The 143093-nt window shown below is 46.7% G+C and overlaps 1 protein-coding gene, 1 non-coding gene and 1 pseudogene across 11 annotated transcripts; 2 read left to right on the top strand and 1 right to left on the bottom strand.

Moving 5' to 3' along the window:
- The first annotated feature begins 23560 nt into the window (after positions 1-23560).
- Positions 23561-137755, top strand: ATP2B4 (ATPase plasma membrane Ca2+ transporting 4). 9 transcript variants are annotated; one of them, XM_009189375.4, is made up of 22 exons: positions 23561-24174; positions 80631-81291; positions 96382-96579; positions 97692-97949; positions 98437-98562; positions 99034-99159; positions 100258-100293; positions 101848-102009; positions 105203-105417; positions 106050-106292; positions 107532-107773; positions 109110-109341; positions 110172-110351; positions 111355-111442; positions 112360-112466; positions 115261-115452; positions 115913-116126; positions 117210-117421; positions 118617-118724; positions 121806-121982; positions 127321-127428; positions 133299-137755. In XM_009189375.4, exons 2-22 carry the CDS (start codon positions 81099-81101, stop codon positions 133605-133607), a joined length of 3726 nt encoding a protein of 1241 aa, XP_009187639.1. In that variant the 5' UTR covers positions 23561-24174; positions 80631-81098; the 3' UTR covers positions 133608-137755. The 9 variants fall into 9 exon arrangements, with proteins under 9 accessions (XP_009187639.1, XP_003893312.1, XP_021784052.1 ...); XM_003893263.5 differs by having other exon boundaries at positions 23562-24174; positions 127321-127498; XM_021928360.2 differs by lacking the exon at positions 100258-100293 and having other exon boundaries at positions 23562-24174; positions 127321-127498.
- Positions 54316-55184, bottom strand: LOC103878608 (annotated as a pseudogene). Its single transcript, XR_004179107.1, has one exon. The product of XR_004179107.1 is annotated as a ribosome biogenesis protein NSA2 homolog pseudogene (transcript).
- On the top strand, positions 124024-124148 carry LOC116272402. The gene has a single exon (XR_004181095.1). It is a non-coding gene; the product is annotated as a small nucleolar RNA SNORA77 (small nucleolar RNA).
- Positions 137756-143093: the final 5338 nt, after the last annotated feature.

Raw genomic sequence — 143093 nt, 5'->3', positions numbered from 1 at the left:
TGAATGCAGGTCTTGCACCTCCGACTGTTGTATTTCCTTTTTTTTTTTTTTTTTTGAGACGGAGTCTCGCTTTGTCGCCCAGGCTGGAGTGCAGTGGCGCGATCTTGGCTCACTGCAAGCTCCGCCTCCCGGGTTCAGCCACATTCTCCTGCCTCAGCTCCCAAGTAGCTGGGACTACAGGCTCCCTTCACCACGCCAGCTAATTTTGTATTTTAGTAGAGGCGGGGTTTCACCCGTGTTAGCCAGGATGGTCTCCGGTCCTGCAGGCGCCATTGATCCGCCCGTCTCGGCCTCCCAAGTGCTGAGATTACAGGCCTGAGCCACGGCTCCGGCCACATTGCTATACTCTTCACCACACTGAATGAAACTGCCCGCCCTGGGTAAACCAAGAGTTCACAGCTACAAGGCCAGGAGACTCAGCAGCAGGATCAGAGACCTGGCTGGAATCTTGGCTCTACTGCTTAAGTGTTGTGTCACCTTGGGCAGGTCACTTCACTACTGTGAGTCCCTCAGAGGACCATTATGAGGACATAATGACCTAAATGTTCGACACATAGGTGTTAAAAAAGGGTAAATAGTATCACTTTCATGTTAACAGAGCAGGATCCCTGAAGGTGGGGGATGTGGGACAACCAAGTTCCATGGGACAGGATAGCAGGGATGTGGAGAGGTGTGGGCTGTGGCATGCGTGAGATGAGCAGCAGACCTGGCTAGCATGTGCAGGGCCTTGGGGCAGCAGTGGGGGAGGTGGCTCAAATGCCAACCACCATGTAGTCCCTGGAGTGGGTCCAGAACTTCATAGTACATAAACACCATTCACATCTATCTGTTCATTTCCTCGCAAGAGCTCAGGATGGCTGTGAGTGGGAGACAGGGCCGGCATTATTATCCCCATTTTACAGATGTGGAGACCAAGGTCCAGAAGAGGAAAGTAATCTGCCCAAGGTCACAGTTAATTATTTCATTCATTTGTTCACTCGCTCACTGAAGAGATATATATATATATATAGTCTCTCTATATATTATCTATATACATAGTCAATATATCTCATTGAAGATATATAGTCTACATATAATCTGTGTTATATATACTCTCTCAAAAAATATATGTTTTATATATATATATATATATATTTTTTTTTTTTTTTTTTGAGACAGAGTCTCACTCTGTTGCCAGGCTGGAGTACAGTGGTGCAATCTTGGCTTACTGCAACCTCTGCCTCCCAGGTTCAAGCGATTCTCCTGCCTCAGTCTCCCAAGTAGCTGGGATTACAGGTGCCCACCACCATGCCTGGCTAATTTTTGTATTTTTAGTAGAGATGGGGTTTCACCATGTTGGCCAGGCTGGTCTCGAACTCCTGACCTCAGGTGATCTGCCCGCCTAAGCCTCCCAAAGTGCTGGGATTACAGGCATGAGCCAGTCACTGTGCCTGGCCTTCTCATTGGATATATAGTGAGCATCTACTACATGCAGATGCTGTGTTATACACTGGACATACTCAGTGACAGAGCTAGAACCAGAACCCAGGACTGGGACACCCTGTCCCATGAATTCTCCAGTATAAGACTGCCATGCAGCCTAGGGCCAGAGTTACTGGTTCTACTGGTAACAAGTAGGGATTGACCATAAGTAGGGGACAAATGTGCACCCTGTATGGATCATCTCTAACCCTTTGGCCTTATCTAACCCCCACCCCATACTAGCTTGGGAAAACCACATTGCAATGTTTCCCTGACAAGTGGGCAAAGAACTTGCAGAGTAAGGAGACCTCGGGCCAGCATAGTTCTTGATCCCTTGGGTCCTTCTTAGTCTTTCTAGAGCCCAACCACAAATGCCATATCTACCACCACATGACAAGATGGCTGTTCCCCTCCAGGAGGAGCAGCTGGAGGGTCCCCAGGCTTCAGAAATCCTGACTAATAGGTTAGAGCAGGGCTTCAGAAACTTCAAGTGAACTGGAGGACAGAGATACTCCATCCCATTCACCTTCCTGGGACAAAGGAAGTTACTTCCTGGCTTCTCTCTGAATGCTACACTAATTCTTCCTCCTGGGATGAGAACATCATTTATAACATCAGATAATGTGGATTAAAGGGTGGGAGAAACAGAGGTAGAGTAACTTCAGGAGTTGTAAACAGGACCATGAGGTTGCCCAAGGAGATGTGCAATTTCCCTAAATCTCTCCCATCCATCCATGGCCCATCCACACACTCACTTGAATATCTACCCATCCATCCATCCATCCATCCATCCATCCATCCATCCATCCATCCACCCACCCACCCAGCCATCCATTCATCCATCCATCCAGCCATCCATTCATCCATCCAATCAATACAGTTTATTGGGCATCTATAAGGCAAATGCTAACATTAGTGTTTTCCTCTCTGTCCTGCTTCATTTACTTCACAAGATCCAAGGTAAGAAGGAAGGAAATATCCAAGGGTAAGAAGGCAGGAAATATTTTTTCTAGAGATTATCTCTTCAACCAATCAGCCTCTACCAAAAACCAAGCTAATTCCCCAAACAGATAAACCAGCTTCCCCCAGCTGACAGTACCTGTGATGAACAATCTTTCCCGCCCAGAAGCTTTTATTGTGTTTAACTTGAAGCCCTCCAGCACCATCTATGCTGCATTCACTGATCTCCCCTGAAAATTTCTTCTCCCCTTTGCTGTTCTATTTTTCATTTGCTCCCTTATTCTCATGGCCTCCTGGAAAGAGCTTAGATCTGGAGTCAGAAAACTTCATTTTGAATTCTAGGTCTCTCACTCACAGTTGAATGACCATAGCCAGTTTCTTCATCTGCAAAATTAGTATAATAATACCTAGTTGTTTGAGGATCAAATGAGATAATGGATGGGAAGCAGTTTTGTAAACTGTAAATGGCCTTACTCATGTGAAGGTTTATCATTAATTCCCCCTGTTTCTCTGACACCAAAGAGAGACAAGCTGGGGAAGGCAGCAGGACTCGAGGTCAGAGCTGGGAATGATGCATTGGAACCCTAACTCTGCCCTCTGGCTCTCCAGGAGACCGTGGGAAAGCCATGAAACCTCTGAGCCTCGGTTTCCTCACCAGGAAAGGAGTCATTAGATCCATGTGCTTCCACCAGCTGGGGAGACGAGTTGCTTGTAAACAGTGATGGCTCACTCTCTATTTTAGAGATGCTTCTGAGCTCACCACCACCAATTACCATTTATTGAACACACAAGATGCCATATCCTGGGCTGGGTAACCCAGGCCTTGCCCAGGGACGGCAGACTACCTACCCTAGCCCTCCCTGTCGAGGAGCCGAGCAAGGCACCCTCTCACCACATGTGTTCCCTGCCTTCTCTGCTCCTGCATAACTCAAGTAGAAGTGACAGTTAGGCCTCATCCCCTGTACAGGCCACCAACATATGGCAGGACCCTAAATAATCAGAAAAAGGAGGGTTTCCTTGTCATGTCTGGGACTACTCAGCTGCCAAGGGCTGCTAATCTCTGCTTCTCATTGTCTCTCACAGCTGCCCCTCCTTTCCTTTCTGATTCTGCTGTCCTCCCGGAGGAGTCTCAAGCTGATGTTGCATAACCAACCTACTAGTGGGTCCCCACAGCTTCAGCCTTGCTTCTCTCCCATTCCTTCCACCCACTGCTGTCGTATTAATCTTCCCAAAATGCTGCTTTGGCCTCTGTTTCCTGTTGAACGCCTTCAATGATGCTTTGTTGTCTAGAAGACAAAACAACATTTTGAAATCAAGCTGACCTGGTACCAATCTTGGCCCTGCCCTTGATGGACAGGTTACTTCAATCTCTCTGAGCATCCATTTTCTCAACTGCACAATGAGGCCAATAGTACTGCTATCATGTTACTGTGATTAAACCTTAAGATACAGTTGTGTGCCACATAATGACGTTTTGGTCACCAACACACTGCATATACAATGGTGGTCCCATAAAACTATAATACCAGTCAGGAGCTAGAGACCAGCCTGGCCAACATGGCAAAACCCCGTCTCTACTCAAAATACAAAAATTAGCTGGGCGTGGTGGCAGGCACCTGTAATCCCAGCTACTCAGGAGGCTGAGGCAGGAGAATTGCTTGAACCTAGAAGATGAAGGTTGCAGTGAGCCTAGATCACACCACTGCACTCCAGCTGGGTGACAACAGTGAGACTTTGTCTCAAAAAATAAGTAAATAAAAAATAAATTATGATACCATATTTTCATGGTACTTTGTCTATGTTTAGACACCAGTGTGTTGTAATTGCCTATAGTACAATAACATGCTGTACAGGTTTATAACCTAGGAGCAATAGGCTATACCATCCAGCTTAGGTGTGTAATAGGCTACACCATCTAGGTTTGTATGGGTATACCTATGATGTTTGCAAAACAATGAAATTACCTAACAACGCACTTCTCAGACTATAGCTCTGTTTGTTAAGTGACTCAGGACTGTTTATGTAAGGCACTGTGCCTAGCTTGTAGAAATTACTCAGTATACGTTAGCTCTTTCCTTTTCCTCTCCTCTTTTCCTTGGTATTACTTCCCTCCATGGTCTCCACCAGCAAGGGGCAGGGTGTGAGCCTAACTGGACATCCACCCTGGGAATTCTGGGATCCTGATGCTGACAATCGATACATCACATTTACAAGGGCCAGGAGGGCACTGAGAAAAAGGTAAAGGCCTTTGGGATTGAGCATCAGGCTGCTGAAATATCAGGCTTGAGGCTTCAAGCAAAAAGGGAAGATGAAGGCTGCGCCCTGTACTGTGAGTGTGGTGAGGCCTGGGAAAGCAGAAAACACACCCGGAGATAAGAACACTGGTTCTTGATCTATAAGAAAGACATTGTGGGCCAGGCACGGTGGCTCATGTCTGTAATCCCAGCACTTTGGAAGGCTGAGGTGGGCGGATCAGAAGGTCAGGAGATCAAGACCAGCCTGACCAACATGGAGAAACCCCGTCTCTACTAAAAATACAAAAATTAGCCTGATGTGGTGGCATGTGCCTGTAATTCCAGCTACTCGGGAAGCTGAAGCAGGAGAATCGCTTGAACCGGGGAGTTGGAGGTTGCAGTGAGCTGAGATCGCGCCACTTCACTCCAGCCTGGCGACAGAGTGAGACTCCATCTCAAAGAAAAAGAAACACATTGTTAGATAACTTAGCTGGGCATGGTGCCAGGCACCTGTAATCCCAGCTACTTGGGAGGCTGAGGCAGGAGAATCGCTTGAACCTGGGAGGCGAAGGTTGCAGTGAGCTGAGATCGCGCCATTGCACTCCAGCCTGGGCAACAAGAGTGAAACTCCTTCTCAAAAAAAAAAAAAAAAAACAAGAAAGACGTTGTTAGATAGCATTGAGCATATCACTTAAATAGCCTTGGCTCACTCCCTGGAGAAATCATGTTCTTTCAAAGACACTATAAAACAAACAAACAAAAAAAAGCAACAGTAGCTAAAGAGTTCCTGCTCCAGCAACCAGGAGCCTTGAGGCAGCACAAGGACACCGGGGCGGGATTGTGGCCCAAGGAGCAGAGACAGCAACAACAACAGGATGACTTCATTTACTGAGTTATCAAAAACCACAATGTCTGAAAACCACAATGTCTGCCAAGAAAGAGGATGAGTCACCAGGACCCACAGGAAAGAGGGGCCGGGTGGGTTGGGGTGGGAAGCATGGCATGATGAGAAAAGCAAGTATTTTGACAGCACGCAGATTCAAATTCTGACACATCTCAGAGGTCTTCAGCTCTCTGGGTCTCAGCTTCCTTATCTTTATTTTTTATTTATTTTTATTTCAAAAGAAATGAGATGGAGTCTTCTCTGTTGCCCAGGCTGAGGGCAATGGTGCAATCTTAGCTCACTGCAACCTCTGTCTCCTGGGTTCAATTGATTCTCCTGCCTCAGCCTCCCAATTAGCTGAGATTACAGGCACATGCCACCACACCGGCTAATTTTTGTATTTTCAGTAGAGATGGGATTTTACCATGTTGGCCAGGCTGGTCTCGAACTCCTGATCTCAAGTGATCCATCCACCTGGGCCTCCCAAAGTGCTGAGATGACAGGTGTGAGCCACCATGCCCGGCCCTCAGCTTCCTTATCTTTAAAAATGGGGAAGAGCCAGGCACAGTGGCTCACGTCTATAATCCCAGCACTTTAGGAGGCCAAGGCAGGTGGATTACATGAGGTCAGGAGTTTGAGACCAGCCTGCATGGCAAAACCCCATCTCAACTAAAACTACAAAAATTAGATGGGCATGGTGGCATGTGCCTGTAGTCCCAGCTATTCAAGCAGCTGAAGCAGGAGAATCACTTGAACTCGGGAGGCGGAGGTTGCAGTGAGTCAAGATCGCCCCACTGCACTCCAGCCTGGGCGACAGAGCGAGACTCTGTCTCAAAAAAAAACAAAAAAAGCGGGGGTGGGGAAGTAGTAATAATAGTGCTTATTTCATGGGGTTGTTTTAAGGATTTAGTGAGTCCTTTATCTGTATAAAGCACTTCAGCAACAAATGGTATTCACTATTTTGATGGCCAAGTTCTTCATTTTCCCCAAAGTTGTTAAAAGAAGAGTCACCCTCTCATCTTCCGCTGACCTCCGACAGACACCCTTGGCTTCAGTTTTGATATTCTTTGAGGGATGATTCCTCTGAAGCTCAGGCCTCCCTGCCTTGGTTCCAGTCATTCCCTGGGAGGCCAGGCCTGCCCAGTCTAGATCCTGAAACCTTCAAGATCCACATCAACTCCTGATGGACTTTCTCTGACAATCCCAGTGTCCGCTCATCTCATCACTCTGAACACACAGCATTTCTCTTCTGATCCACTCAACAACACATCACAGACCATTCTGGGACATTCATGTCATTCATGCCTTGCTTTATTTTATTTTATTATTATTATTATTATTTTTTGAGATGGAGTTTCCCTCTTGTTGCCCAGGCCAGAGTGCAACGGTGTGATCTCAGTTCACTGCAACCTCCACCTCCCGGGTCCAAGCGATTCTCCTACCTCAGCCTCTCGAGTAGCTGGTATTACAGGCACCCACCACCACACCCAGCTAATTTTGTATTTTTAGCAGAAACGGGGTTTCCCCATGTTGGTCAGGCTGGTCTTGAACTCCTGACCTCAGTTGATCCGCCCACCTCAGCCTCCCAAAGTGCTGGGATTACAGGCCTGAGCCACCGCGCCCGGCCCATGCCTTGCTTTATTATGTCACTGGTTCATTCTTCATGGGTGTAAGTGTTTACATGCAACTATACCACAGCCTTTTCGTAACTCTTCCTGCAGCTGGTACAAAGCCAGTCACACACTTGATAGTAAAGCTATTTGTGTTCCGAATAAATGAATGGACTTAGCTTAGTTAGCGCATTAGCCTAATGGGATTGGGGCTTAGGGTCCAGGATATAGACGGCTCTGAGTCCAAGCCACCCATACTGTTCTGTGCCACTGCCCAACCAGGCATGAGATGAGCAAGCATGAGGGAGCCTCCTACCACCACAGCCAGAATTAAGGCACAAGTCCTGCAGAGGGCCCAGAGGGCTTTTCTTCCGTTACCTTTCTGCTTTCCATGATACTGATTTAGTTCAAGGTGGCTGGGGCCTTTAGGAAGGAAAGTAACCACGCAGACCCAGACTGAGACATCAATGCAGACATAGCTACAGAGGCTGGGGCTGGGGCAAACCTCAGGCAAGCTAGGAACAGTGTCCAAGGGAACACAACTGTCTCCGTGCTAATATGAAATTAGGTGGTGCTGGGTATCTCATCAGCCTAGTAGGGCATAGTGCGGGCAGCCCATGGGGCAGCCAATTGTCTGGGTTCCACAAGAGGGTGGTGGTCACTGAAGGAACAATTTGAATCCAGAAGGGCCCCAGCCAAGGTGGCATCCAGCCTTGGGGAGGCATCTGTGGATGCCTCCCCAGATGCACACAGCCAAGTTAAGAACTGAAAGGCACTGGTCCCCTGTCTGATTGGTAAGGAGGCTCTCAGGAGACAAAGGAGCCTGTCAGGCAGGGCTGCTGCACTCTTCCTGGACTGGGATATGCTTTCCATCTTTCAGGTGTTTGCTAGTTAGGATGCCCTTCTTATCAAGGTTCAGAATCTCCAGATGAAGAAAAGGAGGCCAGAGGAAAGAATGCCATGGAGATAATTCATACGAGTACTGCTTCTCTCAATGGTAATTCAAAAACAACCTGGCCAGGAGCCAAAATAGATGCAGGAACTAGGAAGACAGAGGAAAGGAACAAGCAGAAGGAGTGGCTGACAGATCTGTCTGCAGTGCACCATAAGAAGACAGCTCTGCCAGTCTAATGCATTCGAGCAATATCTAGTTGGTAGAGAAATACCCTAATGATGTGACCTATCTCAAGTGTGACATTTAGCTGGGCGTGATCGCCTGTAATCCCAGTGGTTTGGGCTTTGGGAGGCCAAGGCCAGAAGACCACTTGAGGTGAGGAATTGAAGACCAGCCTGGGCAACATAGCAGGACCCCATCTCTGTAATAAAAAATAAATAAATAAAAAGTGTCTAGGCATAGCAGTGCTCACCTGTAGTTCTAGCTACTAGAGAGGCTGAGGTGAGAGGATTGCTTGAGCCCAGGAGCTCAAGGCTGCAGTGAGCTATGATCATGCCACTGCACTCCAGCCCTGGTGACGGAGTGAAACCTTGTAAAAATAAATTAATTACATTTAATTGAATTTAAAAGTGTGATCTTTATCTTATTTATTTATTTATTTTGAGACAGAGTCTGGCTTTGTCACCCTGGCTGGAGTGCAGTGGTGCAGTCATGGCTCACTGCAGCCTCAATCTCTGATCCTCCTGCTTCAGCCTCCTAAGTAGGTGGGACTGCAGGCATGGGCCATCATGCCCGGCTAATTTTTATTTTTTGTAGAGATAGGGTCTCGCTATGTTGCCCAGGCTGGTCTTAAACTCCTGGCCTCAAGCAGTCCTCCCACCTTGGCCTCCCAAAGTCCTGGACCTACAGGCATGAGCCACCACACCCGGCTAAATGTTATCTTTAGATTTAATATCAATACCGACTGAATTCCAGATCCCTTTGCTTTTGTGGGTAAAATCACCCCCAGCTGCTTCTCTTAATGGTGGGGGTCCTTGGAGAGAAAAAGATAGGAGTAAGGCCCCCAGGTATCTCAGAGTTTGGGGACAAAAAGGATACTTACTTCAGGCTCAAGAATCAGAAAGTGCAGAGTTGGACAAAGTATTAGTCAGGGTTCTCTAGAGGGACGGAACTAATAGGATAGATATATATAAAGGGGAGTTTATTAAGTATTAACTCACATGATCACAAGCCCCCCCAACAGGCTGTCTGCAAGCTGAGGAGCAAGGAGAGCCAGTCTGAGTCCCAAAACTGAAGAACTTGGAGTCTGATGTTCAAGGGCAGGAAGCATCCAGCACAGGAGAAAGATGTAGGCTGGGAGGCTAGGCCAGTCTCTTTTTCACATTTTTCTGCCTGCTTTTTATATTCTAGCCATGCTGGCAGCTGATCAGACCCACCTAGATTAAGGGTGGGTCTGCCTCTCCCAGTCCCCTGACCCAAATGTTAATCTCCTTTGGCAATACCTTCACAGATGCACCCAGGATCAATACTTTGTATCCTTCAATCCAATCAAGTTGACACTCAGTATTAACCATCACAGACGACTTCTCAGAAGGATATATAACAGACTGGATGCGGTGGCTCATGCCTGTAATCCCAGCACTTTGGGAGGCTGAGGCGGGCAGATCACTTGAGGCCAGGAGTTTGAGACCAACCTGACCAACATGGTGAAACCCTGTCTCTACTAAAAATACAAAAATTAGCCGAGCATGGTGGCGCACACCTGTAATTCCAGCTACTTGGGAGGCTGAGGCAGGAGAATCACTTGAACCTGGGAGGCAGAGGTTGCACTGAGCCGAGATCACACCATTGTACTCCAACTTGGGTGACAAGAGTGAAATGCTGTCTCAGAAAAAAAGATGTATAATTGTCCTTGAGACCAAGCCATTGACCAACGGCTACTCCCTTACCCAATCTTAGTAACCCGACACCCTTAGGGCTGTTCCTGGGATGAACTGCAGGCTAGACCACCTCAAACTGAGGGGTCCTAAGGCTCCTTGCTTCTGGAGCCCTCCATGGCCTCAGCCGCCCTGCACTACCAGGACAGCAATGTCTGGAGGCCTGCCTTTCCACCACCATCTGCACACTCTAGCATGCGTATCCTGATGAAATCAGGATATACCATACCCCAGCAACAGCCTTGAAGAGGAAAGGAAGTACAAAAAGAGGCCAATATATAACAGGAGATATGCAAAGAAAGAGAAATTCACTCCTGTTCCCTAGGGTTAGTGGGAAGAGGCAACTTTTTTTTTCTTTTTAATTAATATGGGCCCTGAATTTCATATTAGTGAGGATTTTTTCCATTGCAATGAAAAGAAATCCAGTTGTGATTGACTTGCGCAAAATTTGTGTATATATCAGGCCCAGCTGCACACAGAGCTCACAGGATGTGGTCAGGACTAATTTCGCTCTAACTCATAGCTGAGCTTTCCTCTACATTGGCCCCATTCTCAGACAGGCATTGGCAAGATGGCTCCCAGAAACACCAGGTGTGTACCAAAATATATTCTTTTTTTTTTTTTTTTTTTTTCCTGAGACAGAGTCTTGCTCTGTCACCCAGGCTGGAGTGCAGTGGTGCAATCTCAGCTCAATGCAACCTCCGCCTCCCAGGTTCAAGTGATTCTCCTGCCTCAGCCTCCCAAGTAGCTGGAATTACAGGTACGCACCACCACACCCAGCTAATTTTTGTATTTTTTTAGTAGAGATGGAGTTTTACTATGTTGGCCAGGCTGTCTCGAACTCCTGACCTCAAGTAGTCTGCCCGCCTCAGCCTTCCAAAGTGCTAGGATTACAGGCGTGAGCCACCGTTCCTGGCCTACCCAACTATTTTCAATTCTACTGGTAATAATTTCAACCAAAGTCTCAGAACTGAGTCTCATTGATTCTGGTTACATGCCCATTCCTGGAGCTAGGAGTGAAGTGCTCCCAAACTGTAAGTTCTTGAAAGTGCAATGACTTTTCCGAAAAATCAGAGTACAGCCAAGACTACGCATGACCACTAAGGATCCCATCTTGAATCAGTGGCATCCAGGCAACCACTAAAGTATGTGTCAGGAGTCAGCAAAGTATTTAAATCGATGGGTAATATGAGGAACTTCTGACAAACCCTTGGGGCTTCGTCGTATCCACCTTTGTCTCAGTCTTAAAACAGAGCCTGGCATAAATTCTGTGCATTTGATTTAACTACCCATAAGGTAGTCAGGAAAACTGTAAAAAATAAAATAAAGAAAAATAAAGAATGTTTAGCCAAAAAAAAAAAAAAAAAAAATCTGTCCCAGGTGTCTCAAAGAGGTAGAAACTACTTGGGAGATTCTAGTTTTATAATTCAGGAGATCTGATGACCTGGAATTGAGCTTGTTGTGATGACAGCTGAGATAACTGGTGCTGGACAGAGAAGGTTTTGCTTCTGGTGTGACAGTAGAAAGTGAGAGAAATGTCCCTGGCCATGGAGTGAGATGGAAGGAATGGAAACTCGGGAGAGGGAACGAGAAATGTGGCTCTAGAAGCTGGTGCACCAGGGAGCCTGTGCTGACAGGACCAGATGTCAGAGTCTGTACACCTCTCAGCTCACTGGGGTTGAGCTTATCCACCAAGAGGCCAGACTCCATAATAAACTACCCTGTGAACTTGAAACAGCTGACTAAATGTTAAAGACAAGAAAGGACAAGTGGGCTGAGTGCTATGGCTCACACCTGTAATCCCAGCATTGTGGGAGGCCAAGGCGGGTGGATCACCTGAGGACAGGAGTTCGAGACCAGCCTGGCCAACATGATGAAACCCCGTCTCTACTAAAAATGCAAAAATTATATGGGTGTGGTGGCACATGCCTGTAATCCCAGGTACTCGGGAAGTTGAGGTAGGAGAATTGCTTGAACCCGGGAGGCAGAGGTTGCAGTGAGCCAAGATTGCTCTGCTGCACTCCAGCCTGGGCAACAGAGTGAAACTCCATCTCAAAAAAAATAAAAAATAATAAACAAACAAACAAACAAACAGAAACGACAAATGGGAGCAATGGGTAAGGATGGAGGAAAGTCAGAGGTCCCAGAGCCATGGACCCCAGGAGCAGAGTCTTTGGAAGAGAACATACAGGCTTCAGAGTGAAGAACAAGGTCTGAAACCGAGCAGTGCTACAGAAGCCCTGAAGGACACCTAAGCTGGGTGTGGGAGAGGAGATCCGGGAGACTTCTCAGAGGAGGTGGCATAGAGCTGAGTCTTAAGAAACTGCTGAGCAGATGGATCTGAGCCACAGTTATTTTGTGACTGCTGTTCCTCAACCTTTATTATGCAAGAAGCATAATAGGTTGGTTATTGTCGGGCTGATTATCACAGGGAGATGATAGCACATTGACTGCACTGGGGTAACTACCAAGCAGAAATTATAGCTCCATACTTGTGATTACAGCTTGGGCACTATGACCTCTTGTGGTGAGTGGTCCCAAAACAGGTGGTCCCATCAGGATGGACCATCAGGGTGCTGCAACTTCCATGGTCAACAGGAAGTGCAGCAATGGAGGCCGGTAGCTGACTTGGAAAAAGTGTGTTCACATAAGGCTAGGCTATGAGACTATCTTCTCCAGAAATCTCTCTCGATTCAGAATCAGCTACTGTTTGGGTAGTGGCAAGGGCATGCCTGCCTAGAATGTGGAGGGGAAGAACCAGATGACCTCTGAAGATGCCATTTGTCATTGGAGCCCACAGTTCCAGAATCTGCCTCTGTGTTTCTAACTTATCCCAAGGATCTTGGTTCAAGGTGCTGCCTGGGCCTTTCCCTGAAATTAATTAGCGACGTTTCAGGTTTCATCCTACATAGGAAAGACAGCCCATTGTGTCCCCTACCTGTACACCAGTGCCACAGATGTGGGAAACCCACAGGGGCCTAGAGAGGTTGAACACTTTGCAAGGGCCACTCAGCAAACCATAAATAAGGCCGGGCCCAGTGGCTCATGAAAGGTGGGCAGATCACTTGAGCCCAGGGTTTCACGACCAGCCTGGGCAACATGGTGTGAATCTTTGTCTCTACAAAAAAATAAAAATAAATAAAAATAAATTAGCTTGGCATGGTGGCATGCACCTGTAGTCCCAGCTACCTGGGAGGCTGAGGTGGGAGAATTGCTTGAGCTCAGGAGGTTGAGGCTGCAGAGAGCCAATACTGAACAACTGTACTCCGGCCTGGGTGACAGGGTGAGATCTTGTCTCTAACTTAATTAATTAATTAATTTTAAAAATAAAAACAAAAATAAAATGCTGTCTGTGGCCCCTAACAGATAACCCATACTCCTCCATGTTATATAACAGGATTAGCTTTTCCTGCCTACAAACTTTCTCCCTATCCCTGACGCCAAGTCCCAGAAGAAGCTAAGAAGGCAGATGAAGCCAGACTGGAGCAATGCCTCCCCCACTCCTCCTTGCCTCTGGCGAGCACCTCTCTATGTCATCCTCACTTTCAGTTCCGGTAGATGAAAGGGCCTTTAAGGTAGAACTCCAAGTCAGTTGGGAGGGGGATGCTGGGGAAGACTCAGCAAAAGTCTTAAAATGCCTCATATCTCAGTTGCTGCTCCCTTTTTGTTTCTGGTGGGTGCCCTATGAGAGTGTGCACTAAGGACTAAGAACAGACTTCCTGAAGAACTTGCTTGCATCTAGTAGCTAAAAGTAGGGCTGTGTAACCCGGAGAGGCTGCAAAGTCTCCTTCTCTGAGCATTCACTATCTTTTGAGCCACCTGCAGTTCAGCTGGGAGGCAGGGGTATGGGTGGAGAGATTTCCCAAAAGTCCAGGGTATCTTCTTCTCCAGAGGTCTGGGAAGACCCAAAGGAGTTGGGAACAGAGTGAGGCAGACAGCTGTTGGGTAGTGAGCAGTTTCTTTAAAAACATTTACCCAGTTGGCTGTGCCTGGGGCCTCATGCCTGTAATCCCAGCACTTTGGAAGGCCAAGGCGGATGGATCGCCTGAGATCAGGGGTATGAGACCATCCTGGCCAACATGGTGAAACCCCATCTCTACTAAAAATACAAAAATTAGCTGGGCATGGTAGCACACACGCCTGTAAGAATTGCTTAAACATGGGAGGCAGAGGTTGCAGTGAGCCAAGATCGTGCGCCATTGTACTCCAGCCTGGCCGAAAAGAGCAAAACGCCATCTCAAAACAAAACAAAAATTCACCCAGTCCAGCTTTCTGCTCCCAGTAGCCCGGTCTCCACCTCTACTCTGCACACTTCCCAGGTTAAATATAGAGAGTAGTTTTCCTTTTCCCACCTTCCTCCCCCATGGACCAAGAGCCTCTGCAGTGAGCACAAGACATTTGTGCCATTCTCAGCTCTTGCCTTCTGGAGGCTGCTACAGTGAGATGGACACACAGCCTGGACAGACATTTAAAACTTCTCTCTTCTCTGTTGCCCTGGACATTCAGGGATGGGCCTGGATGCTGCTTTCTCTCTCTCTCGCTCTCTTTTTTTTTTTTTTTTTTTGAGATGGAGTCTCACTCTGTTGCCCAGGCTGGAGTGTAATGGCATCATCTCAGCTCACTACAACCTCCACCTCCTGGGTTCAAGTGATTCTCCTGCTTCAGCTTCCCAAGTAGCTGGGATTACAGGTATCTGCCACCACACCTGCGAATTTTTGTACTTTTATTTGAGACAAGAGTTTCATCATGTTGGCCAGGCTGGTCTGGAACTCCTTACCTTAGGTGATCCACCTGCCTCAGCCTCCCAAAGTGCTGGGATTACAGGTGTGAGCCACTGCGCCCGGACAACACCTACTTCTTAGGATTCCAAAAGTAAAAGGCAATAATGCAGGTAAAGTGGCTTGCTTCTTTGTTTAGCACATAGTAGGCTCACAAAGTGTTGGATGAATGACTGAAAGGTAAGCGCACAACCTGAGCATTTGCCAGGGCCAGGCTGGGAAGCCGTGGCTTCACTAGCTGTATGCCTGGAAGGGGTCAGGAAGATGGGGGTCAGGAGCTGCTTAAGTCAAGGAGAGACTGAAAAGAGAGCTGAGCATCTCCCACAAAGTAAATTGTACACTAGGTTTCTAGGAAGGCCTGCCTCCTGTGGTCTCCCCAAGATGAGAAGGTGAGTTTCAGAAATCCAGGCTCCAGTGTCATCTTGAGAAGCAGAAGAGCTGGGATTCAGTTCCTGGCATGGAGATAGGTTCCACTGCCACCCCTCCTTTCCCAGCATCCCCTCCAGGCCAGGGCTTCTCTCCCCAGTTCTCCCCAAATCTGTGGATCCTGAAGCCTGCAGAATTGGCCTGGAATGTAGAGGGTAAGAAAGCCTTTCACACCAAGGCAAGGGAAAGAGCCTTGGACCAGCAGTTAAAGGATTTCTGTTATATTTCTACCATGAACTGTGTGATACCAAACAATATAGTCAGCCTTTCTGAACCTCGGTTTCCCCAACTGTAAGATGGGAATAATAACTCATGCCCAATTCTTCCTACCATATAGGACTCTTGCAAGGATCAAATTAAATATTTGATGTAGTCCCTCAGCTGGAGCTCAGTGGGTTTGTAAACTGCAATGTACTGAGCAAACACAGAACTGTTAAAGGCTCTGGAACAGGGGGTCTGGGGTGGGACAGGTTGTAAACTCTATCTAGCATGAGGTCAGCAAGGATCCTTCCAGTTGGACTTCCTTTGATCTTCATTGGAAACTTAACGAGTACTTAGGGCATTGCTGATTCTCTAATTAGGATTCAAAATTCAATTTAAAAATCATCGCTTGTTCCCTTCACTCCACACTCACTTCCTCAGCTCTATTGAACCCAACCATTAACCAAAAACTATTTTTAAATGGCACTAATTTGTTATACCCTGAAATAAATGAGAGACAAATATTTGATTAGAAAAACAAATCATGAACCAAACTTGCATTAAAAAAAATAATAACAGCTTAGTTAATGAGTTCAAAGTGAAATTAAAATCAAACAACTGCAGCTTCCAAAGCAATTGAACCAGAATGAAATTAGAAGAGCAAAATATGCACCCAAGTAAATCAAACAAATTCTGCATATCATCGAAAGTCCTGGATCAGAAAGATGCTTCTGGCCCTCACCTTCTGTTTCGGGTTTTCTCATGTCAAATTCTACACTTCTTCATTTAACAGTATGCACAGATGCCTTTGATGTTCTTATCACCGGGGATGCAAAGATGGAGAAGAGACAATCCCCTCCCTCCAGGAGCACACAGCCCAACACACGGGCTTTTCCCATGAACACAGGCTGTCTCTGCCCAGTTTAACCCACCTCTAACACAGCGGCCGCCTGAGATCGCAGAGTAACATGGAACGCTTGGCATCCCTAGTAAACCTCATAGAATCAGAGCATGAAACCAGCAATACACAAAGAACAAAAACCCAACAAACAAAAGTTGAGCCACAAAGATCTCTGTGGTAATAGTAACTAGGTGGTCCTCTGAGACCAGCTCCTCAAGCCCTCAGAGAAAGTGTCCTTTGATTTAATTCTGCATCCCACCCTTGCAGATTCAGACACCCTTTCTAATGATCTCTGTAAAAGCTGTTCCATCCAGTCCTCTCACAGGAATCCCAGGAAGTGGGAAAAACGAAATCGTTGCTTGTCAAGTGTAGAAGACCACCCACACTCAGCAAGGGGGTGAGCTGGAAGCCAGCCCTCCCATGGAGGACTCATCAAGGTTCTTGCAGTGGAGAAATAGCCCAGCCTGCTGCTGCCGTTGCTGCTGCTATTGCTGCTGAAACAGCTGCTGCTATTTGCTTATCTCTCATATAAATACAGCAAAAAATATCCATGTTTATCTTTCTTGGACCCTCTCAGCTGAAGTCACTATTATCTTCCCTGAGCAGACCCTCCCTGATTACTGAAGCAATGCTCAATCTGAACTTGAGAATTAGTTGTTGTTTTTTGTTTTTGGTCTTGTTTTTGAGATTGAGTTTCGGTCTGTCACACATGCTGGAGTGTGCAGTGGCGCGATCTCCGCTCACTGCAACCTCCGCCTCCTGGGTTCAAGCGATTCCCGCTTTAACAGGAGGCTTGATCTCAGCCTCCTGAGTAGCTGGAATTACAGGCGTATGCAACCATGTCCAGCTAATTTTTTTTTTTTTTTTTTTTTTTTTTTTTTGTATTTTTAGTAGAGACGGGGTTTTGCTATGTTGGCCAGGCTGGTCTCGAACTTCTGATCTCAAGTGATCTGCCCGCTTTCATCTTCTAAAGTGTTGGGATTACAGGCATGAGCCACCACGCCCGGCCAGAGAATTAGTTGTTTTCGTTGTACATGAGAATGCCTTGGAGGGTAAACCCTGGCTATCTCTGTCTCCATCTAGCAGCCTTCTCTGATCTCCTGCCATCTTGACCTAAGCCAAGTCCATGGACTTCTGCCTTGGTATCTCTGCCTAGAATTCACACCCCCAGTCCCTCAGCTGGAGCTCAGTGGGTCTTCCTGGATCCAGTTTCTTCCCCATTAGAACCCTTGCCCTGGGTTTTGTATAATAAGGATAGACACAGGACATGGGGACAGAAGTTACTCTGATGAATGCATCTGTCTACCCTGCAGCCATTATCAGGCCTGTTCTGCAAGGAGGTAGAAAGAAAAACATTAGAAATAATCAAAAAGTCCAACTGGAGTCTCACCAACTCTAAGAAGCCTTCTGCAAAGCTTCCAGCCCATCTTCAGCTTTCCTTTGCTAAACTTTCACTGGATTTTCCATCTGGAACAAAGTTTTAGACTTCAGCATATACTTTATGCCGTTGTTATTCACTTTATATCTCTCCACAACCAGGTTAGATGCTTCTGGAAGGCAGGGACTATGTTACATATCACTATGTTCCATAACATTGCCTAGTAATGCATTGTGCCTGGATTATCCCTCCCATCATCTCTAGGCTTGCAGTCTACCCTACACGCTACTGCCACAGCCAGCTTGCTAAACATAGACCCAGTGAGGCCACTCAGGGCCCTCCATTGACTAAACTAAACCACCTCCCCCGTCTTTCTTCTCTATTCTTTTGTTCTTTCTTTTTTTTTTTTTTTTTTGAGACAGAGTCTTGCTCTGTCACCCAGACAGGAGTGCAGTGACGCGATCTTGGCTCATCGCAACCTCTGCCTCCTGGATTCAAACTATTCTCATGCCTCAGCCTCCCAAGTAGCTGGGATTACAGGTATGTGCCACCACACCCAGCTAAATTTTTGTATTTTTACTAGCGATGGGGTTTTGCCATGTTGCCCAGGCCAGGCTCAAACTCCTGGCCTCAGGAAATCCACCCACCTCGTTCTGTATTCTTTCTACCTCGAGACCTTTGCTCATGTCCCACCCTAACCCCACCCCCATCCAAAACAGTTCAAAGCTTGCTTTCCAAGATTTTTCAGGTACTTGCAAATATTATCTCCTTCCTAGAGCTTTCTAATATTCCCATCTGAGGCAATCACCCTAGCGTTTCCTAGCATTTTATATTTCATCTTTTAATATGTACTACCTAGCACATAGTAAGCATTCAGTAAATATATTTGAAAGATTATAGCATCTTTGATTGTAGCTACTTATGCTGTGAAAATATCTTTTCCTTCTACTAAACTATAAGCTTATTACCTCTGTATACCTCATCTGGGCCCAGTAGATGTTGAAACAGTAGACATTCAATAAATGTATGCTAAATTGAACAGTAGGTATTCAGAGATACTTACTGAATGAATAAAATGCACAGAAATGACTGAATCTAAATGGTAGGTACTAGCTCAAAGACTTTGTATATTACTTTCTACACTACATTTCTACATTACTTAGTACAAGTGACCAAAAAACCTAGTTTCATCTAGCGTAGGCATGCACAATGAGTCATGTAACTCATTTGCAGGAAAGGCAGGGGTACAGTGGGATATGAGGTACAACGAACTCCAGTGCTGCTGGCACTCACTCCTTAGCTTTCTCCTCTGCCTGTCTTGCATGCGTGCGAGCTGTATTCTCATTTATTGCAGGCTTCTTCCAGGGGGCAGGGAACTTGACCCCTGATACTTCCAGAGTCTCTCTCTTCACAGTATTCGCAGCAGGAACCAAGCCTTGTTTTCTATTTGATCGTAAGTGCAAAACTCTCAGGAAAGGATGTAATTGGCTCAGCTTGGGTCAGGTGGCGTTAGGACCACTAATAAAATGTCAGTTTCAATCATTGTTTTTTGTTTTGTTTTGTTTTTTGAGATTTTGTTTTGTTTTGTTTTGTTTTCTGTCACCCAGGCTGGAGTATAGTGGCACAATCTCAGCTTACTGCAACTTTAGCCTCTGGGGTTCAAGTGATTCTCAGGCTTCAGTCGCCTGTGTACCTGGGATTACAGGCATGCCCAGTGACATTTTTTATTTTTTTTTTGTATTTTTATTTATTTATTTATTTATTGAGACAGAGTCTCACTCTATCACCCAGCCTGGAGTACAGTGGCTCAATCTCAGCTCACTGTAACCTTCATCACCTGGTTTCAAGCGATTCTCCTGCCTCAGCCTCCCGAGTAGCTGGGACTACAGGCGCACACCACCGTGCTGGCTAAGTTTTGTATTTTTAGTAGAGACAGGGTTTTACCATGTTGCCCAGGCTGGTCTTGAACTCCTGACCTCAAGTGATCCGACGGCCTCGGCCTCCCAAAGTGCTGGGATTACAGGCATGAGCCACCAGGCCTGGCCCAGCTTCCATCTTAACAGTGAGAAAAAAGGACATCCCAAAGAACTGGGTTCGGGCATGGGGAAAATGGCTGCTGTTCTAGCCAAGGCAAAACGGTAGATATTCACAACAGGGAGTCATGAAGTCTGCATTTGGGGGAGGTGCAGGAAATGGTGAGGAAGATTTGGAAAACTCAAGGTGGAGTCATCGAGAGGCAGAGGAACACATTCTGTTAAACAGCTAAGCGAGAGACAGTGCTGACTGCATTTTCCTCAAGTGAGAGATGGGGTCGGGACAGCGTCCACAGTGATGTAAGCACTGTAGAGACTGACCTGCTATGGGGAGGACAGGAGGCTGAGGAGAGCCAGGCTAGACCTAAAGAACAGGAACCTGTAAAGTCAAGAGTACGGCTGCGAGAAGAGGGAAACAGGACTGCTCAGAGCTGAGCAGAACATGCAGACTATGAACTTCTGATGCCAGAGGCAGTGTCCTCCTTCTTGCCCCAGCGGGGCCAACTCCATTTTCCCACATCTAGTGGTTATTTTTATGGATAGATTTATTTTTACCCGTTCTAGACCTCAAACCTGCCACTGCAAGAAGTGAAGCACCGAGGCTTCTAACTTTCCAGAAAACACAGGCCTTAGTGGTCAGCTCAGTGACAGAGACCAGGCTACGGTCCACTCGGCTCCTCTGGGGTCACATTGTCCTCTGGGGACAACATACCTCCCTCGTGTCTGCAGCAGAGCTGGGGTGGGAATGGAGTGGGAAGGGGATTCCTTTTTTCTCATCCCACAACCCCACAGTCGGTCAAGGGGAGGACCTGCAGCCACCCTGAAAGTCATCATCCTGGCCTGCCCTGAATCCTCGCCAGCCAGAGGTGGGATAGCCATCAGCGCCTCTTTTGACAGCACCTCCCAGGCAGAGCCTGTCTCGCTGGAATCCAGGGAGCTTGAGGGGAAGATCTTACCTTTCCAATAATAACCAGCTATGAAAGGGCATCATTTCCCAGTCCCCACAAAACAGGCAGCCAAAGCAGACTTCTTCTTTAATGGGACCATACATCTGGCCTAAATTGTTATTCCCCCAAGACAAGTTTCCTGAACAGTTAGGCAATGCCTCCACACACAGCCACTGCAGACGAGCTTAAAATATACTTTAATACGTTTAAAGAGTCATTTCAGAGACTGGCTTACTTATGATAAAGATGCAACTGACACTCATTGGTGCTAAAATGTCATGTTGGTGCCATCCAGCAGGGAGCCTGACAAGCCGTTAAATCTGCAGCTCTTTTCGGCTGATTCATTTCTTTTCCTTTCTTTCTCATGTCTTCCCCAACAACTGATTTGGGCTCCTGAAGCTGACATTTTGCTAGGGTCTACCCAAATCTAACAAAGGTGCTGTGCATTGGGGGGTGTGTCCGTAGTCCCAGTTTCCAGGAAGGCTGAGGTGAGAGGATCACTTGAGGTCATGAGTTTAAGACCAACTTGGGCAACACAGGGAGACCTATAATGAAAAAAAGAAAGAGAGGAAGGAAGGAAGGAAGGAAGGAAGGAAGGAAGGGGGCAAGAAAGGAAGAGAGGAAGGAAGGAAGGAGGGAGGGAGGGAGGGAAGGAAGGAGGGAAGGGGGTAGAAAGGAAGAGAGGAAGGAAGGAAAAAAGAGAGAGAGAAAAGAAAAAGAGACAGAGAGAGGGAGGGAGGGACAGAAAGAAAGGAAGGGAAGGGAAGGAGAGAAGGGAGATGGAAGGAAGGAAGGAAGGAAGGAGAAAGAAACGGTGAAAGGAAGGGAAGGGGAGGGGAGGGGAGGGAAAGGAAGAGGGAGGGAAGAGGGAGGGAGGAAGGAAGGAATCTAACAAGGTACCAACTCTGTTCTTGAAATGCCCTGGGAAGGTGAGAGTGACCAGTGGAGTTGCAAGAGGCTGAAATGAGAACAAAGGTCACCTTTGGAGTCCTGTAAGTGCCTTGAGGGTGGGAGGGTCAATCACTAGGCAAAAAGGACTAAACAACCCACAGTTTCCATGGAGGGTGGCCCTAAAATCTCCCCTTACTCCTGCAACTTTCTTCAGCTGCTGGCAGGGAGAGGCACAAGCACAGGCAGGGGCTTATTTTTTTTCTCTTACTTTTTTTGTAGAGATGGGGTGGGTCTTGCTATGTTGCCCAGGCTAGTCTTGAAATCTGGCCTCAAGTGATCCTCCCGCCTCAGCCTCCCAAAGTACTGGAATTACACGGATGAGCCACTGACCCTAGCCAGGGTTATTTTGGATTGTGTTTTCAGATGATAGCAGGCAATCTCCAGCCTCACATTGAGGAACTCTGAGTTCTGAGCCCAGCCCAACCAGTCTAAAAACATTACTGGCTGGGTGCAGTGGCTCACGCCTGTAATCCCAGCACTTTGGGAGGCCGAGGCGGGCGGATCACGAGGTCAGGAGATCGAGACCATCCTGGCTAACACGGTGAAACCCCATCTCTACTAAAATTACAAAAACAAAATTAGCCAGGCGTGGAGGCAGGCGCCTGTAGTCCCAGCTACTCGGGAGGCTGAGGCAGGAGAATGGCGTGAACCCGGGAGGCGGAGGTTGCAGTGAGCCGAGATCACGCCACTGCACTCCAGCCTGGGCCACAGAGCAAGACTCCATCTCAAAAAAAAAAGAAAAAAGAAATAGCAGGGTAAGAAAATGAAAAGGAAAAAGAGGACCCAAATGAAAGAACATTGGGAAGGGTGCTAATTGGACACAGGGGAAACTGAACCCCTGGGTCTAATTCACAACTCTGTTTCTCCATGTGCGTGTGGCTCTGCTTCTTGGGGGCAGGGATGACAGCAAAGAAGGACAGGGGTGGTGTGAGGTGTTGGGTTAGAATGATAGGATCAAAGAGGCCTTTTCCCAACCCTCTGTTTAAAAGATTGGGAAGTAGTGGCCAGTCACCTTCTTCACAGCATAGCTCATAGCTATAACCTGTGAGATATATGTCAACGCGCCTTCCACAAGCATATAAACATGAGTGTGTTTGCTGAGGTAGGTGTGGGAATCTGTCAGTCAATGAAGATATGTTGTTGTGTGAACCAGCTGATGGTGCATGTTTGTGCTTGAAAGCCATAAAGTTCTATGCAAAATCTATGGGTGGCACTGTTGCACAATGCTAGTGGGTGTGTGGGTATGGGGCTGTGATGAACAGTTTACAGGCTGTGTATAAGTGTGCAGGGATGTCTGAGTGTGTCCAAATTAAAACAGAAATGTGTGCCGGAGTATGATACAAGTACAGGAAAGTACTTGGGCTTTGGAGTCCATCTGACTTGGCCTTGAATTGTTGGCTCTGTCATGAACCAGACACTCAATCTTCAGCCAGACACTCAATCTTCAATTTCCTCAGCTAGGAAATGAGGCTAATAACAAGTACCTTTCAAAATTGCCATGAAGACTAGAAATGATATCGTATAGACAAAGCTTTTGGTATCATAGCCTACGCATAGCAGGACTCAAAAGTAGGCAGCTATTTTCATGCACTGTCAGTATACCTCTGGTGGGTACAGGGGCAAGAGGGAACAAAATGTGACCTGTATATAAGGTGTCGGGGAGGAGGTGTGTGTGTGTGTGTGTTTACAAAACAATTTATTCTCCTTCTCCAAGGAACCCCCTATTCAGACGAGCAGGAAGGTGGGAGGGGACATACAAGTGTCCACAGACACCTTGGGTTTCTGGGTCCTGGATCTAAGTGAGTAAGGGGTTGAGAGGCCCATAGGAGCTGCAGGAAGCCAACCGCCTGCCGAAGCTTCCTTTTTTTTCCCCTCCGCCCAGCAACCGTTGAATACCGCCACCCACATCCACTCCCCACCTCCACCCTCACCCCTCCTCCACCCCACTCAGCTTTCTATTCAACAAGTGAGAGCAAGGGTGGGGAAGAAAGCCGACAGAGGAGAGGATTCCTTCCCTTTCTTTCCCCATTCCCCCTTAAGACGAACCAGGAAGCAACCGCAGGAATCGGGCCACCTTAACAGTAGAGTAATGGTTTGGCCTCATGCCAAGTCCCACCTCTGTTCCAGCTCCTGCTCCTCCCCTCTCTCTTCCCGCACTGCTTGGGGAGAGCTGGTGAGCAGGAGTCTGGCCCGAGTTAGCTAGAGCTGTTGCCATGACAAGCATTTTCTTAAGAAAGCTCTGCTGTTGAGATTGTCCAACGCTGGGGGCTGGGAGGGGGGCACGAACTTCCTGGGGAACCATCCCTCTGAAGAGAGCAAGATCAGAGACACCCGTCCAGCTCTCCTGCACCCTTTTTCTTTCAGGAACCTGAGAGGTCCTTCCCATTGGAAGGGCAGGGGGAGGAGACCCAGCCCACTCCCCGGCCTTAGCCGGAAAGGCAAGAGAGCAAAGCCAGCGTCTCCAGCTTGGTTGCCACACTGGGGAGACTGGTGGGTGGTCACCCCACCCTACCCCCATCCATGGAAACCCGGAGGGAGAGTCCCACTTGGAGAAACCTGGATCTTTGCTAGAAAGAGAGGTAGGCTTGCAGAGAATGAATTGACTTGTGATTTGCAAACTTTGTTTCTTTCTTTTCTCTCAGTGGCTTCTAAAACTCCCCGATTTTCCTCTTTCTAGCATATTTCATGCGACTGGGTTTGGAGGATTTTTAAAAATATGTGTGTGTGCACAGATTTGTCAAATACTGTTTTCTGAGAAACTGTATAGTCAAATAAGTGATTTATCTCTCTTTTCCTAGTTCTTGTCATTCCTGTGCTATGGGGTAGGGGAATGGAGGGACTCTCTTTTTGACACCAAAATTGAACTCTTGGAAAAAACATTTATCTCCACTCCCTCAACCCATTCCATTCCTGCCCTCCCCTTCCCCCTTGGCTTGGGAATGAGACGCAGGATGGAAAACTGTTGCAAAAATATTTTCCGTGTCTGTTCCCTTTCTCAAAAGCCCAAAAGAGAGATGGAAAAAAAAAAAAAAAGGAACTAAAGAAATCTTCGGCAGGAAAGGGGGGCTGCAGCGGGAACTAGGAGAGGGGCACTTTGGGGCCATGGGGTAGAGGTGGGCTGGGAGAAGTTGGGAGGAGTAGGGGAAGGAGAGTGCACAAATTAAATTTCTTTAGCTTTGCAGAGAAACCTAAGCAGTTTCTCTGTGTTGCTTGCAAAACATCCTCAGACTTTCACATCTATAATTAGCTGTGGAAAAAGCTGGGAGTTCCCTCGTACCGCTGTTGTTTGAGAGTGTGTGAGCGTCCAGAACCAACTGTATGAGTGTCTCCGAGGGCACCGCCCCACACATCTCTGGTCCCAAAGGGGAGGAAGGAGAAGGGTGAATTGAAAAGTTTCCGATTTCAAGGCTGGAGACTGTGGGGCTGGTGAGTGTTTGGCAGACGGGGTGGGCCACAGGCATCTGTGGAAGGGTCCCTGAGCATCTTGGGTCACTTCCTTGGTTTGCTGAAGAGCTAGGAATTAAGAATGGGATTGTCCTTCCTGCTCTCCCTTCTCTCTTTCTCTTACATACTTGGTTCGCTCTTGGTAGAGGGGGCTGCTGGCATCCTTCCCCGAGTCAAGTCTGGCCTCATACACTCCTCCACCTCCCTGAGGGTACCCGCCGCTCTTCTCCAACTGGGTGTGGAGGGTGCAGGAGTGCCCAGCCACATCTTGGGAGGGAAGTGGGCACTCTGCTGGCCAGAGGCACCTCCCTCCTGGGCATTCCTGCCGGACTTACAATAACTTGCAGACAAGATGCCGGCGCCTGCTGGCCGGGCAGGGGGAATGTCAGATGAAGCAATAGGCCAGCATTCAACTGAGGCCCCTGTGGGGAGGTGAAAGGAGTTGGGGAGGGAAGGGAAACAAAATCCCATTCTGTAGTGCTCCCTCCTCTGGGTGAGGAGTCTGGCAGGGAGTCTAGAGACCCTCGCCCTGCTCCTTAAGCCCCTCCCCAAGCTGCCCTTTCTCCAGGGCTTCTCATTGGAGGCCCTCCTGTGCCCCCTTCACTCTGGGCCCTCTACCTGGAGGAAGGAGACCAAGCTTATTCCAGGCTGGGCCAGGCCCAGGAAAGGAGCCTGGGGGTGAGGAGGGGCTGGGCCAGGAGCGTTTAGGAAGAAGGGGACGGAAAGAGGCCTCCTAGCCCATGAGCTGAGTTACCCTCCTTGGCTGAGGGTGGTGGCTTGGGGAGCAGACTCTGGGAGGGGCAGGAAGGATGGTGGCAGCTTGGTAAGCCGTGTTCTGGAAGGTGGGCCCTAAACCCTGAAGCAGACAGGTCTGTGGGAATCAGGCTGGGGGAGAGGAAACACCTGCCTTCAGCCCCAGGGCTTGGAGGAGTGGTAAAGGCTACAGCTGAGAAACTGGGGGAGAAGGAAGCAAAACACTTAGAGGAGAGCTCATCTCGGGGCTGAGGAAGCAACAGGAACCGATTTTCATTTTGAGGTGTTAATTGATCTGACTGCACCCCATTGGCTGGACTCTTCCCTACCTGTATTCTGGTCGATAAGGGAATGAGGCCTTCCCCAGTGGGCAGGGGCCCCAAGACAGAATCAATGCCCGTGTTCTGGAGGGAGGGGATCCATTTCTTTCCTCCTCCTCGGGAGTCCCATCCTCCCTGCCACCATCTTGCTGAGGTGCAACCCCGAAAATCACGCCGCTTCCGCCGCGGCCTCCCATCGTGGGGGCCCAGAGTGTCACTATTCCTGCAGCCGGCCTTCCTATTTTCAGTAATCTGATTAGGGGTCGATGTTGACGGGCTCAGGGACTGCTTCTCCGTGAGGTCGTTATTTAGCGCGCACCGGGTTGCCTGCTCCCGCGGCTTTGAGCCTGGGGTCGCTGCCAAAGCGGGGAATCGGCTCCCGCAGTCTCAGCCCTTCCCCCGGGGCTCGGGGCGGGATCGACTGCGCAACCCCGCGGCCCCTCCGCTTTCCGCGGCCTCTGCGACCCCGCCCCGCCAGCCTCTCCGCTGCTGGGCTCCACCCTCCCGGGCTCTGCCGTAGTCTGAGAACTCCGTGGAGAATGCGAACTGAGCTGCCAACGGAGGCTTCCTGCCTTCCAGGTCGTGCCGAGCCTCAGACCCTTCTCCCTTCCATTTACCACCAAGTCTCCGGATTGAAGGTCAAGTCAAAGGAGCACAGCCTGTCTTACCCCTGGGACTCCCAGCGCCCAGCACAGAGCCTGGGACGTTAGAGCGCTGGGTCAACGCGCATTGAGAGAAGTACGGGCAGTTTAGGGGGCCTTGGAATCAGCCTGATGCCAGCGAGTTCCTAACCCGCCGTCTGGCCTCCAGTTTCCCTTCTGCACAATGAAAAGCCTGCTCTCCACGGTAGAGGTGACAGGGCGTGGCTAGGCAGATTTGTCACATTGCTGTGGTCTTCGTCAGAAGAAAATCAAAATGAGAGGACCCAGTTAGGGGCAGAAGGAGAGCGGTTAGAATTTGCCGAAGGTGTGGGTGCTGGAAGAGGTAAGGTGGTGTGTAGGGGCTGGACGTCCTGGGCCAGGATATCGGGAGGCTTTACTCTTCCCCACTCCCACTGACCCGAGGTCCTGAGAGGAACAGGGGCTGGGCTGCTCCCTGCCACCTGTCAGCAGGTCAAGCCTTCCACTGCAAACTGCCTCTTATTCAAGAATTTAGCTTCTCTCCAAAACTCCGAAACCCCGATGGGCACTTTTCTCTCTCTCTCTCTTTTTTTTTTTTTTTTTTTCAATGCTCCTGGCCTTGGACCCAGCACCCAAAGACATGGATCAGCCCTGCCCACTAGGACAGAGCATTGCAGACCCACTAAACCTTGGAGAGAGGAAAGAATCTTGTTCATTCTTAGTCCCCAGAATGACCAAGACAAACCCCGTTAGCCAAACCCCTAAAAAACTGTTGGATTTAGGTTAGATTAGCTCCAAACTCCAAGGTTAGATTAGCAATCTGACCTTGAAGGGGAACACCCCACTCAGAGTCTTAACTATCCTTCTCTGGAAGGATTCTTCAGGCAATCTGAATTCTTCCCCCAAAGGGTGCCTCTCAAACAAGGCTCCCTATGCAGTCCAGCTCCCTGTTTCTTAGATAAGCATTGATTCCTATCATCCCAGTCGGTATTTGGTGGGTAGGGCTGAGAAGGAAAGAGCGATGAGAAAAGCAAGGCCTCTGCCTTGTCAGACTGGGATGACAACCTTTCTCCACTCATTTCCCCTTTTCTACAGGTCATAGGATTAGAGCAGGCCCTGAGGCTGGAGTCCAAAATGCTTGTGTGGAATGTTTTGCCCTTGGCTTCCTCTGCCAGTATCTCTCTTTGTGTCCTCTTTCCTCTTTCCCTTGTGTGAGCCATTCTTGTTCCACTGACTTATTTCCTCCGCACATGTTAAAACAGAAATGACAGAGACTTTCTATTTCTGCCTCTACCTTAAGCCAGTCCTCTGTGTTCAGCCTACACCAACTTGGGTTGAGGAGGGAAACCAGGCAGGATCTAGTGAGAACCAGAGCCAAGGGCCCCAGGTCAGAGAAGAGGCTGTTGAGAGGCAGTCTATGTGTGAAGGGATAGTAGAGAGGCCGAAGGAAAGAAAAGGATTGAGAACATAGGTGCCAAGGGGCAGAGCCCCCATTTCTACCTTTCCTCACCCCAGTTCCTGTCTGCCTGAGATCCTCAGCCTCATCACTCACCTCTGCTCTAGTTTCCCAAGTTTCATGCACAAACCCCTGGGACAACTCAGGGAAGATGAACTGGGATGGGATTAATAAGACCCCCTTCCTCTTGCCTTTCTGCCACTTCACTTGGGGTGTGGCAGAGGGAGTTTGGAGCAGTGTGTTTATTGGTAGGAAGGTCAAGGACTCTCAGCTAGGTTCAAGGAAAGTCTTAGCTTAGAACACCTCATAGCAAGGTCTACCTAGGTTGCATAATCAATGCCAGGAGTACAAACCAGTAGTACACCCTCAATGGAGAGGAAGTTAGCAGCATCTAACAAAGCTACATACACATTTACCCAGCAACCCTACTTCTAGGAATTTATCCAGAAGATGCTCATTCACAAATATGGAAAGATACGTACAAGGTGATTTTTTTTTTTTTTTTTTTTTGAGACAGAGTCTCCCTCTGTCGCCCGGGCTAGAGTGCAGTGGCGCGATCTTGGCTCACTTCAAGCTCCACCTTCCCGGTTCAAGCAATTCTGTCTCAGCCTTGTGAGTAGTTGGGATTACAAGTGCACGCCACCACGCCAGCCAATTTTTTGTATTTTAGTAGAGATGGGATTTCACCGTGTTGCCCAGGCTGGTCTCAAACTCCTGAGCTCAGGTAGTCCACCTACCTCAGCTTCCCAAAGTGCTGAGATTATAGGCGTGAGCCACCAAGACCAGCCACAAGGTGTTTTTTTTTTGTTTTTGTTTTTGTTTTTTTTTTGAGGCGGAGTCTCGCTCTGTCGCCCAGGCTGGAGTGCAGTGGCGCGATCTCGGCTCACTGCAAGCTCCGCCTCCGGGGTTTACGCCATTCTCCTGCCTCAGCCTCCCGAGTAGCTGGGACTACAGGCGCCGCCACTACGCCCGGCTAATTTTTTGTATTTTTAGTAGAGACGGGGTTTCACTGTGTTAGCCAGGATGGTCTCGATCTACTGACCTCGTGATCCGCCCGTCTCGGCCTCCCAAAGTGCTGGGATTACAGGCTTGAGCCACCGCGCCCGGCCCACAAGGTGTTTTTTAAAGGCATATTTACAATAGGAAATCATTGGAAGCTATCCAAATGCCCATTCTTAAGAAAATGGTTGAACAAACAATGGTACATCCATACAATAGAATACTAGGCAGCCAAAAAGAAAAAAAAAGAATGACTGGGAGCCCTGTGAACTTACATGATATGATTGTTAGGATATATTATTAAGTGAAAAAACCAAGACGTAGTACAGTATATAGTATGCCACCTTTGGGATAAGAAAGCAGGAGAAGTAAGAATTTTGTTTTTTTTTTTTTTCTTTTTTTTGAGATGGAGCCTGTCGCCCAGGCTGGAGTGGGGTGGCGGGATCTCGGCTCATTGCAAGCTCCGCCTGCCAGATTCACGTCATTCTCCTGCCTCAGCTTCCCAAGTAGCTGGGACTACAGGCACCCGCCACCACGCCTGGCTAATTTTTTGTATTTTTAGTAAAGACAGGGTTTCACTGTGTTAGCCAGGATGGTCTCGATCTCCTGACCTCATGATCCACCCGCCTTGGCCTCCCGACGTGCTGGGATTACAGGCTTGAGCCACCACGCCTGGCCTAATTCAAGTACTTTTTAAGCTTAAAACCCTGATTCTATATTCTTTGTGGAATTCATATTTTAAGTAAGAAAAAAAAAAAAACTACAAAGAAATATTGACCTTTACTTTGTAGACATGTTATTGGTTGCAGTATTTGTGTCATAAATTGGAAACTATGTTTTGTTTACTGTATGATAGATGAAATGAGTAACTATGGTGATATTTCTGGAAATCAGGGTCTCACTATGGAAAAAGAGAGATACAAGTATGGAACCAGGGAAGGGGAAATAGAATCTTGTGGGGTTTTTTGTATATCTTGTGGGTCTGTCCACTGAAAGGACTGTGGACAGGAACACACCTAGTACCTGGATTTTTATTTCTAAGTACAACTTCCCACGGGGGAGGTTGTAAGGAACAGGGCTCCCTGAAGAAATGACTAATTCCAAGTCTGAGACCAGGAAAGTATAAGTGAACTATGTTGTGCCGGAAACTAGAGCGTGCTCATGTCATGACATGTTGGCACAGGAGCTGGCTTAAAGGGTCTCCCGCCAGCCAGGTGTGAAACGCATTGAGCATTCAAAAGGATAATGGTAATAGATTGTAACACATTGAAGATTAAAAGTTCCTTGAGTTTATTTTGACAGTTGACCTGGAAAGGGAGGAGCAGGGAGGGAAAACTCTTAACAGAAATGCCAACGAGGCTAGACACAAGGCCTCACTCTGTAATCCTACCACATTCGGAGGCCAAGGTGGGAGGATCGCTGGAGCCCAGGAGTTTGAGGCTCCCATAAGCTCTGATCATGACACTGCACTCCAGAATGCATGATAAAGCAAGACTCGGTCTCAAAAAATTAAAAAGTAAATGCCAGTTGGGCATGGTGGTGCCAGCTGGGCATGCCTGTAATCCCAACACTTTGGGAGGCCCAGGCAGGTGGATTACTTGAGGTCAGGAGTTTGAGACCAACCTGGCTAACGTGGTGAAACCCTGTCTCTACTAAAAATATAAAAATTAGCCAGAAATTAATTGAACTCAGGAGGCGGAGTTTGCAATGAGCCAAGATCACGCCACTGCACTTCCAGCCTGGGAGACAGAGCAAGACTCTGTATCAAATAAATAAATAAATAAGTAAATTCCAACTAATAAAATCTAGTAGTAATGACAACATTTTTCTTTAAATTTAATTTAATTTTATGGGAGGCTGAGGTGGGTAGATCATCTGAGGTTGGGAGTTTTAGACTAGCCTGACCAACATGGAGAAACCCTGTCTCTACTAAAAATAGAAAATTAGCCGGGCATGGTGGTGTATACCTGTAATCCCAGCTACTTGGGAGGCTGAAGCAGGATAATCGCTTGAACCCAGGAGGCGAAGGTTGTAGTGAGCCAAGATCACGCTATTGCAGTCCAGCCTAGGCAAGAAGAGTGAAACTCCATCTTAAAAAAAAAACATTTTTTAAATTTAATTTTTAATAGACAAATACTAGTTTCATATATGTATGGGATGCAATGTGGTGTTTTGATGTATGTATACATTATGGAATGATTCAGTCAAACTATCAACATATCCATCACCTCACGCATTTATCATTGTTTTTGTAGTGTAAACATTTAAAATCTTAGCAATTCTGAAACATGCGTTACATTAACTGTAGTCACCATGTTGTGCAGTAAATCTCAGAAACATTCCTTCTGTCTAATTGAAACTTTGCATCTTTTAGCCAACATTATCTTTATTTATTTACCTATTTTTAGAGATAGGGTCTCACTCTGTCAGCCATGTTGGAGTGCAGTGGCCCATAGCTTGAACTCCTAGGCTCAGGTGATGCTCTTGCCTCAGCCTCCCAAAGCACCAGAATAATGAGTGAGCCACTGTGCTAGGTTGGAACTTTAAATTGACCAGTTTGCAGCCTCTACTCTAATAGCTGATTTAGTCTAGCGTTTAATGGATACTAAATCTTTCACCCAATGGGGTGAAAGATTGGTCTTAGCATAGCTTAGTTTGGGCTGCTGAAACAACATCATAGACTGGGTGGCTTAATAAGCAACAGAAATGTATCTCTTCGTTTGTTTGTTTGTTTTTGAGACCGGGTCTTGCTTTGTCATCCAGCTGGAGTGCAGGGACACTATTACAATTGACAGCAGCCTTGATCTCCTGGGCTCGAGCTATCCTCCCACCTCAGCCTCCCAAGTGGCTAGGACTACAGGCGCATGCCATCATGCCTTGCTAATTTTCATATTTTTTGTAGAGACGGGGTTTCACCATGTTGTCCAGATTGGTCTCGAACTCCTGGGCTCAAGCAATCCACCTGCTTCAGCTTCCCAAAGTGTGGGGATTACAGGAATGAGCCACTGCACCCGGCCTCATTTATTTATTTAATTTTATTATTATTATTATTATTATTTTGAGATGGAGTTTTGCTCTTGTTGCCCAGGCTGGAGTGCAATGGCACAATCTCAGCTTACCGCAACCTCCACCTCCTGGGTTCAAACGATTCTGCTGCCTCAGCCTCCTGAGTAGCTGGAATTACAGGCATGCACCACTACACCCAGCTAATTTTGTATTTTTAGTGGAGATGGGGTTTCTCCATGTTGGTCAGGCTGGTCTGAAACTCCTGACCTCAGGTGATCCACCTTCCTCAGCCTCCCAAAGTGCTGGGATTACAGGTATGAGCTACCACGCTCAGCCCCCATTTATTTTTGAAACAGGGCCTTGTTCTGTCACCCAGGCTGAAGTGCAGTGGTGCAGTCATAGCTCACTGCAGCCTAAAACTCCTAGGTTCAAGCAATCCTCCCACCTCAGCCTCCCAAGTAGCTGGAGCAGGTGCATGACACCATGGCTGGCTGATTTTGTTATTGTTGTTGTTGTTTTGTAGAGACGAATGACATAGCAAGACTCCACCTCTACAAAATAAAAAATTAGCTGGGCATAGTGGCTGTGCACCTGTCTGTAGTCCTACCTACTCAGCAGGCTGAGGCGGGAGGATAACTTGAACCCAACAGGTCGAGATTGCAGTGAGCTGTGATCATGACACTGTACTCCAGCCTGGTTGACAGAGTGAGACCCTGTCTCAAAAAAAAAAAAAAAAAAGATGAAACTAAGTAAAGGGTCTGCAGTTGTTTGTTGTGCTATCTTTTTCAACCTTTCAGGTTTGAAATTTTTCCAAACACTTAGCCAGAGAGAGAAGTCCATGCCAGAGGCACTCCTAGATTCCTGGTTTCTTCTCACCTTATCTGCAAAACTCCTGACCAATAGGAGTGTCTTTTCTAAGCTCTTGAGTGCTGAGAGTCCCCATGGAACACACAGAGGGATCTTCTGAGAAAGTAAGGTCCCTTAGGAAGCCTTCCTTCCCACCCTCACTGCTCCCCACCCACAGCCTCTTCTGTCCAGACAGGAGCAGCTGTGCCCTGATGGGTGGGCCACAAAGGGAGGCAGGATGACAGACATCCTCCCACCATGCCATGCGGCCAGCTGAGGGAACCTGGGGACTGAGGGCTTCCAGAGTCACCCGCCTAACTTTTGAGGAGGGCGGTCCCAGGCTGTAAGAGAAGAAATTGACCAAACAGCCCAGAGATTGTTGCTGACCAACCTTTAGCATCCCTTAGAATTCTCTAATTAGGTGATTCTGGAAGAAACCAGCAAGCAGTGCCTGCCCAGAGCCTTCACGCCTGAGTTAAGCAAGGCCTTCTAGGCAATCCCTTGGCAAGGACAGCACACCTGACTCTCCTGTCATTGACCCAAATCATTGTGCTACCCACCCCCACCTCCCCATCCTGGTCCTCGCTCTGGAGAGAGATTGAGTTTCCAGGATGGCTTCTCTCTCTTTTTCTCTCCCTCTCTTCTCCTGGAAACCCTGGGGCTAGGCCCTACATGACTCAGGGCTCTTTTTACGTAGGCTCATGTAGGCGAGGGCTATTAATCCTTTAGTCAATTCCCCTTCTGTGTTGGTGAGGGAGCCTGAAAGAGCGGGAGCCAGGAAGTTGGAAGGGGGCAGACAGGGAGGAGTTTGTTCTAGTGGGCTGCCAGGCTTGCCAGAAGAGCACGGGACTGGGAGTCAGAAAAGTGGTCATCTGGACTCTTGTCTGCTGTGCAACCTTGATTGAAGCAGGGGATATCTCTGAGCCTTCATCAACTGCACTGTTACATGAAACCAAGTTTGGACATACAGATATTCCTGATTCAAGACCCTCCTCTTCTATAGAAGACAAAGGAGTAAAACTCTCAATGCCCAAACCAAACTCTTTTATCACAGATAGAATCTAGCACAATGTAACAACTTGCAAATCCCACCCTTCTGCCCAGGATAAGCAGGGGAAAAGAGGCCAAAAAGCATATGTCTTTGGACTGCCACCATTGAGGTTTGGGAGTAGAACAGGTTCTAAGATTTCCCACCTCCACCTGCCCGGAACTTCGATTAGGAAGTACCTTCCAAGGCCGTAATTCTGCTATGTCCTAGGCCAGAAACTAAGGCATATTAGCTAGAGGTAGAGAAATTCAAATTTTCACAAAGTTTCCTAGGGCACATAATCCCTCAAAAGTTATTAGATTGAACCATATGAAAATGCCAATATACAACCGCTTTTGACCTACAAAGGCAATTCGTTTAGCTCACCTACAATATTATTCGACATTGGAGTAATGTCAGTGGGATTGTAGTCAGTGTTGTGAGCTGGAGAGATTAGGTTTTCATGTGAGCTGTGGGTTGGATTAGAAATTCGGGCAAAGTCGCCAGCTGCTAGGCCAGCTTACCCTCCTTGCCAATCCAGACTTTCGGCCCTAGAGGTAGACATGTTGGCAGAGCCCTTGTTTGGACTCTGGCTGAGATTCTAGCATTAGCCTTCCTGGCAACTGGCCAGGGAAACTGCCCAAGGTAGAGAGGAATGTATCATCCATCTATAGTCCGCTATTCTTGTGTCCCGAATGCCCTGCTTCCTATCTTGGGAGCTGAAGATGGAGGAAAATTTAAGAAAGGAGGAGATAGGAAATACCGGCCCTATTCGTCCTCTGTCTAGGGGGATACAAGACCGGGAACACACACTTGAAATCTCATTTGGCACAGGGACACATGACCTAGTGATGGCTGGTAGCTACTAATAGGATGGCTGGGGGCTGAAGGGGCGTTAGTAGGAATGGGGAGACTAGAATTTGGCAGGGCTCAACTGGAAATTATTCATGGAGGAGGTGACTGCCAAACAGGATTTTAAAGAGAAAGAATAGATTTGATGGAGGAGGGGAGGGGAGATGGAGAGGAAGGGGCATGCTGCTGCATCCCGACTGAGGACACTCGGAGCATCCTGGAGAATCGGTCTGGCAGGTAAGGGAGGCTGTCTGATCCCACTCGCTGGAAGGCCTCCAGCCTTTGTCTGAGCCAGCGCCGGTACCGTGGGCAGGATGGCATCTGGCAGCAGCGGCCTGCCGCCTGTCGCTCTCCTGGCACTCATGGACCATTAGGATGATTTTTTGATGTTTCCTCCCTGCCGTCCATGTTACAACCTTCTTTGTGGGGAGCACTCATATGACATCTGTTAGGATGCAAGGATAGGCACAGTAAGCATCCATTTCAGGGGCTTTCTGACCTTGTACAGGGGAGGGCGGTCACCAGGCTTTGGGCTGGTCACCAGTCTCATTTTATTGAGACAGAGCATTTGAGATGGACGGAGAACTGGAACCTCGAGACTTGCCCAAAGACGCTGGGTTAGTTTGAGGCAGAACTGGGGGTACAGCCCAGTTCTCCCCACTCCAAGACTGGACCCTCGACCCCATCACTGCAACACTGTGTGACCAGATCAACACCAAACTTCCCTGGTACCCAACGTCTCTACCCACATGGCAGGGAGAACTATCCCTGTCCCTCCAAGGATGGTATGAGGTCATGTGCTAGGAGCAATTTGGAAGACAGATTCTAGAAACCATAAAGGTGCTGGTGGCATGATTGTTATTGTTGCTGTTATTATTAACAATTAAGGTCGTTAGCACTACAGAAAATGCAAAGAAGAATTTGGCACTGCCCACATCACCGTGCAGCTCACATCACCATGCAGCTCTTAACGGTCCCCTCCACAGCTCCTCCTTGCACACTGGGCCTTGAGCTGAGAGAGGCAGGGTAATTGAGAGGGGAGGCAGAAGTCCTGGAAAGAGGTGGGTAGAGACCTCCTCCTGCCAGGGTATTCTTGGCCCTACCCTTTCCTCAGGGTGTGGCTCCTCCAAAAGGTCAGAGGAAGTGCAGAGGGGAAGCAGTATTAACTCCATCCTTCCTTAGCAGCTGTTTAAGTCAGGTTGGCCGCTGATCTCTGATTTGGGGTCTAAGAGTCAAGAGGGCGGGGTCACCATAATGTGACAGCCCAGGCTGATTTGATTGCCAGAGCCAGTCTGTCATTCATTTGCTTTTTCACGTACCCATTTATTTATCCAACAAACATGAAGTGAGCATAGACCATATGCCAAGCACTATGTTAAGGGTTTGGGAAGAAGTGGTATCCAGGAGGCGAAGGAAGGGCTAAGCAGCACTGACCTTAAGCTCAGGGATGATTGTCCCGAGCCTGGGAACTCACAGCAAGCCCTGCTTGTTGGTAGTGCTCCAGAGAATTAGCATTTGTTTCCCTGGAGAGCACATTTAACCCTTGACTTCAGGGAGGTAAGATCTAGACCTGACACTCAACTGAGCTGGGAGGGGCTTTAGATATAATTGCAGGGCAGCCCCTGGTGTTAGCAGTGAGACCATGGCCTGAATGGTAAAGGGCTTGCGCTTGTCCTTTGCTAAAGAAAGCCTTCTCCTGGACCGGGGCACGGTGATGAAGCTGGGTGTGGGTCCAGCCTGGTTTATTCAGCCGCTTCATTGGCCTCCTGGTGTTCCCTGACTTTACCATCTCCTGCTTATATCTGGAGCCTCTGCCTCTGATGGGGTGGAGATATTCTGTTGCTGGGATGCCCAGAGGAATCCAAATGGTACTGAGAAATAAAACAATACCTCTCTAGAAAAGCCCTCCAGTTTCTTCTCCAGTCTTTACCTCTCATTTCAGCCTCTTAATCCCTATTTTCAGAGGCAATGTGGTATAAAGGATAAAGGGGTGGATTTAGCTTCAGTTGGTACATGCTGTACACATCTGCACCTAGCCTGAGTTTTGCCCTCTTTAAAGTTTGTATAATAACACCTTTCGTTGTGTACCCCATAGAGTGTTATGACAGACAAATAAGGTATTGTAGGTAAAAGCATCCCATAAACATTGAAGTGCTAGATATACATAAAGCTTATCATTCCAGTGACCCCCCTCTTCCTATTCCCCTTCTCCATCTCAGTTCCTTCTCTGGATTGCCCAACCTCTTGACCCCACTCCCCAGAACATCCTCCTGTTCTCTGTGTGCTCCCACTTCTGCTCTCACTGCATACTCCCTCCTTGCCTAGATTAAGACCTAAAACAACACTTGTTGCATATTTTTTTGAGACAGGGTCTCACTCGCGTCGCCCAGGCTGGAGTACAGTGGTGCAGTCATGGCTCACTGCAACCTCGACTTCCTGGGGTCAGGTGATTCTCCCACTTCAGCCTCCCTTGTAACTGGGACTACAGGTGCGTGCCACCATGCCCAGCTAATATATATATATATATATAGTATTTTTAGTGGAGATGGGGTTTCACTATGTTGCCCAGGCTGGTCTCAAACTCCTGGTCTCAAGCAATCTGCCCACCTTGGCCTCCCAGAGTGCTGGGATTAGACGTGTGAGCCACTGCGCCCAGCTCTTGTCACATCTTAAATAATTATGACAATGGTAGGAGTAATAATCTGAGCTAACATTTATTATTTATGTGATAGGTATTAAACTTGAATCATCTCATTTAATATTCTCAGCGAACGGTGAGGTCGATACTAGCATTGTCTTCATTTTCCACATTGATAAAGATGTTCATAAACCATAAGGCTAAGATGCACCCTTAGTTTAGCCCGTTTATAGATTTCCTCTTTCCATGGCTGAGTGACTGACTGGTTGTCAAGAACATGGGGAGTTTCAACAGCATTTATTGAATGTCGACTAAATGCCAGATGCTTCCAAATTATGTCACAACAACCACCTTCTGAGACAGGTACAGGCTTTGTCTTGGAGATCATCTGGTTGTGAGAACAGAAGCCTACTCAAAGAAGCAAAAGTAAAAGGGAGCTTTATTAGAACATTACAGGGAAATAGCACAGAACTTAGGTGTGGGAAGTGTAGCCCTTCTGTGGGCCACACCTACATCCTGGAGCTGTAGCACTCTCTTCTTCACAGATGGGCTCCTGCTGTTTCCCCACAAGCACAGGACCCGTTGCGGGTGAACCAGGCAGTAGGTTCTATCTCTCAGCCCATGTGGCCTTCCTGCTTAGCTCTCCAAAGTAAATTAACTCTGTCTCTCAGTCCAAACTCCAACAGATGCTGATTCCAGCTTAGATCTGATGTCCACTGCACTCCAGTGATCTGTGGCTTGCGGCAGGGGAGGGAGACTAATCAGGTCTATCTTTTCCATTAGGTCTAGGGGTGGGAGCAGACATTTCTAGAGGGAAAATTCACTGACCTTAGGTTGATTCAAACCCAACTACGTTGTTCAGCACACCAGACTCTCTCTAGGGTATCTTAAAGATAATGCTCTGGTTGAAGCCCTTAAATAACAGAGCATGTGAGTTGTCCCAGAATCTGTGGATTCAGCTGGGACTGGAAAAATAGTATTAACCATTTTTGAACCCTGCTCTGTGCCAGGCAATTAACATGCATTATCTGTAATCCTTACAACAGTCCTACAACATGCTATGGTTCCCATTTTACAGATAAGAAAGCTAACACTCAGTGAGTTAAATAGCTTGCCCAGAGATCATCTGGCTCATTAGGGTTGGGGCTGATATCTGACCCAGGCCTGACACCAAAGCTCATGGCCTTTCTAATACACAAAAAAGGGTTATTTACTCTCCTGGAAGATAAGCTCCATGAGAGCAAGGATATTCGTCTTGCTCGTTGATATATCCCAAGTGCCTAGAACAGTATTTGGCACATAGTAAGTACTCAATAAAAAAAAAATCATCAAGTGGATTTTGCTTTGGTAACTTTTGTACTCCTAGGCTTCCCAGTGTCAGAGGGAAAAAGGACTCAGACAGTGGGCCACTGAGACCAGCGGGGTAACCCTCTGGGTATGCTTCTGGTCCCTAACCCCCACAGCCTACTATGTTTTGTTTGTTTTCATTTTTGTTTTTGTTTTTGTTTTTAGAGACAGGATTTCACTTTGTCGCCCAGGCTGGAGTGTAGTGGTGTCATCATGGCTCACCGTAGCCTCCAACTCCTGGGCTCAAGGGATCCTCCCAACTCAGCCTCCTGAGTAGCTGGGACTACAGGTGTGCATCACCACACCCAGCTAATTTAAAAAAATTTTTTTTTTAGAAATGGGTCTTGCTATGTTGCTCAAGCTGGTCTCAAATTTCTGGGCTCAAGCAATCCACCTGCCTCTGCCCCCCAAAGTGCTGGGATTGCAGGCATGAATCACTGCACCTGGCCTCACAGTCTAATCTGATAGGGGACATTAGGAGCAATATAAAAAGTCTGAAAGAAAGTATGACCCTGGATTTATCTGTTTTCTGTTTGTATATCTGACCTAAGCCATTTAGCCCTGTAAGAGGAGCAGTTGAAAAGAGATTTCCTTAACACTGGAAAATCCATTTACTGGGACTAGGAAACAGGATGCTGAGGTCCTATATTGATAGAGAAAAGAATGCAAATTTCCACTGGGTTTTCCGCCCTAGGGGTCAGAGCTTACCAAATCCTGAATCCATTCCTGTTCCTTTCTGTATAACAATGCTCTGTGTCCTAACTCACCCAATTGGCCTTCCAATCCCAGCAGGTGGTGTTATATAAAAGTGCAGATTTGAGGGAGTGTGATGGAACTGGGTTCAAGTCTGGCTGGCCAGCTATGTGACCATGGACAAATTATTTAGGCTCTCACACTCAATTTCCTCTGGAAAATGTGAACATACACAAATGCAGAGTGATACATGTTCTGAGTGCCTGGCTCACTACTATGAGCCAGAGTAGTCATTGAATTTTAATTTTTCCTCTTTTGTCCCTCTATTTCTCCCTTTCTTTTCCATGGAGCCTGGCACCAGCCTGCCCACCTGCTCCCTGCTAACCTCTGGACTCAGTATATTTATAAAAGGGTCATAGCCTATTGTCTCCCAGTAACAAAAGGCCCAGAGGCCCCAGCCTCCTGCACCTCTCCATCAAGGGGCTGACCAGGGGCCCCATCATTTCCATGAGACAGGTTACCCTCTTGGTGCCAGCTCTACGGCTTTGCTTGATATTTGAGCAAGAAGAGTCCTGGTGAAATAAGGCAGAGTGGAGGAGACAGCTGCAACCACCTCACCTTGTTTACTCTTGCCCTGCATTCCTCCCCTAGGAGTAGATGCTGTAGAAGTCAATGCTGGGAAATCTCTTGTTGATGGAGGGAGTCAGACTGGGTGACAACACTACTTGTTTTTGTAGAAGCTGTAGCCCAAGGGTGCTATCACTATTTGGTCACCCAGATCAACTGTCAGCTGCACTGGAATTGAGCTGCCCCTGGATAAACAGGCAAGAGAGTCTCAGACTGGAATCTCCCTGCTTTTCCCAGCACACACCCACACAGAGACTTTAGCTGGCAAGAAGTGGCAGCTTGGCCGAGATAATGCGTGAACCAGAACTTGCCTTTCCTGGCTGGAAGGTGCTTGGCATTAAGTGCAGTTCTTGCTCCTGCTTCCTATAGATCACTTAAGTGCTCCAGGCTCTCTTGGAACAGGGAGAATTCTCTGGTCCCCTCCCAGTTTCTCAGGGATAGCATCCAATGATGGGAGATGGTTTCAGAGGCAGTGACTTACAGACAAGGGTGTGAATATTAGCTGAGAGTTCATGTGAACAGGCTTATGGCAGCGTGGTTTCTGAGATGCAGCGACTTGTTGGTTTTGGCTGCAGCGTTTTCACTGAGCCCACTCACCAGCCTGCAAGCTACTTAAAAGGAGAGTGATGCTTTAGTCATTCCTATATACTCAGTGTTTAGCACAGTCCTTGGCTCATAGAATGAGGATCAGTAAAGAATGGATGGATGGGCCAGGCATGGTGGCTCACGCCTATAATCTCAGCACTTTGGGAGGCCGAGGAGGGTGGATCACTAACGTCAGGGGTTCGAGACCAGCTTGGCCAACATGATGAAAACCCATCTCTACTAAAAGTACAAAAATCAGCCAGATGTTGTGGCATGTGCCTATAGTCTCAGCTACTCAGGAGCCTGAGGCAAGAGAATTGCTTGAACCCTGGAGGCAGAGGTTGCAGTAAGCCAAGATCGTGCCATGGCATTCCAGCCTGGGCAGCAGAGCAAGACTCCATCTTAAAAAGGAAAAAAAAAAAAAAAAAAAGAAGAATGGTTGGATGGATGGATGGATGGATGGGCATAAAGAAATAGAAAATTGTCTCTAAACAAATAGACGACGGTGAACTTTACCTTCTTCCTTCCCAGGGCCACCTTCCCTGCTCAAAACCTCATCATCTCATGCCTGAATAATTGCAAAGGTTTCTTAATGACAGGCAGGGTGGTCTAGAGAAGTGAGTTTCAGACTGGAAATTGGGAGACCTGGAATTTGAGCCACTTAAGTTGTTCTATCACTTTTGAAATATCACTGAACCTTTCTGGGCTTCAATTTGTTGAGAAGTAAAATGAATAGTTTGGGCTAAATGTACTTCTAGGATGTTTCAACTCTAACATTCTCTGCTTCCTCCTACCCAAACAATGCTACAGATTAATTATAGTTGGGTACCAACATTTAAAAGTAAGATCTCACTGCTGTCTTGCTCAGCTAGGCTTAGGTAACAGAGACTGGGGACATCTTCCTAGGAAGTTGGTGACTAGAATGTGAAAAGAAACAATGGCCAGTTCCCCAGGAGACTTGGCTTAGGAACTGGTCTCCTAGAATTATTGAGCCCTTGTCTAAGGAAGTTCCACCTTTCGCTCTCCCTCTTCAAACTCAAGCTGGGAGCTTGTGAGGCTCCCTGTAGCCCCACTCTGTATGACTCTATGTGGCCACTATGCCAAGGTGGAGAGGAGGTCTGGACACCATTTGGCATCCTAGTAATGGTGGTGATTCTCTTTTTACTTCTTTCTGGTGTCCAACGTCCTCTAGTGTCACTGGCACAAAACAGATCAGGCTATTGGAAGGCCACACTGCTTAAGAACAATGTCAGAAGATCCAGGCTCCCAGTTATATTCAGATTAGTGAAGTGCACCTTCTCCTAACTTACTCAGCTTGTCTCCTGCACCTAGTGCTATAAACGGTTGTGTTTCAGAGCTCCCCAGGCTGGCCGAATCCATAGTTCCAATCCCCAAAGTCCCTTGTCTAAATGCGATCTAACTTCTGCCCCAGTTTAACCCAGGGCTGTTTCTGACTCAGCCCCTGTCATCCTGCCTGGGCCCTAGGCAACACTGCCTCTCTAACGCCCTAGCTAGACAGAGCATTCCTGCTTACCCAACCCACAGACTCTCCCTACTTTCTGGGTTACATGCTTTTCTTCTGCTTGTTGCTTTATAGCTCAGTCCATTATTCTGTGATCTAATCTAGCTAGTTTTGTGAGTTTTTGTTTGTTTGTTTTTTCATTTAAAAAGCATCTATATTTTCTTTCATCAACTTTGCATTCATCACAGTCATCACTCCTCATTCAACACCTTCCCATCTTATATTCCCCTTTCTTTCTTTCTTTTTTTTTTTTTCTTTCTCCTGGAGATGGAGTCTCACTCTGTCACCCAGGCTGGAGTGCAGTGGTGCGATCTCGGCTCACTGCAACTCCGCCTCCTGAGTTCAAGCGATTCTTCTGCCTCAGCCTCCCAAATAGCTGGAATTACAAGCACCTGCCACTGTGCCTGGCTAATTTTTGTATTTTTAGTAGCAACAGGGTTTCACCATCTTAGTCAGGATGGTCTTGAACTCCTGACCTTGTGATCCATCTGCCTCAGCCTCCCAAATTGCTGGGATTACAGGCGTGAGCCACTGCACCCAGCCGTATATTCCCTTTTCATAGGAACGTTGACATAGTTAAACCCTACCTTATTCTATGATCATTCTTGTTTCAGTCACTTTTAGAGACACTACATCTCCAGAAGGGCTTTTGTTGTTTTCTCGGTGTACTTTAATCCAAATGGCAATTTTTTAGCCAAGTGGTTATTTTTTAAGAACATTTACTTTTTTTCCTGAGTATAAAAGTAATATGTAAAAAGGATCTCACACATACTGAGCACTTACTGTATTTCAGGCACCAAAACACATGCTAAAACTGCATGACCTCATTCCCTCCTCATGACAATCCTAATAAGGAAGGAGTCATTCTTATCTTCCCTTTCAAATAAAGAAACTAAGGCTCAGAGAGATAAAATACTTTTATCCAAGTTCCCACAACTACCAAGTGGTGGATGTGGAATTCAGATCATGGCTCCCAAACTTCAGAGTCCAAGGGTGTGGTGGCACGTGCCTGTAGTCCAGCACTTTGGGAGGCTGAGGCAGAAGAATTGCTTGAGTCCAGGAGTTTGAATCCAACTTGGGTGATATAACAAGACCCCATCTCTAAAAAATTTTAAAAAATAAAAGTAAAAAAAGACTCAAACAGGTGCGGTGGCTCCCGCCTGTAATCCCAGCACCTTAGGAGGCCAAGGCAGGTGGATCACCTGAGGTCAGGTGTTCAAGACCAGCCTGGTTAACGTGATGAAACTCCATCTCTACTAAAAGTACAAAAATTAGCTGGGCGTGGTGGCAGGTGCCTGTAATCCCAGCTACTCAGGAGGCTGAGGCAGGAGAATCACTTGAACCTGGGAGGGGGAGGTTGCAGTGAGCCAAGATTGTGCCACTGCACTTCAGCCTGGCAAGAGAGCGAGACTCCATCTCAAAAAAAATAAATAAAAATAAAAAAAGATTCTGAGCTATGCACTGCCTCTACACAGAATCATCCTAGAAAGTGTGGAATATTCAGAAAAGCATGAAGAGAAAACTAAAACTTTCACAAGTCCAGACATAACTGCTAACATTTTGGTGTAGTCTCTTTTAGTCTTTTATATACGCGGGTGAATACATACATTTTTTAAACGAAATTGGGAACACGTTGCATAATAAGATTTTGATTTAATTTTTTTTCCTACCCGGTACTAGATCATGAGCATTTTCCCACATCATAAAGAACTGGTCACAAGTCAGCCCCAAACATAGTCCAGTGGAATCCAATGACAGCAGGCAACCAGAGGCAAAGTGTCTGTGGTTTTAGAAGGGAAATAAAGAAGCTGAAGGGCCGGGCACAGTGGCTCATGCCTGTAATCCCAGCACTTTGGGAGGCTGAGGCTTGAGGCCAGGGTTTTAAGACCAGCCTGGGCAACTTAGTGAGACTCCATCACTTAAAAAAATAACAAATAAAAAAATTAAGTAGGTGTGGTGACGCACACCTGTAGTCCCAGCTACTCAGGAGACTGAGGCAGGAGGATCCCTTGAGTCCAGGGCTTTGAGGCTGCAGCGAGCTCTGATTGCACCACTGCACTCCAGCCTGGGCGACAGAGCAAGAGCTTCTCTCTAAAAAAACAGAAAACAAACAAACAAAAAAAAACAAATGGCTGGACACAGTGGCTCATGTCTATAATCCCAACACTTTGGGAGGCAAAGCAGGAGAATTGATCCCAAGAGTTCGAGACCAGCCTGGGCAACCTAGTCAGACCCCATCTCTACAAAACGTATGAAAATTAGCTGAGCGTAGTAGTGCGTGTCTGTGGTCTCAGCTACTCGGGAGGCTGAGGTGGGAGGCTTGCTTGAGTCCAGGAGGTTGAGGCTGCAGAGAGCCAAGATCGTGCCTCTGCACTCCAGCCTAGGCAACAGAGGAAGACTCTGTCCCAAAAAATTTAAAATATGAATAAATGATTAGGGGGAAAAAAAGTGCCGATGGCCATAGCCTTTGCTTTGGAAGATGATCACCTGGAGCCAGCCTGGGTGGTGCACAGGGTCTGATCCTGGGATGAGAAATCAGAGAGGGGAGAAGGCTTGGAACTCTTGGGTCGCCTTTGGGAAGTACCTTCCTTTATGTGTCTGGATCGCACATGAAGGTGTGAGAAGATGGGCAGGCCAACTTGTGTTTGAAGTGGGAGTCAAAATGTAAAGTGGCTTTTACGCAGGCTCAGCTAAAGGCCAGGCTTCTGGAATAAGATGTGGAACACCCTAAATAAAGCCCCCTATAAACGTGTGAGTGGGATTACTCATTCATGGCGGAGAGGCTGGCTCCTCCTGGTGGTTTGGGTTCTCATGCTGGCCTGTGATTGGAGAGAACCATAAAGATTTCCTGCCTTCATTCTCTTAAATGTATATGTGTGAAAGAGAAGCTAAGTATATTTTATCTGCAGCTATATTTTTAAAGAAAAGAAGCGTTTAAAAAAAAAAATCCAAGAATAGAGCAAGAAGGGGCAGAGAGAAAGGAAGATCTGGAGGCTGTCACCAGCCAAAAGATAATTAGCAACTGTGGGGCTGGGGACAAAGACAATGTCTAGTGTCTGTGATGGGACACTAGATGGGAAAGTCTCTGTGCTTATGGTGGGCCACTCGACACCCCTTGGCAGTTAGGCAGCTTTGGAGTGACAGCCTGAGGTGCCAGCCTCTTGGAGGTTGTACAACTGACTGCTACAAATTCAAGAGTGATAAAGAGTCCTGGTGGCCTCCATGACAGATACAGGCTGGTCCAAGGCACCTGTTCGGTGCAGGATCCAGGGCCAGGACATGGAGTCTTGGGTTCACCCATGAGCTGGTAGCACCTTTTGCCATATGACTCTGGGGAAGCCTTGGGCTACTCTGTGCTCACAGTTTGTCCCCTGACCCATACCAAGGTTTCACCCCTCCACCTTCCTCCTACCTGGGCATCTTAAGGACAGAGATGAGAAAAATGGAGGGAGATGCTTTGGGTTTCCATTATGAATATAAAGAGTTTTTCATCATTACATTGGTTATCTCAGAACCTCAGGGGAACCAATGTAATGCAACACATGGGAAGGAAACGGGGTATTATTGTTGAACATGCCACTTAACTGCTGCAGCCTTTTCACTCTCCTTAAAATATCAGATAATATCCTCTTGAATACCTTACAGGGTAAGGTAAGTGACAAGAATCACTTGAGATAATGGATGTGAAAGTACTTTGTGTACCATGGAGTACCTACAAATATACAGATTCGTAGTTTTGGAGATTGTTGCATGGGAAAGGCCTTCCTTACTCCCCTGAGGTTGGGGAGACCATTCATTTCTCCAGCTCCTATAAAATTTGAGTCCTCTTTCTTGAGTAGGGTGGCTTCTCTCCATGCTGTAGAGTGGGAGAGTTCCAGCAAATGTGAATGATGTGTTCAAAGTGGGCGAAAAATCTTGGAATCTTGGGGCATTAAAAAGAATTCCTTAATTTATTTCCACTCTTGACCAAGCCAGTAGCTAACAGTGTGACCTTAACCTCTTAACTCTGAGCAAGTCACTTAACCTCTGAGCCTCACTTGTCTCGTTCATCATTTGTTTGTATCCACAAACGATAGTTATGATAATCTAAGGAGAGAGGATGGAATCTAAATGGAAGTGCTTTGAAAAGTTCAAAGTGCTGCACTTTAGGGTGGGCATGGTGGTTCACACCTATAATCCCAGTTCTTTGGGAGACTGAGGAGAGCTTGAGCCCAGGAGTAACATGGGGAAACCCCATCTCTACCAAAACCAAACCAAAACAAAACAAAACAAAATTAGCCAGGCATGGCTGTGCATACCTGTAGTCCCAGCTACTCAGGAGGCTGAGGTGGGAGGATTACTGAGCCCAGGAAGATTGAGGCTGCAGTGAGCCTTGATCATGCCACTGCACTCCAGCCTGGGAAACAGAGACCCTGACTAAAGAACAAACACAAAACAAAAAAACAAGTGCTGTACTTTACAGCCCAGAAAAATTGAGGTCACGGAAACTCCACAGTCCCCACTCATACCCAGCCAGGCAAGTCACACTCTCCACTCTGGGGCCCAGGGTCCCCATATGCTAAGTGGGGTGTGCTCCAAGTTACCTCCCCTTCTTCCAGAGCTGCTGCGCACTAATGAGAACACTCACTTGTAGACGCTGGACTAGCCTGCGTTGAAGCATCTCAGATTTACCCCAGCCTTCCCTTCCACGGTGATGTAAACAGAGTGGCTTTCACGCACACATCCCAGAACCAGCCCAGTTTTTGCCCTTGTCCTCTGACATAATGCATGCATTGATCAATAGACATTTATCAAGCATGCCTGCCCTGTAAAGCTTGGAGCGAGTCCCTGTTCCCCTGGGTTTTGGCAGCTCAAGGACGGGAGCTCCCGGGGAAGCTGTGCTGAGAAGTCGGCTGAGCCACTGAAGCCACAGGGTTTGGTTTCAGGGACGCCAGGTGAGGGGCGGAGTAAGAACTGGGAGGGTTCCCCAGGTGTGTTCCCCAGGGTGTGGTGTGGTGTGGTGGGGGACAGGACGAGGGTCCCCGGGGAGGGAGAGAGGTGCTTGGCTGGCTGGGTCGAGTGAGTCATCGGCCCCCTCTGAGCAATCGCTGCTGCCCGGGTGGAGTCGGCCCGCCTTATTTGGCGCTTCTGTGCTGAGCCAGGCCTCCAGGGCTAAGGCGTTTGTTTCCCCAGCTGCTCCCCGGGCCGCGCTGGGAGCCAGCTGAGCCTGGCGCCTGCGGCTGAGTAGCACCGCGCAGAGGGCGGGGGAGCTGCAGGTCCGAACTCGGCCGGCCCGGGGCGAGGGCGGGCGGGGAGCGGGGCTGGCTGGAGCGAGCGACGGCGGCAAGGCTACCGCACCCCCGGGACTCGCTGGTGCGAGGCTCCGCGTGCGGGCCACGGAGGTCCTGCACGGGGCAGCTCCCAGGCCTCTTGTCCCTAGAGCAGTAAATGCAGATGAGCACCTCTGCCCTTCACTGTACTCCCACTCTCATCCCCCTCCTCCCTCTACCACCACCAAAAAGCCAGAATGTTTAAGTTGATTGATATTTTTTTTATTAGGCTAATAACATCAGATGCAGTATATTGACTATGGGTTTTTTTTTGTTTTGTTTTGTGTTGTGTTTTTGTAGAGATGTGGTCTCACTGTGTTACCCAGGTTACTCTCTTAATTCCTGGGCTCCAGTGATCCTCCTGCCTTAGCCTCCCAAAGTGCTGGCATTACAGGCATGAGCCACTGTGCCTGGCCTTGACTGTGTTGTTAAATGGCTATTTTAGACCATGAAATTGTCAACAAAAGTTCTTATTTAAAAGAGTCTTGATACCTTTAGGTGGTTCCATGGCTATCTTTGATCATACAAGTTAAAAAAGGTTGCTGGTAAAAATAGGAAGCTTTTTTTTTTCTTCTCTCTGTCTCTGCCTTTCATTTCTGGTTCTATCTCTTGTTTATTTCTCAGGTGCACAAAATTGGATGAAAAATCTACAGTTCATGACACTTTCTTGACTGGTTTATGCATGCCTCTCTTTTTCTACTTATTTATATATGCTATTAATGATTTTTCTTAACGTAATGAACACACTTGAACCCACCACCCAAAAATGAGATCACTACCATTTATTTGCATCCACCTATGAGCCCTTCCTATTCTATCCCCCCACCTTATCACCTATCCCAACCACTGCCTTGTGCTGTAATGTTGTATTCACCATTCTCTTGATAAACATATGTATGCCTAAAGAAACATATTATTTGTACTTGCTTTATATGCTTTATCTAAAAAATATACTAGCTGGGCACAGCAGCACACGCCTGCAGTCACAGCTACTTAGGAGGCTGAGGCAAGAAAATCACTTGAGTCCAGGAGTTCGAGGCTGCAGTGAGCTTCGATTAAACCACTGCACTCCAGCCTGGGTGACAGAGTGAGCCTGTATCTAAATATATGAACACACGGCTAGGCACGGTGGCTCATGCCTGTAATCCCAGCACTTTGAAATGCCGAGGCAGGGGGATCACCTGAGGTCAGGAGTTCGAGACCAGCTTGGCCAACATGGTGAAACCCCGTCTCTACTAAAAATAAAAAAAATTAGCCGAACATGGTGACAGGACGCCTGTAGTTCCAGCTACTCAGGAGGCTGAGGCAGGAGAATCACTTGAACCTGGGAGGCGGAGGTTGCAGTGAGCCGAGATCATGCCACTGCACTCCAGCCTGAGTGATGGAGCGAGACTCTGTCTCAAAACAAAAAAGTGGGCAAAACAAAACCCTTTACAGACAAATAACAACAGAGGTTTCTACCAACAGACTCCTTCACTAAAGCAACTTCTTTTTTTTTTTTTGGACACAGAGTCTTGCTCTGTCCCCCAAGCTGGAGTACAGTGGCACAATCTCAGCTCACTGCAGCCTCCGTTTCCCAGGTTCAAGCGATTCTCCTGCCTCAGCCTCCCAAGTAGTTGAAATTACAGGCATGCGCCTTCACACCCAGCTAATTTTTTTTGTATGTTTAGTAGAGACGGGGTTTCACCATGCTACCCAGGCTAGTCTTGAACTCCTGACCTCAAGTGATCCTCCCACCTCGGCCTCCCAAAGTGCTGGGATTACAGGCATGAGCCACTGTGCCAGGCGTACTAAAGCAACTTCTAAAAGAAGTAATTCAAAAGAAGAAAAATTATAGGCATACCTTATTTTATTGCACTTCAGACACTGCCTTTTTTTTTAAATTATTAAACAAATTGAAGGTTTGTGGCAACCATTTGTTGAGCAAGTCTATTAACACCATTTTTCCATCAGCATGTGCTCATTTCATGTCTCTGTGTCACATCTTGGTAATTCTCATGATGTTTCAAAGTTTTTCATTATTATTATATGTGTTGTGATGGTTTGTGATCAGTGATTTTTTTGGTGTTACTAATATAATTGTTTTGGGGTGCTACAAATGGTGCCCATATAAGGCAGCAAACTTAATCAACAAATGTGTATGTTCTGACTGCCTCACTGACCAGCTGTTCTTCACCTCTCTTTCTCCTGCAGACTCCCTATTCCCTAAGACACAACAATATTGAAAGTAGGCCAGTTAATAACCCTACAATGGCCTCTAAGTGTTCATGTGAAAGAAAGAGTCACAGGTCTCTCACTATAAATCAAAAGCTAGAAATGATTAGGCCTACGGAGGAAGTCATGTTGAAAGCTGAGATAGGCCCAAAGCTAGGCCTCTTGTGCCAGTTAGCCAAGTTGTAAATAAAGGAAAATGTTCTTGAAGGAAATTAAAAGTACTACTCCAGTTAACACGCAAGTAATAAGAAAGCAAAACAGCTTTATTTGCTGACAGGAAGAAAGTTCAAGTGGTCTGCTTAGAAGATCAAACCAGCCACAACATTCTCTTAAGTTGAAGCCTAATCCAAGGCAAGATCCTAAATCTCGTCAATGCTGTGAAGGTTGACAGAGGGGAGGAAGCTGCAGAAGAAAAGTTAGAAGCTAGCAGAGCTTGGTTCTTCAGGTTTAACGAGAGAAGCTGTCTCCACAACATAAAGGTGAAGCAGCAAGTGCTGAAATAGAAACCACAGCAAGTTAGTCGGAAGATCCGGCTAAGATAATTGGTGACAGTGGCTATGCTAAACAACAGATTTTAATGTAGATAAAACAGCCTTCTCTTGGAAAAAGATCTAGGACTTTCATAGCTAGAGAGGAGAAGTCAATGCCTGGCTTTAAAGTTTCAAAGAACAAGCTGACTTTCTCATTAGGGGCCAGTGCAGCTGGTGACTTCAAGTTAAAGTCAATGTTTACCATTCTGAAAATCCTAGGGTCTTTATTTGTTTAATGTTTACCATTCTGAAAATCCTAGGGTCTTTATTTATTTTCCACCCCTCCAGGTTCAAATGATTCTTCTGCCTTAGGCTCCTGAGTAGCTGGGATTACAGTCACCCGCCACCACGCCCTGCTAACTTTTATATTTTTAGTAGAGATGGGTTTTACCATATTGGCCAGGCTGGTTTCAAACTCCTGACCTCAAGTGATCCGCCCTCCTCGGCCTCACAAAGTGTTGGGATTACAGATGTGAGCCACTGCACCAGGCCTTTAGGGCCTTTAATAATTATGCTAAATCTATTCTGCCTGTGGTCTATCAGAGAAACAACAAAGCTTGGATGACAGCTCATCTATTTACAGCATGGTTTACTGTATACATATATATATATTTTTTTCTTTTTGAGATGGAGTTTCGATCTTGTTGCCCAGGCTGGAGTGCAATTGTGCGGTCTCACTGCTCACTGCTACCTCTGCCTCCCAGGTTCAAGCAATTCTCCTGTCTCAGCCTCCCAAGTAGCTGAGATTACAGGCGCCCACCACCATCCTGGCTAATTTTTGTGTTTTTAATAAAGACAGGGTTACATCATATTGGTCAGGCTGGTCTCAAACTCCTGATCTCATGTGATCCACCCGCCTCAGCCTTCCAAAGTGTTGGGATTACAGGCGTGAGCCACCGTGCCTGGCCAGTTTACCGAATATTTTAAGCCCACTGTTGAAACCTACTACTAGTATTTCAAAATACTGCTGCTCATTGACAATGCACCTGGTCACCCAAGAGCTCTGATGGAGACATACAAGGAGATGAATGTTGTTTTCATGCTTGCTAACACAAAATCTGTTCTGCAGCTCATGGAACAAGGAACACATTTGACTTTCAAGTCTTATCATTTAAGAAATATATTTTGTAAAGCTATAGCTGCCATAGACAATGATTCCTCCGATGGATCTGGGCAAAATGAATTGAAAACCTCTGGAAAGAATCCACCATTCTAGATGCCATTAAGAACATTCAAGGGCTGGGAATGGTGGCTCATGCCTGTAATCGTAGCATTTTGGGAGGCTGAGGCAGGAGGATCACTTGAGCCTAGGAGTTTGAGACCAGCCTGGCAACACAGGGAGACCCTGTCTCTACAAAAAGTGAAAAAATTAGTCAGGCATGGTGGTGCTCTCTTGTGCTCTCAGTTACTCAGGAGGCTGAAGTGAGAGGATTGTTAGGGCCTGAGAGGTCGAGGCTGCAGTGAGCCATGATTGTGCCACTGCACTCCAGCCTGGGTGACAGAGTGAGACCTTGTCTGGAAAAAAAAAAGGAAAGAAACAGAATATTCATGATTCATGGAGGAAGTCAAAATATCAACATTAACAGGAGTTTGGAAGACATTGATTCCAACTCTCATGGCTGACTTGGAGGGGTTCAGGATTTCAGTGGAGGAAGTAACTGCAGATATGGTGGAAATAGCAAGAGAACTAGAATTAGAAGTAGAACCTGAGGATATGACTGAATTGCTGCCATCTCATGTTAAAACTTGAACAGATGGGCCGGGCGCGGTGGCTCACGCCTGTAATCCCAGCACTTTGGGAGGCCGAGGCGGGCGGATCACAAGGTCAGGAGTTCGAGACCACGGTGAAACCCCGTCTCTACTAAAAATACAAAAAAAATTAGCCGGGCGCAGTGGCGGGCACCTGTAGTCCCAGCTACTTGGGAGGCTGAGGCAGGAGAATGGCAGGAACCCGGGAGGCGGAGCTTGCAGTGAGCCGAGATCGCGCCACTGCACTCCAGCCAGGGGAACAGAGCGAGACTCCGTCTCAAAAAAAAAAAAAAAAAAAAAAAAAAACTTGAACAGATGAGGAGTTGCTTTTTAGGAATGCGCAAAGAAAGTGGTTTCTTGAGATGAAATCTACTCCTGGTGAAGATGCTGTAAATACTGTTGAAGTGACAACAAAGGATTTAGAATATTACATAAACATAGTTGATAAAGCAGCTGCAGGGTTTGAGAGGATTGACTCCAATTTTGAAAGAAGTTCTACTGTGGGTAAAATGCTATCAAATATCAGTCCTTCATGAGGATGTAAAAAAAGAGGCTGGGCACAGTGGCTCACACCTGTAATCCCAGCACTTTGGGAGGCCCAGGCAGGTGGATCACCTGAGGTCAAGAGTTCGAGACCAGCCTGGCCAACATGGAGAAACCCTGTCTCTACTAAAAATACAAAAATTAACCAGGTGTGGTGGTGCATTCCTGTAATCCCAACTACTTGGAAGGCTGAGGCAGGAGAATTGCTTGAACCTGGGAGGTGGAGGTTGCAGTGAGCTCAGATCGTGTCACTTTACTCCAACCTGGGCAACATAGTAAGACTCCATCTCAAATAATATAATAATAATAAAATAAGAAAAGAAAGAAAAGGAAAAAATGCTGTCAAATAGCATCACATGCTGTAGAGAAGTCTCACTAAAGAGTCAGTCAATGCAGCAAACTTTGTTATTGTCTTATTTAAAGAAATTGTCACAGCTACCCTACCCATCAGTAAGCAGCCATCCACATTAGAACAAGACTCTCCACCAGCAAAAAGATTATCACTTCCTGAAGGCTCAGATGTTCATTAGCATTGGTTTTTTGTTTTTGTTTTTCGAGACGGAGTCTCACTCTGTTGCTCAGGCTGGAGTGCAGTGGTGCGATCTCGGCTTACTGCAACCTTCGCCTCCTGGGTTCAAGCGACTCTCTCACCTCAGCCTCCCGAGTGGCTGGGATTACATGTGCCACCACGCCCAGCTTTTTTTTTTTTTTTTTTTTTTTTTTTGGTGATTAATAGATTAATGTAATGTACAGCCATCCTTAAAGCCACAACATATCACAGATCACAAAAGTGCTTTCACCAGTTTAAAAAAACTTACTTTTTTACATCATCTAAGTAACTACAAATAAATTTCTCCTCAGAGAATCAGTGCAGTCTTCTTTTTTCCTTTTAAAACTTAGCTGGAGTTGCTTAAACTAATTCTTAATACCATTCTGAAAGTAGAAATATGCTGTTTAGAATACAGAAAATGCTAACAAAGTACAAAGACTTTAGTATTTTTTTTCATTTTCATGATTCGAGTAGAAAATAGTGCCAAGTAGGTGTTATTATACGTGGTAAATGAGACGAAAAAAATGTTTAGAATGTGAATTCACTGGACCTTTGCTGTATTCAGAAGTTAAGGATTTCACAGGTGAGAAGATTTCTCTAAGAGTTCTGAACTTTGTGTCTCCTCACATACTTTTAATATAAACATTGTAAACGTAACATCTGTATTAATGTTACCTTTTTTAGGATTAATGATGAATGAGGTAGAACATACTTCAGTTAAATTCTCAGGCACATAATTAAGTGTGTATTAACCTTTTTGAAAAGCATTTTCAACGGACACTGGTGGTTTTTCAGGAAATTGCTGAATACCCACTCATAAATGCAGATATTGATGAAGTAGGATATTTGTATATTTGCTTTTTTTTCAATTGAATTTTATGAACATTCAGTTCAGTCATTCAATTTTATGAACATGGGGTCTAAGCAGATTTCAAAATAAAGACCATTTATAAAACTGGACCGTTTGAATGTTTACAATGTAGTAAATCTCTTGATTGCAGACATGTATGACTGTTTGGTAGAAACATTACAGTAATGGCAGTTTTTTCAGTTGGTGTGTAGTCCTCAATAATTATATATGAAATTGCTGTCAAACCAGTAAGACTGTATTTATGCATCCATCATTTTTAGGATTGTTGTTAACCTGAGCATATTTTCCCCAAATAACTTTGCCTCCTTGTGTCACAAGGTCCAATTCGCACACATTTACCTCAATGACAGTACCTTTGGTAATAACACCCAAAGCTGTGTCCAGTGGGGATGAGGGATTCTTTTTTACACCAAGTGGCTTTCAGTTCAGGATGTGTTACATGGGCTTTCTTGAAACGCAGATTGGCCTGGTGAATCTTTCATATTTAGGTGGTTTTCTTGTAAAGCCATCTCCAACAAAGCAGACTTTAGTAACCATCCTCTTCCATGCCTTCTTCTTTCTCTTTCCTGTTCGAATAACTTTTAATACTGCTGTTTCTCCCTGGGCACGTACTTTAGGCAGAGGGACTTCTCATTTTCTCACCTTCTCTTTTCGTTTCTGTTTAATCATATTGGAAAGTACTTCGGCTCGAGATTGTCCCTCTCTGTCCAGCAGACAGGCAGGTCCTGCTCCCTGTGGAGTCTTTTCATCCTTCTTTTGTTTGGTGTTTCTCTTTTCATGCATCTTGATAGTCTTTTTCATTTGTATTTTCTCAGCATGATGCTGTTTATGGTAAAGCTTAGCCTTCAGACCAATCATTTTCTTTGCCTTCTTTGAACATTCATGAGCCTCTCGACTTTCCTTCTTTCTCTTTTTCTCATGGTATTCCAAATGGTATCCATAGTGTTTACGGTGTAATTCAATATATTTGTTCTGTGGCATGGTGACGGCCACAGAGCTGCCAGGAGCAGCTCCTGGAGTGCAAAAACGCTCTCAATTTTAAGGTCTCAGAGACCCATGAACCCATACCGTGCAGGCCGGGACAAGAAAGGGTCACCCTTTTTTAAATATATATATATATAATTTTTTTTTTTTTTTTTTTTTTTTTTAAATTTGAGACAGAGTCTCGCTCTGTCGCCCAGCCTGGAGTGCAGTGGCGCGATCTCAGCTCACTACCAGCTCCGCCTCCCGGGTTCACGCCATCCTCCTGCCTCAGCCTCCTGAGTGGCTGGGACTACAGGTGCCCACCACCACGCCCGGTTAATTTTTTTTTTTTGTATTTTTTTAGTAGAGACGGGGTTTCACTGTGTTAGCCAGGATGGTCTCATTCTCCTGACCTCGTGATCTGCCTGCGCTGGCCTCCCTAAGTGCTGAGATTACAAGCGTGAGCCACTGCACCCGGCCTTAAAAAATATTCTTAGTAGAGACAGGGTTTCACCATGTTGGTCAGGCTGGCCTTGAACTCCTGACCTCAAGTGATCTGCCCCGCTCAACCTCCCAAAGTGCTAGGATTACAGGCGTGAGCCATGGCCGATCATTAGCATTTTTAACACAAAATATATTTTAATTAAGGTAGTCACATTGTGTTTTTTAACCATAAAAACACTTAATAGACTATAGTATTGTGTAGACATAACTTTTATATGCATTGACAAACCAAAAAAGTAATAAATAACCAGGAACTTGCCTTATTGCAGTGGTCTGGAACCTGCAATGTCTCTGAAGTATGCCTGTACTAAAAGGAAAGTCTAAGATTCAAGAAGGGATGATGGACTGGGCACTGTGGCTCATGCCTTATAGTCCTAGCATTCTGGGAAACCAAGATGAAAGGATCTTTTGGGCTCAGGAGTTCAAGAACAGCCTGGGCAAAATAGACCTCATCTCTAATAAAAATTTAAAAATAAATAGATAAATAAAAGCCTGGCATGATGATGCAGGCCTGTAGTCCCAGCTACTTGGGAGACTGAAGTGGGAGGATCACTTGAGCCCAGGAGATTCAGTCTGCAGTGAGCTATGATGGCACCACTGCCCTCCACCCTGGTCAACAGAGGAAGACCCTGTCTCAAAAAATTTAAAAAAATAAATAAATAAATAAATAAAACAAAGAAGGGATGATGAGCAAATAAAATGGTAAACATGGAGTGAAATCTAAATATTGATGTCAAAGACAAGAAATACAAAAATGTCTAATAGATATGAATAAAATGAAGGTATAATTAAAATCCTCAGTAACCATAGCATATAAATTGGAAGGAGAGGCCAGGCGCGGTACCTCACACCTGTAGTCCCAGCACTTTGGGAGGCCAAGGTGGGCGGATCACAAGGTCAGGAGATTGAGACCATTCTGGCTAACATGGTGAAACCCCGTCTCTACTAAAAATATAAAAGTTAGCTGGGCATGGTGGCACATGCCTGTAATCCCAGCTACTCAGGAGGCTGAGGCAGGAGAATCGCTTGAACCCAGGAGGCGGAGGTTGCAGTGAGCCTAGATCGTGCCACTGCACCACTCCAGCCTGGGTGACAGAGCGATCCTGCATCTGAAAAAAAAAAAAAATTGGAAGGTGAATATAGTAATTGGAGTTTAAGTGTTCTAAGATCCTTATATTTTCTACAGAAAAAATTAAAGATATTGATTATTAGAAGTCTTTATGTTAACATTTCTAGGCTAATACATGTTAAGATTTCTAGGCTAATACTCAAAAACTTGGTATAATGTAACTTCCAAACTAGCAGAGGGGAAGAAAAATGAAAAGGAAATACAAATGAAAATGACAGGAAATATGTCCGTTAAAAAAAAAATGTTGTGATATAGAAGAAAATAATATTACCATTTCTTGAATAGCTCTTATATTAATCACTTTGAATCATTAATCTTTATAATTTCATGTAATATATGTCAGAATGACAAGCCCAAAGCAGGCATTTAAAATTATAGTTTCTGGACAGGTGCAGTGGCTCACACCCATAATCCCAGCACTTTGGGAGGCAGAGGTGAGAGGATCACTTGAGCCTAGGAGTTTGAGATCAGCCTGGACCACATAGCAAAACCTTGTCTCTACAAAAACATTAAAAAATTAGCCAGGCATTGTGGCACACCCCTGTAGTGTGGAGGCTGAGGTAGGAGGATCATTTGAGCCCAGGAGTTTGAGACAAGCCTGGACCACATAGCAAAACCTTGTCTCTACAAAAACATTTAAAAATTAAGCCAGGCATGGTGGCACACCCCTGTAGTCTACAAAGGAGGCTGAGATGTGAGGATCACTTGAGCCCAGAGGCCGAGGCTTCAGTGAGTTCTGATCATGCCACTGCATTCCAGCCTGAGTAACAGAGCAAGACCCTGGCTCAAAAAATAAAAATAAAAATTAGCTAGGCATGGTAGTGCATGCCTGTAGTTCTAGCTACTGGGGAGGCTGAAGCGGGAAGATTGCTCCATCCAGCCTGGGTGGCAGGGTGAGACCCTATAGCTAAAAAACATATATAAATAGCAGGGCGTGGTGGCTCATGCCTGTAATCCCAGCACTTTGGGAGGCCAAGGCGGGTGGATCACGAGGTCAGGAGTTCAAGACCAGCCTGGCCAAAATGGTGAAACCTTGTTTCTACTAAAAATACAAAAAATTAGCCGGGCGTAGTGGTGGGTGCCTGTAATCTCAGCTACTCAGGAGGCTGAGGCAGGAGAATTGCTTGAACCTGGGAGGCGGAGGGTAGAGTGAGCCAAGATCATGCCACTGCACTCCAGCTTGGGCGGCAGAGCAAGACGCCATCTCAAAAAAAAAAAAAAAAAAAAAAAAAACAGAAACTTGTCCGAGGTCACAGAGCTTGGATTCCAATCCAAGTATTTGAAATTCAACCCAAGCTACTTTCCCCTTTACCATGTGGTAGATTTTTTGTCTCTGATGCCAAAACGTCATGTAACAGCCAAGAACATGGGTTTTTTGGACCTGGGTTTATGGTCCAGTTACGCCACAAGTTAACTGTAGGGCTTTAGGTCTCAGTTCCTTCAATTCTTGAAAGGGGATAAAAATAGCTATCACAAAAGGCAGTAGGTTGGAAACTTGTGAGAATGCATGCCATTGGGGTGAGAATGCATCACTTGGGGTGGTGGAGATAAAAAATGAGGTCCCAGTTCAGTGTAACAGCAGATGAATAGGCTCCTAGAGAGCAGTAAGAAGAGAACGGAGGTGGGGGGTGGGGGGAGGCCTGGGCGTGGTGGCTCACACCTGTAATCCCAGCACTTTGTGAGACCAAGGTGGGCAGAGCATGAGGTCAAGAGATCGAGACCAGCCTGGCCAACATGGTGAAACCCCGTCTCTACTGAAAATACAAAAATTAGCTGGGCATGGTAGTGAGCGCCTATAGTCCCAGCTACTTGGGAGGCTGAGGCAGCAGAATCGCTTGAACTGGGAGACGGAGGTTGCAGTGAGCCAAGATTGCACCACTGTACTCCAGCCTAGCAAGAGTGAGACTCTGTCTCAAAAAAAAAAATAAAGAAGAAGAAGAGCATGGGGACTGGGCGCGGTGCCTCATGCCTGTAATCCCAGCACTTTGGGAGGCTGAGGTGGGCGGATCACTTGAGGTCAGGAATTTGAGACCAGCCTGGCAACATGGTGAAACCTTCTCTCTACTAAAAATACAAAAATTAGCCAGGCGTGGTGGGGTGGCCCTCTAGTTCCAGCTACTTGGGAGGCCAAGGCAGGAGAATTACTTGAACCCAAGAGGCAGAGATTGCAGTGAGCTGAGATCACGCCACTGCACTCCAGCCAGGGCAACAAACGAGAAACTTGGTCTTAAAAAAAAAAAAACTTTCCCAAGGTCAAATGGATAGTGATGGTGGTGGTGGATCTGGGATTTGGCCCTCTCTCCACAGAGCTTATGCTCTTAATCACTGTACCATACTTTAAGAGATGAATGATCACTGAGAAGGAGAGCTCTCATGTCTGGAAAGCAACTCAAAGGCAATATTATGAAAAAAGTGTGGCTTCTGCCAAAGTTGGGTTTGGATTCTGGCTTGTCTTCTTACTGAGTGAGCCTAGACAAATTATGTAGCCAGTTTTCTCCTCTGTAGAATGGGAGTGATATGACCCATTTCCCAAGGTCGTTGAGAGGATCAGATGAGATACTAATACAGAGTGATCAAAAAGCCTGGAGACTTACTTCTCCGTCTTGGATCAAGAAAGCCTTAGCTGTACCTGCTCTAACCAGGTGCCTGTGTTCTCTGAGCTGATGATAGGGTGACTTTGGGAGAGGAGAGGATGAACACAGATGCCTCTCTCCTGCTCTTTAAAAAGGTGATTTGTCTATCCTATGCCCACCACCCTCAGTGCACTCCCACCGTTGTCCCCCACCACACACAAACACACTGCATGGTATTCAGAAAGCCCAGTCTGTTTCTCCGCCCCTTTGCCTTGTCACTCAGCTTTGCCAGGTCCCTTGAGTTCTTTGATGTTGTGCCAGGCTCTGTGTGGGCTCCCAGCCCTGGGCATGTCTGTGGTGACTGACCTGTGCCCCACTGGCCTGCACCTCCATTACCACAATGGGTCTGAGCCCTGCTGACAGCAGCTGCTGGTCCCACGTCTGGAACTTAGCTCTGCTCTTCCCTTCTCCACCCTTCTCACCTATCTATACCAGCATGAGTCTTCCATCTGCTCTTCTTTCTTCTCCTATTTTTATTTATTTATTTATTTATTTATTTATTTATTACTGTGATAAAATATACAAAACATAAAATTTACCATCTTAACCATTTTGTTGTTGTTGTTGTTGTTGTTGAGAGAGTCTCACTCAGTCGCCCAGGCTGAAGTGCAGTGGCATGATCTTGGCTCACTGCAACCTTCACCTCCCAGGTTCAAGTGATTCTCCTGCCTCAGCCTCCCGAGCAGCTAGGACTACAGTCACACTCCACCATGCCCAGCTAATGTTTTTTTTTTTTTGAGATGGAGTCTCACTCTGTCGCCCAGGCTGGAGTGCAGTGGCACAATCTCGGCTCACTGCAAGCTCTGCCTCCCGGGTTCATGCCATTCTCCTGCCTCAGCCTCCCTAGTAGCTGGGACTACAGGTGCCTGCCACCATGCCCAGCTAATTTCTTTTTCTATTATCAGTAGAGACAAGGTTTCACCGTGTTAGCCAGGATGGTCTCGATCTCTTGACCTCGTGATCTGCCCGCCTCGGCCTCCCAAAGTGCTGGGATTACAGGAGTGAGCCAACACGCCTGGCCTAACTTTTGTATTTTTAGTAGAGACAGGATTTCACCATATTGGCCAGGCTGTTCTTGAACTCCTGACCTCGTGATCCACCCGCCTCAGCCTCCCAAAGTGTTGGGATTACAGGCATGAGCCACCGCACCCAGCTTATCTTAACCATTTTTAAGTAGACCGTTCAGTGGTACTAACTACATTCCCAGTGTAGGGTTCCCATCACCATCATCCATGTCTAGAACTTCTCCTTCATCCCAAACTGAAACTCTGTACCCATTAAACAATAATGCCCATTCCTCACTCCATCCAGCCCCTGGGAACCTCCACTCTACTTCCTGTCTCGATGAATTTGCCTATTCTACATACTTCATATGAATAGAATTATACCCTATTTATTTGTGTGTGTGCAACTGGCTTATTTCACTTAGCATAATGTCTTCAAGGTTCATCCGTGTGGCAGCATGTGTCAGAACGTCCTTCCTTGAATAATCATTCCATTGTATGGATGTGCCACACTTGTTTGTCCATTCATCTGCCCATGGGGGCCCTCCTTTTTTTAATCACATTTTTTGGGTATATCATCCTTTGCAGTAATATGAAGAGAATAGCCTGCTCTTTCTTTGTAGCAGGAAACTGAGGAGGGTCACTCTCCCAGATGGTGGAAGACAGGTGGAGTTGAGTGTGCTGTTTATAAACTCCGTCCTGAGGTTTTACCCTTCCAGAGGTCTCTTTTCTCGACAAATACTTAATGCGCGTGACATCATCTGAACCCAGAAGTGCTAGCTAGAGAGAAGTGATTATCTGGGGCCACAATCTTGCCTTTGCTTGCCTTCCTAGGGAAAGACCCTATTGTTGACCCTAAAGATTCCCTCCTTTCAATACTGAAGGCCTTTAAAGGGTGGAAAGACTCTAGAGCAACATTTTGTTTCCCGTTTATATGTTTCGGGTTTGTATTTGCTTTTGTTTTTTGCATTTCTTCCCCTTGTCAGTCTTTGTCTTTCCTGGTCCCGATGCACTTCAATATTTCTGGATGTGCTGTACTATAATCCTAGGCCTTCTTAATATGGGTGTGTCCTGTCTTCTTTATTTAGAATTGTGCGGACTGGGAATTCCCTAAGGGAAAAAGCCCTCTTCCTTTCTTTCTCTAATATCCCTCCACCCTTTTTTGTTCCCTCCCTTTTGTACCTCAGCACCACACCAGGAAGTGTACCGCCTCCATCTAGACCACAAACTGTACCCTCAAGGTGTCCATGGCCAAGAAGAATGACACACACAGACATCACACGTACATTCAGCATGTCTCACTGTTACCTCTGAGAGGAAGTAGGAGAACCTGTATTAATCCTCTGAGCTCATCAGGACACGAATCCCCAGCTCCAATGTCCTGGGTTGGGCCTAGAATTATCCCACTATTTTATACAGGCTGCTCTCTCTCTCTTTTTTTTTTTTTCTTTTTAAGCCAGGTCTTGTTCTGTCACCATGCTAGAGTGCAGTGGTATGATCATAGCTTACTGCAGCTTCAAACTCCTGGGCTTAAGCAATCCTCCCTCCTCAGCCTCCTAAGTAGTGGGGACTACAGGCACGTGCTACCACGCCCAGCTACTTTTTTATTTTTTGTAGAGATGGTGTCTCACTGTATTGCCCAGGCTAGTCTCAAACTCCTATCCTCAAGTGATCCTCCTGCCTCAGCCTCCTGAGTCTCTGGGATTACAGGCATGAGCCACCGTGCCCAGCCTCTTCTCTCCACTTTCTCTTAGGACCTTGTAGTATGGAGTAAACCTTAGCTTCTTCTATGTTCTTCCTGTGGTTGAATGGCCTTAATTGAGTGAGTCACCTCACCTTTAAGACCATATGTTATAAAATCTGTCAAAGAACGATATTGTCAGTCCTGTCTAGCTGAAAAGATTGTCGCAAAGATCAAATGTCAGAGTGCTTTGAAAACTGTGAAGCATTACCCAAATGTGAGTTCTTAACACAGAGTTCTTTTACTGTCATGAACTTTTTCTGTCTTTTTACTCAGTCTTGCTGACACCACTTAAAAAGGAACCTCAGACAGATAGATTCCACAGATATAGCTTCAAAAATTAGAGATGCTGGAGAAGTCTGTGAATGGGGAGTACCAATGTCCTCCTGGTACACAGAGCCAAGGGTCCAGACCCAGGACTGGAAAGTATAGGAACACGGTGGCCAGAGGCACGGGGAGGCTCTGACAGAAGGGCAGAGGCAGTGTGCCTTACTGTTCAATGGTTTCTTAAGATACTTGATCTTCATCCAAGGGCAAGGGCCATTGCACATGAAAAAAGTAATAATCCTTTCAACTTTGGTATGGGGTAGATGACTTTTTGATCCCCATTTTTTTAGATGAGGAAACGAAGGCTCAGGGAGAATGGATTTGGAGGAGGGTTGGCTGAGAGGCACTGGTGCTACTTGGGAAGGACTGTCACAGGAGAGCCTGTGAGCTGTGAGGGGCAGGAGCCTGGCCCGGGTGCAGAGACCCCACAGGGCTGCCTGCTTTGGCATCTTCAGCCCTGCCTCTGGTGCATCCCCAGGTCAAACTGCATTCACTTCTGATTTTCTTCCTGAGATATTTTTCAGGATTTGGTGACCCAAGGGAATGCCAGGTTGATGGTTAACTGCACCTGCTAGTCCTTAAGTTACTTTTAAAGATTTTAGAAAGGTGAATATAGCCCACAGGTGCAAGGCCCATCTGGCAAAACTTAGGGTGGATTTCATCTCCCAAACCACCTCCTTACCTGGTGCCCATGTTCAGGGCACATGCTACCTGACTGTATATAGCGGCTCTGGAAAGAGAAGGTCCCCTTCTGCTCAGGCTGAAGGGGAGGGCCCACGCTGTGATGAGCTCTCTCCTGCAGCAGCTCGATGACCACAAGCTAGCGGCAGGGGAAAACCTAGAGGTTTTGGGTAGGCACAGGCAAGCAGGCACGGGAGATGTTTCTGCCCTTCCTTTGACACCCAATACAGACTTCTTTGCCTCAGATGTCTCTTCCCCTGTCCTGCTTTCCCATCAAGATTGTATAGCCTTGGCCTGGCTCGGTGGCTCACGTCTGTAATCCCAACACTTTGGGAGGCCGAGGCAGGCGGATCATGAGGTCAGGAGTTCGAGACCAGCCTGGCCAATATGATGAAACCCTGTCTCTACTAAAAATACAGAAATTAGCCAGGCGTAGTGGTGCATGCCTGTAGTCCCAGCTACTCAGGAGGCTGAGGCAGGAGAATCACTTGAACCTGGCAGGCGGAGGTTGCAGTGAGCCAAGATCACAGCAGTGCACTCCAACCCAGCGACAGAGCTAGACTCCATCTAAAAAAAAAAAAAAAAAAGATTGTGTAGCCTTTTTATCCAGTGCTCAGCATAATATTTGACTCGTATGTGCTTAAATGTAAAATGAGGGGATTTGTTTAGACTTTTCCATCTACATTGCTATGATTATGGGATTCTTGTTTGACGTAGTTGGTGGGAAAAGTAGGGGACCTGCTCCCTGAAAAGACCAGGAACTTATTGGCTAGTGTTGTTACTGGTGATAAAATTGTGACAGGTCTGACCTGCCTCCTAGCTTGTGGTCAGCCCACCCTGGCCCCTGTCTGCTTTGAGAAGGTGGTGGAGCATACGTGGTAATTAACCTACAGTGGTGCCACAGTTGCTGCTTCTGGGTATAGCAGAGCGGTGAGCAACTCTGTCTCCTTTCCAAGCTGGCACCAGCTCAGGAGGAAGCATCCAACGGGATTCTCATAAGTGGCAGAGAGCTGCCCATGAGTCTGAAAGGGAATTCCTGGGCCAGGTGGCCGCACTCAGCTGACAGCTCCTGCTAGGAGGAATGGTAGCATTTTGGTTTCTTACAATGTTCTCCTCCTCTGGCTCCTTTGAAATGAGAGTTGAAAGAGTCCTGACCAGGGGACCTGCAGGGGGTGGACAGCAAGGCAGGCCTCAGTTCTGGAAACAGCACCTCCACACATCACTTCTGGGGATAATTATCTCATCTGCCCTCTTGCAGGCAAAATTCAGAGTCTTTGGAGGGCCTTCGCCTTCCCAAAGCAGCTTAATTTTGGCCTCTGTTCTTCCTGCCTCCTAGGTTTGGTTGGGTGGACATTTAATATAGTTGAAAGCTGACTCCTCTTCCTATTAACCTCCTAGGCTTATCTCACCCTCTGAATAGGGCCTTATAATCCTACAAATGAGGCCTCTCTCCCTATGCTCACCAGGAAAAATTGAACTCTCAAGACTGTCCATTTTCTTTGCCCTGTTATGGAAACTTCTCTTCCTTTTGCCATATCCCCCTTTCATCTTGGCTCTAGAAACTATTCCCTTAGGGAGAAAAAGGCAGTTGCCTTCCTGCCCTTCTTTTGAACCAAACTTCTATTTGTGGTCTTGGAAACCATGACAACCTGGCCTAAGAAGCCACCTTGAGCATCTTGGAAGTTAATATTTGAGAGCTGTGTACTCACAACTGTGAGCTCTCTAGCACCTTTCTGTTTTTGTTTTGTTTTGTTTTGTTTTGAGATAGGGTCTCAGTTTGTCATCCAGGCTGGAGTGCAGTGGTGCCATCTCCACTCACGGCAACCTCTGCCTGCAGGGTTCAGGAGATCCTCCCACCTCAGCCTTCAGAGTAGCTGGGACTGTAGGTGTGCACCAGCATGCCTGGCTAATTTTTGTATATTTTGTAGAGATGGGGTTTCACCATGTTGCTCCGGCTGGTCTCGAACTCCTGGATTCAAGCAATCTGCCCACCTCAGCCTCCCACAATGCTGGGATTACAGGCGTGAGTCACCGTGCCCGGCCTCTAGCACTTTTTTCCAAAGGGGGACAGAAGCCGGTGATCTGCTGAGAGGAGAAAGTTTCAAACAAAGCAACCGTAGGTAATCCTTCTACAAGTACATTAGCAAAGGAGCAATGTTCTGTGTAGGTTCTAGAGAGTGGATCTGGGCAGCTTTCGCTGGGAATCTGGAGTGATGTTCTGGAGTGTGGTCTATACTTATTTTTCCTGTGCTCTTTTCTTCTTTCCGCTTCTCACAATTACTCAGTTACTCAGTAGACAAGCGTTGGAGGTAGTTATCTTTTCGCTTACACCAACTTTTTTTTCTTTCTTCTCGATATGTTTGTCCTTCTTGCTCGGGTGCTACCTTTTAAAGCCCAAAGTTGGGAATCCAGGGAGCTGCGATGATTAACTGCAGGAGCCCAGTGGAAGAATTCCACAGCCTTAGACGGCAAAGTTTCCATAGCCTCACTGCCGTGGGACTTCCCCCGCATGAAGGAGAGCTCTCTTTCTTGGGCTGGCCATTGGAGGAGGGAGGGAAGAGAGCTGGCTGGCGTGTCCTCAGCTTCTCTGAGGATCTGGCTGCTTACAGAGAGAGGGCCCAGTGACAGGAACCCTAAAGGGAGGAAAGCAACCCCCTCCCCCCACACTGAAAAAGATCCTTCTCTGGTGATGAAGATCTTGCTAATTTGGAACAGCTGGCCAGGGCGTGTTAGACTGGAGGAACTGGGGGGAAGCTTGCTCTGGCAATCTTCTGCAGAAGCAAATGTTAGGCAAATAGCATGAGATGCCTACGAAAGTTTCACTCTGCTTGGATAGGATGCGTGATGCTACTCCTCCTCTGCGAATCCTTGTGTAGTGATGGGGAAAGAGAGAAGAAAGCAGCCTGTCACCAGGGGTTGGATTTTAGCGTCCATATGTCTATTCCCCACCACGCTCTGTAGGCTCAGAGTGGAACGGAGGTGGAACAGTGGAGCCATCTTGCAGCTTGTAGTTGGGTAGGACTAGCTTATTGTGTTCAGTTCTTGAGTTGTCAGGTTCCTTGGGAACCCTGAAAGGAGCCAGGGTCGGACTGTAGCCCCAGGTGCCTTTTCTATCTGTCTAGTCTCCTGGCCACTTCCTTCAACAAGCCACTCCTCTATTTATGCTAGATTGGGAGCTTGGCTGAGCACACTACATCCTGACTTTGGTGGTTTGTTTTGTTTTTTCATTTTTTAGAAGGCTGTAGTTACTGTAACTGACTTTTGTATTTAATCCATGGGAATATTCTCCTATCCCTCCCCCTCCCCTACCTAGAGTCTTCAATGTTAGCTGTTTATCTCTATCTCCAGTGTAGTTAGTTCCTGCATAAATGTTTGACTTAGACAAGCAAGCTCCAGATGGATTGGGGAGAATGCAGATTGGCTCATGGAATCTGGTCCCACATGCCTTTGACCCATCATCCGTGACCCCAGTGACACAGATGGGCCCTGGGTTGGTGCTGGCTGTGACAGCCCCACAAGTACCTGACTTGCTTCTCAGCACATTCCTGCTCCTTCCACTATGTGAACCACTGTGGACTGGGACAGGACTGATTGGTTTCAGAAATTATCCAGGCAAGGAGAGTTAAATTCCATCCAATTAGGCTGTCCCTGGAGATGTGGAAAAAGAGAATGAGAGAGACAGAGAGACTGAAATAGACAGACAGATTGGGGAGGAGGAGGTAGGGGAAGGGATACACATAAGTATGGGATAATAAAGTTAGAAGTTTGGGAATGAGGTATAGAGAAAAATGGGGACGTGGAAATAGTTTGGTGCTAGGTATTCTTCTTATGATCTTGGTAGCTCAAGGCTTTAGAAGTGAAATAATCCAGAAAATATCTTATTCTGTTACTTCCTACAAACCTCCCACCACCATCCCAGCAAGATTTTGCCTTGAAGGTTGAAGTGGTGTTTAAAGCAGTGTATATGGGAGTTTAGAATCAGCTGGGTTGTGTTCACCTTTGCCTCTCCCTGGAGATTAGATGGATTCCTTCAGTGATGGCTCATCCCCCTTCTATCTGGACCAGAACCTCTCTGACTGTGTCCTGGAGATCAAGGGAGATGTGCCCTCAACCATTCACTCAGTCTGCCAATTTTAAGGTGCAAAGAATGCGGGGAGATGGAGCAAGTGCTGAAGGAATGGTGCCTGGGTCTTGCTGATTGTCTGTGGAGACTGGATCCCTTTCCAGGACTTTTTGTTGTTGTTGTTGTTTGTTTGTTTGTCTTTTTTGAGATGGAATCTCGCTCTTGTTGCCCAGGCTGGAGGGCAATGGCGCAATCTCAGCTCACCACAACCTCTGCCTCCCGGGTTCAAGCGATTCTCCTGCCTCAGCCTCCAGAGTATCTGGGATTACAGGCACGTGCTACCACGCCAGCTAATTTTTTTTTTTCTTTTTCTTTTTTGAGACAGAGTCTCACTCTGTTGCCCAGGCTGGAGTGCAGTGGCGCAATTTCGGCTCATTGCAAGCTCTGCCTCCTGGGTTCATGCCATTCTCCTGCCTCAGCCTCCCGAGTAGCTGGGACTACAGGCGCCTGCCACCACGCACGGCTAATTTTTTGTATTTTTAGTAGAGACGGGGTTTCACCGTGTTAGTCAGGGTAGTCTTGATCTCCTGACCTCGTGATCTGCCTGCCTCTGCCTCCCAGAGTGCTGGGATTCCAGGCGTGAGCCACTGCACGCGGCCAATTTTTTTATATTTTGTACAGACGGGGTTTCTCCATATTGGTCAGGCTAGTCTCGAACTCCTGACCTCAGGTGATCTGCCTGCCTCAGCCTCCCAAAGCGCTGGGCTTACAGGCGTGAGTCACCATGCCCGGCCCCTTTCTGGGACTTTCATGCTTTCCCTTCCCTTGGAAACGGAAGCACGCTGGATGGAACAGAGAGAGGTGGCTCAGTCATTAATTACACAGGTTAGGCCAGGCTCTGGAGCTGAGGTTGGGATAAAGAGGTGATGACACAACCTTTCTGCTCACTTGTAAGAAAAATACACAATACGCTCCACTTTCTCTCCCCTGAGAGACTTCCATCAACAATGACCAGCTGGGGCTGAGTCACCTATTTGCCTGCCCTTTGTCTCTTTCAACAATGAGCCCTGTGTCCATCACTGTGGATGTGAGCCCTTTGAATAGATGTTCTTTCTAGTCCATGAGTTTTGGAAGCTCACTCTACCTTGGGACACTGAAACATGTCTGCATCTCTCTTTGTCTTTTTATGGCTTCCCAAGTAATGGCCACTCTGCTTGAGTTCATGCTCTTTCTTATTTTTTAATTTTTTTTTTTTGAAATTGAATCTCACTCTGTCACCCAGGCTGGAGTGCAGTGGCACAATCTCAGCTCACTGCAACCTCCATCTCCCTGATTCAAGTGATTCTCCTGCCTCAGCCTCCCAGGTAGCTGGGAATACAGGCATGTGCCACCACACCTGGCTAATTTTTGTATTTTTGGTAGAGATGGGGTTTTGCCATGTTGGCCAGGCTAGTCTCTAACTCCTGACCTCAGGTGATCCACCCGCCTTGGCCTCCCACAGTGCTGAGATTACAGGTGTGAGCCACCGTGCCCAGCCAAGTTCATACTCTTAAGCCTAGGAAGAGAAGCACAGCTTATCTGGAACCTTAATTCCTGGTTAGTGCCTTTCCATCAGCCTATACCCAACAGTCCAGGACTATATCTTTTTTATCTCTGGACCCTTTCCTCACTACCCTATAGGAACTAGGATGCTGATGATAGTTGGTTTGACAGGTTTAGAAATAGTGCCTGCTCTGCTCTTTTGACCTCAAGGTGCTGCCAAGACTGATTTTTATCCCAAGTTCTGATTTCTCCAACAAGAGCTTATGAGCTAACCAGGGCTGTCAGTTAGGACTTTGACCTCTCCTGGGGCACCAGAAGGATGCTTCCCTGATGGGAGCATCAGTGTCTTCCCCCTTCTCCTGCCCTCTCTCCTCCCCGTGGGGAGTGTTCTCATCTATATCCTTTCTGAGCCATGGTGGCATCTGGGAGACATTCAGTTATCTTATGAGATGGGAGGAAATGGAACAGTCTATTCTATTCGTTCTTTTTAACACTGCCCTAACTTTATTTTTATCTGGTTAATATGTCTGTCAGCAGTAAGAGGTTTTTAATCTCCTAATAAGTGTATACCCATTCAAAAGAAGCTGGAATAAGGTGGAGAAAAGGGATTGATAAATTCCTGCAGCATCTTTATATTCCAACTAGCTGTTTCTGAAAGGTGACTCTTTCTCTTACTCACATGCTGTTTAGTGATCGACAACCTATAGCATATTTATTAGTCAGTTCACTCTTTCAGCTCAGTTGTGTGTGAGTGTGTGCATGCCTGTGATTAATTACCACATGGACTTGTCACTCCCACTTTCTTGACCTTCATTTTTTTTCTTTATTTTGTTTAGATTTTAAAAAATAGGTCTCGCTGTGTTGCCAAGGCTGAACTCAAACTCCTGAGTTCAAGCAATCCTCCCTCCTCAGCCTCCCAAAGAGCTGGGGTTATAGGCGTGAGCCACTGTGCCTGCCTCTCCTGCCCATCTTGAACCATCTATGGCCGTTATTTCTTTTCTTCCTTGCTATTTTAGTTTTGGTTGAGGGAGTCAAGGCAGAGGGCCATAGTGCTTCCATCCAATAGATGCAGACTGACCTCTGATCACTCCTTAACACTCCTCGGCCAAAAACCTTTCCCATGTCTCTGGTGCCTGAGACATATGTGTCTAGGAAGGAATCAGCCGCACTGTTACTCATCCATCAGCATCTGAACCTCGCATGCTGACTCCAACTCTGTGGTGCTAAGGGTCCTCACCACCTTGACTAAAATCTTGAGTCTTTCTGTGCAGAAGTAACCCTTCACCCCAAAGCTAAGGAGAAAGGATTGGATGAAAGTTCTCTGTAGAAGTGGAGGAAACATGTGTCTCCTCAGAGGCACCTTTAGAGGTGGTTCCCTGCAACCCTCCAGCTAGAGTGAGCAGGCTCCTTGCCTGGGGGGAGGGGTGGGGGCTTCGAAGCTCTCCTCCCACCACCCCTGGTGAATCCTCCGCATCTTCCTCCCTTGATACTGGCAGCTGGTGGGGGCTGGGGGAATGGAGGAGTGCTGCTGTTAGAGCAAGAAGACCAAGTGGCTTTGTCTCTTCTCAGTAATATAAGTGCAGTGAGGTGAGAAGACCCTGGGGTTTAGCATTTCTCCTTGAGGAGCTGAGCCAGAGGCAGGGCTTTGGTTCCTAAGTGATTAGAGGCCTGTGTGGCCAGAGGCCACACATTCCCTTTTGGAAGGGAGCTCTCCCATACTCCTTGCTTCCATCTTCCCCTTCCTGGCTCAAGTCATAGGCTCTATTTTCTGGCTATCCTCTTTTTGTTCCTGAGAAAGTTGTGGTGGCTCTTTTTTTTTTTAAGCTGATTTAGGGGGTTGGGAAAGGAAAACTTTAAAAGTAAAATAATAAAAAACAGACCACTCTGCCATTACAGGCACATAAATAGCTTTGCCGTCTCTGGGCTGCACACTCGCTTTGCCATAGCAACCTAAAGCGACTGTTTATAACAGCCTGTCAACTGGCCTGGAAACCAGCAGCTGCTGCTGGCCGGCCTGGCCTCGGAGCAGCAGGCAGGTACTCCCTGAGAGGTGTTATGGAGGCGGTGGGTCTGGCACTTCTTGTGGAACCGTGGGCAGGGGAAAGGCACCCTGGGTTCCAGAGGCGACCGGGGCAGTAATGTTTTGGGAGCCAAAGTGAGCAGCCAGTGTCTTTTGTCTTCGTTTTCCCCTCACCTGTGTATGGGCCCCAGCATAGCTCATCTCCTGTGGAGATAGAAGACAGGGCTGGGAGGGCATTTGCTCCACTGGAACCTGAAAGGGGCCTGGGTGTCTCTCTGAACCTCACGAGGTGGCTTGTTTTAACTTTTCAAATAGACTTTGGCTTCTGTTGTAGCCTGTTGAGTGACATCCTTTCAAGTCTGTTTTCTCAAAGACTGAAAAAAGTGGGCTTTTTCGGGGCTCTATCTGGGAAAGGGGGCTGTCTGGAGATGAATGGAAGCAGAGATTAGCAACCCGGAAGGACTAGCGGAGGGAGAGGGAAGAGCGAAGGAGATACATGGCAAGACCTTCCGGTGCCTTCCCATGTCAGCCTGGAGCTGAAGGGGTTCATGGAAATGCTTTGGAACCTTGCAGCATTTTCAAAGTGTGGTCCCCAGACCAGAAGCAACCGCTCACCCTGTTAAGGAACTTGTTAGGAATGCACCTTCCCAGGTCTCATCTCCGTTCTTCTGCACCAGAAACTCAGGAGTTGGCAGGGAGGGGGCCAACAGGTTTGCCCCAGTTCTCCAGGAGATCCTTGTGCTCACTCTGAGTTTGAGAACCACGGCTCGAAAGCATTACTCAAGTGCAAGAAAGCATGATCAGTCCACTTTCCAAAGCCCGAGGCTGACTGAAGGAATCCTGTCTGTGCAATGTGTGAACAAGAAAGAGTAAAACAGGCGCAGAGGGGTGGCAGGTTATTAGGGATCGTTCCTGGCCCCCTTTTTAAATAAGCACTGTCTTTTCAGCATGGAGCCCTCGCTGTGCCTGTGACTTCCAGGAAACCGGCCCAGAGAAGGCTGGAATAGGTAAAGTGGGGATGGGAGGTTCTCTGTACTCTGTACAGGTGAGACTGTCAGAGGAGAGAAAGGAAATGGGAGCAGCCAGGCCTGATGACCAGTATGGGACATGCTGACTAGTGTCTGGGCCACAGGAATGTTGTTTTGCATCCTCTCCTGCTGAATGCCTGGGGGCAGAGCAGCTGCCCCTGGTGCTCCCTTTTGGTGGATGAGATGTGGCCTCCTCAGTCTGTGGCCAGGCAGCTTCTTCCCCCTTGTCCTGAGGGCTCCACCAGAACCTGAAGCCTGGGAACAACCAGGTCCCGACCCAGTAGCCCAGGGAGATGACCCCTCTCCATGAGCATAACATGATTCTGCTGAAATTCGTTTCTAAAAATAACCTAGGATCCGATCCAGCTGCTAAAAAGCCCCTTTGTTCCCTTGAAACCAGAATATGGAAAGCCACAGCAGCCCCAAGACAGACAGTCTATGTAGTCCAAGGGAGTACATATACGAAATACTTGAATGCTGCTGCCGGAGGGCTGCGTCCTGTCTGTGGCCTAGAAGCTTCCTGCCGCAGCTCTGAGGAGTGAGAAGCAGTTATCCTTGCTAACTCTTATCCTGAGTGAACGGGGTCAGGAGAGGCTGCCAGTACCCCTTTTGTTAAACAACAGACCTTCCAGATGGCGTTGTCACTTCCACCTGAAGGTGGCTCTTGTCCTCCTTAAACAACTGAAGGAAATGGTGAGTGCTGCTGTTTCATCCTCTACATTTTTTTGAGCTCTAGCTTGCTGTGAACACCCCTACCTCCACCCCATACACCCTCTGAGTCATTGGAGGACACAGAGGTGACCCAGGCCAGTGTGACTCACACAATTTGAAAGGGGTTGGCTTTTCCAAGGCTCTGGGCCTGAGGGACTGCCCTTCTTCGTCTTGATAAATTTTTTTTTGAGATGGAGTTTCACTCTGTTACCCAGACTGGAGTGCAGTGGTGCGATCTCAGCTCGCTGCAACCCCTGCCTCCCAGGTTCAAGCGATTCTCCTGCCTCAGTCTTCCGTGCAGCTGGGATCACAGGCATGTAACACCACACCTGGCTAATTTTTTTTTCTTTTTTCTTTTTTTTTGAGATGGGGTCTCACTCTGTCCAGGCTGGAGTGCAATGGTGCGGTCTTGGCTCACTGCAGTCTCCACCTCCCGGGTTCAAGCAACTCTGTTGCCTCAGCCTCCTGAGTAGCTGGGACTACAGGCATGTGCCACCACACCTGGCTAATCTTTTGTATTTTTAGTAGAGATGGGGTTTCACCATGTTAGCCAGGATGGAATTTTTGTATTTTTAGTAGAGATGGAGTTTCGCCATGTTGGCCATGCTGGTCTCAAACTCCTAACCTCAGGTGATCTGCCCACCTCGGCCTCCCAAAGTGCTGGGATTACAGGCATGAGCCACTGGCCTCTTCTTGATAATATTGATGCCATTTCAAGATGGAGCCAGTGGACAGGGGTCAGGGGGACAGCAGTACCCTCCCAGGCACATTCCTGCTTCCTCCCACCACACTGTTTCCCTGCCCATGCCCTGGAGCCTTCTGTCTTCATCTTGGTGGTTCTTAGAGCCTGTGACATGGGTTGGATCTTAGCAGACCAGGTGATCAGGATCAGGCTGTCAACCTTGGGTCCATTCTTGGTATCGCTGTTTGGAGAAAGCTTTTGCTATCTGTGGATCCTAACTTCTCCCTGCCTTCTGAAGGCATCTGGCCAGAACTGGTAAGTTTTGCCACCATTGTCACTACACGGCATATCCTAGACAACACAGCCACTCCAAGACTGAGAAGTGTTTTTATTTTTTGGATCTCAGATCGCCATAGATAATGCTCCAGTGAACATCCTTGCACATGCCCCCTCCAGGCCCTGGACGAGAATTTCTTTGGAAGATGTAGCCAGGACTAGATGACTGGGTCCACAGCATGCACAGATGTAGTTTGACCAAAAAGTACCAGGTGGTTCTGGGGAGGAGGGATGAATTCTGGATTCCTGAGACCCAGGGGCTAGGAGTGACACTTTTTCTCCGGATAGATGCTTTGACTTTAGCACTACGTTTTTGCGGTGGAATTGAAGAAGGTGCTGTCAGAGTAGCAGACTTGGAGAGGGGAAAGTAAGTGAGGGAGGTCCATGGATACCACATCCTAACCAGGAAGTGGTGTTCTATCTTCAGAAGGAGAGAACTGAACCTGCGAATGACATCCTCTCAAATCTGTTTTCTCAAAGACTAAAAGGATGTGGGCTTTCCTTGGGTGTCTGGGAAAGGGGGCTGTCCTGAGATGACTGGAAGCAGAGATCAGCAACCTGGAAGGACTAGAGGAGGGAGAGGGAAGAGCAAAGGAGACATGAACCAGAACCCAGAACTTCAGGATGGGAGTACCCCACCCCCAGGAGGCTAAGTTCTAGGGGTTAGCTGAAAATTAGCATCAGATTCCCTGACCAGGCCATGGTATACTATCCCATGGTGAGGCCAGAGGCCTGGCTTGGTGTACCCGCCCTCACCTGGCTTCCTGGGTTGGATGTGGCTGTTGGATGATGATGACAAGTAGTGCCACCCACCACCTGAACTTTAGCCAACACATGCTGCCTCTGACCTTGTTCCCATGCCTCCAAAGGGCTTCAGTAGGCTGAAGGAGGGCATGTGCTCTGGTCTGCTTCTGCAAACCAGTTGGCATTTAAGGAGCAATTAGGGCAGGGCAGACTTGGGGAGGGAAGGAAGAACCCAGGATTGTGATGAGGATGGCTGTCAGATCTGAGGGATGGGAAGTGGCCAGGGTGAACTAGAATCTGGGTCATGGAAATAAGGAGCCTGTGATGAGGAGGCGGGCAGAACAGCCTCTGCCCGAGACTCACACCTCTGGAGAGAAGGGCTAGCCAGGGATGTTTTAGGCTAGGCAGCCTACCGTAGTCAGGTTCTTGCCAGCTTTCTTGATAGGGCACGGTCCTTTTGGAAGTGTCAGAGTGCCAGAGAGGAGTAGAGCTTAAACCCTCCCAGGTGGTACACAGGAAACAGCCCTGCTGGAAAAAAGACAGAGAACGCAGAGCAGGATCTCCCTCTGTGCTTCTCCCAGATCACCATGGGGAGCAAGGCCAAGGGCATGAGATGACTGAGTGGAGGAAGCCCTCATCCCCACTGCTGGGCTCTCCAGGCGGGAATTGGATATGCTTGGACTCACAGCAATCTAGAGCCCAGTGCTCTCTGGCTTGGGGTGGGGGTGGAGTGAGGGGAGGGGAAGAAAAAGGGGAGCAGAGGGTATCTGCTCCCAAAAAGCTTTGGGTCTATCTTTATGCCTTCCCATAAAGTTCACAAGAGGTAGATATTTCCCTGACCTATTTCAGAGCCTTTTAGGTGTCAGGAACAAGGGACAGATGGGTTTATGTGAGCCTTCTTTTCAAGGTTTAGGAAGTAAGTTCATAGCTTTGTTTCCATTTTTTTATATCATTGTTCTCGTACTTGAGGCAAGGTGGCTTTGGATTCAGATTAGGGCACAAATCCTGGCTCTCTGAATCTATATTTCCCTGCTATAAGATGAGAGGTCCTTCTTATAGGGTTGTTGGTGAGAATTCAGTGAAACAGTATATGTAAGACTGATAATAGCTACAGTGTGTGGACCAGCCACTATACCAGGCACTACCTAATACATAGGGGTATATATATAATTTCTCATTTTCATATCAAGTCCCTAGGATGGCCCCTAGCACATGGAAGGTGCTCAACAAATCTTTTTTCCCTCCCTTCCAACCTCTCCAATCCCACATCCCTGTTCCTGAGTATAGGGAGAAGTAGAGCCTCACTTGGAATGAGGGACACTGATTCTAAGTCAGAAAAAAAGACTACAGATTTTCTGAGGGGCTCCTAAAGCGTGTGTGTGTGTGTGTGTGTGTGTGTGTGTGTGTGTTTTCTGAAGCAGAGTCTCGCTGTCGCCCAGGCTGGAATGCAGTGGCACAATCTTGGCTCAATGTAACCTCCGCCTCCCAGGTTCAAGGGATTATCCTGTCTCAGCCTCCCAAGTAGTTGGGATTATAGGCATTCACCACCACACCCAGCTGATTTTTTCTATTTTTAGTAGAGACAGCGTTTCTCCTTGTTGGCCAGGCTACTCTCAAACTCCTGATCTCAGTTGCTCCAACTGCCTCAGCCTGCCAAAGTGCTGAGATTATAGGCATGAGCCACCGCACCCGGCCCTGAAGCAGGTTTTATATTGTAGTTGGGTGCATTCTAAAGTGGGACCAGGCTGCTTCCCCTCTCCAGAGGTCTGCCCTTCCTCACCCCTAAAGTCATGCCTGGCAGGGATGCTGGCACCCCTGCCAGAGTGTCTCCAAGTGCTACCAGCTTGCTCCTGAATAGAGGCTCTCAGCCCACTGGGGAGGACAGAGTAGGGCAGGGCAGGGAAGTGTCTGCTCCTCTGAACAGACCCAGCCTGTAGCCCAGAGGCCAGAGTGGACCAGAGCCTCTTGTTATTCCAGGCAGGTCTATCTGCAGTGCTGCGGCAGCCTGAAGCCCTAGCCCCTGGCCCCTCCTGTTTCTTTTCTCCCATTTTTATGCATCATATCACATTCGATAGGAGCATTTAGTAGCGGGGAGACTCGGGGTGAGTTCCTTTCATATTTTCAAATATACCCACTCTATAACCTATACGAGGTGTCATTCTTTTTCCTCATAGTTTGGGGATGTATTTCTTCTTTAGCACCCTGGGAAAGCTAAGAGTGAAAGATTCCTTGGACAAAATTGGAGGAAAGTGTGTCTGATTAGTGTTTACAGTTTGGTGACTTAGAACATAAGGTTCTTGTCTCTGGCAGCTCCTCATTTCTAGAGGCTTTTTTTTTTTTTTTTTTTTTTTTGGAAGTCAGGGTCCCACTCGGTTTGCCCAGGCTGAAATTAAGTGATATGAATACAGCTCACTGCACACTGCAACTTCCACCTCCTGGGCTCAAATGACCCTCCCACCTCAGCCTCCCAACTTGCTAAGACCACAGGCGTGCACCATCATGCCCAGCTACTTTTTGTATTTTTTGTAGAGACAGGGTTTCACCATGTTATCTAGGCTGGTCTCGAACTCCTGAGTTCAAGTGATTCTCCCACCTCAGCCTTCCAAAGTGCTGGGATTACAGGCAGGAGCCACTGCACCTGGCAGATGCCTGCCTTTTAGAGGGCCTCTTAGAAGTTTGCCAGAAAATGAGGAGGTTTAGGCTCAAGAGAAAGGAGTAAAGTGTAACAAAAAGAGCACCAGGCAGTCAAGACCACTGAGTTGTTAAGACCAAACCACTTTTTTATCTCCCTGGACCTTTGTATCTTCATTTGTAAGGTGAGGGTCACAGCTGTCCTAGCTAGAATTGATATGACCAATGCTTTCACATGTCATCTACAAATTATAGAACAGATGTTCTAGGACTTTAGGAGGAAAAAAGTAAAATGTTGTCTTAATGATCATGTAAAGCATTGTAATTTCTTGCCCTAGGAGGAAGAGATGAGAGAGTTCGCTCTTCTATCCTATCATCTCTTAGGCTTGCAAAATACTAGAAAAGAGGAGGGAGCACATACCTTACTCAGAACGCCCCAAGCCGAATGACTAACCCTTACCTGACAAGAGGTAGTACCTTCCAGGTGTCTGAGCAGCGCATTTGATGCTGAGATGGTGTGAGCACCTTCAGATTATTCTTTGGCAGATTAGGGGCCAGGCAAGCTCAGCAGCTGCAGAGAGCTCATACTCCAGAGAGCTCAAAACTCAGAAGTGCGGACATCATGATATTCTTCCTAATATTATAGAGATCCCACCTTAAACCTCGGGCTCCAACTCTGCACTGCCCTTTGGACTTTGTGCCAGCAGCTTAGTGCTTGACCTACTGTGTGTTTCTCTAGATCAGCCTGAGGCAAACAAACCTTTTCATTCTTTTCCACATGTGTTCTTCAGCCCCATGTGTTCTAATCTTACATAACCTTTTCCATCAGTTGCCTGTGGAAGTGGAAGAATCTCTCCTCTTTGGTACTCTGAAAAGAGGTTCAAAGTAAGGAAGGAATTCTGCCAGGTGTGGTAGCTCATGTCTGTAATTCTAGCACTTTGGGAGGCTGAGGTAGGAAGATCACTTGAGGTCAGGAATTCCAGACCCGCCTGGCCAACAGAGTGAATCCCCATCTCTACTAAAAATACAAAAAATTGGCTGGGCGCAGTGGCTCACCCCTGTAATCCCAGCACTTTAGGAGGCTGAGGCAGGTGGATCACAAGGTCAAGAGATCGAGACCATCCTGGCCAACATGGTGAAACGCCATCTCTACTAAAATACAAAAATTAGCTGGGCATGGTGGCATGCAACTGTAGTCCCAGCTACTTGGGAGGCTGAGGCAGGAGAATCACTTGAACCCAGGAGGTGGAGGTTGCAATGAGCTGAGATCACGTCACTGCACTCCATCCTGGCAACAGAGCAAGACTCCATCTCAAAAACAAACAAAAAAGCACAAAAAATGAGCTGGGCATGGTGGTGGGTGCCTGTAATCCCAGTTACTCAGGAAGCTGAGGCAGGAGAATCACTTGAACCTGGGAGGTGGAAATTGCAGTGAGCCAAGATCGTGCCACTGCATTCCAGCCTGGGTGACAGAGTGAGACTCTTTCTCAGAAAAAATAAGGAAGGAATTCTGACTCAGACTGTCTTTTCTAATTCTCAGGAGACTCAAGAACCTATATGCTCGTGGTTACTGCTAATGGTTATAACCTAGCTAATGGTTTTTGTTAATGAAGCTGCCCTAGAATATTCCATTCTTTTTGTGCAGTGGGGGGTTCCCTGGCAAGGAAAGATGGAAGGGCACATGGAGCTTATTTTTCTTCTACTTAAAGGGCTTGATAACAAAAGTTCATTAAGATCAAATTAGGCTTTCTCCCATCACTTAAGTGTCCTATTCTGCACACTGGACAGCTTTCATCTAAGATTTCCAAGGACTATTTCTATAATTCCATTCCTTTATCACTTTCTTAGGGTGGTGCGAAAAGACAGGGCCCATTTTCTACCCAACTAAAGGTGGAAGGAACCGAGTCCTGAAAAGGCTAAGTAACATCCCTATCTTCCTGGAGCAAACATTGTAGTGGGTGAAGACAGAAAAGGTAAAATCCTCTGATTCCTAGTTCAACACTATCAGCATTGTTCCCAACATCCTCTTGAAAGGTGAAAGAGTTCTACTTGAGGGTCAAGATGGGTTTCTTGCTGCTAGAGCTCTTCCCATTTCTTCCAGGCTTGGAGAAGCTGAACTGGGGTGAAAACTCTGTGGTCCTGCCTGTTCCTACACCAGTCTGAATGAAGGGAGTTTGACATATTGCCTCAGGTTCTTTGTGGATCTTCTTATTTCCCAGATAAGAAGGGGTTATGATATTTTAAAACAAATAGAACCCTGCTTTCTTAACTCTTTGTGAGTCAAGAGTAGTGCTAAAAATCTATGGGAGGAAGAGGAGGCAAGGGGCAAATTGGGAGAGGGAGGAGTATAAATCAACCTGCATCCCTGTGGAAGCTTCTGGGAAGAAGATTGTCAGGAATTGGCAAAGACTTTGGCTACATGTGACTTTGGAGGAGATCACTGATAAAAGAATCAAGTCCCTTATCTGATAGTTCTTGTGCTTCTTTGTTCACCTTCTAGAAGTAAGGGTGGCATCTATTTATTACAGAGAGGTTGGCCAGAGCTCCTTGCCACCCCCTGGTAACTGAAGTCATCAGTGGGGACTATGTAACTGGGGCTGAGGTCCCATGTTCTGGTGCTGTGCTAAGAGCCCCTTCACATTTGAAAGGCTGATGTGTGGCAGTGACACCTGTCAGTGTTATGACACACAGCGGCCCCACTTTAAAACTGAGAAGGGGCCTCAGGATAAGTTCTCTTCCCACCTTCAGCCCTCTGTATCCTCACCTACACATAGCTCCACCACACCCCCTAGTTAGCATGCATGAGAGGTAATGCATCTTTCTAAGGGGAGAAATGCTGGCCTCTCTCTGGTGCCTTTATTGAGATGAGTGAGACTCTGGTGCTTACTCACAGGCTAGCTTGTCTTCCCTGCTGACCTTGCTGTGGCCCTGTCCTCTATCTGAATTGAGAGGTGTCTTATCGCTCCCACTCCAGAGAAACTTTAATGCTCAGGCTTCAAACTCCCTATCTTTCCTCCTCAGAGGTCCTTCTGTCCCCCTTACAAAAAAAAAAAAAAAAAAAAAAAAAGTTCACCCTGTATCGCCAACTGACAAAGCATTTTACTCTCCTCTTCTCCCCAAAAGCCTATTGGAGTAGGGTGGAGCTTAGCCTCAAGACCAAAACTTGGTGCCTGCCAGGTTGACACCTGCAACAGGCTACAGAATTTCCATACACCTGGAAGCTGAGTACTCTAAGGGGCTTTGGAGGATTTTGACATCTTCTATCAGGTTGTCTTCCTTGTGTGTAAATGTGTGTGTTGGGAGTGGGAAGAGTGTGGGGTGTGGGAAAGGTAGGCCGACTGACAGGCAACCATTCAGATCACTTAGATCTGAACTCCTTTTTCTGACCTCTTCTCATCTTTTATAGATAATGTCAGACTAAAGTATCCTGTCACAGGTCCCTCAAATAGACAGGGAAAACACTAGAGCCATTAGAGGTTGTAACCATTTATTTCCAAGTTTCTGAAGCTGTGGGTTTTATGTTGCTTGGTTGGGAGAGGTGAGATGTAAAGACTAGGGTATATTGAAATTACTCCTCTACATTGGGGTTTGCAGTCTGCGGGGGCCTCCCAGGGAGGAACGGGCTTCTCCTGAGTCAGCTCCCTAAGCTCAGGCCTCAGCTATCAGTTTAGCTCAGACCTCAACTGTCACTTAAACCCTTGTGCTTAGACTGGGTACCTCTTGCCCTTGCAGATGCTGGATACTCATGGCTGCTCTAATGGTTTCTTTTTGTCTATCTTTGAACCTTTATTGCAGAGATCCAGTTGTCATCAGTATCCAGGAAGCTCTCCTTTTCCTCCTCCTGATGCCTCTCTACCACTACAGTTGCTGGTTGTTGCTAAGGTTGCTGCCATGGTAACATGCACATCCTGTTTACACTTTCATCTGGGCAAGTTGGTCTAAGCTAGGAACCTACCTATCCTGGACAACCACTATCATCACCACCTGGGGACACCAATCAACGTGACACGGAGTCCACCTTCCACTCAGTTCCCCCATCCTCTTCCTCCTCTCGCTGCCAGATTTCATACAGAAGAAAGGATCTAGACTTCGGACAGCTACTCGGGAGCTTATTGCACAAGATACATTCGATCTGTTCCCTCACTGGGCCCCCAGAGAAGCAAGAAGTAGGAAGAAGTTGAGACAGGAAGGCAGGAGACACTGGTCAGTTGAAGGGAAACACTACATCTTCTCTGGTTGAGGGGCTTGGTAACAACAAGCAAAATGACGAACCCATCAGACCGTGTCTTGCCTGCCAACTCGATGGCCGAGAGCCGTGAAGGGGACTTTGGCTGCACAGTAATGGAACTGAGGAAGCTCATGGAGCTGCGTTCGAGGGATGCTCTGACCCAGATTAACGTCCACTATGGAGGTGTACAGAATCTCTGCAGTAGACTGAAAACCTCCCCTGTGGAAGGTAAAGGCCATATCAGGGGTGGGGAGTTGGAGGAAGGTGGCTAGTGTTTCAAAATATTCTTTTCCCAGCTTCTAGAGAAGGCACATTTCTGGAGGCCCAACTGGTATATTTTTGTCAGGTGGGAAAGGTATGGCTTCTGAAGCACTGAAAGGAGGTGAGGCCATGAAGAGCCGTATCTTTCACAGAGATGATGTTTAGAAACTGCTATTCTCTGAAGATTATTCTTTTCTCCTTTTTCTTTTCTTTCTTTCTCTTTCTTCTTCTTTTGTTTCTTTCTTTTTCTTTTCTTTCTTTCTTTTTCTTTTCTTTTCTTTCTTTCTTGTGTGTGTGTGTGTGTGTGTATGTGTGAAACAGGGTCTTGCTCTTTTACCCAGGCTGGAGTGCAGTGGCGTGATCATGGCTCACTGCAGCCTCAACCTCCTGGACTGAAGCCATCCTGCTACCTCAGCCTCCTGGGTAGCTGGGACCACAGGCGTGTGCCACCACACCCAGCTAGCTTTTTTGATTTTTTTGTAGAAATGAGGTCTCAGTATCTTGCCTAGACTCATCTCAAACTCCTGGGCTCAAATGATCCTCCCACCTTGGCCTCCCAAAGTGTTGGGATTACAGGCGCAGTGAGCCATTGCTCCTGACGCCTCTTTTCTCCTTTTTCTGTGTCAGTGTCCATTTATTTTTAAAATGTTTATGATATGAATGTTGTTGTCAGTAAATAATCAAGTCCCTTCTTCTATATGTCTGATTATAAAATACTTTAATTCTTCCCTACACTGATCTTACAGTTTAACGAATGGAGGAAGGAAGGGTATAGAAAAGTGAATAAGTCCAGCTGCCCAGTTGAGCACTTCTCTATTATATACCATTAGAAATGGGATGCTAGGCCAAGCAGGGTGGGTGGCTCACATCTGTAATCCCAGCATTTTGGCAGGCTGAGGTGGGAGGATCACTGGAGCCCAGGAGTTCCAGACCAGCCTGGGCAACACAATGACACCCCATCTCTTTTTTTTTTTTTTTTTTTTGGAGACAAGAGTCTTGCTGTGTCACCCAGGCTGGAGTGCAGTGGCATGATCTCAGCTAACTACAACCTCTGCCTCCCAGATTCGAGCAATTCTCATGCCTCAGCCTCCCAGGCAGCTGGGACTACAGGTGTGCACCACCACGCCCAGCTAATTTTTTGTATTTTAGTAGAGATGGGATTTCACTATATTGGTCAGGCTGGTCTCGAACTCCTGACCTCAGGTGATCTGCCTGCCTTGGCCTCCCAAAGTGTTGGGATGAGGAGGCTTACAGGCATAAGCTACCACGCCCAGCCTCTATTTATTTTAAATAAAAAGGAAAAAGAAGGAAATGGGATGCTAAATCACAAGGTATATAATTGTACCCATCATATCTTTGGATCACTCACTGTTTTGTGTCAGAGAATTATAAGTGATTTTTTCAACTCTGCTGGATACACTTTTAATGTAGTTCTTCTTAATCTTTTTGTTGTTGTTGTTTGTTTGTTTTTTTGGTTTTTTGGGGTTTTTTTTTTTTTTTGAGATGGAGTCTCACTCTTGTTGCCCAGGCAGGCTGGAGTGCAATGGTTCATTCCTGGCTCACTGCAACCTCCACCTCCTGGATTCAAGCAATTATTCTGCCTCAGCCTCCCTAGTAGCTGAGATTATAGGCATGTGCCACCACACCTGGCTAATTTTGTCTTTTTAGTAGAGATGGAGTTTCACCATCTTGGGCAGGCTGGTCTCAAACTCCTGACCTCAGGTGATCTGCCCGCCTCGGCCTCCCAAAGTGCTGGGATTACAGGTATAAGCCACTGCGCCCAGTCTTAATCTCTTCTTAAAAAATAAGACAATGTTCAAAGATAATGAAAAATCCAGCTTCGGGCTTTCCTGGCCCAGCCCAGTTGCCCAGCGTGCCATGGTGTGATGAAATTTTGCCTCATCAAAATGTAGAAAGAACAAAAGGAAACTTGCTTTTTCACTTTTGCCTGGTTTTAGCATCTCCGTAGCAGATACTTATTTGGCCCTGTATGCCTGGCAGTTCATGGTTGAGTAGTGTGAGATGGAGCAAAGATCTTTTCCATTAGGGGCTTTCAGCCTCATGCGGTCTCCTATTTCTCAATCTTCCTCAGAGACCACAGCATATTTCTCACCAATTCTAAGAAGCTATTATCCTTTGCCAGTGCTGTATTATAAGTTAGTGACTTGGAGCCTAGACTCTTTAGGATGAAAAAAGAGAAAGAGATTTTTACATAGATATCTATACCTAGTTTATGTCTTATTTTCTTTACAACCTAAGGAAGGTTCCCTACCTATTTTCTTTACTTCTAGAATTTGGTTTCCTATCTCACAGGCTTCGAGTTCAAACACTAGTTCCACCATTTACTAGCTAAGTAGCCCTCCATAGTTTACTCAGCCTCCCTGAGTCTGTTTCTTCTTTGAAAATAAGAGTTGATAACACCTAGCCCATAGAGTTACTGAGATTAAATAATATATGTGCAGTGCTCATACTTATAATTAGGTGTTCAATAGATAAGTTTTCTCAGATTAAAACAGAGTCCATGTGTCTGTAGATACTTGCCAGAATATGGGTGCCTATGGAGTGCAATGTTTTGTCGTATCTGGAGAGGTTACTGTATGTGTAACTGCAACCACCGTCCATTTCATTTGCTCACTTCTTAATCACAAAAAAAAAAAAAAAACCCCACGGGTAAGGTGGCAATATCTAATTGCTTTCATGTGGCTCAGTCTCTGCCTTCTAACGGTAGCCCTTAATCATAGCCCTTTGGGCTCTGTCTCCTTCTTGCCAGCTAGATTTCTTTATTTGGTCACTTTTACAGCCATATTGACTGCTGAGGGTCTGTTCTTAATTATATCTTCACTGAGATCATGCAGACTTTACAAACACCTGTCAGAATTTAAACAGGATCTTTCTTTTTCCCTTCCTATGCTGTTTTTGATCCCTTTGGTCAGCTGTCTCTCTCACAAACAGGCACTCGGGAGTCCAAAGAGGCTGGAACCTAGAGAGCTCCTGACAACAGGATTCCGGCTTTCCTCCAATTTTCCAGATCCCTTCCCAGAGCTGCCACTGTTTACTTTCTGATTCCCAGAGAGTGTCCATTCCCAAAGGCCAACATACATTCTACTTTCTGTCAACATTGAATATCAAATGTTACAGACATAGCTAATGCTCTTGGATCCTTTCCCAGTCCTGGTTTCAGCCCCTTCCAATGGCAAGTGTTTCCCTCATTACAGCCCCTGGCCATGCTGTAGCCTAGGACTCCTACCACTGGCACAGTTGTCTACTGCCATGTACTGCTTCCTTAGATCACAAATATGCATCCTGGTGTTTTTCTTTTTTGTTTGTTTGTTTGTTTGTTTGAGAAGGAGTTTTGCTCTCATTGCCCAAGTTGGAGTGCAATGGCGCAATCTTGGCTCACTCACTGCAACCTCCGCCTCCCAGGTTCAAGTGATTCTCCTGCTTCAGACTCCCAAGTAGCTGGGATTACAGGTGCATGCCACCACTCCCGGCTAGTTTTTTGTATTTTTAGTAGAGATGGGGTTTCACCATGTTGGCCAGGCTGGTCTCGAACTCCTGACCTCAGGTGATCCACCCACCTCGGCCTCCCAAAGTGCTGGGATTACAAGCATGAGCCACCGCATCTGGCCTTTTTTTTTTTCTTTATAAGAGATGGGGTCTGGCCGGGCGCGGTGGCTCACGCCTGGAATCCCAGCACTTTGGGAGGCCGAGGTGGGTGGATCACAAGGTCAGGAGATCGAGACCACAGTGAAACCCCGTCTCTACTAAAAATACAAAAAATTAGCCGGGCGCGGTGGTGGGCGCCTGTAGTCCCAGCTACTCAGGAGGCTGAGGCAGGAGAATGGCATGAACCCGGGAGGCGGAGCTTGCAGTGAGCCGAGATCGCACCACTGCACTCCAGCCTGGGCGACAGCGCGAGACTCCGTCTCAAAAAAAAAAAAAAAAAAGAGATGGGGTCTTGCTGTGTTGCCCAGGCTGGTCTCGAACTCCTAGACTGAAGCAGTTCTTCTGCCTCATCAGTTTGTATTAATGTAGGAGTTACCATAGGGCTTGCTCTGGAACTGGGGAGACAGAGTATTGGAAAGCAACCTTTCCATTAGTAATTTTTAGTCCCCAGTACCAACAGTGACCTCCTAGTGTATGAGAGGAATAAAGAGATTTTAAAAAGTAGGGAAAAAAAAAAAGAAAAGGAGATATAGAACAGCTAAGACATAGGAGTATCTACCCAGGCAAGGGTAATGCTCACCTGCTTAGTTAGGGTAGGCAGAGAAAAGATCCCCAATACGCTGATGCTATAAAAAGCCAGCCTGTTCATGGAAGGTCACACAGCCTGACAGCCTAACATAATTTTGTCATTGTGGGAGGTCCCAGTGGACCAATAAGAAGAATAAAGAAATTTACCTGGTGCTTGAATTCTGCTAGTTGAGAACCAAGGTGAAAGTGAAGGTCAGAGAGATTGATTCCTAGAATATAACCCATTTCCTTTATTTTCTATGGACTGATAGCATCTTTAGTATAGACTGACAGAATTTTTTTTTAAACTATAGCTTTTAAGGGGACTTATGGAACTTGGGGTTTATTACATTTCTGACACTAACGTGGTTTTATTATCATAGATTTACACAATTCTAAAGGCAGGTGGGACTTAATTATCTCTTTCGGCTGGTCGCAGTAGCTCATGCCTGTAGTCCCAGCACTATCTGTGCTTCTAAGATTCTCTGTGTGACTGCTCTAGCATAAGAAGCAGCAGAGCATTAATGGAGTGTAAGTCAGAGGGCATGAAATATTCCATCCCATTCTACCTGGTAGTAAGACCTTAGACAGGTCATTTAAACCCTTTAGCCTGGAGAGAGGGAGAGAGAAAGAGATTATTATTATTATGATTTTGGGACGGATTCTCACTCTGTCACCCAGGCTGGAGTGCAGTGGCACAATCTCAGCTCACTGCAACCTCCGCCTCCTGGGCTCAACTGATCCTCCTGCCTCAGCCTCCCATGTAGCTGGGACCACAGATGCGCACCACCATGCCTGGTTAATTTTTGTATTTTTTGGTAGAGATGGGGTTTTGCCACCTCTGTGTCAGCCTCCCAAAGTGCTGGGATTACAGGCATGAGCCGCCACCAACCCAATGTTTTTTTTGTTGTTGTTTTGAATTTTATTTTTATTTTTTGAAACAGGGTCTTGCTCTGTCACTGAGGCTGGAGTGCAGTGGTGAAATCAGGCTCACTGCAACCTCCACCTAATAGGCCAAAGCAGTCCTCCCACCTGAGCCTCCTGGTTAGCTGGGACTACAGGTGTCCACCACCACGCCCAGCTAATTTTTGTATTTTTTGTAGAGACAGGGTCTCTCCATGTTGCCCAGGGTGGTCTTGAACTCCTGGGCTCAAGTGATCTGCCCACCTTGGCCCCCCAAAGTGCTAGGGTTACAGGCATGAGCCCTCGCGCCCTGCCTCAGCCCAATGTTTAGATACTTGTGTTGCTCGAGTATACATTAGCTAGTTAGAGTAAGAGGAGTTGCCCCCGTGGCCAAGAGTTGGTTAGACTTAAGAAGGCTTGGAAATGTTTAGCTACATGACCTTCATCAACAGCCAGAAATAAGGCTGACAGCAGGAGCCAAAAAGAGGAGAAAATTTAGGGCAACAAGAAAGGGTGGCGGGAGACACAAAGGAGAATACATGTTTACATCGAGGTAACTAAAGATTTCAGTCTTTATGGCTGTATATAAACAAAAGCAAAGACGTGGGGGTGAGGCTGGAGCTCCTGGACAAGCTGTGTTGCCTTGGGTTTATCAGGAGGGACAATGTGAGCATTTTGCACAATGGAATCCTTTTCATTTGCTTGCTTTGTTCCCCATTCCAGTTTTTCCCCCCCTTTTATTTTCTCTTCTTCTTTCCCTATTCCATTCCCACCTCAACCAATCTTTCCAATCCCCAAAGAACAGAGCAGTTTCGTTGGTATAGGCTGGAAGATAGCCTTTCACCTTCTGAGTGCTTTCCTGTGGAATCTCATGGCCTCGTGAGTAGAAGAAGCCTTTGGTGAATCTGGGATAAAAATGACCTGTGGCTTAAGGGGAAGAAAGAAGAGGTATTTTCCTTAGTCTCAATCCCCTTTTGTGTGTAGAAAAAACGGATGGTCCTACCTAGGTGAGAGATTCTTTGACCTAGGTAGAGGTTATACCTATTCTTTTTTCCCTATAGAATTTTGCACATTGGTCCTTAGCTATGCTATCCTTTTTAGGAGGAAGAATGGTGTTTTCTGAGGAAGAGTTAGGCCATGCCTTGGAGGCAAGGTCTGGGCTCAGACCAGAATGGGAGAGAAGGGGAGCCTTGAATAAACAGTAAATTATTAACTGTAGGCCTTCTTTCAAAAGGCTGAAGACTATTTTGGTTGAATTTGGATCTAAAAGATTGTTGGTGGAACTTTCTGTTTTATGTTCCTTCTGTACCCTTCTACTTCTTTTCTCCTCTGCAGAGATGAAGGTGTGACAGTGAGATATTGAGGTACTCCAATTCTTTCTCAACAACATTCATCTAATACTTAATAACTGCTAAGTGCTAGGGACACAAGGGTGAACAAGACAGGTGCAGTCCCTCCTTCCACAGAGCTTATAGGCTAAAAGAAGATGCATATGAATGAAGACAATTTCAGGAATCTGGCCATAGGGCTTTGATGAGGAAGAGCAGGGTCTATGGGAACACAGTATGGGGACTTAAGCTGAAGGCATTGCAGGGGATGGGAGGGGGCTTAGAAGCTGGAGATGGTACACCTGTATCATCTAGGGATCACCCAGGGAAGCTCTAGCATGGCCACGCTCTATGACAGTTGCTACCACCTGCTGAATATTCCTGGCATAAGATGCAAGCATTTTTGCCTTCCTTAATTACTGGGTGGTTACTAGGTTTAGGGAGCTGAGATTCCTTGGGGAGTAAATGGCAGAAGGGGAAAAAAATGTGTTTTAAGACGGCCAGCCCAAATTGCAATTTTGTTTTATTAGCTTGAGGATTTAGATGAACATCTCCTATCACCTTAAGATCTCTGGGGCTTAACTGTGTTCCTGTCACTCTGCCTTCTGAGGGCAGTGGCATGTTTTACCAAGAATTGTCCATTTTGCCACAAGCTGAGATATACTGGGATTGGGCTCTTTCTCAGTGTGGCAGATTGAAATTTCTGGTAGTATTGTCAATCTGGAAAAAATTGAGTACATATTCCAAGTAAATGTTCACCTACAAAACTACTGCCTTACTATTAATACATCTAACACTTTTATTTACATAATAAGATAGGCAAACATAGAAATGGATGAGGTAATACAAAATGGTCTGATATTTTCCTCACACTCTAACAGATGGATGCATGCCCCTGACTTAGAGACCGCCGCTCTAAAGCACGGTGGTGTTAGGGGGATGCGGAGGACTAGGCGAGTGAAGATGGGATGGAACAGATGTGACAGGAAGATGGGCAACTGGCTTCTTTGAGATTTTCTTCCCTATCTTTAGAGCTTATAGTCTATTCAGGAATATCAATTTTTAGGAGCTCCTCCATTTGAGGTTAGAAGCATAACCGCTATTTTTCCTCTTTCTTTGTGCCCTCTGCCCTGCAGCCATCATCTCTTGCCCCAACTCTGCTAAGGATGGCAAATAAGTGACCCTAATAACAGTGATCTGGGCATGGCCTCAGAGATTAACATTCTGTGGTCCACTCTGCGTACCAAACTTTGGGCAGATGGATTATCACTAACTAGTTCAAGATGTGAGAGAGACTCAAGCCAAAATGTCCTCCTCTTTGCATCCCCCACCACAGGGAACTCCACTTTGCATCCTGGGAATTCCCTGTCTGGTTTGAGTTTCATGCCTAGGGCTCAATTAGGCCTCTTGAAGGCTGTGGGCTCTCTCTTCCTAGCCCAGCCCAGGCTCTGCCAGTTCTTTTCTACTTAGCCCTTCTTGCCTGGAGCTGGGCTTCTTGGTTCACTGGCTTAATGCTGCCCAGCTGGGGTCAGAGGGATGGAGAGTGGCTAAGGCTTCCCCAACCTGGAAGCAGGAAGCTTCCCCTTCCTGCTTTCTCTCCTGGAGCCTTTTATGGTCCTTTGACAATTCAGCAGCAAGACTTGCACATTTTTGAGGGGTCTGGTTTGGTTTTTAACCTTGCCTTGCATTGAACCATTAGCTGTTGGTGGGAAGAAAAATAGCATTCCCTCGTTGGGTGAAGCAGATACTGCATCTACCGAAAGTGGGGCTTTCATTCTTATTATTTAGCTCCAAGGTGGGAATATGACACCGACAGAAGCACATTCATGAAGTACAGAAGATGGCAGAGTGGCAGAGCAGAAAGCTAAGCAGAGAGCTGTCTAGGGAGCCTTTTTTCCCTGGGCCACAGCTGCTGTTTTCAAAAAAAGGCGAAGAGCAGGGGGTGGGATAAAGGGAAGCATGCCCCGAGGAAGTGGCCCACCTTGGGAAGGGTTTTGCTGACCAGAGTGAGGAAAGCAGCATTGTACTCCAGGTTCATCATCCTCTGCCTGTGACCTTGAATCGATGGCTTTAAAGAAGTCTAGCAGATAGGGAGCAAATCTCCAAGCCGTGGGTGTGTTAAACTGGAGATGCTGAAGCAGGGAAACTGTGGTATACTTGGAAGAGTGGCATTTGGTTATTAGCCAGAGATGGCTAGATCTTGCATGGCCCTATTTTGATTTTAAGCTACTCCTCCCCCTCAGTCCCCAAATCCAGGGTTGTTGGGGATTTTTTAAAATTAATTTTAACTTTTTTTTTCTTTTTTTGAGACAGGGTCTTGCTCTGTTGCCTAGGCTGGAATGCAGTGGCAAAATCATGGTTTACTGTAGCCTCAACCTCCTGGACTCAGGCAATCCTCCTGCCTCAGCCTCCTAAGTAGATGGGACCACAGGCGCATGCCATCATGTCCAGCTATTTTTTTATTATTATTTGTAGAGACAGAATCTTTCTGTGTTGCCCAGGCTGGTCTTGAACTCCTGAGCCCAAGCTCTCCTCCCACCTGGGCCCCCCAAAGTTCTGGGATTACAGGCGTGAGCTGCCAAACGAAGCCCAAATCCAGGGTTTTTAAGGAAAGACTTGAAAGGTTTATTGCTGCTGTTCTTCTCAAGTACCAAAAGAGGACTGCCTTCAAATCAACCCAGAGAAAATTCTCCCTGGTACTATATGTGTGGGAGAAGATTCTGCTGCCTCCTTTGGCAAGGTATCATAACTCAGACAGCTGGGAAGTCCCTCCTGATGTCTACCCTAGCCCCACCCTTTCTGGGGCTGAGCTGGTTCTGATAAGTGGTGCCTCTGCCAGTGTCGTTGGCCCTTCCCTGCTGGAGCTAAGCCACTGAGGGCTGGGCTGCATTTCTCCTCCCAGGCCCTAGGTCCTGCACACTCATGGCAGACACAAATGTTCCACTGCTGTTTATTCCATGTTCCCACCCAGCCTGGGCAGGGGCCGTGCAACTCCCCAGCATGGGGTGGGGGTGATGACTTCACAGCTGAACATTCTGTTTGCCTCTCCCAGCTCATGTGTTCAGTCTGGTTCACAGGGCCAGAAGCACTCCCACTCTAGGTGGGGCTTTCTCTTTCATGTTCTTGAGGACACGATTTCCCCCTCAGTTTACTGAGGAATTTCTAGGGGAAACCCTTTTCCTGTGTTTCCAGCATTCTCTCCCTGCCAATTTTTCCTTCCCCTCTCCAGGAGGTTGTGTGAGTATCTGAGAAACCACTGCAGAGATCAGGGCCTTTTAGAGCCTTTTCCCGGGCTGGACAAGTATTTGTGTGAAATTACAGCTGCTGAGATCAGGGCCTGAAAGACTCTCTAGGGCAGAAAGAATTGGAATGGAAAGCCCAAAACTGGGGATTGGCCGATCTCCCAGTCCCACATGGCTTTCCCATGCCTTACCACATGTCAGAGAGGATTCCCAAGGCTACTACAGCTAAGATCCTTGACCTGCCCCGCCCTGCTGCAGGGCATACTGGGAACTGAGACAGCCACTTGACTTCTTAAGGTTGCTATTGTACGAGCTCAGGGTGACTTAAGGTGGAACACACAGATGAGTAGAAAATGGTGAAAAAAGAAGCAAGCAAGTGACTTTGAGGGCAGTTAGGTCATTTCATTTGCTTGGGTCCAAAAAAGGCCATAAGAAACGTTTTATTGAGTACAAAATTCATAGGTTTGGACTCTGATGAACCTGATGGCGGTGTTACCATCCCTGAGGCCAGGAAGGAAGAAGACAGGACTAATCCACCCCAATTGTAGACAACGGGAACAGCGCTGGCTTGCTTAGAGGTACAGAGGAAAGCAGCATGCAACCCTGCCCTGTGGTGAAGGAAGTAGGGTGGCCAACCCTCGCTGATTGCCTAGGATTGAGCAGGGTTCCCAGGAGGCAGGAACTTCAGTGCTAAAACCTGGCAAGTCCTGGGCAAACCGGAACAAGTTAGTCACACTAGATTGAAGCCTCAGCTGAGTGCAGCTGCCTCCATGCCCCAGTGTCCTCTGTGTCTAGGTTGGCATCCAGTGGCCCGCTGTGGGGTGGCATAGACTCTGCCACTTACTAAGCTCAAGTAGTTATACCCCTGCCAGGCCTTAGTTTGCTTCTAAGTCAAATTGGGTTAATAGTAGCTACCATGTAGGGGTTTGTGATGCTTGAATGAGAAGGCATGAATGTGCCTGGTGAGGCATCTGGCACATAGTAATCACTTAAATGTTAGCAATCTTAGTTATCACTCAGTTCATTCTACAAATTTGCATGTGTACGATGTGCCGGGCAATGCTGTAGGCCTGAAGAACGATGACAAAAATCCTGCCCTTGTGGAGGAGGTGAACAAACAATAAATGAATGCATCCTATTATATGCTAGGTAAGAAGACCTGTGGAGGGAAATGAGTGAGCAGGATGAGGGGGATCAAGAGTGCTGGGTAAATACAGTGGTCAGGGTAGGCCTCACTAAAAAGAAGACATTTGTACAAAGACCTGAAGGAGGTGAGGAAGTGAGCCCTCTCCAGCGAAGAGGAATCTGGGCAGAAGGAACAGCTTGTGCAGAGGCCCTGATGTAGACGCATGTCTAGTGCGTTCAGAGAACAGTAGGCAGTCTGGCTGGGCCAGATCTCAGTGAACATGGAGAAACTAGTAGGAGATAAGGACTGGGGGACGGGGGGGAGTCATAAGGGGCCTGGAAGCCCATCAGGTCCTTGGTGCCTAGTTTTACTCTAAGTAAAAGCCAGAGGGTTGGCCGGGCGCGGTGGCTCAAGCCTGTAATCCCAGCACTTTGGGAGGCCGAGATGGGCGGATCACAAGGTCAGGAGATCGAGACCATCCTGGCTAACATGGCGAAACCCCGTCTCTACTAAAAACACAAAAAAAAATTAGCCGGGCGAGGTGGCGGCGCCTGTGGTCCCAGCTACTTGGGAGGCTGAGGCAGGAGAATGGCGGGAACCCGGGAGGCGGAGCTTGCAGTGAGCTGAGATCTGGCCACTGCACTCCAGCCTGGGCGACAGAGCGAGACTCCGTCTCAAAAAAAAAAAAAAAAAAAAAAAAAAGCCAGAGGGTTTTGAGCAGATGAATCGCACGTACTGCCTTAGATCTTAAAAAAGATCATTCTGGCTGATACATTGAGAAGAGACTGAGAACAGGAGAGCGAGGGTGGAAGCAAGGAGACCGGTTGGAAGACGATTGCTATAATCCAGATGAGAGAGGATGGTTTAGACCAGGATGATAACAGTGAAAATGGAAAGTGATTGGACTAGATATATTTTGAAGCTGGTAGGATTTCTCGACTACATGATATAGGAGATAGGGGGCTGGGCATCATGGATGATTACGGGGTATTAGCATGAGAGCAGAGAGGGACGGTAACCCTGTTCTCCACAGCTCGTATGTCCCTCTTTTTGGGAGGGAGGGTTTCATTAGGCTGTTGGGGTGCGCCTTATGATCTTTAATATCTGGTATCTTGGTTTGCCCTCATAATCATCTACTAAACCATGGTAAGGAGGAAAGAGCATCTCCTCCCTTTACATTGTGAATCCTGCTTCTTTGAGAAGCATCCCAGGTAGGTTAACAAATTACCAGCACTCCTGCTTCCCTTCAGCAAGCCTGGCTTTCCAGCACAGCAGGTCCAACTTGGCACAGCCTTGCCATCTCTGGTCCCTGGGGAGAAAGGACCAGCAAGGCCCTGCCCCCTGGCAAGTCTGCCTCTGCCTGTCTGGGGCTAAAGATGCCCTACCCAGAACACTCCTTTCCCAGGCCCTGGCTGTCCCTCCTACTAGGAACCTGACTTCTCAGGCTGGTGGGGGCAGGGAGCCTCTGGGGAGCAACTCAGTTTGCTTCTGGAGGTTTGGCCAGTCCTCACAGCTCTGCGGGGCTCAGCTGTGCCACTGCGCTGGAGGCCAGGGTGATGTGCTTGGGCACTGGGAATCAGGAGACCCTGGGTAAGACATCAGGCACCACTTCCCTAACCAGCTCCTGTGTCTCTCTCCTAAGCACTAGCAAGTGAATGTGGTCTCAAAAGAGGGCCCTCACACCCCTGACTGCACAGGTGTGGATGCCAGTTCATCCCCTGCCCCTCACTTTCATCTTCCACCCCCCACATGTACCTTCCCAGACAGACGAGTATCTTGAGTATGTCTCCTGATGCTTTTTGTTTTATAGCATAGGGAAATGGAGGCCATCTCAAGCTCTGCAAATAATACTCCCTTGGGTACCTGTTTTCCCATTTTCAAAATCTTTATCTGTTCAGATGTCTTCCTCAGGTCCTAACGCAAATCTCTCCTCTTGACACTTAAGGTAACACTCCTGGGTTTGTTTGGTTTTTGTTGTTGTTGTTGTTGTTTGTTTGTTTTTTGAGACAGAGTCTCTCTCTCGCCCAGGCTGGAGTGCAGTTGCGTGATCTCGGCTCACTGCAACCTCTGCCTCCCAGATTTAAACAATTCTCCTGCCTCAGCCTCCCTAGTAGTTGGGATTACAGACATGCGCCACCATGCCCGGCTAATTTTTTTGTATTTTTAATAGAGACGAGGTTTCACCATGTTGGCCAGGCTGGTTTCAAACTCCTGATCTCAAGTGATACGCCCATCTCGGCCTCCCAGAGTGCTGAGGATTACAGACATGAGCCACCATGCCTGGCCCACTCTTGGGTTCTATTCAGTGAAGATTTTCAGTGAAGAGTAGACATTTGCCCTTATATCACATCTGCATTCCTTCCTCAGCAACAGAATAGCCCTTCCCATTGACTAAAGTGTGAGGAAGGCCTCTGGCATCCAAGTCCTTTGCCTGTTTTGTCCCTGCAGCCCCCGTCATCCACTTCGTCTTGTTCTCTCTGTGAAGCTCAGTTGAAGTTCCCTTCCTCTGATTCTGACCCTCCTCAGCTGCTAACCTTTTCAAGACAAAAGCCACCCCACCCTGCCTGTGGGAAACCCTTCAAACCAGCAGCCAACAACTTCCAGTGTCAAAACCAGTAATACTTTGCTTCAGCATGTAAACAACTTGATGAATACCAACTGGCATTAATCGCCACGGTAGGATTTCCCCTCTTCCCTTCAAGAGTAGCCCTACCTGGGGACCTGTGAAAGGACCCAACTATAAGGAAAGCACTGAGAATAATTCTGCCTATCTCTTGTCCTTCTGAGAAGGTGTCTAGAGAGTAGGTATGGTATGTATGTGGTACGTGGTCTGTGTGTGTGTGTGTGTGTCGTATATCTGTGTGGTATGTACTGTGTATGTGGTTTGTGTTTGGTGTGTATGTGTCTGTATATTGTGCATATGGTGTGTGATGTGAGTGGTGTATGTGGTTTGTGGTGTATATGTGTCTGTATGGTATGTGTGGTATGTGGTGTGTGTACACAGAGGTAGGTAAGCAAACATGTTGGTGGGGAGGATGCTGGTGATCAAGTACTGTGTAGTATCTGAAAACTTTGTGGCCTCACCTTTCTTGTTCGCTTTTTATTCAATCTGAGTAGTAGTACTTCCCTTAGTACCTACTTAGTCTTTAGTAGAATGGAGTACCTCTCAGTGGTGTGTGTTTGTGCCTCTGTGAGTGTGTGTGCATGCACACACATAGGCACACAGGTGTGTATATGTGTGTGACAGAAAAGGAGGGGCACATGTGCTTAAAGGGAATGCCCGCAAGTTATAGTCTCAAAGACTCTGCTCTGATACTCCCCTAAAGCTCCTGGATCTTAGAATCAGGACACGTGTGTGGGCTCTGCCTCCATCCTGCATGACCTTGAGCAAGGAGCTTCTTCTTCCTGGCCTTTGTGTGTGAGCCAATGGATGGCAGCTCACTCTGCATTTAAATCACCACAGCATTTACCTGTTCATATGACATAAAAGTTCTATGTGAATCCCAAGAACCACTTTAATATTTATATTCTCAGAGCTGGACCCTGGGGCATACTCAATCAGTAGCAGATGAGATGTTATGTCTGGTTAGGAATTTATCCAGATTATACTTGTCACTAAGATAAGTGAGTGGTCCCGTGGCTGACCAGTTTCATTTTGCCCATTTTTAGCCTGAAAGTTCCACCCTCTCTGAGTCCTGGGTAGATTAGGATGGTTGTCTCTAACTGGATCTCATACTTGAGCAAATCAGGAAGCAGGGGATCTTTTTTATTTATTTTATTTTAGAGACAAGGTCTCACTTTGTTGCCCAGGCTGGAGTGCAGTGACATGATCACTGCTGCTCACTGCAGCCTCAAACTCCTGAGGTCAGAACAGTCCTCCCACCTCGGCCTCCTGAGTAGCTGTGACTACAGGTGCACCACACCATGCCTGGCTAATATTTGTCTTTATTGTGGAGACAGGGTTTCACAAAGTTTGCCCAGGCTGGTCTTGAACTCCTAAATGTAAGCAATCCACCCATCTTGGCCTCCCAAAGTGCTGGCATTACAGGCGTGAGCCACCATGCCTGGCTCTTTATTTTATTTATTTTTGAGACAGTGTCTCTCTCTGTTGCCCAGGCTAAAGTGTAATGGCGTGATCATGACTCATCGCCACTTCAAAACTGCGTTTTATCATTTTCTTTTTTTTTTTTTTGCATTCATTCATCCACTCCTATCTCCTTTTCAGGTCTATCTGGGAACCCTGCAGATCTGGAGAAACGTAGGCAGGTGTTCGGACACAACGTGATCCCCCCCAAAAAGCCCAAAACCTTCTTAGAATTAGTGTGGGAAGCCCTTCAAGATGTCACACTCATCATCCTGGAGATTGCAGCCATCATCTCCCTGGTCCTGTCCTTTTATCGCCCTGCTGGTGAAGAAAATGAACGTGAGTGTCCTAAACAACTCAGCGTGACTCTTATCTGGGTGCTTTCCACCACCACCAAAAAGCACTTAGTATTGGTGGCTGACAGGTTATAGCTTAAAACATTCCCCCCATTATCCAGAGTGGGCTTTCCAAAGGAAACCAGCAGTAGTACTAAGCTATTCTTCCAACTCATCCTTATTCCAAGGGTTCCTCCCCACCCCACCCCCACCCTCTTTCTTCCATTAAATCTTTTTTCAGAATGTCAGGAATCCTCTACCCTTTTAAGACATTTTATTTATTTATTTATTTATTTATTTATTTATTTATTTATTATTTTTTTAATGGATTCTTGCTCTGTCACCCAGACTGGGTGCAGCAGCTTGATCTGGGCTCACTGCAAACTCCTGGGTTCAAGCGATTCTCATGCCTCAGCCTCCTGAGTAGCTGGGATTACAGGTGTGTGCCATCACGCCTGGCTAATTTTTGTATTTTTAGTAGAGACAGGGCCTTACCATGTTGGCCAGACTGATATCAAACTCCTGACCTCAGGTGATCCACCTGCCTTGGCCTCCTCAAGTGCTGGGACTACAGGTGTGACCCACTTGCCCGGCCTATTTAATAATTTTTATAACATAGAGACAAGGTCTCACCATGTTGCCCAGGTTGGTCTCAAACCTCTGGGGTCTAGCGATCTGCCTGCCTTGGCCTCCCAGAGTGCTGGGATTACAGGTGTGAACCAACATCCCCAGCCAGGAATTCTCTACCCTTATCCAACCAACAAAACCCTGCATCTCAAAGTGCCCCCCGCCACCAATTGTCTCACATTATGGGAAACAGTAGCAAAAGCCTGACCATGTTGGGAACCATAAGTGTGACCTTACATGTGACTTGCCTAAATTTGATAGTTTGTACTATTTAGTCATTTACCTCTTTTGGATTAACATAAATAGTTACACTCGTGATAAGATGATACTCAATCCTACTATCCTCTGATATCCTCTTCCAGCCAACAGTTGTGTTTGCTATTATTCACTTTTCCTGACTTTCTATCTTGGGATTGTGGAAGCACCACTCCCATTTCTTATTGTCAACAAAAGCCCTGCAGTGACTATTTCTCTCCCTTCCTGGGATAGTGTGTGGTCAAGTTGCAAGTACCCCAGAAGATGAAAGTGAGGCACAAGCTGGCTGGATTGAGGGGGCAGCCATCCTTTTCTCAGTGATCATCGTGGTGTTAGTGACTGCCTTTAATGATTGGAGCAAAGAGAAGCAATTCCGGGGGCTGCAGAACCGCATTGAACAGGAGCAAAAGTTCTCCATCATCCGAAATGGTCAACTCATCCAGCTCCCTGTGGCTGAGATTGTGGTCGGTGATATTGCCCAAGTCAAATACGGTGAGAGCTCCGTGTCTCTTTTGCTTACCCCACTACCACCCCCATTTAAGGGATAGGTCCTTTGGTATGAGGGGGCTGGGAATTGCTGAAAACCCAAAAAGATAAGATCCAAAACTGTATTCACTTCTAGGTTAGAGTTTAAAGAGGTTGTGGGAAGGAATTTCAGAAAGGAGTAGCTGAAGCTCTGCCACGAGATTGTCAGACTTGTACTCTGTGTGTCTCAGGGTTAAAAGTGTGTAATATTCAGGCCATGGAAAGGTGTGGGGATGAATAAGAGTTTGAATTTATAATGCCTGGAAAGCAACCTTCTCCCAGGTTGTACAGAGCTGAAGTCTTGTAAAGACCCTCCATGTACTCACGACCATTGCCCTCCAGATAGGGCCCACGGGAGCAGCCGTGAGATGGGGTTGAAGGAGTTGGAGGTCCCTACCCTCAGCCAGTCTCTTACTATCTCCTTCACTGTCCCTTCTTCCCCTTTGTGCTCTAGGTGATCTGCTGCCTGCAGATGGGATCCTGATCCAAGGGAATGATCTGAAGATTGATGAGAGCTCTCTGACAGGGGAATCCGACCATGTCAAGAAGTCCCTGGACAAAGACCCCATGTTGCTCTCAGGTATAGGCCCTGGCTACCCAAGTTCCCATTTACCTCCCTGCAAACACCCAGGCCACAGGATCCAGACCCTGTTCTCTCTTCTGACTGTGTCCCATCTCCTTCCCTGGGATTCAGCTGGGGCAGCAGCATTTTGGTGGGTGGAATACAAGGATATCAGGCAGCCTAAATGAAGTTTTCCGTGAAACAAGTGTAATAAGGCCCTTGAAGGGGCTCTGCTGGTTGCAGGGGTGGGAGTGGGGGCAGGAGGGAGGGCTTACCCTAAAGCGGTCAGACACATTTTCCTCCTTACTCCCAGTTTGTCTGGTCTGTTTTAAATGTGCCCAGCTCTTGACCTTTTCCTACTGTGCTAAACACATCATTATCCATGGGGTAGGGAGGACTATTTTTTTCTTCTAAATTTGTGTTTCATATCAAATCATGTCTAGGTATTAAAAAAAAACATTCCTTCCCATCTTCTCCTTTCCCATGTAGGGACCCATGTCATGGAAGGTTCTGGCCGGATGGTGGTGACGGCTGTTGGTGTCAACTCTCAGACTGGAATCATCCTTACTCTCTTGGGGGTCAATGAGGATGACGAAGGGGAGAAGAAGAAGAAAGGTAAGGGGCATCTGGACTGAGATTCTCTTTCCTCTCATCCCCATGGACAAACAAGGAAGCGAGGGAGCAGATCTGGATAGAAAGCATGGTTAGAAGAATCTGCTGCGATGAAGAAAGCAGATATCCAACTCCTTGCTGAGATAAAGATGTAAATCCTTGGCTCCAGGGGGCTCTGATGAAAACCAGATCCTGGCTCTAGGCTCCTAAATCAGGTTGAATTTGAGCCTTGATTTTTGTGTCTATTGGTGGCTGGTAAAGGGGTAAGTTATAAAGCCTGCCCTAAATAAACTGGTTAGGTGCCGTAGCCCCAAATGCCTTCCATGTACTCCTCCTCCCCCAACTTTCTTCCTCAAAGATGGGGGGTTAAACGAACCATCAAGACTAAGAGAAAATTGGCCAGAAGAATAAAATAGATTTCTGCCGAAACTGTGGGCTCTCAGTGGAAGAGACACACAGCTAGAAGAATAGGAACAGTTAGTTCAGTCTTTGCCCCTCAGTTATTCCTGAAGGAAAGAATAAGAGGGAGAAAGGGGAAAAGATACTAAAACCAAGTCTACCCGTTTCCCTAAGCATTCCTTCTTCCCTTAGGGGAGAGAAGGTTTCTACCACATGGCTGGAGAATCATCTTGAGCTGTTTAGTGGAGGACAGTTTATGAAAAGGAAACAAAACACATTCCCTCAGGAACTAAACAATTCATTTCTGCAGCTGCCTGCAGATGAATAAGGAGGAAGCTTGCCTGGTGCTATTGAAGTAACACGGAGACACCTTTCAGAGTCTTTGCCATCAGGCAGAAACAGTTCAAACCTCTCACTTCCTAATCCCCACCCTATTTTTCCAAGCAATGTGACTCAGGCCAGGAGCAAGAGTGTATGCACTCACCTATGTGAGCGTTTTGGTGGCTATCCCGAGGATTCATGAGAGCCTCTAGCAAGAATGAATGAAAGCAGAGATGTGAGCTTCCTTTACATTTATGTCCCTTCCCTGCAACCCGACCACTTAACTGTCGCCCTTCTGGGCTCTGAGCAGGACCAACAAATTGGATCTCTTAATAGTCACTTTGGGTTTCGACCCCACTTTTTTCTTTCTTGTTCAAACAGGTAAAAAGCAAGGAGTCCCTGAAAATCGCAACAAAGGTAACCTCTCCAACCACTCATTTACCATCTCTACCTGCCCACGCTCAAACCAGACCTTTCCAGGCCATCTGCCTTCTCCCTTTTCCTCTCCATAAATCTGTTATCTCCTGCTGTGGCTCAGATGCCTCATCCTGAGGAAGGTGCAGAGATTTTTGGGGTGGTCTCAAGGTCCTGATCCCAATCTAAGATGGGACAACAGCACCCTCTGCTGTTGGCTCACAGAATGTCATGTCAAGGTTTCTCTTGGGGAGTGTGTAGGATTGATCTGCTCTTCCCAGGGAGCTGAACTCTGCTTCATTGCCCTCAGCCTGATTTAAACACCAACAGTCATCAGTTCCTGGATTGGAAGACTTCAGGGTTCTCATGGCGGAGGGAGGTGGGGTGGGCAGTCCCTGCACCCTCCTCTTGATAGCTTCCTCATCGGTGTCCTCTTCTGGTCTGGATCCCTTCTCTGCTGGTCTTCTCAGGGGTGCTTGGAGAGAGCCCTTTCTCTGTACCTCTCTCCCCACCTCTCTTCTTTGTTCTTGCCACAGTCTGTTTTCTTCCTCCTGATCTGATGTGTGTTTCTCTTTTGGTGGCTGTGTTCACATTCCATCTCTGTCTTCTTGTTTGTGAGTCTGACAGCAGGGACTACTCAGGAAGGGTATCCTAAGCAAGGGGCTGAGCCCTGCAGGGGTGAAAATGGAGTGGTGCTGGGAGCCAGCAAGAACTGCTCTCTTGTGACACTCCTAGAGATTTGTTTTTACTTTGTAACCCGCATCACAGCAGTCTTTAGAAATAAAGTCATCACATTAGAAAACCAGAGCTAAACAGAAATAATTCTTTAATTTTAGTTCTTTAACTCTTCTTTTAAAAGCAAAATGGATTTATATGTCTCTCTTTATCCCTGCTTTCTCTTATTACAGGAGGTCCCTCACACCAACTTCTTCCCTCTTCCCCAAAAGACTTAACCCTAGGTCCCACTCTGTATCTCTCTACCTTTGTTAGGCAGGGAAGAAAGGGAATTTTCTTTTCCTATCCTTCAACTGCTAGAAGGAGCTGGAAAATACCCTGGGTCTGGGGGTATGTGTTTCTTCCCTGACAATTGAGAGAGAGAGAGAGAGATAAACCATTTAACAGAGCAATCTTGTGCTCTAGAAACATCTACCAACCCTCTCCTTCAGCCCCTTTCTGCAGTAAAGATTCACTATTTTAAGCACTGAGTTCCAGGAAGGATGGTTGTTTTAATAGCGCTTAGTGACATGATTAATCCCCTTGCTGGAATAAATCTGGCTTGGGACTCAGGTAGTGCCAGGAAGCTGCCACTGAAGAAGAAATCCATACCCTAAAAGCACCCCAGTTTCATCTGAAGTCATTAGAATATTATTCCAAAGGCCCTAATAGAGTGTTGAAGGCAAGTTCCATGTCTAGCATGGGTTGCGAGTGGTCGGGACTGATGTCAGGTCCAAGGTATATTCTGGGAAAGAGACAGGAAGGTTTTTTGGTTTCCACCTGCCTGCCACTCAGTGCTACCACCTTGCCTGCTCACCTGTCCTATTTGTGTGTACACTCTAGCAAAGACCCAAGACGGAGTGGCCCTGGAAATCCAGCCACTCAATAGCCAGGAGGGAATCGACAATGAGGAAAAAGACAAGAAGGCAGTCAAGGTGCCTAAAAAGGAGAAGTCAGTGCTGCAGGGCAAGCTGACTCGCCTGGCTGTTCAGATTGGGAAAGCTGGTGAGTAGGGTACAGCCTCATTGTGGTTATCAGTGTTATCCTGCATCTTCATCACTTTTATGCCCTTCTTTCTGCACCAACTGAGACTGGCAGAAAGAAGGTGAAACTTCAGAATGGCTACTTGGGGCTAGGCAGCTGTGTCCCTATCTCCGCCACTGTTTGGTTTCTCCCTAGGCTTTTTCAGAGAGAAATGTTTTCCTGTGTGTAAGGGTTAATGGCCGTGAGATCTCTTAATCCAAATGAATGAGAAGTAAAGAGCATATATTACAGTAGGGGAGATTTACATTATCAAGAAGGAAGATTTTAATAACTACTTACCTGTCTCTTGTTTTGGGTTATAAATTCCTTAAAGATAGAGAAGGCTGCAGCTTGCTAGAGGCAATTCCCTAGCATAGTAGTAGGATCTGGCCAAGCACAAAGCAATAAATACCAAGTAAGGACTGGAGGAAGAAGGAAGGCTGTGGTTAGACAGGCCCTCTCTAAATGCACTCTGCATATGAGAAAGTGGCTTCTCCATCACTTGCCTCTGCATTTTCCTGTCTTACCACTTTCTTTCAATGGAGGGGGAGAATGGGGAGTGGGAAGAAGAAATAGAAGATTGCTACTTCAGTGGACATATCCCTCAAGGAATAGTTTTTTTGTTTTTTGTTTTTTGGGTTTTTTTTTGAGATGGAGTCTTTCTCTGTTGCCCAGGCTGGAAGTGCAGTGGCACCATCTCAACTCACTGCAGATTCCACCTCCTGGGTTCAAGCGATTCTCCTGCCTCAGCCACCCAAGTAGTGGGGACTACAGGTACACACCACCACGCCCATCTAATTCTTGTATTTTTAGTAGAGATGGGGTTTCACCATGTTGGCCAGGCTGATCTCGAACTCCTGGCCTCAAGTGATCCGCCCACCTCGGCCTCCCAAAGTGCTGGGATTACAGGCATGAGCCACCGTGCCCTGCCAGAGAATAGTCTTTTACCACTGTTTATTCTGTGATTCCACCTTTCTGTTTACCACAGTCATAATCAGCACATTTCTGCACTTTATACAGCTGTGTACAGCTTACCTGGGGGTCTTGTTAAGGTGTTGATTCAGTTCAGAGGGTCTCGTGTGGAGCCTGAGATTCTGCATTCCTAACAAACCCCCACAGGATGCCAACACCGCTGATTCAGTTTGCACACACTGGATGGTGGGATCCATGCTGCCCACCATAGCAGCCGCTCACCACATGTGACTGCTGCAATTTAAATTAATTACAAGTAAATAAAGTTAAAAATCCAGTTGCTGGGGCACATTTTAGTTGGTCACGAGCCACATGTGCTAGCAGTGGCTGTCATATTGGACAGCACAGATAGAGAACTTCTTATGTTTCACAGAAAGATCTACTGGACTGAGTTGGCCTAACCTCTTTGTGTCCGTTCTAGTGCCCAGCTAATTTTAACTGCTGTGAAATCTCTTGCATATAAACTATACATGGATGAGATGAATTGCAGGGGCAGAATCAAACACACAGGTCTGAAACATTAAATATACCCCACCTAACCCTTGTACTATTCTCCTAATCCTTACCTTGTTTTTTTATTGTTGTTTTTGCTTATTTGTTTGTTTGTGAGAAAGCCTCACTCTGTCATCCAAGCTGGAATGCAGTGATGCAATCTTGGCTCACTGCAACCTCCACCTCAGGGGTTCAAGTGAGTCTCCCGAGTAGCTGGGATTACAGGCATGCACCACCATGCCTGGCTAATTTTTAGTAAAGACAGGGTTTCGCCATGTTGGGCAGGCTAGTCTTGAACTCCTGTCCTCGAGTGATCTGCCCCTGGCCTCAAGTGATCCCATGGCCTCAAGTGATCTGCCGGCCTCAGCCTCCCAAAGTGCTGGGATTACAGGTGTGAGCCACTGCACCTGGCCCCTGCCTTGTTCTTCTTAGAGAGTACAAGCTACCTGATGGCTGGCCACTAGTCTCCTTTGTTGCTTTATTTTATATGTTAGGCCAGTCCAGGAATAGGGTGAGGCAAGTCAGATGCCTTCCACCACCTGAAGAGTGAGTTCCTTCTTAATTTTGCACCCTCAGTGGCTTGCTTCTCCACCTGAGTCCTGGCCCTAATCAAGTAAAGTACAAAAGAATTTGCTTTCATTGATATCATCATCTCTAGCCTTGCTTGGAGGCCCCTGAATCATCTGGCCCTTGGGAAAAGCAAAAACCAAAACCAGACAATGATTTAAAGCAGAGCTTTTCCCAAATATTGTGCCACAGTTAGGGACAGTTGTCCCCAGATACTGATTCCATCAGCCCTCAAAGCATTCAGGCAGCACCCATGGCAATCAGAATCCCTAGGCCAGTCGGTTTTGACCTTCAGCAGATTCTTCCATGTACTGTAATGTGTAGGGTCACCAACCGTCCCAGTTTGCTTGGGATTTTCTCAATTTTAGCAAAACCCCACATCCCTGGAAACTGTTCAGTAGTCTCGGGATGGTTTGGTCACTCTACCAATGGGCCATACCAAAGACCTCTCAGTACTTTCATTTCGTCATCTTTAAAAAGGGAGTGATAATAGTAACCTATTTCACAGGGTTGTTGTGAAGTGCTTGCCTGGCCCACAGTAGGTGCCCACATAAATATTTACTGTTATTGGCATCTTCTATGTGTGCCATGACAAGAGAAAGGTTGGGAAGCACTGTTCTAAGAGTTAGCCATGCAGGTGATACACTAGCACCACAGAGGCATTGCTGTAAACAAGGTGTGAATTGTCCAGCATTCGGAGGTTAGTAGGGGAGAAGTCAAAATTGATAAACTACTAGGAAATGGACAAATACAGTCATGACATTATGAGTCGCAGGGAGAGGGTGGGTGTGGAATAGGATCATAGAATGCTGTTTCAGGAAACAGATCAACCCCCTGATTTATGAATGAGGAATTTGATCTAGGAAACAGGCCCAGAGAGGGTCAATGACTTGTCCAAAGCCACAAGTCAAGTTAGTGCAGTGCTGAGAATAGAACCTGTGTCTTTGAAATACGAAACCAGTGTTTGTTCCTTATGCTATAATGTATAAGCAACAGAGACTGGGCGGGGATTTTAGTAAGTCTTCCTGGAGATGGTGGTTTTAACAATTGGCAACAAAGGCTACAACTGATGCCATTCTATCTCTGGCTAGGGCCCTAGGAATGCCCTCAGGCCTGGGTTCATGTGACTTGTTTCTCTGGACAGGTCTGCTCATGTCTGCTCTCACAGTTTTCATCCTGATTCTATACTTCGTGATTGACAACTTTGTGATAAATCGCAGACCATGGCTCCCTGAGTGTACTCCCATCTACATCCAGTACTTTGTCAAGTTCTTCATCATCGGCGTCACTGTACTGGTGGTGGCTGTGCCAGAGGGGCTGCCTCTGGCTGTCACCATCTCACTGGCCTACTCTGTGAAGGTGAGACTGGAACAATCGTATCTCTTCCTTTAGGATAGAGATGGGAGGGAAGGGTACCATGTAACCCTTAGTGAAAAGATAAGCCATTCTATCATCTGTAAACTTTGGCTGGTGCCTCACAAGAGCAGAAGTCCCTGGTGTTAATGGAAGGACCATCTCTGTCAGATGCATCAATGTTGAAATGACCCTGTAGAACCTTCAGAGAATGACAAAAATGGTATCTTGGATTTTTTTTTTTTTTTAAGACAGAGTCTCACTCTGTCACCCAGGCTGGAGTGCAATGGTGCAACCTCGGCCTCCCAGGTTCAACTGATTCTCGTGCCTCAGCCTCCCAAGTAGCTGGGATTACAGGTGTGCACCACGATGCCCAGCTACTTTTTGTATCTTTTGTAGAGACAGGGTTTCACCATGTTGGCCAGTCTGGTCTTGAACTCCTGACCTCAGGTGATCTGCCCACCTCAGCCTCCCGAAGTGTTGAGATTACAGGCATGAATCACCGCACCCAGCCAGTATCTTGGATTTTTGTGTGGGACTGGAAGATGAAATATGGAGATATGTTGGCTAGGAAATGGCTTTGACCTATATTTAGGAGAGTCCAGTTAGTCCTGCCTCAAGTCTTTTCTCCTTTGTAGAAAATGATGAAAGACAATAACCTGGTGCGGCACTTGGATGCTTGTGAGACCATGGGCAATGCCACCGCCATCTGCTCTGATAAGACAGGCACGTTGACCATGAACCGAATGACTGTGGTACAAGCTTATATTGGGGGCATCCATTACCGTCAAATCCCAAGCCCTGATGTCTTCCTGCCCAAAGTCCTGGACCTCATTGTCAATGGCATTTCTATCAACAGTGCTTATACCTCCAAGATTCTGGTAAGCATCTCCTTTGCCTAGACACTCAGAATGGGTGGTTGGTTGGAAGGGAACATCCATTTTCTCTAAAATGAACCCGCTTATTGTTTACACTGCCTAAATTGCCATCCCTAAATTCTCATCCCAGGTGAGAGTGAGCACCATTTCTCACTCTGGAGTGAACATGTTTGGGTGAGACTATGGAAAAGTACCTGGGAGTCAATGGAGGGTTCAGGGCAAGGGCCTGTAAGAATCTATGGCCAGGAAATACCCTCCCAACTAGCATGTAAAGGCAATGTCTCTAAGGAGGGCAAGTAAAACGTATCCCAAAGTAGAATTGGGCTTATCAGAAGTAAATTACTCACTTTCTAGAAACAAGCACAGAGTATTAGAATAAGACCCACACAAGGCGAGACACCAGCACTACCACTAGAGCAAACTACAAAATCCCTAAGCCCTGGATGGCACAAGGATCACAGTTACTACTGACCACTCTCTGCCTATCCTTGAAAAAAAACAGGCTGGGCATAGTGGCTCACGTCTGTAATCCCAGCACTTTGGGAAGCCAAAGTGGGAGGATCGCTTGAGCCCAGGAGTTTGAGACCAGCCTGAGCAATATTGTGAGACCTCATCTCTACAAAAATAAACAAAATTAGCCAGGCATGATTGCGCACCTGTAGTCCCAGCTACTCGGGAAGCTGAGGTGGGAGGATCACTTGAGCCTAAGAGGTCAAGGCTGCAGTGAGCTGAGATCACACCACTGCAGTCAAGCCTGGGCAGCAGAGCAAGATGCTATGTCAAAAAGAAAAACAAAAAAGATGCCAGGTGCGGTGGCTCACGCCTGTAATCCCAACACTTTGGGAAGTCAAGGTGGGCAGATCCCCTGAGGTCAGGAGTTTGAGACCAGCCTGACCAACATGGTGAAACCCCATCTCTACTAAAAATACAAAAATTAGTTGGGCATGGTGGCAGGTACCTGTAGACCCAGCTACTCGGGAGGCTGAGGCAGGAGAATCACTTGAACCCGGGAGGTGGAGGTTGCAGTGAGCCGAGATTGTGCCACTGCACTCCAGGCTGGGCAACAGAGCGAGACTCCATCTCCAAAAAAGAAAAGAAAAAAAAACAAAAAACAAATGTTATTTCCCCCATGAGCTCCAGGTATATAATGTGAAGGCTTTGTAAATGAGTTCGTTCCTCCCTAAGTTCTCTGCCTTGTCAAGGCATCTTACTCGCTAGTGCTGTGTATATTTCTTCTCCCAGCCTCCAGAGAAGGAGGGAGGCCTGCCTCGGCAGGTGGGAAACAAGACCGAGTGTGCCCTGCTAGGCTTTGTCACAGATCTGAAGCAGGATTACCAGGCTGTGCGTAATGAAGTGCCCGAGGAGAAGCTCTACAAGGTGTACACCTTCAACTCAGTGCGCAAGTCAATGAGCACCGTCATCAGGAATCCCAGCGGTGGCTTCCGTATGTACAGCAAGGGCGCCTCTGAGATCATCTTGCGCAAGTGAGCACCCCTGACCGCTCTGCTTCCCTTCAAGAGCCTCTCCTCAGGAAGGCATGGGTGCACACCCCACACTGAACCCATGCGGATGAGGGAGCCCTCCAGCCAGGTGGTGCCATAATAACTAATATCCAAGCGTCTACTCAAGCCACGCATGTTATTTAAGTGCTTACGGTGGCTTGTTGTATTTAATCCTCACAGCTCAGGAAGGTGGGTACTGTGATGATCCCAGTTTTACAGATGAGAAAACAGAGATAAAAGGAAGTTAAGTATCTCACTCAAGGTGATACAGCTGACAGTGGCACAGCCAGGATTCAGACCTGGATGATCCTCAGTTTCCATTTCCTAATCTGAAAACAGAGAGAGTGGTACTCAGCTCCTAAAAGTACTACCGCTTCACTGTAACTAAATGATTCAATGTATGTAAAATGCCTTGTACATAACAAGTACTGGAAATGTTTGTTCTGTGTTCTCTTTTCCTTCTCTTTCCTTCCCATTCCCATTTCTGATTACAGGGAATTTATGTAACTTTAAAAGTGACTATTTGACCAGGCGCAGTGGCTCACGCCTGTAATCCCAGCACTTTGGGAGGCCGAGGCAGGCGGATCATGAGGTCAGGAATTCGAAACCAGCCCGACCAACATGGTGAAACCCTGTCTCTACTAAAAAAAAATACAAAAATTAGCTGGGCATAGTGGTACGCGCTGTAATCCCAGCTACTCAGGAGGCTGAGGCAGGAGAATCGCTTGAACCCAGAAGGCGGAGGGTGCAGTGAGCCAAGATCGCACCGCTGCACTCCAGCCTGGGTGACAGAGTGAGACTCTGTCTCACCAAAAAAAAGTGACTATTAATAGATTACCCATAGATCATCAAAAGTTGACCCTACTTAGGTATAGGGCCAGTAGGGCTGAATTAACCAGTGCCCCAACTTGGCTTTAGCCACCTTCTTTTAATCAGCACATTCTTGTATAGGAAACGTCCCCCTAAACCACCACCACACAGTGAGCACTATTCTGAATACTCAGATTGAAAAAGTCTCTCTGCCTTCAAGAAGTTCAAAAGAGCAGGGGATTCACAAATGACTTGCATTGCATTCTTATGGGTAAGAATAGATGACATGGGAGAATCCTACTCTCTACCTACCTAGACCTTACTCCATCCACAGCCCACCCACCTTGGAAAGAGGGACTCCGCTGGGTGATGGACGAAGGAAATGTTTGGCCATGCTTGGAGCAATGTCTTTAGGAATAATACAGAGTGGCCAAAATGTCTGTCAATGATTGTAGAAACGTATTGAGTGGGAAGGGAGACACCGTGTTCTTACTGTGCGCCTCCCCAGGTGTAATCGAATCCTGGACCGGAAAGGGGAAGCAGTGCCATTCAGGAATAAAGACAGAGATGATATGATACGCACTGTCATCGAGCCCATGGCCTGTGATGGACTCCGGACTATCTGCATAGCTTACCGGGATTTCAATGACGCAGAGCCCTCTTGGGACAATGAGAATGAGATCCTCACTGAACTGACCTGTATCGCAGTGGTGGGCATTGAGGACCCTGTGCGCCCAGAGGTGAGAGTCTCAGGAAGTGGAGTACTAGTTCCCTTTCTAGTTGTGACCCCAGGCAGGTAACCTAACTGCTTCTCACTTACAGGGATAGATGTTTCTGTGCTTCCTGCTTCACAGGACTGCTGTGGAGTACCAGTTTGATAGAATGTGGCATTCCTAGGGTTAATGCTGTCTGAGTGTTCAGAAGCAAAGGGCTTATTGGGCTCATTATTTGACACTTAAGTATTGTCAGGAGATTGATTTAATCAGGACACCAACTTTGTCTTTAGCTCCCTCCTTTCAATCAACACATTCTTTTTGAGTAACTGCTGTGTGCTGATAACTATTCTAGACACTAGGGGATTGAAAATCTCTGCTTCTAAGAAGCATAGACAGATGGACTATAAAATTGTCAAGGCCCAGAGGCATGAGAGGGTATCATGCATGTGGGAAATTACAAAGAGCTGATATGGTTGGAGCATGGGCCAGGTGGGTGGAGAGTGGCAGAAGCTTCTGCTAGAAAAGAAAGCAGTGGCCAAATCGCAAAATGCCATCCATGCCCTGCCAAGGAGTCTCGATTGTGAGTGGAGAGCAAGTTTTTACACCTGGCTCCCAAAGCAAATTTCCCCTTCAACTCGTGGTGCAATAGGGCAAATTCAAATGTGACTGCTGTAGGTAGGACAGAAGTGAGGTGGCACCTAACAATATCAACATGACCAGACCTAGCCCATGCCACATGGCACCACTTCTAGGGTGCCTCTCTCCTGTCTGCCACAAAGGGACAGACGTACAGGGACAGCTTACCAGGGTCACCACCCTCATCTGCACCTTTCCCCTTTCTTCACTCTCTGAAGGTGCCAGATGCTATTGCCAAATGCAAACAAGCTGGCATTACTGTCAGAATGGTGACAGGTGACAACATCAACACAGCCCGGGCCATTGCCACCAAATGTGGCATTCTGACACCTGGGGATGACTTCCTGTGCTTAGAAGGCAAAGAATTCAACCGGCTCATCCGCAACGAGAAAGGCGAGGTGGGTCCTGGGTAGGGGGATCCAGGACCTCCCCTGACGAGGAAAAGGCGGGTTCCAGCATAAGACATCTGGGTCATGTGCGGGAAAGTGGGTGTTTTCTAAAGTGAAAGCTATTTATAGTGAAACATCTCCTTGTACCAAAGCTGCTCATATGGTAACATTGGGAGTTGCTGGCCGGGCACGATGGCTTATGCCTGTAATCCCAGCACTTTGGGAGGCCGAGGCGGGTGGATCACAAGGTCAAGAGATCAAGACCATCCTGGCCAACATGGTGAAACTCTGTCTCTACTAAAAATACAAAAATTAGCTTGGCATGGTGGCATGCACCTATAGTCCTAGCTACTGGGGAGGCTGAGACAAGCTTGAACCTGGGAGGCGGAGGGTGCAGTGAGCCGAGATCGCGCCACTGTACTCCAGCCTGGGCAACAGAGCGAAACTCCGTCTCAAAAACAAAAAAATGGGAGTTGCTTGTGAATGAAGCTAGTGAGCTCACTAGCTATCTTTTGAGACAGTGTCACTAATTTTTCATGTCTTTCTGCTTTTTCAGTTTTTTTTACTGACTTCCCCCTAGCCCACCCCTCCTGTGTCCCTGCCTTTTGGCTGACAGTGGCTAAAGGAGAATGTGGTCTGGCAGTAGCACAGATCCAAGCTTCCTGAGCTACATAGAAATCATACCTAAGACCTCCGAAGCACCACTTTACCCACCCGAGCCAACAGCCAACCCTGGCCCACCTCCCGTTTAAGGTCTGGGAAATGGGGGATTGGCTCCCAGGTAGGGACTTGGGAGGAAAAAGAAAAAAAGCAGGGCCTGAATGGTCATCATCCATGAATCTACCCTTGGAGACTGGTTGGCTGTTTAATCTCTGCTGAAGCCAGAATAACACTGTCATGTGGGACTGTGGCGTACCCAATCTCCCAGTGGCTCCAAGTACATGGAGAAGTAAGACTTTCCTGGATAGCTTTTCTGAGTTTGACTGATCCAGGTGTGGTCTGGTGTTGGCAGGTAGAGCAAGAAAAGCTGGACAAGATCTGGCCTAAGCTTCGGGTCCTGGCGCGATCTTCTCCCACTGACAAGCACACCCTGGTGAAAGGTGAGGTTGGCTTCCAAATAGGTGCCTGCAACAGCTGAAGGCAGGCCAGGGCGAAGACAGATAAGAACCACCAGCCAAAGTCACTCTCCTGTCCAAATAGGGAGGTCCTAGGAGATCTCCCAGGCTATTTGGGGAGAACATACAGTTAGCAAACATCCGAGCCCTTGGTGAGTATGACACACAATAAAGTTGTTGAGTTTTAATTTTTTTATTTTTTGTTTTTATTTTTGGAGACAGAGTCTTGCTCTGTCACCCAGGCTGGAGTGCAGTGGCGCAATCTCGGCTCACCGCAATCTCCGCCTCCTGAGTTCAAGTGATTCTCCTGCCTCAGCCTCCTGAGTAGCTGAGACTACAGGCGCCCACCACCATGCCTGGCTAATTTTTGTATTCTTAGTAGAGACAGGGTTTCACCATGTTGGCCAGGCTGGTCTTGAACTCCTGACCTCAGGTGATCTGCCCACCTCAGCCTTCCAAAGTGCTGGGATTACAGGCGTGAGCCACTGCACCTGGCAAATTGTTGGGTTCTTAAAAACATGATCATGTCTTATTTGCCAATAGTACTGTGAACTAGGCAGGGCAGGTATTCCCATTTTACAAATGAGGAAGTTTGAGGCTGAGAAGACAAGTAACTTAGCCAAATTGCCCAGCTGGTAGGTGGAAATGGTGCAGTTTGACCCCTAGGTCTCTGCCTTGAAATCCATCCAATGTGTTATTCATAGCTGCCTTAGGGTACCAGATGAGGACAAACGTAGTTCAGTGCTACCCATGAAACAATTTACTGCCCTTGGGTGGTTCCTGTAGAACCTCTAGGAAAGGGAAAAGGGAAGGAAAGAGGAAAGTAGAAGGAGTGGCGGGTGGTAGAACTGAGGGGTGAGGGAGACCAGAAAACCTCACTGTGGTGTGTCTGTTTCTCCCAGGCATCATTGACAGCACTGTTGGGGAACAGCGGCAGGTTGTGGCTGTCACTGGTGATGGCACAAATGACGGACCTGCTCTGAAGAAAGCGGATGTTGGTTTTGCCATGGTAAGCTCAGCACGGCGTCTCTCTGATTGCAAGCTGCCTTCTCCATCAGAAAGCCAGGTCCGGCTTCTGGTTGCCTGCTGCTTGCTACACCGGCATAGCCCACGGGGTGCTTTTTTGTCCAACTCCATCTCTCCTATCTACCTGGTCAATCATTATATATGTAATTGGGGACCCATCAAGTATGAAGAGTAGATCAGAGGGAGGGAAGTCATGAAGGATCATATGCAGGAAAGCCAGACCAACATAAACCTGCCCATAAACATGTGATGTTGTCGACTAGACAAACTCTAGAATTCATGTTTCCTATGGGAAGCGCACTGTGTGGCTGGCACCACTGGGTACTCTGCTTTTCACTTCTGAGGCCAAGAGCATCAGAATCACTTGGAAAGTTCATTTAAAATCACATGTTCCAAGGCTCCGTATTTCTGTTTTTCATTTAACTTTAGAATTATGTATTTCTTTTTATTCCACTTTTAGAAGAAATAATAATAAATAATAATTTTTAAAAGAATTATAGATGTCTAACTTCCTAATTTATAACTTTCGAATTTTATTTTATTTATTTATATATTTATTTATTTATTTTGAGACAGAGTCTCACTCTGTCGCCCAGGCTGGAGTGCAGTGGCATGATCTTGGGTCACTGCAACCTCTGCCTCCCAGGTTCAAGCAATTCTCCTGCTTCAGCGTCCTGAGTAGCTGGGATTACAAGCATGCACCACCACACCCTGCTAATTTTTGTATTTTTTAGTAGAGATGGGGTTTCGCCATTTTGGCCAGGGGGTGTCTCGAACTCCTGCCCTCAAGTGATCTGCCCACCTTGGCCTCCCAAAATGCTGGGATTACAGGCATGAGCCACCACACCCAGCTTCTAATTGTATTTAACTTCCCTGATTTTATGTTTGTATCCCTTAAGCTGAAAATTTTGATTCCTAATGGCATTAACATGATTATTTTTTGTTTTATTCTAAAATATTTCAAGTGGTTACAAAATATCAATAGTATTAATAATACAATTACTCTGCCAAAAACAATTCAATATTTTTCTTATAGTTCCTTTTATCAATAGGTATATGCTACCAGGAATGTGCCATCAAATTATTGTTTTTAAGGCATTTGTAACATTTTTTTGTGTGCACTTGTGCCACCAAGTGGCGACCAGATCATTTATATCATGTTACTTTCCATTTTAGAGATTGCTTTTTAGGCCAGTGCGGTGGCTCATACCTGTAATCAATCCCAACACTTCAGGGGGCCAAGGGGTAAGGAGCACTAGAAGCCAGGATTTCGAGGCAGGCAATATAGTGAGACTCCCATCTCTAAAAAAAAAATAAAAATTAGCCAAGTGTGCTGGCACATACCTGTAGTCCCAGCTACTCGGGAGGCTGAGGTAGGAGGATTGCTTGAGCCCAGGAGTTCAAGGCTGCAGTGAGCCAAGATCACACCTCTGCACTCCAGCCTGGACAACAGAGCAAGACCCTGTCTCAAAAAAAAAAAAAAAAAAAAAAGCGAGAGAAATAAAATACATGATTCTAAAGTCAAATGTGCAAAACAAGATATATTCATAGAAATCTGGCTTCTACCCTCGTTGCCTTTGCCTTGTTGCTTACCTCTTAATTCAATAGGTAATTTTTTTCTATCATTTTTGGTTTATTCTTCGGTTTGCTCCTTTAAAATATAATCAAATGCGGGCCCAGCATGGTGGCACATGCCTATAATCCCAGCACTTTGGGAGGCCAAGGCGGGTGGATCACCTCAGGTCAGGAGTTCAAGACCAGCCTGGCCAACATGATGAAACTCCTGTCTCTACTAAAAATACAAAATTAGCCCAGCATGGTGGTGCATGCCTATAATCCCAACCACTCAGGAAGCTGAGGCAGGAGAGGAGACTCACTTGAACCCAGGAGTCTGAGGTAGCAGTGAGCCGAGATCACACCACTGCACTCCAGCCTGCGCAACAGAGCAAGATTCTGTCTCAAAAAATATAAATAAATAAATAAATGTAATATATTTATGGCCTGCCCCCTTAGATAAGTGATACCATACCATAAACTCTTTTTTCTACCTTTCTTTCTCCACTTAACAACATAACTTGGAGATTATTTCATAATAGTAATTATAAAGCTGGGCGATATAGAGAGACCCCCATGTCTACAAAAAATTTAAAAATTAACCAAGCAGGATGAGCAAATGCCTGTAGTCCCGTTACTCAGGAGACCAAGGTGGGAGGGTCACTGGAGCCCCAGATGCAGAGCTTGCATTGAGCTGAGTGCCACTGCACTCCAGCCTGGACAACAAAGCAAGACCCTGTCTCGAATTTTTTTTAAATTTAATTTAAAAAGAAAATTTTGAACAAAGATGAAACTTCGGAACTGTGCTGCCATACTACTGCTCCTAGAACAAATGCAGAGTTTCTCAACAGTGTTGGAATGACATGAGCTTAAATGAGATACTGGCAGTGGCAACAGAAATGTAAGAATTTGGAGGTAGAATAGAAAGGATTTGCTCTCTACCTTTTAATTAGTTTCTAAGGTTGAGAGAGTAGGAGGGGAGGGTGCAAGGGATATCACAGATGACTGTAATTCCCAGTCTGGGCTCAACAGTAAGGTTGGTGACATCAGGCCCCAGCCATCCTTTCTATAGAGTGACAGTGACACATTTGCTCTTTGTTTTCTTTTGTGTGGCTAGTGTGCCCTGTAGTATTTACACCAAAGTCTGAAGCTTCCTGGAGGTCAGGAAATGGAGCCTGGGCTTTATCCACTCCCTCACTATTTTCCCTCCCATCTTACCTCAGGGCATCGCAGGCACAGATGTAGCAAAGGAGGCTTCAGACATCATCCTAACAGATGACAACTTCACCAGCATTGTGAAGGCAGTGATGTGGGGACGAAACGTCTATGACAGCATCTCCAAGTTCCTGCAGTTCCAACTCACTGTCAACGTGGTGGCCGTGATTGTAGCCTTTACTGGAGCCTGTATCACTCAGGTGAAGGGGGTGTGGGTGGGCTGAGACGGGAGGGATGAGTCAGGGGCTAAGGAATATGGGGTGGAGGGTACGGTGTGTTTACTGAAGAGTAAAGACAGGGTTTCCCTGTGACGTTGGGACAGGAGTTAGCTCTTCTAAGTCCGCTGTCTTCATCTGCTTATGTGGAATGATGGTAACTTACAGGCCTTCGCTTAGCACTTACGTGTGAGCCACTGTAATAAGCATTTATATGCACTATCTGTATTCTTCAAAAATGACCTTGTGAGGTAGGTATTATTATCCCCATTTTACGGGTGAGGAACTTGAGGCTCAAGGAAGTTAAGTAAGTTTCTCACAGTCACTCAGCTAGGAAGTGGCCAGATTCCAAGTCTGGGTGGGTTGTGGGAGCTAGGCCATCGACAGGGCAAAGGTGGGCTGGTTTCTGAGAAAAGCTAAAAGGACTGGTTCTTCTTCCCACCAGGATTCCCCACTGAAAGCTGTGCAGATGTTATGGGTTAATCTAATCATGGACACTTTTGCTTCATTGGCCCTGGCCACAGAGCCCCCTACGGAATCTCTGTTGAAGCGGCGCCCCTATGGCCGAAATAAGCCTCTGATCTCACGCACTATGATGAAGAACATCTTGGGCCATGCGTTCTATCAGCTCCTTGTCATCTTTATCCTTGTCTTTGCGGGTGAGCCACTTTGGGGGTGGGCTAGCAGCTGGGGTGCTGGTTAAAGGTGGAGGCAGAGAAAGAAGGTAGCATGAGAGCAAGCACACAGACCAGGAATAAGTGCAGCTTCACCTCCCAGTGCTTCCTGTGCTCTGCTACATGGTGCATTATGCTACTGTATGTACTCATACAATACTCTTGAGTACAGACAGTACTGTGTGTACCGTATGTACTGTATGTACTCAATAATAATTTCACAAGGGAGGCTTTATTCTTTCTTTCTTTTTTTTTTTTTTTTTTTTTTTGGAGATGGAGTCTCGCTCTGTTACCCAGGCTGGAGTGCAGTGGCGCTAACTCGGGTCACTGCAACCTCTGCCTCCCAGGTTCAAGCAATTTTCCTGCCTCAGCCTCCCGAGTAGCTGGGATTACAGTCATGCGCCACCACACCCGGCTAATTTTTGTATTTTTAGTAAAGACAGGGTTTCACCATGTTGGCCAGGATGGTCTTGATCTCCTGACCTTGTGATCTGCCCACCTCGGCCTCCCAAAGTGCTGGGATTACAGGCATGTGCCACCACACCCGGCCTATTTCTTTCTTATAGATGCAAAAAATTAAGCTCAGGTCCCATAATGAGTACATAGTTGCACTAAAATTTAAACCTGTGATTGCCTGACTCCAGCGCACATAGTCTTACTACCATGCTGTACTACATGAGAGCAGGTATCAATGCAGCAAACTGAGAGGGAAGGTAAAATAAGTCAAGACCATTTGACTAACATTTGAAATATGTAATAACTAGTACAACAAAAAATTAGCCAGGCATCGTGGTGCATGCCTGTAGTCCCAGCTATTTGGGAGGCTGAGGTGGAAGGATCACTTGAGCAGGAAGGTCCAGGCTGCAGTAAACCGTGATCATGCCACTGCACTCCAGCCTGGGCGACAGAGTGAGACCCTATGTCAAAAAAACAAATAACTAGTACAGCTCAGATATTGATCAATTAGAATGGACACCAGCCATAAGCAAGCAGTATAGCTGTACCAACACATTCTGACTCTTAGTTCAGACCACACTTAACCTCCAGTGCTTCTCCTCTCCCCACTAGGTGAGAAATTCTTTGATATTGATAGTGGGAGGAAGGCACCTCTACATTCACCACCCACCCAGCACTATACCATTGTTTTTAACACCTTCGTGCTGATGCAGCTCTTCAATGAAATCAACTCCCGAAAGATCCATGGAGAGAAGAACGTCTTTTCAGGCATCTACCGCAACATCATCTTCTGCTCTGTAGTCTTGGGCACATTCATCTGCCAGGTGAGATTCTGTCTGCAGTTGGGGCAGGAGATCTGGGATGATAAAGGGCAGAAGCTGGGAGCCAGGGTTGCCTACATACCTAGGAAAAGGAATGAGGGAATTATGGGGACTGGGACAGGGCTCCCTATATACCTAAGAAAAGGAATGAGGGAACTGGGGGACTTTGGGATTCCCAATTTGCTTTCTTTTGCATATTGCTCTAGAATTGGAGCCCAGTGTGTCAAGAGCTCCAGTGCAGGGCAGCATGTTGACTGGAAATAAAATAATACTTCTAAAATCCTTTCATGATCTTTCTAAATACACAGAAATTTCACAGAGTGACCAGAAAAAGTGTTGTTCTCTTCTAGTCCCTTTCTGTGGCTCCTGTCAGCCTATATGAAATGTGCATGCACATCTAGTATAGACTCTCCCTGTCCCTGCCTCTTTGTTCTGAAGGGCTTATGATAAAAAGTGTTGTGCAACTCAGAGAAAGAGAAGTAATGGGATTGTACACATATATTACATAGTCAGCCCAGCTTGCACTCCTCCGATACGAGACTATGAGCTGACTATGTAACAGAAGAGCTCCTGTCCCATCCCTCAGCAGGGTACCTCCCTTTATTTGTCCCCATCCTCAATTCCTTTTTTTAAATTTAATTTTAAAAATGGAGATGGGATCTCACTCTGTTGCCCAGGCTGGTCTCAAACTCCTGGCCTCAAGCAATCCTCCTGCCTCCCAAAGTGTTACTGTGCCTGGCCTTTTTTTCTTTTCTTTTTTTTTTTTTGTTTGTTTGTTTGTTTGAGACAGGATCTCTCTGTCTCTCTGTCACCCAGGCTGGAGTGCAGCCTCAATCTCCCAGGTTCAGACAATCCTCCCACCTCATCCTCAGTTCCTCACTCCACCACTGTACCTTCTCCTTGTCACTAACTGGCTTTTAGTCACAGGAAGCCTCCAGCTCCCCTAACTCCTCCAGATCGTCTGTGAATCATAGTCACAGTAACTATGTCTGTCTCCCCGTCACAGTGCTCCGTAAAGGCTGTTTTTGTCTGTCTCCCCTTTGAGATTTCTTCTTTTCCCTTCCCCTGCGAGCAAATCAGGACTTGCACCCAAGGATCCTGAGGCAGTGGGATGATGTGGCTTTGGGGGCCTTGGCTGGAGGGCCAGCTGCCTGTTAGTCATTTCCTTGATGGTGGGCTGCCCCTTTCTCTGTTCTAGATTTTCATCGTGGAATTTGGGGGTAAACCCTTCAGTTGTACAAGCCTCAGCCTGTCCCAGTGGTTGTGGTGTCTCTTCATTGGGATTGGAGAACTTCTGTGGGGCCAGGTGAGTACCAGCACACCCTCCTGGTGCATTCTCACAGCCTGCAGACCTCTCCTCCTCTACAGGAGATAGATCAAGCAACCGTGGAGACCCCCCAGCTCCTCCTCTTCATCTTCTCTTCTTTCTTCCCCACTGCCACTCAAATTTTCAAGTTCTTGCCATCTCATAGGATCTCAAGGTGGAGTGATCACTTCAGAGGTTTCAGAATTCTCTAACCATGCCTGGAGGTAGAAAAATCCCTTAGCTTCTCTGAGACAGAAACTAAACTTTTCAATGGAATTTTGCTACAAAAAAATAAATATAATAAGCATCTTAGAAATAGAAGAGTTTACAAGACATGTGTCTTTATTCTCATGAGGCAGCAACCTGGCTGTGGGCTGCCAGGCTGACATAATTCAGGACTCCCAGCCTCTTCTGTCTCTTGCCATGGCTTTATCTGGGTGGAATGCTTAACTCTTACCTGAGATAAATTCAGATTTACAAGATCTCTAGAGTAGCAGTGTGGCCTGTGGTTGGACTCTGGGAATGACTGTCTGGGTTTGAATCCAGCTCTCTTTTTTTTTTTTTTTTTTCCTGAGACAGAGTCTTGCTCTGTCACCCAGGCTGGAGTGCAGTGGTGTGATCTTGGCTCAATGCAAACTCTGCCTCCTGGGTTCAAGCAATTCTCTTGCCTCAGCCTCCCAAGTAGCTGGGATTACAGGCATCCACCACTGCACCCGGCTAATTTTTATATTTTTAGTAGATACAGAGTTTCACCTTGCTGGCCAGGCTAGTCTCAAACTCCTGACCTCATGATCTGCCTGCCTTGGCCTCCCAAAGTGCTGGGATTACAGGCGTGAACCACCACGCCCAGCCCAGTTCTCCTTTTTTTTTTTTGAGATGGAGTTTCGTTCTTATTGCCCATGCTGAAGTGCAATGGCACGATATCGGCTCACTGCAACCTCCCCCTCCCGGGTCCACGCCATTCTCCTGCCTCAACCTCCCAGGTAGCTGGGATTACAGGCGCCTGCCACCATGCCCAGCTAATTTTTTGTATTTTATTAGAGACAGGGTTTCACTATGTTGGCCAGGCGGGTCTCAGACTCTTGACCTCAGACGATCCACCCGCCATGGCCTCCCAAAGTGCTGGGATTACAGGCCTGAGCCATTGTGCCTGGCCTCAGCTCTCCTTTTTATAAGCTGAATCATCTTGGGCAAGTTACATAACCAATCTGTGTCTCAGTGTCTTCAACTTAGGAAAACAAGGTCATTGTTAATTAGTGAATCAGTTACTATACAGAAAAGACTTAGAATAATGTCTAATACCTTATAAATACTCATTCAAATTTTAAGCTATTAAGATTATAATAGTATCATCAAGTCTAATAGTTGCGCTTCTTCCTTAATACCACTTTACAAACCTCCCTCATCCTCCGCTCTGGCCTGGGCTGTGCCTCTCTTTACAGACCCCAGGTCTCTGCAAACAATCCCTTAGTGCCCAGCCGCCCAGGTAATAGACACTTTGCCCTAACTGGCCTCGAAGAGCTCTTTCTGGAGCTTCAGGCCTTCCCCCCTAAACCTGCTAGTTATTTATTTTACACCTAGATGCCTCCCTGATTAATTTCTTTTTCTTTTCTTTTCTTTTTTTTTTTTAAGAGATGGGGGTCTCAGGCCATGCACAATGACTCACGCCTGTAATCCCAACACTTTCGGAGGTCAAGGCGAGCAGATCACCTGAGGTCAGGAGTTTGAGACCAGCCTGGCCAATATGGTGAAACCCCGTCTCTACTAAAAATACAAAAAAAGTTAGCCAAGTACGGTGGCACGTGCCTGTAATCCCAGCTACTTGGAAGGCTGAGGCAGAATTGCTTGAACTCAGGAGGCAAAGTGCAATGAGCCGAAATCATGACACTCCACTCCAGCCTGGGTGACAAGAGTGAGACTCTATCTCAAAAAACAAAAAATAAAGAGATGGGGGTCTCACTGTGTTGCCCAGGGTAATCTCGAACTCCTGGGCTCAAGGAATCCTCCTGCCTCAGCCTCCCAAAATGCTGGGATTACAGGCATGAACCGCTGCACCCAGCCCTCCCTAATTAATGTCTGACCCAATTCCCTCCACCCTGTTCTTTTTGGTGAATATATATATTTTTTAAATCAGTGAGTTCCTAAAGCAGTTTTATGCTTTGGTAAAGCTTGGTTGTTTCACCTGTTGTTTGAAACTCTGTTCTGGCTCTTGCCTCACATGTGGCCATGGGGCCTTATGCCAGACAGCAGCCTTCCTTCTGTATCGCAGCAGCTCCTTCCACATTCAGAAGCAGAGCTCTGGCATTCTTCCCATTTCAAAACACTTGACTCCATATCAGATTGCCCATATAGTCCCTCTTCCCCACGTGAGCCCTGGCTACTCCTCATCTTGTCTGGAAAGAAATGACTGACAGGTGCTGAGCTCACCGGGAAATTTTATTCTGAATTTCAAGCCCAATGTACTGCTCCTTGTCTTCTGATAATACTCATGTGTCCCTTCTTCCATGGACTATCCCATCCACTTCCTCATCTCAAGCCCAAGAAAACTTTCGATATCCTTTCACGAGAGTTTGTAACACAGAAACTACTTTGCATGTGGCAACTAAGAAAGGGGTCATTCATTTCCAATACCCTTCTCAACCCCTTCCCATACATATACGATATCACCGTCTTCTCCCCAGACTGTTTTCCCCCAGATCCTGGTCTCTGTCCCTTCCTACTGCATACCATGCAGTATAGTTACGTTAACCTTAAAAACAGATTGCAAAATGGAACAGAAGAAATGAGACAGAAAGAGAAAAATGAAGTATATGACCAGGCAGATGGCTGGTTGATTAATAGAATATAAGCTCTCTTTTGTATGTGTTCATAAATACAGAAAGCCTTCCTAAGAGCCTGACCACTGGTGGGCACTTGGAGAATGCTTGCCTGGATGGATTGGTACTTCTGTCCACTGCTCTTCCAGTGGGAAGCGTGGTAGGACAAAGAGTAACCTGCCCAAGGGCCTGGCTCATGTAAGTTGACTGACAGCTCTTCTCACGCTGATTCTGATGTCTCCCTCTTCACTGCACTTGTTTTCAGTTCATCTCCGCAATACCTACCCGATCCCTGAAGTTCCTGAAGGAGGCTGGGCATGGCACCACCAAAGAGGAGATCACCAAGGATGCTGAGGGGCTGGATGAGATTGACCATGCTGAGATGGAGCTGCGCCGAGGCCAGATCCTCTGGTTCCGGGGCCTGAACCGTATCCAGACTCAGGTACTCTGATGGTGGTCTGTCCTTCCCTTGGGAGAAGAAGCTTCCCATATTGGAAGGTGTTGGGAGGGCAGCAGTTCTTGTTGGCCAGCATCTCTTCCCTTCCAAAGGCTCACTACTGATGGGCAGCCCTAGATCCTCAGCTTCAGGACAGATAGGCAAAGGGATCTGTGTGGGGTCCTCTGAGAGGAGAGGAGTCAAATGACCTAGACCATGGGAGGCCATTAGCATAGTCCTTTAGCTCTGGGTTGACCCTAAAGCCCACCCTTCTATCCTCTGTCAAATGGGCAAGCTTCAGCATAAGGTCTCTTATGCTGAAGGTCTCAGGTCTCTTATGTTCAGTTTTTCCCTCCCTTCAGAAGGAAGGAGTTAGACAATATCAATATGCCAACATACCCAGCATTCACTTAATCTAGCTTCCACACACTGCCATTATAGGAATAGATGCTATCTGGAAGGGTCTTTGTAAAAGAAACTCACCCTGTTATATCTCTCCCATTCAAAGTGTAAGGCCATGGTGGGGAATCTGATGGTTTCATGTGTAAAAATGACAATAGTCTGTTGATGTCTGAGCATCTTTTGCAGGATTCAAACTTGGCTTCCTGACAAGGAGGAAGCAATAATTTCTTCAAGCCTCTTCCTTTCTTGCAATTTCTGAAATGGGATAGAAGCCACCCCTGCTGCTCTTATATCCCCTGCCTATAGCCCCACAATAACTTTTTTTTTTTTTCCACTTTCCATGCATCAATTGTAACTACTTTCTCCTGGGTGAATGGGCTGATCTAGGCATTGATAATTCTGTCTTCCCCTGCTCTCACCCCACATAGCTTTATTGTTTTAATCCTGAGATTTTCCATCTGAAAAACACTGTAAATTCCAAGATCTCAAGGGTGGCCTCCAGAGAACAGGTGTATTTCTTTCTGCTGATTGGCTGGAGATCTTCTAAATAAGTTACTAAGTTTCACTGTCTAAAACTGGCCTTGCAAATGTTTTAGAAAGTTCCCCAGTCAGCCAGGCATGGTAGCTCACGCCTATAATCCCAGCACTTTGGGAGGCCGAGGTGAGTGGATCACCTGAGGTCAGGAGTTCGAGACCAGCCTGACCAACATGGAGAAACCGCGTCTCTACTAAAAATACAAAATTAGCTGGGCGTAGTGGCACATACCTGTAATCCCAGCTACTCAGGAGGCTGAGGCAAGAGAATTGCTTGAACCCGGGAGGCAGAGGTTGTAGTGAGCCAAGATCGTGCCATTGTACTCCAGCCTGGCCAACGAGAGCTAAACTCTGTCTCAAAAAAACAAAAGGCCGGGGGCAGTGGCTCATACCTGCAATCCAGCACTTTGGGAGGCCGAGGCAGGTGGATCACCTGAGGTCGGGAGTTCGAGACCAGTTTGGCCAACATAGTGAAACCCTGTCTCTACTAAAAATACAAGCCAGGCATGGTGGCACATGCCTGTAGTACCAGCTACTTGGGAGACTGAGGCAGGAAAATCGCTTGAACCCGGGAGGCGGAGGTTGTAGTGACCTGAGACCACGCCATTGCACTCTAGCCTGGGTGTCAGAGTGAGACTCATCTCAAAAAAAAAAGAGAAAGAAAGTTCCCCAGTCAACCCCACCTCCTTAGTGTATAAGAGAGATAGATGAAGTGAATATTCTAAACTGCATACCTGGTAGGAACTTATCTCGTATAGGCAAGACAACAGATAGAAAAGTGGAAAAGAGGCCGGGTGTGGTGGCTCACGCCTGTAATCCCAGCACTTTGGGAGGCCGAGGCAGGCAGATCATGAGGTCAGGAGTTCGAGACCAGCCTGGCCAACATAGTGAAACCTCGGCTCTACTAAAAATACAAAAATCAGCTGGGCGTGGTGGTGGGCACCTGTAATCCCAGCTATTCGGGAGGCTGAGGCAGGAGAATCACTTGAACCCAGGAGGCTGAGGTTGCGGTGATTGTGCCATTACACACCAGCCTGGGCAACAAGGCAAGACTCTGTCTCAAAAAAAAAAAAAAAAAGAAAAGAAAAGAAAAGAAAAAGAAAAATGGATTGCAGACTCACTCTGCACCTGACTATACTTCCAGGCGGGTGCTTTTTCTGTCTGCCAGATAAACATTCCAGGGTGCTGTGGCTGTCTCACCTATCCAGGGCGATGCAGCTCCCTGGGGACACAGGTGCTTCCTGGGGAGGCCTGAGCACTTCTCCGTGTTGCTGGCCTCACATCCAATTGGGCAGGCATTGGAGTCCGGGCACTGCCTGGAGCTCACCAAAAGGTGCTTTACACAGTGGTCCTCGGTTTGTCTCTCAGAGGGCTTGGTCACCTCTGCCGTGAGGCTGGACTGCAGCTGTGGTGGCAAGTGACCAGATGTCACTGAGCAGCCTGACCATGGTCTAGGCGGTGCTTGAATGCATCCACTTGGCTTCCTTTGGTCATTGAGTTTCAAGAAGACAGACTCCAGGAGGCGAATTGGCCAGGATCAGGCAAAAACAATCATGCCGGAAAAGTGGCGGAAAAGCTAGAAGCTCTCTCAGTGAAGGAGGAGACCAAGGAGGATGCTGAGGAGAAGCAATAAATTGTCTTATTTTATTTCCTTTTCCTCTCTTTCCTTTCTTTAAAAAAAAAAAAAAAAATTTACCCTGCCTCTCTTTTTTAGTTTGTTTTTATTCTTTCATTTTTACAAGGGACATTATATAAAGAGCTAAATTTTAAAAAAAGAAAAGTGGAAAAGGGCTAGGTAGGGAAAAACTAGGGTTCCTTTTCCCTCTCTCGAGTTCCTCCTCCCAGAAAGAAAAATTCCAGCGGGACCTGCACAAAGTGCCTCGTGGCATCCAGAGTCCCCATGCCCACTCCCTACCCCACCCCACCGTCCAGGCTGCTGAGTCCAAGTACCCGTAGAACCTGGCGCCTTTGGCTCCCATCTCTAAAGCCCCCAGTGCTTTCCTGTGGGTCTGCTCTTTCCGAAATAACCTGTCTTTGCTTTTCTTTTCTCCAGGATCAAGCACTTCTACTACTACATGATTTCTTTTCTCCTAGCCACGATTCCCTCAGTCCAGTGCCTCCTTGCTCCTTTCCAGTCTTCTGTCCTGGGAGGCTGAGATTTATGGGTCTTCCTTCCCTCCACTACCAATTTCTATTTCCTTGACTATGCACCTCTCTATAAGGTCTTTTTGGTTTCACTGCCCACATAGCTTTAGGTATACTACCTTTCCCCATTGTTGGAGCGTGAGGCAGTTAGGCCACAATGGCATTAAAGCCTAAAGTGAGGCATGTTCAAGATGCCACCATGAGCAAATTCACACCATCCCAGGATGCACCTGACTCCGGAAGTTGATGAGGCTAATGATGCTAACGTGTACCTGGATCCCTGAGGTCCGCTCCCAACATCAACCCTTCAACCTCAGCTGGGTTCTAACAAAACCCCCTGTCATCTCCACGTTGATCTTTGTTGTCATTCTCATCACAGTGCTTTGGTATGGGAGGTGTTAGGAAACTTAGAGACTAGAATTGTGAGGGTTGGGACCTTGTAACTCCAACAAGCACTGAAGAAGGTATCTCTACAGTCCCTTCTTCTATGGAGCTGGAACCGCCACCCACCCCCGCAACCCCAAGTGTAAACCCTCTCCTCCTGCAGGTTCAAGCTCCTCAGTCCCAGGGAACTAAAACTGAATAATGTGAGGAAGCAGTGGTGTTTCAGCTCAAACTGTAATCTGGATCCAGAAACTAGCCCTAAACAGCTCATGGCTTCTCAGGAAGCTTTATAAAAGAACTATCTCACTCATATTCTGCCTGCTTTCTCATCTTCCCTCCTGGGAAAATGAAGCCCAGTTAATGGAATCAGCACCTTTCCTACATTCCTGGTAGATTAACCCTTGGCATTAAGCAGATAGATATTTCTAAGATTATTCTACCAGTTTCATGAAGGCTAAAGGAAATTCCTTTTGATTTCATCCCTGTTACTTAGGGGTCAGGGATAAGGATGGTAGAGTTGATTGAGGCCCTAGATCAGGACCATTGTCAGAAAATGAATGGCATGGCCGGGCGCGGTGGCTCACACCTGTAATTCCAGCACTTTGGGAGGCCGAGGAGGGTGGATCACAAGGTCAGGAGTTTGAGACCAGCCTGGCCGGCATGGTGAAACTCCATCTCTACTAAAAATAAAAAAATTAGCTGGGCGTGGTGGTGCACACCTGTAGTCCCAGCTACTCAGGAGGCTGAGGCGGGAGAATGGCTTGAATCCAGCAGGCGGAGGTTGCAGTGAGCCAAGATCGTGCCATTGCACTCCAGCCTGGGTGACAGAGCAAGACTCTGTCTGAAAAAAAAAAAGAAAGCAAGAAAATGTAATTGCCTCTGTCTCTGAGGAACAGCGCACTGAAAACCAGAGACTACTTGTGTAAGTCTCGAACTGTAGCTATTTCAACAACCGCTAACCAAAACCTATTCCTCCCCCTCCCTCAGTCTAATTGCCGAGTTACTGTCAGCATTTCTGCCAGACATTTCAGAATCTCTAATGCATTAATGCACTTAGTAGCATTCTCTCTAGTGGGCTTGGCCACTGGGTTCTTGAGCTCCATTCTCAGGGACCCTGCCTACTTCAGCACAGGGAAGGGATAACTCAGACAAGATACCCAGAGGAGGATGAGCCCCCAGCAACTCATGGCCCAGGGGCCTTTCCATCATGGCCACTTGTATATTGGCTACTACATGGCTCCTGTTTTTTCTTTAAACACATGAGTTATTTTCCTGGAAAATCTGCAAAAATAGGTAGTCGATTGAATTGATTAAGAGGTTCCTGAGCCTTGAAATTCAGTAATACATAATTTGCCTTCAGAATTGTTTGCCTTATTTTTAAGAGTACAGGTTAAAATGGGCCTGTAGGTGGAGGTTGCAGTGAGCCGAGATCATGCCACTGCACTCCAGCCTGGGCGACAGAGTGAGACTTCATCTCAAAAAAAAAAAAAAAAAAGAGTACAGGTAAAAACAATGAACAATCTGTCTAGCTGTTAGGAGTGATGGAGTGGGGAAAAGTCCCTTCAAATTTTAAATACTCTTGGCCCCCTCTACACCTCAAATGGCCACCATGGATTCAAAGGGAAGAGAAAACTAGATTCTGGCTGGGCGTTTGGGACTCCCTGGCAAATTGTTCCCTAAATGAAGTATGATATGCAATTAACGTTTTTCCCCTTCTCCTCACCATTGCTTTGTGTGGGAGGGAAGCTCTCTCTAGCTGTCTCCTGTCCCCTTTTCCCATCTACTTCCATCCCCACTTCCCAAACCTTCCATGACCCTCCCTTCCTATTTCTTCACCTCTCTGTGGAGCAAAGCTGTCTCACTCTCTGATTCTTTGCAGATCGACGTAATTAACACATTCCAGACGGGAGCCTCTTTTAAGGGAGTCCTAAGGCGACAGAACATGGGTCAACACCTTGATGTAAAACTTGTTCCTAGTTCATCCTATGTAGCAGTTGCACCAGTCAAATCTTCCCCCACCACTTCTGTTCCTGCTGTTTCATCTCCTCCTATGGGCAGTGAGTGATAGTCTATTATGATGCATGATTTGCTAAAATGACCACAAGACAGCACGTGGCATCCACTTTAACCAACCATGGTTATCTTTTCTTTCGGTTTTTCCCTTTGATATTTTGATTTAAGGGAAGAAAAGACAAAAATCCCACTCTAAAACCAGCCTGTGTGCCCTTGTATTTTATTTTTGTAATGTAGAAAAGCTATTAAACCTTAACTGTTTTAAAGACAATTCTGTTTTCTGATTGTTCCCCTGCATTGCTCGTTTCTTCCTTTTCTTGAGTTTTGTTTTGTGTTGCCTTTGTGGTTTGTCTGTTTGTTTGTTGCTTTGCTGGGATATGTTGTTGTTTCTCTCCTCTCCTCCTGCTCCTTTGAGTCTGAACTCTACCTCCTAAGCTTAGATGTGAGATTAGGCCAAATGAAAACCCAGGAACTTTCTTTACAAGTTTGGGATCTTTTGAGGAAAGGAAGGAAGGGAACTAATGTGCCCGTGGGTGTGTTTTGACTAGTGGACCTGTCATAATTGAGCCAATATTAAACTTGGTCAATAATAATAGTCCATTTGGCTACCACTGTATTGCGAACTGGCAATTTTAGCATAAAAGTTGTAGCTGGCCGGGCACGGTAGCTCACGCCTGTAATCCCAGCACTTTGGGAGGCCAAAGCGGATCATGAGGTCAGGAAATCAAGACCATCCTGGTTAACACGGTGAAACCCCATCTCTACTAAAAATACAAAAAATTAACCAGGCGTGGTGGCAGGTGCATGTAGTCCCAACTACTCACGAGGCTGAGACAGGAGAATCAACTTGAACTCAGGATGCAGAGGTTGCAGTGAGCCGAGATTGTGCCACTGCACTCCAACCTGGGCAACAGAGCAAGACTCTGTCTCAAAAAAAAAAAAAAATTGTAGCTATAGGTGAAGAAAAGAAGGTAGGTCAGTTCAAAACGTATATGGTTGAATATCCCCATTTTTTTACTTTTCAGGGACTCCGGTTTAAAAATCAGTTAATCTTGGCTGGGTGCGGTGGCTCCTGCCTGTAATCCCAGCACTTTGGGAGGCCAAGGTGGGCAGATCGCCTGAGGTCAGGAGTTCAAGACCAACCTGGCCAACATGGTGAAACCCTGTCTCTACAAAAATGCAAAAATTAGCCGGGCAATATGATGTGTGCCTGTAATCCCAGCTACTTGGGAGGCTGAGGCGGGAGAATCACTTGAACCCGGGAGGCAGAGGTTGCAGTGAGCCAAGATCATACCATTGCACTCCAGCCTGGGTGACAAAGCAAGACTCTGTCTCAAGAAAAAAAAATCAATTAATTCACATCAAGGTGGGAGAAATATATAGAAGAGTCAAAATAACGTTTTTTCTTCATTTACTAAACTTTTAGGAGTTTCTGAAGAGGAGTCCCTTTTATTTTGCTTCTCCTTTTCTCTAGTTTGATTGTTTCACCAATAGCCGGCACTTTTTTTGCGCATAAAGTTTCAGGAACCCCTTTCTCAGCCCGACTTTCCATTGGAATGTTATCAACTCACAACCTAAGAGCTGGTGTTCCCATTGGTAGATTCTTGGATTCTTGCTAATGCTTATGCCCTTCTATTCTTGGTCATTTTCCCTTCCCCAAATGGGACTCAGAGAGGAGAGAGAAGGTAGCCAACTCTTTGCTGATAATGTGGGAAGGAGTTTATCTGTATTAAATATAATGTGGGTTTCAAATATCTGAGTGGTCAGTCTGTTCCTTCCTCCCCCATTCCCAACCTCACCCACTCCCACCTCTGGGAAGGGGCTGAAGAAAGAACAGTCGCCTTGTCTGTGGTTCACATGATCACGGACTATGCGGGTTGACCAGACTTAGATTTGTTTTGTCTCTTTAGCCAAAGTGTTCTCATGGGGGTGGGACTTGATAGAGATACATACAATTTCTTTAGGTCAAAAAAACAGGCAAGAAAGAACTAACGAAGTCTTGCCCTGCAAATATCCAGGAACCTCTGGCAACCGTTCTTTCATATTCCTCTCTTAATTCCTTTTTTCCTTCTAGTTCTGCCATCCCCTTCTAACTAGCTTCTGTTCTGTTTTAATCATCCCTTTCTGGTAGGAAGAGTTAGTGTCAGATATCCTGATGGTTTGATGGTGGAAGGAGACTAAGCAGAAGACTGAGCCTACTGGGATCTTGTAGAGTAGCTGGTAGAGGGTGTGCTCCAAACCCTCAAAGACCAGAAGATCAGAGGAGAGACGGGCCACACCTGCTCTTTCTCCAGCTGTCCTTTTTTAGTTGGCGCTCCTAAAAGTTATAGCCATACATTTTAAAACCCTCTTTCCCATTCCAGATCTCCAAATGAAACCAACTGTTTGTCCAACCTTCTTTAGATAGATCTCTAAGATTTCCCTGCATAGGGAGGCCCTAATCCTTTTCTCCTGGTTTCTGATAAGAGCAGAAAACTGCCCGGTGTGGTGGCTCACGCCTGTAATTCCAGCACTTTGGGAGGCCGAGGCTGGTGGATCACTTGAGGTCAGGAGTTCGAGACCAGCCTGGCCAACATGACATGGTGAAACCCCGTTTCTACTAAAAATACAAAAAATATAGCTGGGCATGGTGGCAGGCGCCTGTAATCCCAGCTACTCTGGAGGCTGAGGCAGGAGAATCGCTTGAACTCGGGAGGCAGAGGTTGCAGTGAGCTGAGATCACGCCATTGCACTCCGGCTTGGGCAACAAGAGCAAAACTCCATCTCAAAAAAACAAGAGCAGAAAACTACGCAATATTCTGGCTGAGGAAATGGAGTCTTCACCCGCCCACTCGTTGAACTGCAGAGAGTAGCCCTCAGCACTCATACCCAGTCTCCTGAGTCATGAAAAGAGTTGCCCTTCAACCAGCCACTTCCACCTGTAGGCCAGGGCCCTAGAAGAGACATTTCCCCAAGGTTTTGAGAAATAATGCCCAGGGAAGGAAGGGTTGACTGGCTGTGTGGAGAGTGCTCAAAGCTTTCCCTGCACCTACTTCACTAGCCCTGTCTTGTCCCCATACACTGCTCATGCACCAGGCATCATGCTCCAGGAAAGGGAGATGCCAGCCCTGGGTGGATTGGTGGTGATATGGTGTGTGGTTGTTCATCAGCATGTGTTCTCTGAGGCCAGTGCCGGAGTTGGGGCATCCTGGCACAGCCCCATGCCCTCTCCTCCCTCCCCCTTCTCTCCACCCAGCAAGCCAGCTGGTCACCCCTAGCTCTCTGACCCCTCTTCACATGAGCTTCCTTACAGGTGGCTGGTTTCCCTTTAGATTCCAGAAGTCCTGCAGTCTAGCTGGATGACTGTTTCTTGCTCCCCAAAAGATGTTTCCCGTATTTTTTCCATCTACCCATCCCCAATTCACTTTTATCTCCCTCATTGTTTACCTGTAACAGTATTATTGGTCACCGCAACAGGTGAGAGGAAAAGCCAACAAACAGGGCTCCAGACCCTCACTCCAACCCCAGTTGTTGCAAATTTATTTTCTATAGTGGACTTCACATGTAATTTTTTCAATAAAGTATTCAATTGAATGGAAGCAGGAAGTTGAAACTCACTGATATTGAAGATAATGTACTGGTGGATAAAGGCACCTACCCTCCTGTGATAGCTGGTAGAAATTTTGAGATCTTGAAAGCATATGGAAAATGTCATCACTCCTGACAGTGACGGCTTTGATGGGGTGGGATGGCTTTGGACCCATCTCTTGGCCAGTGTATCTGTGCCAGGGCCAAAGGAGAAGGCATTGGGTTTGGACTCACTTAATCCAAATTGCCTTGCTCTGAGATTTTATGTAGATCAATGAAAACTTGAGACTTCCTGAAGACCAGATGGAGCCCCCATTCCATCTGATCTCACCTAGATTTGGAGCAAAGGCAACATGACAGGTAAAATTCCCCCATCAGATGGTCAAATAGGAATCAGATAATAAAAATGTGGTCCTCACTTTCTGTTCAGCATGGTGAGTGTGTGCCTATGCTCCCTGATTCTTCTTAGCTGAGGTACCGAGCTGATGCTATTGAGTGGCAAGGAGTCCTTTGCCTTCTGAGCTTTGGGCACCCTCAGTCCCGGTTGGGCTGTAGTAGAGTGGGGCAAGATAAAGAAAGCCTTAGCCAGCAGAGACACATTCTCCTCCAGAGAAAATAGACCAACAGTATTGATAGTGAGCCGCCTTTGAGTGGTATTTATGAAAGTTCTGTATGGTGGTAGGAAGCACTGAAACAGGTGATCCAAACAGTTTATTTGGCTGACTCTTTGTATCCTCTGCTGTCTCCAAATTCTTGCCTATTCTCCTGGGATATACTTTTTGCTTAAACAGCAGAGGAATGAAAGAGGTACCTTACTCCCACCTTCATCACTCCTACCCCCCCAACCTCAACAATTTCCCCCACATTACTCCCATTTCTTTTCTGAGTGAAGATTTTTGGGACAAGACTAGGATCAGCCACCTTCCAACAACTAAAACTGTCCTATAACCATTTACCTTTCCCCTGGCCCCTCTCTCTAACTTCTTGGAGCTCCAACCCTCTCCCTCTACCCCAATTCTACCAACACTGATTCTAAGCCACGCCTCAGAGAGACCTACAGTTCAGAAAAGCAGAGCTGCCAAAATTGCTGGTGCCTGTGGACAAGCAAAAGCTGTTCACAGGAATCAATTATTGTCAGTTTTTTCTTCATGACTCTGAACTGACCGAATCCCTTCCTTTTTGCACAGTAGGACAGAGACTATGACACTGGGCAATGCATCTCCTTTTGCCCAGTAAAACCGCACAAACTGCACATGGTTTCCTTTCCATCATCCTCTTCATCCACCCCATCAGAAAGGCCACTTGTTTGTAGCACCACCTCCTGAGTTAGGTTTCTCTCACTGGTCCCTTTCATTTCCTTCTCCACATAAGACTATGCTCCTCTTCACAATTTGGAAACAGCTGGAGAAAGCAGCATGATTGGGCACCGTTGCTGTGTATCAGAGACATGATCGTGCATTTGAATCATGAGAGCCAGGTCTTTTCTCAATAGGCAGGAGGAAAGCATCTTTTGACACCTGTATTTTATCCACTTCTTCTAGGGAAGGGGCTGAAGGAGTGAAGTTCTGTGTTATTTGCTGGGAGGGGACACAGTGGTGGTCGTGGGATGTAAAAATATGCATGTTTCCTGGCTGAAAGGGCAAATTATTACTGGAGAGTTTTAAGTTCCTGCATGCTGCTGACACAAATGAAGATTGGTTTGTCTGCCTGGCTGCACAGTATTCGTGGTCACTCGTCACCCAACGTGTATTATGTGCAGATTGGTGTATGCTGGCTCTTTGAGGTCCTTAAACAGATAACTAAACCTCAATGCATAATTTTTTCATTCCCCATTCACAAAATGTTTGGCCTCAGCACAGAAATCCACATGTCTGAATCATCTTTTTAAGTTTGGCTATCAATTTGCATCTAGTTCCCATGCCCTTGCCCTCCATCTAAAAGAACTAATGAAACTTCTTGTTTTCTGTTTCATTTTAAAAGTAGATTGTTTGGGAATGCTAACGTGGCTTTGGGTTTTCTACTTCTTTAAATGCAGCTTTCAAAACGTCCTAGTTGTTTGCGTCACTCACCCCAGCCCACCCCACTGCTTGAAAGTTGAGCCGTGTGATGTTTCTAGTGCCCCATGATCTCCTCTGATGTGTGTTTGGTTTTGGTTGCTGAGCAGTCATGTTCTATAGTTTGGGTTTTGTTTCTCTCCTAAAACCACCATCTCCTTGTTCTGCCAGCCAATTCTCACCTCCCTATTTTCTCATCCTCCTTTTCCTTCCCCTGGTATAGATCAAAGTGGTCAAAGCATTCCATAGTTCCCTCCACGAAACCATTCAGAAACCCTACAGCCAACACTCCATCCACAACTTCATGACCCACCCTGAATTCGCCATAGATGAGGAGTTGCCGCGAACACCACTCCTGGATGAGGAAGAGGAGGAAAATCCTGACAAGGCTTCTAAGTTTGGGACTGGGGTGCTCCTGTTGGATGGTGAGGTCACTCCATACGCCAATACAAACAACAATGCGGTGGACTGCAACCAAGCGCAGCTCCCACAGTCGGACAGCTCTCTACAGAGCCTAGAGACATCGGTTTGAATTTTCTTTCTCTGACTCTCATCCCTATTTTCCCTATTTCCATTTTCGCCTGTCGCATCTATGAGGTGATGATGGGACTTTTCATCGTCATGTCAACTGCTGTGTAAACAGCAGTGTGTGTGAACCCCCACCTGACCACGAAGAGGCAAGAGCACAGACTTACAAGGATTTCAACTTAAGTTTGACTTGGGGTTTGCAGCGGGGCCCAGTCAAACCCCAGGCAGGTCATGGTAGAATTTACTCCTTGATAGTCACTTGTCATTTTTAAAGAAATGATGACAATCCTCTTGGCATCACCCCACCCCACATTCTCTCCTGATGTTCATCTCCTGAATTCTGGATTTTGTCCTATAAGTCTGTGCCATTTATAAGCTAAGTTGAGGGTTCAGAGGGAGACAAATATCCCCAAGTGAAATATGTTGAGGTAGAGATGGAATGTCTAAAATCCGCCAGTAGTATGATTGTTTTTCAATTCTCCCACTTTGAAAACTTACACCTAAAGGCCTGTAGGCCTCTAACTCTTTCTGCCCTTCCAGTCAAACCTCTCCAAGGTTCTTTTTTGTCTTTGTCTTCCCTTCCTTTCCTTTTTTTTTTTTTTAAATGATGATTAAGAAAATGGAAAGGATATGGGTGAATTGCATAAACTTTGATCCTTCTCCCTTTTGGCCCAAAAGAACCCTTGATTTAGTTCTAGAATCCAACCAGTTTCTTTGTTAAAAGGGTCCCTTTGAAGCAATTAAGTGCTGGTAAGAATATTTCTCAGTTGTTGCCAGGTTACCTTCTGCTTTTAAACTGCCATCTTGTCAGGTGTATGTGGTTCTTAAGTGCCAGGGAGATCAGCCTTGCCCATGGAGGTTGCATATGTGTGGTATATATTCAACCCTGCCTCCTTACTGGGCTTGAATATTGAGGACCGGCCACTGCCAAATCGAGAACAAGACAGACCATCAAAGCAGACTTTTATGGGCTCCTCTTTGGGGTGACCACTGCTTTCAAAGCCATCTGCCAAGGCTCTCCAGGGCAGGACCTGACAGGTGGGGAATGAGTGTTCAGAAGCTTTGGGAGAGGCCAAAGAGCCATTCTAGTATGATCTGAGAAAACCTTCCTGCAGGGGCCGGAAACCTTGAGCTGTAGTGCCTGGGGACCAGCTTCGACATTCTCTCCAGTTTCTAATTCTAGTTTTTGCACGTGTCACAACTTTCCCAGTATCTGAGAAGGTCCCAGCCTTTCTCAAATATTCTGATTTTGAAAATATATATCCAAAGTGGGAGGCCCCTGTAACATTTTGCTGACGTAAAGGAGCAAAAGACCCCCCCAGCACACTGCCCCTTCCTCCAGCCCCTCTCCAGCCACATGCTGCAGCTGCTGCCCAGTAAAGCCCTGTGCCTTTTTTTCCCTGAATACTGCCCAAAGCATCCCCTTCCCCTCTGCCTCTCAGGAGTTGGGGACTTTGCTAGGAGATTTTTTAAGTGTTCCTTACTGGGACAAGGTGGAGCCACATTTGCAGGAGCTCCATTTGTATCCCTGCTGGTGTTGACTTCTGTGCAGGGGCCAGTTCATGTTCCTGACTCTCACCTCTCGTTAGATAAATTAGGCCCACCCGCCTCTTTCTAGAGTGATGAGAGTCAAGAAGAGGGGACATATGAACAGCCAAATTCCCATGCGAGAGGAAGATGACCTGATCCACCTAGCCTTTTCTTCCGGATCTATCCTCCCTCACCCCTTTCACCTGAGCTGTCCACAGTTGGAAACATAGAGAAACAATACCCCCTGCATATCCCCATGACTACATAATCCATCATCGTAGGAAATAGGAAAACAAATTTGATTCTGGTTTTGTAAAACGTACATGCTTCAATAATTCTTCTTTGTGTCTTAAATACTCATAGGGAAAAAAACAGCTCACCCAAGGTGTTAGGTGTTCACATACATATTCATCAACTACTTTAGAAGATTTAATTCTATCAAGTCTTGTATTACCTCAGATCATTTTAAATAGCAAGCCAATAACGAGGTTTGAAGGCTATTTTACCATTCCTGTTTGCAAAAGACTCTCATGGTGCCTGACAGGTTACTCTTGAGGGCTTGTGTCTACTTTTTAAAAGTCAATGGTTTTATTCTTGTGTTCTAGTTTCCATAATAGGAGAGAAAATATAGAAATATATGCAAAAATATATAGTTTTCTTTAGATCAGAAACTGATATTTTTGAGTCAGCCATATGTATTTTGTTTAAAGGATTTAAAATAAAGTGCCGTCATGTAGCTCTGTGGAAGGGAGCACATAACCAGCTGTTTGGCATGACAGGTGACTTAGTATATTTGTAATTGGTTTTAAAACCAATACACCGTACTTTCTTTCTGCAAACAGCCATCTTTATACTTAGGGAAAAAAATTGTTGGGTTCTAGACTTTTTTAATATAAATTTTGTTGATAATGGAATTAAGTAAGTTTAAGTGTCTATGTGCATATGTTTTTTATATAAGTTTTTTCTATTCAGTTTCACTGATCCAACTGGCAGTGGGTAAATACGGCATAAGTTAATAACCCTTTTCCCCAAAATGGTGCTTCGGATTTGAAAAGGGTCTGATGGGGAGAAGGAGAACGTATCATCCTAGCTTCCTCTCTTAATAAACCTAGAAAAACGGGTAGTAAACCGTGGATAGTCAGGAAAACACCCAGCAAGGGACACAGCTGTTAGGAAAGGAATCCTCCCCACCGCGCCCCCCTCCCCACGCAGACGGATAGACAGACTCTTTCCTGACTTGTCATGAGGATTAGGGGCCTCCGTTGGATTTGTGTTTCTTGAAGAATAGCTGTCAGAGTGGTACCAAAGACACGAATCTCTCCTGGTCTGTAAGGATACTCTGATTTGGGGTTTGCATTTTTCATAGTTTTCATTTCCGGTTCCCCCTGGGGTTTTCCATTAGTGAGTTTTTGTGCAAGGATCTTATTTATGATGGCTTTTCTCCCCTAGAAAGATTTTGTGCAATATATTAAATGGGGACAGAATTCTAAATGATAAAACAATGGCTGGTTCTAGCTCTGAGTGACAGTCTTAAAGCTAGGTCCCTCCCATAGTATCATCTGTCCTCTGGAATGACTCTCCTATCCCTAAAGGGGTTAAGAGAGAGATCACCTAGAAATCCCACTGGACACTTGTGGGTTCTTCAGGGTTTGAGTTTCTTTTTCCCCTTGAGCTTCAGAGAGGAGAATTAGCACGGTTAAATCTGAATGGGTTACCTCACTGCTGAAAACCCAGAGGGACATGGCACACTCGCTTGTGCGGAAAAGCCTCTAAATGCATCCCTTCCTTTCTTTCCTGCTTCATTGCCTTACAATTGAAGCAGCCTGTGGTACCATCACAATATGCGGAGACTTCCTCACCTTTCTTATCTAGGGACCACCCCCACTGCATTGGTGAGGGTGGGCACTTATAAATGCCTGCTATTGTTAAGCCATTCCAACCTCTTCCTCTGAATAGACCAGATGCCCTTTCACTTAGTTCAGTGCCAGTCCTTTTGCCTTCCCAACCCTGCTGTTAGGCCTGCTGTTCCCTTTGCTCTTGATTAGGAGAGATGGAAGGAGATGAGCTCCCATAACTGAATTGGCCTTTGGTTCATGTTTTCTCCCCATATGTATATATGCCATATGTGAATATGCCATATATATGTGCCAACAAATCTATCTATGTTGTTCTTTTCAAATTAGCACGCAGATAGGAATTTTGAGTTTCTTCTTCTTTTAGTAACTAGTATATCAAGCACTGGTATTTTTGTACAAAAAAGAAAAACAAAACAAGATTGACTATTGTGGTCTGCATGACATAAACAAACAAATGGTGATATCAAAGCAATGTATACCCCAGTGTGTGTTGCCATAATTTGCAATTCAGCTTAACAGCGCACCCAATCTATATTTGCATTTTGATATGATTTAAGCTCTATGTACAAAGTTTTGCATGTATTTATGGAAAAAAAAAATGCTATAAACTGTCAAATCTAAAATTCAAATGTGTTGTTCCACTGAGACCAGAAGAAGAAGGGGAGTTTTAAAAGGGATAATTTTTTGGAACCAATAAAGCTTTTTGCTGATGAACAGAAACCAATACTGCTGTGCACTGAGAATAAAAACTCATGCCCACTTGTAACTGTGCTGTCCTCCATGCGTCTCCACTTTTGAGTAATGCTGCTGATTGTCTGTTGAAGTTGAGAAGGGAAATGCCACAACCACAAGGACAACCCCATTTAAACAGGCACAGAATTCAGCTTACCACCAGACTCTGACAACGCTTCCCTTACCTCTGGGCCCTTGCATTGGCTTCATTCCCTTGTAGTACAAGCTTTGCTCCACCCACCTTGGTTAGAATCCACAATTCAGGAGCTGGAGCTTTTGGAAGAATAAGAGGCAGTCTTGGCAGTCCTTGCTTTTTTTCTTTCCTTTTTTTTTTTTTTTTTTGGTTTTGTTTTTGATTTGTTTTATATGAAATGTCTTTTAGGAGAAGTAGTTTCCCTTATATTAGCTGCCTTTCCCTCGGGTTTTCCACCCTCCCCCTCCCTTCCCTATAGTTTAAAAAATGTCTTCCATTAATTCAGTCTTGCTAGAGACTCATATTAAGCCCAGTTTCAGGTCAAAACAGCTTCCTGGCAGGTCATTTACATTCTGAGCTTTCATATCTGAGTCAACTCCTTCCTGCAGCTCTCATCCAGGTGCACAACGAAGTTCCCCAACCCTCTTTTAAAATATCACAGGGTGGAGCCAGGCACAGTGGTGCACACCTGTTGTCCCACCTACTAGGGAGGTGAAGGGGCTGAGGCGGGAAGATCGCTTGAGCCCAGGAGTTCAAGTCCAGCCTGGGCAACATAGCAAGACACCATCTCCAAACACACACACACACACACACACACACACACACACACACAAAATACACATCGTAGGGAAGAAGGAACCTTGTCCACTCCCCAAATTCCTTTAGGAAAAGTGTCACACACATTGAAGAACATCCCAAACTCTCCTGGCTATTCTAATAGGCTGCTTCTGAAGGAGGAGCTAGCCCTGGTTGAAAAGGACTTATGGCTGGGTGCAGTGGCTCATGCCTATAATCCCAACAGTTTGGGAGGCCAAGGCGGGCAGATCACCTGAGGTCGGGAGTTCAAGACCAGCCTGACCAACATGGGTAAACCCCATCTCTACTAAAAATACAAAAATTAGCCAGGCGTGGTTGTGCATGCCTGTAATCCCAGCTACTCGGAGGCTGAGGCAGGAGAATCACTTGAACCTGGTAGGCACAGGTTGCGGTGAGCTAAGATCACGCCATTGCGCTTCAGCCTGGGCAACAAAAGCGAAACTCCATTTCAAAAAAAAAAAAATGTCCGGGCGCGGTGGCTCATGCCTGTAATCCCAGCACTTCGGGAGGCTGAGGCAGGCGGATCACCTGAGGTCAGGAGTTTGAGACCACCCTGACCAACATGAAGAAACCCTGTCTCTACTAAAAAAAATAGCATGTTTTTAAAATGTTTTTGGGCCAAGCACGGTGGCTCACGCCTGTAATCCCAGCACTTTGGGAGGCCAAGGTGGGCAGATCACGAGGTCAGGAGATCGAGACCATCCTGGCTAACACGGTGAAACCCCGTCTCCACTAAAAAATACAAAAAATTAGCCGGGCATGCTGGCAGGCACCTGTAGTCCCAGCTACTTGGGAGGCTGAGGCAGGAGAATGGCATGAACCCAGGAGGTGGAGCTTGCAGTGAGCCGAGACTGCGCCACCGCACTCCAGCCTGGAGGACAGAGCAAGACTCCATCTCAAAAAACAAAACAAGCAAACAAACAAAAAAATACAAAACTTAGCCAGGCGTGGTGGGGAATGCCTGTAATTCCAACTACTCAGGAGGCTGAAGCAGGAGAATCACTTGAACCTGGGAGGAGGAGGTTGCGGTGAACCGAAGTAGCGTCATTGCACTCCAGCCTGGACAACAAGAGCGAAACTCCATCTCAAGAAAAGGAAACTACTTACATGATCTGAGATCTTATCCCCACTTTTCTCTTCTGTCCTAGGTTGCTCTCCACAGGCATGAACACATTGCCCACTTAGTTTCTTTAAAATAGGGGATGGAGAATAAATAATAACAAACAAAAATGAAAATTGGCTGGGTGTGGTGACTCACATCTGTAATCCAGCATTTTGGGAGGCTGAGGTGGGTGGATCACAAACTCAAGAGACTGAGACCATCCTGGCCAACATGGTGAAACCCTGTCTCTACTAAGAATACAAAAATTAGCTGAGCGTGGTGCCATGCACCTGTAGTCCCAGCTACTCGGGAGGCTGAGGCAGGAGAAGCGCTTGAACCTGGGAGGCGGAAGTTGAGCCAAGATCCTGCACTCCAGTCTTCCAGCATAGGTGACAGAGCAAGACTCCATCTCAAAAAAAAAAAGAAAGAAGAAGAAGAATTGAAATGATCTACATATTTGGAAAGCCGGATTACAGTCAGAAATTTAACCTCTGCTCATGAACTCTAAGCAAGGGAAAATAATAGAACTGTCTGAGTGGCTAGTGCTGTTACACTCACAGGGGATATATCTGTCCCTACTCTTTTTTTTTTGTTTTTGAGACAGGGTCTTGCTCTGTCACCCAGGCTGGAGAGCAGTGGCATGACCAAGGCTCACTGCAGCCTTAGACTTGGCTCAAGTTATCTTTCCATCTCAGCCTCGCAAGTAACTGAGACTACAGGCATGCACCACCATGCCTGTAATTTTTTTAAGACATGGTGTCTCACTATGTTGCCCAAGCTGGTGTCAAACATCTGGCCCAAACTATCCTCCCACCTCAGCCTCCCAAATGTTGGAATTACAGGCATGAGCCACCATGCCTGGCCTGTCTCTTCTCTAGAATAGAACTGGGCCCTGTGTTCAAGCTTAAGCATCACTTGGTTCCTCTGGTGTCTCCTATCACAGAGGACATATAGACCATCTCCTTTTAGCACATTCTTTTTCCAAACACAGCACAATTGATTTAAGCTTTCTTGCTATGCTAGACCCAGGAACACTGCATTGAAAGACTGATTTGTGTTTTATAACTCCAGATCTTCATGTCTTGGCCTATTTAAAGCAAGTATATATGATAACTCATTTGAAAGAGGGAGTACGGCTGGGAAGAGCTGAACTGGTACCTAGAGATTGCCTTCAACCATGCTTAAGAGGAAGAACAAATATATCCATGACCATCCAAAACCGTTTGAGTAAAGAATTCCTGCATCTAACCAGTCTGGCCAACATGGTGAAACCTCATCTCTACTAAAAATACAAAAATCAGCTGGGCATGATGGCTCATGCCTGTAATCCCAACTTCTCTGAAGGCTGAGGTGACAGGATCACTTGAATCCAGGAGGGGGAGGTTGCAGTGAGCTGAGATTGCACAACTGCACTCCAGCCTAGGTTACAGAGATAGATCCTGTCTCAAAAAAAAAAAAAAAAGAAGAAGAATTCCTGCTGGGCGCAAAGGCTCACGCCTGTAATCATAGCAATTTTGGAGGCAGAGGCAGGCAGATTGCCTGAGCTCAGAAGGTCCAAACCAGCCTGGGCAACGTGGAGAAACCCCGTATCTACTAAAAATACAAAAAATTAGCCAGTCTTGGTGATGGGCGCCTGTAATCTCAGCTACTCAGGAGGCTGAGGCAGCAGAATCAGTTGAACGCGGGAGGTGGAGTTTGCAGTGAGCTGAGATCGTGCCACTGCACTACAGCCTGGGCGACACAGCAAGACTCTGTCTCAAAAAAAAACAAAACAAAAATTCCTATGTCTTTCTATCAAACCTTTTGAATTGAGCTGCTGCTGCTGACCAAGTAGGAAAGGGAATGGGGTTTGAATGTTTTTCTGCTTACTCTTTGATGGAGGAGCTAAAATGGCAAAATCAAGAGTAAGATTCTGATGTGCAGCTGATTGGAAGGCAGGAGACACATGCCCTGACCTCAACTCTGCTTCTTGACCAGCTTGGTTTCCCATCTGTACAAGGAGATCATTAAAGTGCATCAGTGATTTCCAAATTACATTTTGAATATCAGAAAGGAACTCCTGAGAGATAATTTAGGGTCGACAGGCGTTCAACAAAAATAGCACGTTGTTAAAATGTTTTTGGGCCAAGCACGGTGGCTCACACCTATAATCCCAGCTCTTTGGGAGGCCGAGGCGGGTGGATCACTTGAGGTCAGGAGTTCGAGACCAGCCTGGCCAACATGGCAGAACCCTGTCTCTACTAAAAATACAAAAAATTAGCCAGGCGTGGTGGCACATGCCTGCAGTCCCAGCTACTTGGGAGGCTGAGGCTGGATGATTGCTTGAACCCAGGAGGCAGAGGTTGCAGTGAGCTGAGATTGCATCACTGCACCCCAGCCTGGGAGACAGAATGAGACTCCATCTCAAAAAAAAAAAAAAAAAAAAAAGAAAAGAAAAAAAATGTTATTGGCTTCCAGGTCAGCTGTAGCTTTTAAAAGATGACTTTAAAACACTGACCAGCTGGGCGCAATGGCTCAGGCCTATCATCCCAGCACTTTGAGAGGTCAAAGCAGGAACATGGCTTTAGGCCAGAAGTTCGAGACCAGCCTAGGCAACATAGTGAAATCTCACCTCTATTAAAAATTTTGGCCAGGCATTGTGGCTCACGCCTATAATCCCAGCACTTTGGGAGGCCAAGGTGGGCAGATCACCTGAGGTCAGGAGTTCAAGACCACCCTGGCCAATATGGTGAAACCCCATCTCTGCTAAAAATACAAAAATTAGCCGGGCATGGTGGTGGATGCCTATAATCCCAGCTACTCAGGAGGTTGAGCAGGAGAATTGCTTGAACCTGAAAGCAAAACCTGTAGTGAGCTGAGATCATGCCACTGAACTCCAGCCTGGGTTACAAAGTGAGACTCCATCTCAAAAAAAATTAATTAATTTAAAAAAATTAGCCAAGCATGGTGGTGCACACCTACAGTTCCAGCTACTCAGTAGGCTGAGGTGGGAGGATCACTTGAACCCAGAAGGTTGAGGCAGCAGTGAGCTGTGATGATGCCACTCCAGCCAGGGTAACAGAACAAGATCCCATTTCAAAAAAACTAAAACAAAAAATACTGACCTAGTTCATCCTTAAGGTCCCTGCCAACTCTGAAATGCTATGATATTAATTAACAAAACAAATAGTCCAAAGTTGGGTGGTAATGTAACAAATTGTGTTTAAACAAACAAGCAAGCCTAACTTGGATCCTGTCTCAAATTATCTCCCATTACAATTATCAATGCATGCACAAGTAAAATTCAGCAAATCTTAATGACTGTAGTCTAGCCTACTGAGACTATTATCTAGCTGATTCTGCAGTGGAATGATAACCTTCTGCTTTGAAATTTATGATGGAAAGAGCAGTTTTTTGGGAATGCAGAGATCTAACGCAGTGGAATGGCATAAAATTAGAGAGGAGAAGTGAGATGTCTCATCCAAGGCGTGGTGGAAAGAA

This window comes from Papio anubis, chromosome 1, assembly GCF_008728515.1.
Source record: "Papio anubis isolate 15944 chromosome 1, Panubis1.0, whole genome shotgun sequence".
Taxonomy (NCBI): Eukaryota; Metazoa; Chordata; class Mammalia; order Primates; family Cercopithecidae; genus Papio; species Papio anubis.
This window is presented reverse-complemented; position numbering and strand designations above follow the sequence as displayed.

Coding starts and splice junctions, on each gene's coding strand:
- ATP2B4 (XM_009189375.4), top strand. CDS start 81,099: ATGACGAACCCATCAGACCGTGTCTTGCCTGCCAACTCGATGGCCGAG. Junction 116,127..117,209: donor CTTTATCCTTGTCTTTGCGG/GTGAGCCACTTT, acceptor TCTCCCCACTAG/GTGAGAAATTCTTTGATATT. Junction 118,725..121,805: donor GAGAACTTCTGTGGGGCCAG/GTGAGTACCAGC, acceptor ACTTGTTTTCAG/TTCATCTCCGCAATACCTAC.